At 41.2% G+C, this 118,908-nt stretch overlaps 2 protein-coding genes across 5 annotated transcripts; one reads left to right on the top strand and one right to left on the bottom strand.

The window, feature by feature from the left end:
- Positions 1 to 17,916: 17,916 nt before the first annotated feature.
- On the bottom strand, positions 17,917 to 20,655 carry sowahd (sosondowah ankyrin repeat domain family d). The gene has a single exon (XM_043705081.2). It carries the CDS (start codon positions 20,354 to 20,356, stop codon positions 19,319 to 19,321), a length of 1,038 nt encoding a protein of 345 aa, XP_043561016.2. The 5' UTR covers positions 20,357 to 20,655; the 3' UTR covers positions 17,917 to 19,318.
- An 8,164-nt stretch (positions 20,656 to 28,819) lies between these two features.
- Positions 28,820 to 111,346, top strand: septin6 (septin 6). 4 transcript variants are annotated; one of them, XM_043705087.2, is made up of 11 exons: positions 28,820 to 28,968; positions 43,175 to 43,289; positions 75,377 to 75,572; positions 80,230 to 80,416; positions 85,716 to 85,877; positions 95,903 to 95,999; positions 98,748 to 98,916; positions 99,828 to 99,960; positions 100,233 to 100,423; positions 103,704 to 103,745; positions 107,010 to 108,796. In XM_043705087.2, the coding sequence occupies exons 1-10, from the start codon at positions 28,882 to 28,884 to the stop codon at positions 103,705 to 103,707; spliced, it is 1,341 nt and encodes a 446-aa protein (XP_043561022.1). In that variant the 5' UTR covers positions 28,820 to 28,881; the 3' UTR covers positions 103,708 to 103,745; positions 107,010 to 108,796. The 4 variants fall into 4 exon arrangements, with proteins under 4 accessions (XP_043561022.1, XP_043561021.1, XP_043561019.1 ...); XM_043705086.2 differs by lacking the exons at positions 103,704 to 103,745; positions 107,010 to 108,796 and adding an exon at positions 109,060 to 111,346; XM_043705084.2 differs by lacking the exon at positions 103,704 to 103,745 and having other exon boundaries at positions 108,103 to 108,796.
- Positions 111,347 to 118,908: the final 7,562 nt, after the last annotated feature.

Here is a 118,908-nt window from a genome sequence, read left to right as displayed (position 1 = left end):
TTATGTAGAAATCCTGTTCTCGTATTATTTCATTCTTTACTTTGTTGAACATCAAACAATCACACAAAGAAATTGAGGGTTTGGTTAAGAAAAAGGAAGTATATGTAAGGTATAGACAGGATAGATCGAGTGAATCCTAAGAAGAGTATAAAGGTAGGAGGAGTATACTGAAGAGGGAAATCAGGGAGGCAGAAAAGGGACATGAGAGAGTTTTGGCAAATAGAATTAAGGAGAATCCAAAGGGTTTTTACAAACCCATTAAGGACAAAAGGGTAACTAGGGAGAGAATAGGGCCCCTCAAAGATCAGCAAGGCGGCCTTTGTATGTAGCTGCAGAAAATGGGGGAGATACTAAATGAATATTTTGCATCAGTATTCGCTGTGGAAAAGGATATGGAAGATATCTGTAGGGAAATAGATGGTGACATCTTGCAAAATGTCCATATTAAAGAGGAGGAAGTGCTGGATGTCTTGAAATGCATAAAGGTGGATAAATCCCCATGACCTGATCAGGTGTATCCTAGAACTCTATGGGAAGCTAGAGAAATGATTGCTGGGCCTCTTGCTGAGATATTTGTATCATCGATAGTCACAGGTGAGGTGCCGGAAGACTGGAGGTTGGCAAACGTGGTGCCACTGTTTAAGAAAGGTGGTAAAGACAAGCCAGGGAACTATTGACCAGTGAGCCTGATGTTGGTGGTGGGCAAATTGTTGGAGGGAATCCTGAAGGACAGGATGTACATGTATTTGGAAAGGCAAGGACTGATTAGGGATAGTCAACATGGCCTTATGCGTGGGAAATCATGTCTCACAAACTTGATTGAGTTTTTTGAAGAAGTAACAAAGAGGATCGATGATGGCAGAGCGGTAGATGTGATCTATATGGACTTCAGTAAGGCTTTCAACAAGGTTCCCCATGGGAGACTGGTTAGCAAGGTTAGATCTCAAGGAATACAGAGAGAACTCGCCATTCGGATACAGAACTAGCTCAAAGATAGAAGTCAGAGGGTGGTGGTGGAGGGTTAATTTGCAGACTGGAGGCCTGTGACCAGTGGAGTGCCACAAGGATCGGTGCTGGGTCCTCTACATTTGTCATTAAAATAATGATTTGGATGCAAGTACAGTTAGTAAGTTTGCAGATGACACCAAAATTGGAGATGTAATGGACAGCGAAGAAGGTTACCTCAGATTACAATAGGATCTTGATCAGATGGGCCAATGGGCTGAGAAGTGGCAGATGCAGTTTAATTCAGATAAATGCGAGCTGCTGCATTTTGGGAAAGCAAATCTTAGCAGGACTTATACACCTTAATGGTAAGGTCCGAGGGAGTGTTGCTGAACAAAGAGACCTTGGAGTGCAGGTTCATAGCTCCTTGAAAGTGGAGTCGCAGGTCGATAGGATAGTGAAGAAGGTGTTTGGTATGCTTTCCTTTATTGATCAGAGTATTGAGTACAGGAGTTGGGAGGTCATGTTGTGGCTATATAGGATATTGGTTAGGCCACTGTTGGAATATTGTGTGAAATTCTGGTCTCCTTCCAATCGGAAAGATGTTGTGAAACTTGTAATTCTTTTCTGAAACCCTTTCAAGGATGTTGCCAGGGTTGGAGGATTTGAGCTATCGGGAGAGGCTGAACAGGTTGAGGCTGTTTTCCCTGGAGCGTCGGAGGTTGAGGGATGACCATATAAAGGTTTACAAAATCATGAAGGGCATGGATAGGACAAACAGAGAAAGTCTTTTCCCTGGGGTGGGGGAGTCCAGAACTAGACGGCATAGGTTTAGGGTGAGAGTGGAAAGATATAAAAGAGATCTAAGGGGCAATTTTTTCACGCAGAGGGTGGTACATGTATGGAATGAGCTGCCAGAGGATGTGGTGGAGGCTGGTACAATTGCAACATTTAAGAGGCTTTTGGATGGGTATACGAATAGGAAGGGTTTGGAGGGATATGGGCCGGGTGCTGGCAGGTGGGACGAGATTGGGTTGGGATAGCTGATCGCCATGGATGGGTTGGACTGAAGGGTCTGTTTCCATGCTTTACATCTCTGACTCTATGGCCAGGTTATGGTCCAATAGGTTTATTTGGAAGCATTAGCTTTCGAAGCACTGCTCTTTCATCAGGTGGTTGTGGAGTATAAGATCATGAGACATAGAATTTATTGCAAAGGTTTGCAGTGTGATGCAACTGAAATATATTGAAAAAGACCTGGATTATTTGTTCAGTCTCTCATTTTTTTAGAATGATAATGTTGGTTTCATTCTTTCATATGTAAATCCCAGAACTATTTTTAAAGTTACATTCTGGAGAACTTTATCTGAGATGACATGGCACCTATTGTTAATGTATTGAAGGTGTGAGATTAAAGTCTGTCTGTCTGTGCCCCAGTGTTCAGACTGATTCTATTTCTAATAAAGGGATTTACAGAATCTTACTTGGATTCATGCACCTTTTGAGCAAAATAAAATGTAATTCTGCAAGTACAAAGTTACTGCACAAATTTGTATCTGTGTGCGTGTGTATGTGTGTGAGTGTAAAGGGTTATAAGTCTGTGATAGGGAGTGTGTATATGTAAGCGTATGCGAGAGAGCTTGTGTATGAGAGTTCTGTGTGAGTGTATTGGTCTGTAGGAGTGTGTGTGTGTGTGTGAGAGAGAGAGAGAGAGAGAGAGTGTGTAATGCAGTGGGGTCACCTCTAGTGTGACATGAACCCAAGGTCTCAGATGAACGGGATACAATGCTCAACTTATCGACTGCTAGTTCCGATGTGCCACCGCTAGAAACTGTAATGAGCTGCAAACAACAGGTATCCTTCGTTGTCCAGTACTTCCCAGGAGCCAAAAAACTACGTCATGTTCTTTGCAACCTGCAACACATTATCAGTGAGGATGAGTACCTAACTAAGACCTTCCCACATCTCCACTTCTCACCTTTTAAACAGCCATCAAACCTCATATGATCATTGTCTGCAGCAAACTGCCTGGCTTTCCGGACACCATACAACCCTGTCACAGCAGCCACTGCAAAGCGTGTCACTGTTGACACGGATACCACCATTACATGTGGAAACACCACCCACCATATACGTGGCAGGTAATCATGTGACACGGCCAACATTGTCTATCTCTTGCATTGCAGGCAAGGATGCCCTGAGGCATGATACATTGGTGAAGCCGAGCAGAGGCTACACCAACAGATAAGTTGACACTGCGCAACAATCACCAGCCAGGAGTGTTCCCTCCCAGTCAGGGAACACTTCAGCAGTCTGGGACATTCAGCCTCGGATCTTCGGGTGACCATCCTCCAAGGTGAACTTCAGGACAAGCAACACCACAGAATGGCCGAGTAGAGGCTGATAGCTAACTTTGGTATCCATGAGGATGGCCTCAACTGGGACCTGAGGTTCATGTCACACTACAAGTGACCCACTGCACTATATACAGACAGACAGACAGACAGACATAGATGCACAGAAACCCACACAAACAAACACACATGCATATATATTCTCTTTCTCATATGCTGACACTACACCCCTCCACACACAAACGTACCCTCTAATAGACTTTTATTCCTTTACACTTTCACACATATACATGTACACACACACACACCCACCCCGTGCACACACATAGGTTTGCAGGGTGCATTTGTACTTGCAGAATTATGTTATATTTTGCTCAAAAACTGCATGAGTCCATGTAAGATTCTGTAAATCCATTTTTTAGAAATCCGTCTGAACGTTGGGGCACAGACAGAATTTAACCTCACACCTTCAATGCATTATCTGAGGCGACGTGGGACTTATTGTTAAAGTTCACTTGAGAATGTAACTTTAAAAAATTAGTTCTGGGATTTACATACGGAAGAACTGAAACACACATGGTCATTCTAAAAGATAACAGACTTAACAAACAATCAGGTATTTTTCAATATATCATTTCAGTTGCATCACACTGTAAACTTTTGCTATGAATTCTATGTCTTACGATCTTATACTGCACAACCACCTGATGAAGGAGCAGTGCTCCGAAAGGTAGTAGTTCCACCGGCACCTCTGAGTCATTCTTCTCTTTGGCTTTTCATTTAGATAGCGAGCCCACATTTCCTCTGGTGGAGAGCAGTTGATCTTTGGGCTTCCTGAGTCTTTTGTTTAAATATGTCCAAAAACTTGCTGATTTTTCTTTTCTACGTGTGGCTGTTCTTGCATTGTGTTTTCCACTTTAAATGCCACTGGCTTTTTAAAAGTTTAATTTGTTTGCAATTTCTCCTTCAATGTAACCATTCCAGGCTTGTATGTGTGTGAATACTTATTCAAAAAAGCTTAGACAAATACTTAAATCAGTATTTCCACAAAACTTATCTGGTCAAAGTTGCTCTAATTCTTAAGCCATTTAGAAGTGACAGACTTAAAGATGAAGACATGTCCCATTGTTAATACTGTTTCACTTTGCCAATCTATTTGCTTTGCAAGTCTGCCTTTGATATACCCCCAACAGTTATCTCACTTCAGCTGCATTCTTTAGGACTAATTCAATGATACAGTGCGTGCTGGAAGCTCACTCTCATTGTTCAAAGTTAAAAATCACACAACACCAGGTTATAGTCCAATAGGTTTAATTGGAAGCACTAGCTTTCGGAGCGCCACTCCTTCATCAGGTGGTTTTTCATCAGATCATTGTTCAGTTGGCCTGAGTGCAGGGATTGCAAGATTCCAAGATCAGTAAAAGGGGAAAGGTTTTTAAGTTTTTTGGAAGCCTCACAAAAAAATGAGTTCTAATGTTATACAATCTGGTGCAAATTGATCCTCTACCAAATTCTACAATCTGTTCCACCTGCCTATTCCTTCAGTACTACTTGCCAATGAAAACCAGGTGCTCTCCCCTAGGTCCATGTTTCACATTCCACATGCGTACTGGTTGCACGAGGTTACACTTTTTTTTAAGGTACTTTTCTGGTTGCAATTCAGCCCCATGCTCCAAATCTTTGGCCACTCAGTGTTAGTGGGGGGAAAAGGGGTGGTAGGAGCATAACCCTGTAGTCATTAACAGGTTAAGGGAGTGGGCCATGGCAGGGATTATTAGACTAACTGTCTGCCTCTCCCCCATGGTCAGGTTCATAATGAATGACCTGGAGAGGGAGCACATGGTGTCCACTGTATACTTGGGACCCTCTGTGTCTGATGGGCTGAGGAGTGCACCATCATCAACTGAAATAATATTTTGATTTAAATTTGTTTCCTCAGGAATTCAGTTTTTATTACAATGCCTTGTTAAGGACTAGTTTAAGTTAATTAGTTATTTAGTTATTCAATCACAAGTATGAACAAGTCACGACTGGGATTTTCTGTTTTAGCCTTTTGGAATTTTAGGTTTGAAGCATGTATTTGAGTTTTTACCTAGTTTTTAATGGTTGATTTATTCAGCATTTTTGGATAGTTGGTTCCTGTATTAGTTACTGCTGTTGGACACCTGTTTTATTGCATGACTAGAATGTTGTTGCATAATCCTCTCGATCTACGCAGCTGGGATTTCAGTATAGCAAGCTAATTTTCAGCATTGTGATTGCTTCTGACATTGTGGTGGGAATTCTAGACGTGAGAGGTTTTTTAAAAAAAAAAGGAAGCAAGAAAGCCAGCTGTGGTTGAGACGAATCTCAAATAGTAATTCTTTTCGTCAAAACTAGGAAAACGTTACACCGCAGAAAGAGGCTATTCAGCCCTTTGTGTCTACACTATTATTCACTCTTGATAGAGATGAGCTAGGATTTGTAGCTCGGGTACCGGTTGTTGTAGTTGTAAGTATGTTCGCAGAGCTGGGAAGTTAATCTGCAGAATGGTGAATGTACCACAAAAGTGTACAGGAAAGCCACACACACCGACCAGGTCCTGAACTACAACAGCAACTCCGCCACCCAAACACACACCAGAGAAGCTGCATTAGGACCCTGTTCAAAAGAGCTACAACACACTGCAGCACTCCAGACCTACGAAGGGAAGAAAAAGAACACCCCTATAGAATATTTGCCTGCAACTTCATCTGCAGATGCCTAATAGACAAACAACGCAATGAGGGCATGCCATAACCTAACTCACGATCCACGCTACCTTACATAAAAATGTCCCTGAACTGACAGGCAGACTTCTCCGACCACTGGGATTCATGACAGCCCATAAACCGACAGCCACGCTCAGACAACAACTCACCAAAGCAAAAGACCCTATACCAATCATCTGCAAGGCAAACCTAATTTATAGGATTCCTAGCAAAGATTGCAGCAAACACTATATAGGGGAAACAGGCAGACAACTAGCAATCCGCATCCACTAACACCAACTGGCCACTAAACGCCACAAGCAGCTGTCCCTCGTAGCCACACACACACATGACAAGGACCACAAATTCGACTGGGACAACACAATGATCATTGGACTCACCAAACAGAGGACAGCCAGAGAATTTCTAGAAGCATAGCATTCATCCATGGACTCCATCAACAAACACATAGACCTAAACCCAATATACCCGCCACTACAATGAACGAGTGGAAGCAGCAAAAACAGAACTAAATAAATTCCAGAAGACACAGTACAGCAATGCTTCACAAGAGGCTCCAAAGCACTGAAGATGTTACCCAGACAGGGGAGGAAACGTCTGCAAATCAAATTCCCAGCTCGACAAACATACCCACAAGCACAATAGATGACCTTCCAAAACAAGGTAATTTCTTATTTCTAGTTCGCTTTAAAGAGATGTTGGTGGACCTCTCAGTTTGACTGCTACAGTTGATGTGGTGAAGGTATTCCCACAGTTGTGTTGGTAAGTATGTGCTTCTAATTTTGACCCAGCAATAATGATGGAACAATGCTGTCAATCCAAATGAGATGGTCAGTATGGCATGGCATACACTCCTGCCCTCTTCATTGATTCCCCTGGCTTGATGTCAATGGCAGAGTGGGAGATATGCAGGGTCATTGCTACTAATGGCCCACCAATCCTCATGGATGCCAGTTTTGAGTTGCTAGAACTGTTTGAAGTCTATCCCATTTAGCATAGTGATAATGTCACACAATGTAATGGAGGATTTTAGCAATATGAAAACTGACTTTGTCTGCACAAGGACTGTGGGGTGGCCACTCTTAATGATACTGTCATAGATAGATGCAAGTGCAAGCTTGGTGATGATGAGGTCAAGTATGTTTTTTCCTCCTTGGTTTGCTCACTACCTGCCTCAGACCGGGTCTAGCAACAAAGGCCTTTAGAACTCAACCAGTGTTCTGCACCCTTGCTACCCTCCGTGCTTCCTCCAACTGTTGTTCAAAAAGGAGGTACATCGGTTCATTAGCTGAGGGAAGATGGAACATGGTATTCAGCCTATGGTTTCTTTGCCATTGAGAGGGAATGTCATTGCGACACACATACCAGAGTGATAGGAGCCAAATTCCATTTTTAAAAAGGTTGTGATTGATACCACTGATGCAAGTAGATGGGCATCCAATAACAAACCCTAATTCAGAGCGGTTCTTCGTTAGCATCAAGCTGATATTACAGCTGCACTGTAAACAAGTTATTGAAAACTCTGTTTAGATTTACTGCTTTTCTTTTACAACAACTATAAATTTGTGAACAATTTTGTACTTAATAGTGACCAGCAGCAACATATATTGTGCAGAATGGCTGAATATTAATTTAGTAATGGTCAGTGTTATCTATCTTTTCATATTACAATTTTCTCCCTTGCTATCCTAAAGCTCTGAATTCTTGTGGTTCCAATTTTCATTATGTTTTTACTCTTCTTTTGAACACTCATCCCAAAAGAGCAGGTGGAAGTAGAGTTCATTGAATTTGTCATTGTGGGGAGGGAGAGTAACCACTATTGCATCACTTCGAGATCAAGGAGGTCATCTTTGTGTTGAACCCCAGGAGATGGGAGAGATGCTACATGAATATTTTGTGTTAGTTTTTACTGTTGTCACGAAGCTAGTTCCTTTTTTTTCTAAAAGTTGTTCCTTAGCTCAAGGAGACTCTGTCCTTGATTTCTTTCAGTGCGATAATAAACCATGCTGGGCTCCGATCAGACTGGTTTGGAACAGAGATGAAAAGGATTTTGAGAGGCCTTTTGTTTATATATAAACAGATGAGACTTCAGGCCAAAGTGGTCATGTTTTAGAAGTGACCTGTATAATGAAAGGGGAGTGGTCAGCTCTCTAGCTGAGCTGGGCAGTTTAGTTCAGTCTTGAACTGGTGAGGAGTTCAACAGGAAGCTGTGTGGAAATTCTCTGTCTCTCTTTCTGTGTTCCATTTATACTGTTTTTTTTAAAGGGAGTTTGCTTACTGGGACTGTTGTGTATATTCAGAACAGCATAATTAAGTCTAGTTTGGATAGACTGAGCTCTGTAGGGGCTCTTTATTCTGTTCATTGTGTTTCGTTGTGTAATTTTGTGAATAAATTTTTTTCTGTTTTAAAATCTAGTAGTCAACCTAGCTAACTTAATCCAGGTATGATTTGGAGATGCCGGTGTTGGACTGGGGTGTACAAAGTTAAAAACCACACAACACCAGGTTATAGTCCAACAGGTTTAATTGGAAGCACACTCCAATTAAACCTGTTGGACTATAACCTGGTGTTGTGTGATTTTTAACTTAATCCAGGTAATTTTGAATCTACACTTACCTAAACAAATTGCAAAGTTACGGTCTGGGTTGCTTGCTTAAGAATGTTTTGAGTGGTTTGGCCTAGTCACTGTGGAGAAAGAAATGGAGTCCAGAGAATACAGAGGAATGAATTTTGATGTTTCAAAAACAGTTCACATTACTGAAATGGAAGTTCTGGAGGTCTTAGAATATAAAGACGGATAAGTCTCCGGGACCTGATCTAATGTATCAGACAATGTTTTGGGAAGTAAGGGTGGAAATTGTGAGACTCCTTGCAGAAATGTTTGCATCATCTATAACTATGGGTGAGGTGCCTGACATAATAATTTGGATGAAAATATAGAAGGTATGGTTAGTAAGTTTGCAGACAACACCAAAATTGATGGCACAGTAAATGGTAAAAAAAAGTTTTCTCAGATTTCAAAGGGACCTTGATCAAATTGGTCAATGGGCTGAAAAATGGCAGATGGAGTTCAACCTGGATAAATGTGAGGTATTGCATTTTTGTAAAACAAATGAGGGTAGAACTTGTATAATTAACGGTAGGGCCTTGGGTAGTGTTATGGAACAAGAAACATTGAGGTTTAGGTCCATTTTATGTGACACAAACTTCAACAGGTTGATTAATAAGGCGTTTAGCATGTTTGCTTTCATTGCTCAGTCCTTTGAGTAAAGGAGTTAGGAAGTCATTTTGAAATCGTACAGGACATTGAGGCCTTTTCTGGAATATAGTGTCCAGTTCTGGTCATCCAGTCATAGGAAGGATATTATTTAAACTGGAGAGAGTTCAGAAGAGATTTACCAGGATGTTGCTGCATATGGAAGCTAGAATTATAAAGAAAGGCTGAATGGGCAGGGACTGGAGCGTAGGAGGTTGACAGGTGACCTCATAGAAGTTTATAAAATAATGAGAGGGATAGAGTTGATAGTCATTGTCTTTTGCCCAAGATGGGATGTTTCAAGACTAAGGGGTACATTTTACGGTAAGATTTTAAAAAAAGACAAGAGTTACACAGAAGGTGGATCATGTGTGGAATGAACTACCTGAGGAAGTGGTGGATGTGGGTACAATTACAGCGTTTAAAATATATTTGGTTAAATATTTGCATATGTAAGGTTTGGAGGGATAGGCCAGTGGGCTAGTTTAGTTTTGGATTAAGTTTGGCATGGATTGGTTGAACTGAAGGGTCTATTTGCATGACTCTATGATCTTATTGAATGAAATCAAGCTAATGGCCTAATACTACTCCTAACTTGTATATGTTCTGAGGAAGGATCATTCAACCTGAAACGTTAACTCTGATTTCTCTCCAGAGATGCTTCCAGAGATTTCTGTTTATGCTGCTGTTGATGGTAGCTGTGTTGTACATGTTAATGTTCTGTACTGGCATTAGGATTTTCCACTCTTGGGTTATTTACAGGTAATTCAAAGCTTCCTGGATTGAACCTGCAGAAAAAGTCTTCCAACACAATTGCTGAAGAGTAAGAATCCTGACTGATTTTCCCCTATTACTACCTTGGCTGAGATCTTCTAACTCAGCTACAGACTGGAGTTGAGTCTGCTGTGTTCAAATCTGCTGAATAAATTGACTCGAATAGTCATGATAAGCTAAATTATTTTCTTATCGTCCTATTAGTTCATTTCTAAAGGCATTTTTACATTACAAAAGGAGAGAGTAAGTTGACTTGGAGTACCCAATCTTTCATTTGATATGGAATAAATGTAAGTGATGTTAAAGTCTGCAAGACTGTACATCAGTGAGGTGTAATGAACCAGTAGTAGCACCAGAACAGTACTTTCGTACAGTCCGCAATGTCATAGTTCAGCATAATCCCGACTCTATCATTACCACCAAACAAGAGTTCAACCCTGGTTGAATGGAAAGTGCAGGAGGGAATGCCAGGAGCAGCACAAGGCACCTCTTAAAGTAAGGTGTCAACCTGGTGAAGCTACAAAATATGACTTTTTGCATGTGAGACAGTGGAAGCAGCAAGTGTGAGAGCTAAGTGATCCCACAACCAATGGATCAGATCTTAGCTCTGCAACTCTGCTAAATTTAACTGTGAATGGTAGTGGAGAAGTAAACAATTCACTGCAGGAGGAGTCTTCACAAATATATCCATCCTCAATGAAGGACAAGTCCAGCTCATCCGTACAAAGAGGACACTGAAGCATTCTCAACAATCTTCAACGAGAACTGTCAAATGAATAATCTATTTCAACCTCCAGGGGTCCCCAGCATCACAGATGCCAGTTTCCATAAGACCGTAAGATATAGGAGCAGAAATTAGGCCATTCAACCCATTAATTCTGCTCTGCCATTCAATCATGGCTGATGAGTTTCTCGACCCTATTATCCTGCTTTCTGCCCATTACCCTTGATACTCAAGAACCTATCTATCTTTATCTTAAATATAGTCAAAGACCTGGCCTCCACAGCCTTCAGTGGCGATGAATTCCGTAGATTCATCACACTCTGGCTGAAGAAATTTCTTTGTCTTTGTTCCAAAAGGTCTTCCCTTTACTCTAAGGCTGTGCCCTTGGGTCCTCATCTCTCCTACCAATGGAAACATCTTCCCAACATGAACTCCATCCAGGCCATTCAGTATTCTGTATGTTTCAATTAGATCCCCCCCCCATCCTTCTAAACTTCATTGAATATCGACCCGGAATCCTCAAATGTACCTTATACGTTAAGTTGTTCATTCCTGAGACCATTCTTATGACCCTCCTCTGAACATGCTCCAGGGCCAGTACATCCTTCCTGAAACATGCGACCCAAAACGATGCATAATACTCCAAATGTGGCCTGACTAGAGCCTAATGGAGACTCAGAAGTGCATCCCTGCCTTTTATATTCATGTCCTCTTGAAATAAATGCCATAATTGAATTTGCCTTCCTAACTACTGACTCAACCTGCAAGTTTACCTTGAGAGAATCCTGGACTAGAACTCCAAATTCTCTTTGCAATTCAGACTTTGCACTTGTGAGCCAATTTAATTCACTCTAGGTGATATCAAGAAATGATTGGAGACACTGGACACTGTAAAGGGTATGAGCCCTGACAGCATTCTGGAAATAACACTGAAGAATTCTTCTCCAGAAATTGCCACACTGCTAGCCAAACTGTTCCAGTACCACTACAATATTGGCATCTACTCGACAAAATGGGAAACTGCCTAGGTATATCCTGTACACAAAAAGAAGTTTGTTCTGATGCCACAATATTTAATGCATTTTCCTCAATTACTGTCACTGCAGATTTTATTAGCCTAAACATTCCATTGTCATTTGATCTACAGATTTGTCTTGCTGACATTGAGGTTGGAATATATTTAGGTCTGAGCTGTTTAAAATTAAGGATGACTAAATCTGGGGAGTTCCAAAATTACAAACAGTGTACAGAAAAATTACTTAATTGGCTGTACATGTTCTTTTGGTGCCATGTCAATGCAGTATTTCCCCCCAGAGAAATGATATTCAAGGCTCACGTAAAGATTTGTAGCTCAAGTATCATAGTTGTAGGTATGTACGTTGATTTTTCAGACATTTTGTCCCCTGTCTAGGTGACATATTGAGTGTTTTGGAGCCTTCTGTGAAGCACTGCTGTACTGTGCCTTCTAGAATTTATTTGGTTCTGTTCCTGCTGCTTCCACTTGCTCTTTCCAGCTGTTCATTGTCGTGGCTGGTATATTTGGTCTGGGTTTATGTGTTTGTCAATGGAGTCTGTGGATGAGTGCTATGCTTTGAGGAATTCTCTGGCCTCTGCTGGTTTGTCCTGTAATCATTGTATTGTTCCAGTTGTACTTGTGTGTGTGTGTGTGTGTGTGTTGTAGGAGGGACAGGTGGTCGTGGCATTTAGTGGTGAGTTGGTGTTCACGGATGTGGATTTCTAGTTGTCTACCTGGTTGCCCTATACTGTATAGTGTTTCTTGCAGTCTTTGTGTGGAATCCTGTAAATTGTGTTCACCTTGCACATGATGGGTGTAGGGATCTTTTGTCCTGGTGAGTTGTTGCCTAAGAGTGGCTGTTGGTTTATGGGGTGTCATGAATCCCAGTGGTTGGAGAAGTCTTGCTGTCAGTTCCGTTACACTGTTTTATGTAAGGTAGCGTGACTAGAGAGTTAGGTCGTGGCATGAGCTTGTTTGTCTGTGAGACATCTATAGGTGAAGTTGCAGGGATATCTGTTCTTGGCGAATAGTCTGTAGAGGTGTTCTTCTTCCCTTCTTAGGTCAGGAGTGCTGCAGTGTGTTGTAGCCCTTTTGAACAGAGTCCTAATGCAGCTTCTCTTGTGTGTATTTGGGTGGTTGCTGTTGTAGTTCAGTCCTGTTTGATGTTTGGAAGGAAGTGGAAGTGAATTATGTGGGGTTGGGGAACCCTGAACTTCCAGTTGCCTGCCACTTTAACACACCACTGTGCTCCCTGGCTAACATCGCTGTCTCAGGCTTTCTGTAATGCTCCAGTGAAGCTCAGTGCAAGCTGGAAGAACAACACTTCATTTACTGCTTGGGAACCCAGACTCAATATAGAGTTCAATAATTTTAGGGTATGAACTCTCCCGAGTCCTAGCCCCCAACCCCACACTCCAGGCCTTATTATCACATCATCTATCATTACGCACTACCAGTCACCACTAACAGTTAGCCACTAACAGTCTCCATTAACAGCTATTCACCATTCTAGCCAGATTGTTATCGACCCCTTTGTCTGTCCAACTGTTCTTTTCTCTTTGGGCTCTATCTCCACCTATCATTTACTTCCTACCCCTTCCCCTCACCCGATCTTCTGCAAAAGAATTGACATTTTCCTAGCTAGCATCGGTTCTGAGGAAGGGTCACTAGACCCGAAACATTAACTCTGATGCTGCCAGACCTGCTGAGCTTTTCCAGTAATTTGTTATTGTTTCTGATTTACAGCATCTGCAGTACTTTTGGTTCCTCCAATTCTGGCCTATTAGGTCGCCTTAATTTTAATCACTATGTCATTAATAACTGTTCCTTCGGTTGCTTTAGCCCCAAAGCCTTAGAATTATTTCCCTAACTCTCTCTATTACTTATCTCCATCGTAACTCTTTACAACGCTCCTTAAAAACCCCTCTCTCTTTAAGCAAGTTTTAGACACTTGCCATAAGATCACCTTCCATAGCACTGTGCCTGTCTTGCAATGCTCATGTGAAGTACTGAGAGAATCGCTTTTATTACAGTCATGACAATATACAAATATAATGTTATTTTTCTGGTCTCCAGTGTAATATTATAAGTAACAGTTCTCAGTTCATACTAACATTCTTGCTATAGCAGAATCTAATCTAATTAACACTACACATAATATATATTCATAAGTAGTGCTCTAGTTTCACCTCAACAATTTCTAATACATAGAAAGTTTTAATATTCTGTTAATAGAAGAACTTCCAACAAAATGTTCTATTACAGAATTTTATCTTTAAAATGTTTAAGATTGTTACCATAGCAATGCAAGAGAGTGGAAGCTATAGCATCATGGTATCAATGGTCTTCCCACTGTGATTCTTAAACCAAATTCAGATTTTCCTTAAAAAAACACATTGATTAATTCCCTATTCCTCAAAAAGACTAGGCGGTATTTTTTGAAGTGAAAGCATGAATATCAGTTACTTATAGGATATGTAGGCAAGTGGGACTAGTTTAGCTTGGGAAACATGGTCGGCCTGGACAAGTTGAACCGAAGGGTCTGTTTCCGTGCTCTATGACTCAGTTTTGAATGCTTAAGCTGAAATACTTAACAATCTGGTTAGAGAAGGAGAAGTAACCCTTACAATTGTTATTTCATATGTGGCTAATTTCTTATTTAGGGATATAATGCAATTAATAATATTGTCAAGTTGTAACTAATAACTGGTGATCTGGAAAATGTATTTCCCTCTGCAATTGAATGTTACTGTATGTCCTTAATCACTTTGCTGGTGATCATGTATCCCATTCTCCATACAGATATTTCTTTCTTCCCCACCAACCTCTGTCACCCTCTTTCCATTCCCTTCTCGAACCATCCCTCTCATTTTTTTCCCCTCTCAAATTTTCCAGTTCTGATTGCCCAGTTATAGGCACAATATTATTAACCTGGAGAGGGTTCAGAAAAATTTTAACCAGGATGTTGCTGGATATGGAAGGTTTGACTTATAAAGAGAAAGGTTGGATAGGCTGGGACTTTTTTCACTGGAGGGTAGGAAGTTGAGAGGCAATCTCATAGATGCTTATAAAATAATGAGGGGTATAGATAGAGTTAAATGATAGTTGTCTTTTCCCTAGGATTTCAAGTTGAGGGGGTACCTTTTTAAAGTGGGATGAGAAACATTTTTTAAAAAGACATGGGGGCAATTTATTTCTTTTTTTACAGAGGGTGGTTTGCATGTGGAATGAACTTCCTGGGGAAGTGGTGGATGTGGGTACAATTACAACATTTCAAAGGCATTTGGATATGTACATGAATAGGAAAGGTTTGGAGGGATATTGGCCAGGATCAAGGCAGGTGGGACTATTTTAGTTTGGGATTAGGTGGTTTGGCAGGGACCAGTTGGGCCAAAGGGTCTATCTCCATGCTAATGACTCTATGACTATGCATGGTAGATATATTCCCAGACTGAAAAAAGAACACTGCATATATTAGTTATCTACACAGAAATCAATAAATTACATATTGATGCCTTGACAGTTTTTCTTGTAATGAATAAAACCAGCAATCAAAACACTCATCCAGAACAATTGTGAAAACTAAAGACTGTTACAATGAGAGGTGTCATTCTAGCTTATTTATTTAGAAATAAATCCATCAAACTCCATATTCTCAATTTATTTTACCCCTTTAAATATTTTAAAGCAAAAACTACTTATAATCTAAAATAGAATTAAGTATTTCTTCAGTTATAATGCATGTGTAATTGAAGCTATTTTACTTGGGCAATGTATTTAATTGTGTTGTAGTCAAATTGGTAATTGAATTTAGGTCAGATCAGTTTAACAAGATATTACTTCAGTGCCAAGTTGAAAAGGCTTCTCGTCCTTCCCAAATATTGTGAAACCATGAGGAAGTTAAGTTGCCCAAATTGAAGTTTAGATGAACATAAGTGTTAAATGTTAGCAAAGAATCAATCAGCAGTACGGTTAGTTCCAACCTATAAACGTTTTGCTTATATTTGCCTTAGAGGAATGAAAAGGACCTGCATTCACAAGCGCAAATCCAGCAACCCAATTATCACGGCCAGTGATTCAAAATCAATAGCATAACACGGGTGGAAATTTTTAAATTACAGACTGGGACAGTAACCCCGTGAAGCAGTGACACCCCTAGCATGTACTATCAACACAGATTTGACGTTAGTTAAGTAATTTCCCGTTGCACTGTCACTAAAATTTGCAGTGTACATTTAAAGTCAGCGTGCAATTGCAAATTGGATTTGGATTGTGTAAATTTCATAGCAATTTGTGGTTGCAACCACCAAATAAAAATCTAGTTCACTCTCTAACCTGGTTTACAAAATTCCCTGCTGGCCTAAAACCGCTTAACCACTCAAATCTTCAGAAAGCTGATCCCTTTCCCCACCTAACCGCCCCCCGCTCCCAACTGATTTAACAGATGAACAGCAGTTCCACTACTTGAGAGAGTTACGTATTGACCTGCAAACACCCGAGAACAATTAGCAAAGCTATACAACATTACTGTATTTCTGGAACTTGAAATACAACTAACAGTTCACATCAGTTGCTATAATGTAAATTTGTTACTCTAACTATTGAAATAATTACTCCGTTAGATCACTATGAATGCTAACAGTGGTAAATCCACTACTTAAGGAAATCTGGATTTCTTCACAGCAACAACGTACCCAATAAAAAAGACCTGGAATACACTGTATAAATTGCCCAATTAGAGTGAGAAATGCTGGACAATTCATTCCTGATGAAAGGCTTTTGCCCGAAATGTCGATTTTCCTGCTCCTGGGATGCTGCCTGACCTGCTGTGTTTTTCCAGCACCACTCTAATCTAGACTCTGATTTCCAGCGTCTGCTGTCCTCACTTTTGCCTACTATGCTTCTGATGTCTGGTTAAATTTTCAGGCACAGGATCATAGAATCCCTACAGTGCGGTGAGGCCATTCAGCCCATCGAGCCTGCACCGATCCTTCGAAGTGCATTCCCACCCGCCCCCACCTCCACCCCCGTAACCCCTCATTTCCCAGAGCTAATCCATCCAGTCTGCCCACCATGGGCAATTTAGCACGGCCAATCCACCCAACCTGTACATCTTTGGACTGGAGGAGGAAACCGGCGCAGGCACGGGGAGAATGTGCAAACTCCACAGAGTGAGCCCATGGCTGGAATCGATTGTGGGTCCCTGGCGCTATGAAGGCAGTGTTAACCACTGAGCCACAGTACAGCCCCTGACTAATCACATTTTTTTCCCTGACTAAAACTACTTGTGACAAACACATCAATGAGCCAGTCTATAGATAGAAAAATATAGATACTGTGAATGTACAAGTTTTAAAAAATTCTAGAAGTACACAGCAGGTCCTTCAGTGGCTGAAACGAGCAAATTAACTTTCCAGGTGTTCACCACATCAGGACTAAAATAGGGTTAAACAGTAGGACAAGTACTACAGAGTTGTTAATCAGTTGGAGAAAAAAAAAGCCGATATTTGCTCAATCGAGAATACAGTCAAGAGATGTACAGCTCGGAAACAGATCTTTCGGTCCAACTCGTCCATACCGACCGGTTCCATTTGCCAGCACCTGGCCCATTATCCATCTAGCCCCTTCCTATCCAAAATGATATTACAGTAATTTAGGGAAAAGGCTCAAAACAGCCTGTAGCCAGCCAATGGGGTGAAAGCACAGGAAAGATGCACCCAAAGGAGTGGGAAAGAGGATGGAAATTGAAAATGCAGGAAATGCATATGGAAATAAGAGATTTGGAATTGGAAACATGCCGTCATGCATCAGTCACATGAAGAGCACTCATGCACAGCCCTTTTACTGAATTCTGTTGTTTTTAAGGAAGAGACTACAACTAACAGGCGAAACTATGTTCCCTCCTCCTCAGTCACTGGAATATATAACTTGTAAGGAAAATAGAGGGGATGTTTATGATCTGAATTGTATGAAGTCAAAATTCACAGCAAAAAGCTGTTGGATATGCAGAGGAGAATATGTTCACGGACATTTAAATATAGTTCACATTTAATTTGCATCCAGACACCACAGTTTTCTCAGATGTTGAAAACAAGTAACAACCTGCACTGAAAAGTTAATTTTAAAGCATTTATTGAAGTACAGTCAAATTTTATTCTCGAAAAAAAAATCACAATGTCTTATATTCGTGTTTTCAGTACCTGGCAACTTTTATTGCCTATTATTAATGCTGATTTTCATACCAAACGTTAATTCACAGAAGCAACAAAAATGACTCAAAACAGTATTTCCACAGTAATACCACAGCTCGACAAAGCTTTGACAAAGGGTCAGTTAGACGCGAAACGTCAGCTCTTTTCTCTCCTTAACAGATGCTGCCAGACCTGCTGGGATTTTCCAGCATTTTCTCTTTCGGTTTCACATTCCAGCATCCGCAGTAATTTGCTTTTTTCCACAGTAATAACCGGTCTCAAGGTTAAAACTATAATCTAAATCTTCACATCACCTGAGCGTTAAACAAATCATGTTCTGACAATTGTACTGACAATGCACGTTTATGGTACACTGGTTAAGGCAGGATCATCTTACAATCTGATCCATCAACTCTGTTTCTGATGACAACATACCGACCAAAATACAAACAGTATCACAGTTCGATCTCATGATTTCCTTTAAAACTACATCAAAAATCAGTATCAGAAATATGAAGTGTTACTTAAATTACAGTTACATTTCGGCAGGATGAGGGAGAGTTTGAAATGAACACTTTGCCCAAGTTCACCCGCATTTGTCAAAACACGTTCGGGCATTCTCTCCTCAATACACTCACTCAAGTAAAAAAAAAAATTCCCACAAAGGAACTCGATTACAATTATAAAATGAAAACGTACCGAATATTAGGAGGTCATGTTATGAAATTGTCTTCGAGTTTAAGAACAAAGTACTTTTAAAAAAATAAAATAAAAAGTGCTGAAAAGCTTAACAGGTCGGGTAGCAACGGCGTGGAAAGTTCTATATGGCTTTAAGGAATTGGTATTAGTCATGTTGATTCTGTGACAGCAGTTCCTTAGCGTTAACTTCTTCTCCCCGCCTGACCCGCTGAATTTCTCCAGCATTTTTTAAACTCAGATTTCCAGCATCCGCAATGTTTCGTCTTTACTTTTGGAAAACCGTACGCAGGCGACCAAGGCCAGTTGATCACACAGCGAAAAAAAAAAACAGAAATTGTTGGACAAACTCAGCAGATCTGGCAGCATCTGCGAGAGAGAAACAAAAACAATTCAGGTTTTCAGTCCGGTGACCCTTCTTCAGAACTGAAAGATACTGCCTGCAGCTCTATGTAGTATTGATCGGAGGGAGGGGGGAGGAATCTGGTGATGAGATCTAAGTTCGAGTCCCCCTGACTCTACCTGACGAATTGCTGATGAAGGGCTCCTGCTCCTCGGATGCTGCCTGACCTGCTGCGCTTTTCCAGCACCACTCTAACCTAGACTCTGATTCTACCTGGAGTCAGCCTTTTCTGGTTTCTCTCGCTGCCACGAAGATAGTTTCAGGAGTCGGTGCACTGAGGGAATCAGGGAGAATTCGCGATTCTTGGTCGGACTGTCGTGTTGTCTGTGCGGGGCCGGGGCCGGGGCTTGCTGGGGAGGTTGCGGCTCCTCCTGCTCCTGAGCGCCGGCCAGCTGCCGGAGTTGCGCGGGGGTCTCGCCGGCCAGGTACTGCCAGGCTTTGCGGCCGCGGTAGTCTCGGACGTCGACGTCCGCGTCGTAGGCGCCCACCAGCAGCTTGATGACCATGGGGTGGCCCTGCATCGCGGCGAGGTGCAGGGCGGTGTAGCCTCCGCCCGCCGCCCGGGCGTTCAGGTCCAGGCTCCAGCCGCGGCTCTGCGCCAGGCGCGCCAGCTTCATCAAGCCGTGGTGGTCGCCCCGCTTGGCCAGCCAGTGGGCGGCGGTCAGGCCGCTCACAAACTCCCTGCGGTTCAGCAAGGCGGGCTCCTGCAGCAGCAGCGCCTCCATCACCTCCCAGTCCCCGGCCGCCAGCGCCAGCGCCCACTCATGTTCCCGGGACTCCAGCGCCTCTCCTGGGGAGCCCGAGGAGGATAGGGACGCCCCCTCCTCCTGCTCGCTCCTCCCGCCGCTGTGGGCGCTCCACATGCCGCCGAAGCCGTCCCAGCCATTGCGGAGCATCAGTTCCCTCAGGCCCTTCCTCCTGGCTCCCGCTTCCGACCCGGTTGCGCCGCCCTTGCGCCCGAAGCTCTCCCGTTTCCTGAGCGAGCCCCGGCCGCCCGCCGCCTCCGCTCGCCTCCTGAGCGGGAAGGTCTCCGCCGGTTTTACGCCGGCCGAGCCCCCGGCACTTTCCGCCGTCTTCAAGAAGCGGCCCAGCAGGCGGGACAGGCGGTTCACATCCTCCAGGACCACGCTGTAGCTCAGCCCCTCGCGGCTCCCGCTGCAAGCCGAGGTGGGGCTCGGCTTATCCTGTGCCGGGCTGGCCTCCCCCAGGAACCGGCTCTGGCTCAACTCGCCGAGCTTCTCAAACATGCCGAGCTGCTCTCTCACTGCCCGCACTGGTCCAAAGCTCACACTCTGAGATGAAGTAATATAGAAAGCTGCTGTCCTCAGTGCCCTATACGTACTCCACGCCCCCGTGGAACTTCCTTGGAGGCATACATAAAATGTATACAACCAATAGGGCACCAAATCGTCCGATGCTCCGAATGTCTCCAAGCCAACCTGACAACACCTACCTCTCTTTAACTCAGGGAATTTTTCTCCTATCTACACACCACCTGCTGCTGACTGGACTTCCGATCTTTCCCGATTCCCAATAAGTAACGTTAAAGTCATCTGCTGCGTCGACTCTTAAAGTGAAACTCAGTCACGAGTTTAAAAAAAAAATCTGCCTAAAACAGAATTGAAATTTCACATTTTAAAAATAAACACACGTGCAGTCCTCATAACGGGAAGTAACTTCGAAATAAAACTTCACTGCACCAAATAGAAGTACGGTCAGACTTTTGAAACAGATTTGAATTATAATTTTAATATAAATATGTTTAGAAGGTTCGCTAAGAGATATGGAACAAATAAAGGTCTGATTACACTATTTATTAATCGAACAGGGAGAAGAATCCGGTTTGAAATTAAGTAATTATAGAATCAAACGTACCTCTTCAGATACGCACATCCGTTGTTCTACAGACTTGCTGCAAGTTTATTTGTTATTGATCATATGCAGATGTTCAGACTTCACAAGATAGAAAGAACGTTGCAACGAGTAAGGCAGAGAATTAAAAAGGAAATAAAACGAACGAGTCATAGAGCGTGGGAAACGGACACCAGCCCAATTCGTCCATGCCGACCAGCAATCCTAAATTGATCTTGTCCCAATTGCCAGCATTTGGCCCATATCCCTCTCATCTCCTCCTATTCATGTACCCATCCAGGTGCCTTTCATGTGTTATTATTGCACCAGCCTCCACCAATTCCTCTGGCAGCTCATTCCATACACTCACCATCCTCTGAGTGAAAATGTTGCCTCTTAGGTCCTTTTTCAATTTTTCCAGTCTCACCTTAAACCTATACAGTCTAGTTTTGGAGTCCCCCACCCTGGAAAAAAAAACCTTGGCTTCACCCTATCCATGCTCTTTTTATAACTCTCTACAAATTCACCCCTCAACCAGGGAAAATAGTCCTAATCTATTCAACCTTTCCCCATTGTTCAAACCCTCCAATCTCAGCAACATTCTTGAAAATCTTTTCTGCACCCTTTCAAGTTTAACAACACATTTGCCACAGCAGGGAGACCAGAATTGAATGCAGTATTCCAAAAGTGGCCTCATCAATGTCCTGTACAGCTGCAATATGACCTCCCAACTCCTATACTCCATGAACTGACCAAGAAAGCAAGCATAGTAAACATCTTCTTCACTATCCTGTCTACCTGCAACTCCACCTTCAAGGAACTATGAACCTGCACCTTAAGATTTGTTTGCTCAGCAACATTCCCCAGGACTCTTCCGGTAAATGTATAAATTCCACCCTGATTAACCTTACCAAAATACAACATCTCACACTTACTTAAATTCAACCCAATCTGATCAAGGTCCCATTGTACTCTGAGACAGCCATCTTCATCGATCACTAGACCACCAATTTTGGTGTCACTCATTGAGTCATAGAGTCAAAGATGTACAGCATGGAAACAGACCCTTTGTCCATGCAGATCAGATATCCTTAAATAATCTAGCTAGTCCTATTTGCCAGTATTTGGCCCATATCCTCTAGGTCGAGAGTGTAGTGCTGGAAAAGCACAGCAGTTCAGGCAGCATCTGAGGAGCAGGAGAATCGAAATTTCGGCATAAGCCCTTTGTCAGGAATGAGCTCATTCCTGATGAAGGGCTTTTGCCCAAAACATCAATTCTCCTGCTCCTCGGATGCTGCCTGACCTGCTGTGCTTTTCCAGCACTATACTCTCGTCTCTGATCTCCAGAATCTGTAGTCCTCACTTTCTACCCATATCCCTCTAAACCTTTCCTATTCATCTACCCATTCAGATGCTTTTCAACTGTTATTATAGTACCAGTCTCCACCACTCCCTCTGGCAGTTAATTCCATATACACACCATCTTCTGCATGAAAAAGTTGCCCCTTATGTCCCTTTTAAATCTTTCCCCTCTCACCTTAAATCTATGCCTTCTAATTTTGGACTCCCCTTCTCTGGGGAAAAGACCTATTCACCCTATCCATGCCCCTCATTATTTTATAGTTCTCCTTGTATTCCATGAGATCCAACCATGCCAACTAGTCTACCATGAGGAACCTTGTCAAACACCTTAGTGAAGTCCATATAGATCACGTCTACCACTCAGCCCTCTGCATACATGTATTGGTCTTACTCTGATTTGCCTTACCAAAATGTAGCACCTCACATTCATCTAGATTAAACTCCATCTGCCACTCCTCAGCCCATCAGCCCATCTGATCGAGGTCCCATTATACTTTGAGATAACCTTCTTTGCTGTCCAGTACACCACCAATTTTTGTGTCATTTGCAAATTTACAAACCATACCTCCTACATTCATATCCAAATCATTTATATAAATGACAAAAGGCAGTGTACCCAGCACTGATCCTTGCAGTGCACCGTTGGTCACAAGCGTCCAGTCCCAAAAACAACCATGCACCACCACCCTCTGTCATCTACCTTCAAGCCAATTTTGTTTCCAAATGGCTAGCTCTCCCTGGATCCTATGTGATCTGATCTTGTTAATCAGTCTACCTCACAGAGCCTTGATGTCCATATCAACAATGTCCACTGCTATGCTTACATCAATCTTCTTTGCGAGCTGTTGCATTTTGCTAAGGCAAATCAAGGTAGGACTTATACACTTAATGATAAGTTCTGGCTGATGTGGCAGAGCAAAGAGACCTTGTGGTGCAGGTTCATAGATTTTCCTGCAGATGCTGGAAACCAGTTTAGATCAGAGTGGTGCTGGAAAAGCACAGCAGGTCAGGCAGCATCCGAGGAGCAGGAAAATCGACGTTTCGGGTAAAAGCCCTTCACAATTCCATACAAGGGGTCTAGTGCTTAAAAATGGGATGAGAGTAGAATGGTTGTTTGATGATCAGCACAGACATGATGGGTTGAAAATCTTCCTTCCATGCTGTAAATTTGGGAAAGCAAATCTTATCAGGACTTATACACTTAATGGTAAAGTCCTAAGGAGTGCTGCTGAACAAAGAGATCTTGGAGTGCAGGTTCATAACTCCTTGAAAGTAGAGTCACAGGTAGATAGGATAGTGAAGAAGACATTTGGTATGCTTTCCATTATTGGTCAGAGTATTGAGTACAGGAGTTGGGAGGTCATGTTGTGGCTGTACAGGACATTGGTTAGGCCACTGTTGGAATATTGCATGCAATTCTTGTCTCCTTCCTATCGGAAAGATGTTGTGAAACTTAAAAGGGTTCTGAAAGTATTTGCAAGGATGTTGCCAGGGTTGAAGGATTTGAGCTATAGGGAGAGGTTGAACAGGCTAGGGCTGTTTTCCTGGGACGATTGGAGGCTGAGGGGTGACCTTATAAAGGTTTATAAAATCATGAGGGGCATGATAGGGTAAATAGACAAAGTCTTTTCCCTGGGGTGGGGGAGCCCAGAACTAGAAGGCATAGGTTTAGGTGAGAGGGGAAAAATACAAAAGAGACCTATGGGGCAATCTTTTTCAGGCAGAGGATGGTGCATGTATGGAATGGGCTACCAGAGGAAGTGGTGGAGGATTGTACAATTGCAACATTTAAAATGCATCTGGATGAGTATATGAACAGGAAGGGTTTGGAGGGAAATGGGCTGGGTGCTGGCAGGTGGGATTAGATTGGGTTGGGATATCTGGTCGGCATGGATGAGTTGGACTGAATGGTCTGTTTCCCTGCTGTACATTTCTATGACCCTATGACCCTATGACTCTTTTAATTGAAATCAATGCCATAACTTAAAAGCTTTTAACATTTATTTTCTCTCTGCTAACCTTCTCCTTGTGTTCTGAAAGGATTTTTTTCATCTGCTACCATACAAGTGCCAGTCTTGGATTTCATCAGGGTATTTGACAATGGAAGGCAGCATAATTATTACTGCCTCACACAATATTTGTTGACATTTTACAGCAGAGGCTATGTTATGAAATTATCTAAAATACTCAAAGAGCAAATAAATGACTGCATCTCCATGCATTTGGAATAGCCGAGAACAATGGATGGGGCAAACATTGGCGATGTTAGAACCTAAACGTAAATTGAACAGTAAATTGATGTAGGTCAGTACCAGTTCTGGGTATTGGTGTATATAAAGCAAATTGTACTGAGTGGGAGCACTGAAACTAATGAGAAATTAGGCAACGGTTATATTGAAACTACCTTTCCCACACTCACTCTTAAGCCTGGCACACAGTCTAATAAGGAGAAAGTGAGGACTGCAGATGCTAGAGATCAGAGCTTAAAAATGTGTTGCTGGAAAAGCACAGCAGGTCAGGCAGCATCAAAGGAACAGGAGAATCGACGTTTCGGGCATAAGCTCTTATTCAGGATTCCTGAAGAAGGGCTTATGCCCGAAACGTCGTTTCTCCTGTTCCTTTGACTAATAACTTAAGTTATATTGTCCAGACAGTTTGCTGTGAGTTCAGACATGAATTGGTTGCCTTCATTTGGTCTCCAATATCTTAATGCCACTTTTACAATGATCCAATCTTGAAACTACTGTACCCAATAGAATGGTAACAATGTGGCTGAACTGTTACATCTCCCAACATCTGCATTTTCTCATCTTTTCTGAAGGTGCTGACTTAGAGTAGAATAGAATTGCCTTTATTGTCAACATGCACTCAGTGATAAGTTTGTAATGTCACCGCTTTGGCATCATATTAGGTACAGGATACCTAGGTACAGATACTTTAGTGTTAGTTACAGAAGTAAAAGAGTGAAAGAAAAGGTCTAGCATAAGAATACAAAGTTTTAAAAAGTACTTGAATTACTCAAAGTCCAGAATAAGAACTAAAGTATCTTTAAAAAGTACTCAAATTACAGTCCTTTTCACTGAATCAGAGTCTGCTGGGCTTCAGAACTCGAGGTCTTGCTGCCTTCTTGTGCTGGCTTCTGGCCTCGGACCTGCCATCAAGACTTATACTGATTTATGGCTGTGGTAGTGTTAGTTGGTAGCACTCTCACTGAAAGTCTCTAGGTTCAAATCCCACTCCCAGATTGGAGCTTAAACATCAAGGCTCCAAAGGAGTACTACATCACTGGAGGTGCCATTATTCAGATCAGATGTTTAACCTATCCGTTCTATCAGCTAGATGTAAAATATCAAATTGCAATATTTGAAGAAGTGCCAGTGGAGTTATCCCTTGTGCCAATATTTATCCCTTGATCAATATCACAATTGCTGTTTATGGGAGCTTTTTGTGTGCACATTAGCTGCTATCTTTCCTACAATACAATGATGACATCACAACATACTTCATTGGTCAAATGCTTTGAGGTATGCAATGGCTGTGACAAAACCTATATAAGATTCTCTATGTAAAGGTGCTATATAATTGTCTAGTTCCTGGCCCTCCCATTCACTACAATATCTATGCAGTCACCTGGCGAGCTAAACTACACCCTCACGTCCATTTTTGATGCCCAGTAAAACCAGTGCTCTCTCTTGCACCAGCAATTCCGTGTTTTGTATTGCCCTCCTCTCCACTACTCAAGCACATGGGGCACAGCATATAAAGATATAGTGGACAATTTATTTTGCTACCCACTGCCAGATTTGCTGGATCACAGAAAGCAGTATCAGATACTGTTCTCATCTGCTAACTCTGCTCATTTCCAGGATAATCCTAAAATACAGGATACACTCCTAAGAACAGGACCATCTTATAACCTGTTTCTGCTATATCAATGCTTTCCATAAGCACACCTCATAGATTCATAGAGTTATACAGCATGGAAACACACCCTTCGATCCAATTAGTCCATGCTGACCAGATATCCTAATATGATCTAGTCCCACTTGCCAGAATTTATCTGGCCCAACTTTCTTTAATGCTTTTCACTGTTTGAGTCCAGAACTCACATCCTCTTGAGTTTTTCTTCAAGCCCTCTGTGAGCTCATCTTTTTCACAATGAGTTCCTTCAACGTCATTCTTATCAAACTGGGAATCACCAACTTCTCCTGGTGGCCATGTCAAATAATATTGTGAGTGTGTTTCTCTCTTTATTGTCCCTCTCAAATTCTGCCATTTCAAAAGGTATAACCCTTTTATCCCACCAACCTTGCAAGCTGTTATTCCATCTTCAATGACCCTTTCTTCTCTAAATTCCTTGAAAATGTTGTTGCCTATAAAATCCATGTCATCTTTTTGAGAACTTCATACCTGAACACCTCTAATACTGAATCAATGGTTACCAAAGTGACAAATGGTATCTGTGTAACTGTGATAAAAGTAAACTTTACCTCCTCTTCCTTCTTGGGCTATTTGCATCTATTAACATGGTTGACCACACCATCTTCCTCCAACACTTCACCATTGTCAATCAGTTGGGTGGAACTGCTTTCACCTAGACCCCTTCTTATCTATCCAATCATAGCCGATTATAGTGACTTATTTTCCTCTGGGATACTATTACAAAAAGATAGCAGATGGCTTTAGTAATAAGCTAAAAGACATCACACGATCATCCAAGGAGCCATCTTTGATCCTCTGCTATCTCTCATCTAGATGTTGCATCTTGACATTTTCAGAGGCTCAATGGTGAGCACTTCTACCTCACAGTGCCAAAGACCTGGGTTCAATTCCAGATTTGTAATTCTACCTGTGTGGAGTTTGCACACACTCTCCTAATGTCTGAGTGCTCCAGTTTTCTCCTGCAGTCCAAAGATGTGCAGGCTTGGTGGATTAGCCATGAGAAATGTGGAGTTATGGGGTGGATCTGAGTGGGATGCTCTTCGGAGGGTTGGTATGGGCTGAATGGCCTGCTTCCACACTGTAGGGATTCTATGATTGTTCAGAAGCGCAGTTAGTTTTTGAATACATGTTGACGTCTTACCAGTCAACTTCACCGTGACCACACTCTGTTGCTAAATTATCTGACTACTTATTTGGCTGATCATTTCCCTGATGGATCGGAAGGTTGAGTGGAGGTCTGGTAGAGGTTTTCAAAATCTTGAGGGGTGTACATAGAAAAATACTTCTCTTCGAAAGAAAGAGGAGAAATCGAGGTCACCTATTAAAGATGAATGGCAACAGAACCAATGGTGACAGGATGAAAATCATTTTTTATGCATCGTGTGGTTAGGATGTGGAATGCATAACCTGAAGGCGTGCAGGAGGCAGATTCAATTTCGGACTTGACAAGAAAAAAATGACAGGAAACGGAACAAAACTAAAAACAAACCAGAAATTGTTCTGTTAGTTCTTATATCTGAAGGGTCACTGGACCTGAAACATTAACTCTGTTTTCTCTGCACAGATGCTGCCAGACCTGCTGAGTTCTCCCAGCAATTTTTGTATTTGTTTCGGATTCCAGCGCTTGCAGATTTTCTATGATTCTGTGCTGTAGGTTGGACTGGCAGAGCGGGGTTTGGTCGAAAGTGATTTTGATCGGTCTCCAGAGGAAATTAAGATCGTTCACAGACTGAGACGTATTTAAATTTTAAGAAGAAATTAAATACATGCTTTATTGTGTCCAGTGGAAGGGTGAATCATCCTATGACATATTGGATTAGTCATTGTTTACTATAGGAGGTAAATCAAGTCGATCTAATTCTTTACAGTTTGCGTCAATCCACTGAGACACCAAAGGTTTAGGTATCTTTGAAATTAAACGTGGGTGCTAGTTGCTCTATTGCCGTCTGGCGACATCACCCACTGAGTTTAGTGGGAGGGGAAAAGACACTGAAAAAAACTTGCAGTACACGGAGGTAACAATGACGCCGCCTATGTGACAACAAAATTACTGACATTTCCGCACCTGCTCCACAACAACCACATCATTTGCACAGCAATTTAAAAAAAAACGCATTGTTAAGAAACATGCATCAAACGAATCGCTTCTTTGCAAATGTTTTTTGATTTGAAATTTGCGACCTATATAGTATAAGTAATGCAGTCTTCGGAAGTTTAAAGCGTCGAGAAATGACCATTTTATGGCAATTAAATTAGTGTTCAAATAAAACTGCAAATGTGTTGCTCATGTAGGAACTCCACTAAATTTCTTGAAGCTGGGAAAATAACATTTCGTCAAATCCGAGCAGAAAAAAGATACTTCACGCTTCCGCTATTCTTGCAACAATGTGTCTAACGGGGGATGCTATCATTCTGGAAAGAGGGGATACTATCGACACGCTGATAAAATTTTGATATGGGGGAACGCAGCCGATGGCTGAAAACAGGAATCGAGATTTTAAGGCTTTTTGCATGACACTAGTGAGTGATCAAGCAAAGAAACCATGTGTGAGGTGGAGAGAGACGGAATGTAGCTGTCCTTATCCCCCCCCCTTTGAGCGCAGTGGTAGAGGCCAACATGTATCCAGTGCCTGTGGCTGGGGTCCGCGAGCTTCTTGTCACCAGCGGATCGACAATGGCGGCGGCTGAAGTAGCCCGGCAGATGGTGAGTGAATAGCCTCGCACCCTTCACCTTAAATCTCATTCACACATTTTTATTGCTAAAAGCATTAGCTGTTTTTCTAGTCCGTTTGCACAGCGAGGTTGCATTCTGTATCTTCATTTCGCCCCCAGGCTGCTGGTCAGCTATTGTTCACTGAGGAAAGTGGGGGTGGGTGGGTGGATGGATAGATAGAAAGGGGAAAATAAGTTGGGCGTTGGCTTCATGATCTTAAAATAAAATTGCATCTCACTTAATAGTTCTAAAATCTGAGAAGGCGATGAGGGGGAAGACAGACAGGATTTCCTCGTTGCCTCCCTCCCGCCATTTTCAGCACAGGTAGCTTAGACCCGTTGTAGGAGGAGGGAAACCTTTCCCACTGGCTGCTTTTTAAATGTGCCACCTGCACTTTCTACTTCAGCTTTGTATTTTGTAAAAAAATATTACGGCTTTCAAATGGTGAAATAACAACCCGTTTGTGAACAGTTGAGGGTAACCATTACACGCCTGAAGCCAGAATGGGACAGCATGCAGTTCACGTAACCTAACGGTTCCGATAGTTGATATATTTTACCCAAACATTAAAGGGACGCAATCGGAGCCCTATATTGTATCACTTCACAACCAGGCTTAATACATTATTTGTTAATTAAAATACAGTTTTGCACACTGCGCATGCATAATACTAATTAAATGAGATATAACAAGACAGTTAAGAATGCGTTATAGATTAGATAAAATGCGTGCTTCAAGAGGAAAAGGATGACCTTATAGAGGTTTATAAAACCATGAGGGACATGGATACGGTGAATAGCCAATGTGTTTCCCCGAGGTGGTGGGGGAGGGGGGAGACCAGAGCTGGAGGGCATAGGTGTAAGGTGAGAGGAGAAAGACTTAAAACGACCTGAGCGGTAACTTTTTCACGCAGAGGGTGGTGAGTGAATGGAATGAGCTGCCAGAGGAAGTGGTGGAGGCGGGTACAATTACAGCATTTAAAAGGCATCTGGATGGGTATGTGAATAGGAAGGGTTTAGAGGATATGGGCCAAATGCTGGCAAGTGTGACTAGGTCAGATTGGGATGTCTGTTGGCGTGGACGAGTTGAAGTCAAGGGTCTATTTCCGTGCTGTATGACTCTGACTAAGAAATAATGTGTACAAAGATGTTGAGGCATTGCATTTGTAGTTTAAAGCATGTTCTGTTCTGAATTGTTAGCTCAGAAGGCTAACTATAATATTAAAATCGTTTTTTTGTTTTCAATTAAATAGCCAACAATGTTGTCAAAATATGATGTAACAGAGTCATGCAAATTGAACTGGAGTGACTTATGCTGTTACTCCACAGCATGTTCTGGTAGAATGATTTAGCCTCCCAATAGGAGTTGTAACATGTTATTCACTCTTGGCCTGCCATCCACATTCTACTTTTGAGGAAGGGTCACTCCACTCAAAATGTTAACTCTGATTTCCCTCCACAGGTGCTCCCAGACCTGCTCAGCTTTTCCAACAATATCTATTTTTGTCTCTGATTTACAGCATCTGCAGTTCTTTTAATTTTTATCCCAGTTTTAATTACTCCAGTCTTGGTAACCATGTCCTTTGTTACATGGATCACATGCTCTGGAATTTCCTCCTAGTGTGTCTGTTTCCAAACTTGAACTATTACTTAAAATGTACCATTTTAATCAAGCTTTTGGTTATATTCATTAATACCTCTTTATGTCGTGTAGATTTTGTTCCTGTGAAGCACCTTGGGGCATTTTATTCTGTTACAGACAATACAAATCCCAAGTCATGTGCTTAAAAAGTCCCGATGGCCTTAAAATTAGCTGTGAATCACATAATAGCAGCAAATGTATTTATTAATGTTTGTGCATTGCTCTGCTTTCTAATTCAGTCATTCTGTAATGGATTTCAGTCACGAACCTCTTGTGCCACCAACTTTTCTGCTTGTGGATAACTGAAAGTTTAAGCCAGTGTTTTTTATTTAATGCACGTTTGGCATATTATATGGTTGGGTTATGGTAAAAGATCCCCAGGGCTAGTAGACAGCTGGCCCATTGAACTCTTTATATGTAACGTCTTTTAGCATATTACTAAAGCCATCTGCTATTTTTTTTGTAACATGTTGGGGGAGGGGGTGTCGGGGCTGAGTAAATGGTGGTGGGGGATGAGGGGGAGTGTTATGCAATAAACCTAAACATTTCACTAAAATTTTAAAGGTTGAGGATCATTTTAGAGTTTATCGAGGTGAAAGATGTTAATGTTGAAAATTTAATTCATTACGTATATTTGTTTTTAAGTTTGTTACTCAGATGTGATGTTTGTAAAAGTTGCACTTATAAGCCCACAGATGTTGGTGGTGGGTCTTCCCTTTTACTAGAATGGCACTCTCATGATGATGTCAGATAGCAAGTTTCAGGATATCATTCCAGCTATAGTTAGGAGCACATGTTACATTCCCAAGTCATATTGTGTGAATTGGAGATGAGTGCTTCCAAAGTGTTGTTTTACTGCCCTTTGGAGATTTGGGGAATGAGGTGCTGGTGCATTGGGGAATTGCTGTAAATTGCTCTTGTAGATGATGCATCAGTAACGGGGGGGGGGGGAAATGATATTGAGCCCAGGGGCATTCATGAAGCGAACTACTGTCCTGAATGGGTGTTGAACACTGTTGTGGCTGCAGACATCCAGCCAGTGATGTGTAGTCTAACATTTCTGACTTGACAGGCACCAGCATCAAGTTAAGGCAGAAGTAACACAGCCTAACAATGCAAAAATAAGCTTTCATTGTCCTGTCTTGCTTCAGTCAGAATTCCAGAAGAGCATGGTTAGCACTGTCGCCTCACTGGGTTCAATTCCACCTTTCAGGTGACTGTGCAAACCCACACAGGTGTTCTCCTGTGTCTGCGTGGGTTTCCTCTGGATGCTCTGCTTTCCTCCCACAGTCCAAATATGTGCACATTAGGTGGATTGGTCATGCTAAATGTCCCACAGTGTCCATGGATATACAGGCTGGGAGGGTTATCTATGGGAAATACAGGGTTACAGGAATTAGGGTAAGGGGTGAATCAGGGTGGGATGCTCTTCGGAGGGTTGGTGTGGACTCAATGGGCCAAATGGCCTGCTTCCACACTGGAGGGAGTCTATGATTCAATGAAGAGCACCTCTCGCTACTGAAGGCGTCAATTCCACTAGCATTGCTTCATTCTCTGTGGTCATTCTGAGTAGGGCATCAAAATGCTATGCTGGTACAGGTCGTATTGTAGTGTTATTCCAACCAGATAGTGTTGAGATTGACAAGCTCGTTTTACTCGGTGGCAGCAGAAAATGTAGACAAATGTCAAAACCTACTGTTCCAGCCAGTTCCCCAACTTCAGTTACTGAATTTCATCTGATGTCCCTAGGATGTGTTGCAGCCTTGCAACAGATACCTGGCTATTTTGTTTTTAACTATTAGCTTGTAAGCATTACTTTAATTTTATCCTTGGTGTTTATCCTTTCCATTTGGTGCTGCCAGGTTTTCCATTATAGCCACTAACACCTTTCCTTTAAAGTTTTGCTGTGACCTGGCATTCTATGACAGGAAGTGCAGGGTTGTAATGGCACCAGTTGGCAGAGAAAGTACATTTGGAAACTAATTATTTTAATATTATGCATGCAAATAATCAGCACCCCTAACTTATTTTAATATTTCACAATACTGAGGACATATGATTTCTGTGGGTTTCCAGTGTGACATAATTAAATTATTAATGCCCTTGAATTTGCTTTTCAAGTGGATGCCTTTCCTAATGCCGATGTTGCATTGTTGACTTTGGAAGGATAAAGGTAACGTTGGAAATGCTGACGTTGCTGAGCCATACAAGAGACTTCAGAGTTTGGTTACCAGAGTCTGTTTTGTGTGGGGAAATTTGAACAGTGGTAACAATTTGGTCCCTTAGGTTATGGGATGAATATTCAATATCATTCCCAAATTGTGACTCCTGTTGGAAATATGTACCAGTGGATATTGCATTAGAGCAAGGTTAGATTTGGTTGTTATGTTCTAGGTATTTGAATACTGTGCTGACGCCCATTTTGTAAACATCTCCACTTGGTTGCCACTTAGCTAATGCACTAGAATTTGCTGTTATCACAGCTGATATCCCAGAAGGAATCAAAATCTTTCGGTGAGAGCAGGAAAATTACAAAGTACTTTTAGAGTAGACGAAAAATCAAAAGGTTGTGTTTGGAGATTTGATACCACAATCTTAACGAGTGCTGAGTGTGAATAAGTGGTTTCTTCCATCAAGGAGGAAAATGAAGTTGTCAGATTTTTGAAGTCAGGCTTATGACTTGCACTTAACATTAAATGAATAAACCCTTCATCATGTCGAAAATGAGAATTTAAAAACAGAAATATGTTTAAGAAATGTCATTTTGAAATCTGGTACTGTGTATTTTTCTGTTTTACCAGCAAGGATCTTGCAGAAGCTATTGTGTATTTTAACCCTATAGTATCACAGTAAACCTAAGTTCTATTCATTTACTGCCAAGTATCCTGTTTTCAGTTCCCTTCCTGCATTTAATTAACAATAATTGCTTGTGTGTATTGTTTCACTCAACAGTTTTGTTGTTTTTGCTGTGTGCAGTACTTATTACCATTTCTTTCCCTCGTGCAGTATCATTAGACAATCCCATTCCACTGCCTCTTGAAAATCTAGCACTTAGTCAATTCATTAGCCAAATGTATGGTGACAATGAACATATGTGTAATTTTTATGAAGATGCTTGGAGTTTTGTGATGGGGCTGAGTCTGTTGTTTTGCATTGACTACACTGAGTCTATATGCACATAACTTTTCATTGTATGCTACCTTATCCCAAGGTCTCAATACAGTTTTGTATACTAAGCCACCTTTTAAAGTTAATTTGAATTTGGCATTAGGAATGAGTCAGAGTGAGCTTCAATGGCTAGCTGATTTTGTTTCCACTTTAAAGAAGGTTTGGTCTACTGTATTTAATTATGCAGTACTAAATTATCCTTTATCTCTGATTTAAGACTCCTCCCTCCTCCCCCAACCCCCACCCCCACTCCCACTCCCTTTCAGAATAGGTGGAGTTATTCTGAACCCATTAATATCATCCTCTCCTTCCTACTTTGAATCCAAACCAACCATTTCAACTCTTTCTAGCCACCCTTTACACCCATTCTGCTCTCTCTATGATCTCTCCTTATACAATCAGGAGCCAAAGCAATGCACTTTAAAACCTACGATCATGATATAGCCAAGTATAAATTGCAGTTCTATGTATCGTAGAGAGTATGGTGCTGGATAAGCACAGCAGGTCACGCAGCATCCAAGGAACAGGAGAATTGACTTTTTGGGTGAGCCTGAAATGTTGATCCTCCTGCTCCTCGGATGCTGCCTGACCTGGTGTGCTTTTCCAGCACCACACTCATGACTCTGATCTCCAGCATCTGCAGTCCTCACTTTCTCCTACATGTATAGTAGTCATAGCTTGGCATGGTGTGCACTTTGAACCATTCCTATTCAAAGCTAATAATTCTCATTTGTGTTATCTCACTGGAAGTTGATTAAACCACACCCTTCTGACACAGACTGTTTTCTTGTGTAAAATTTACAACACAGATCATTGGGGCCCAACTTGTGTTCCTGAAGAGTCCCTCCCACTTTACAACTGCCATCCTGTTCATGTACTTACGCACAGAATAAGGGGGAAAAATGTCACCGTCAGATCGGCAAGCTGTGACTAATGGGGTACTGCAAGGATCTGTGCTTCAACCTCAGCTGTTTGCAGTTGATGTGGAGGTGGAGGCCTAATGTAATATTTCCAAGTTTGCTACTAATACAAAACTAAGTGAGATGTGAGTTATGAGGAGGGTGAAAAAAGGCATCAAGGGGATTTAAAGGGATAAGTGAGCAAGAATATAATATGGAAAAAAATGAGGTTATCCACTTTGGTAGGAAAAGCAAATTTAGAATATATATGTCCTGTTCATGAGCCATTGAACGTTAATGTATAGGTGCAGCAAGCAATTAGGGAGGCAAATCATATGTTGACTTTTATAGTGAGAGAATTTTAGTACAAAGGTAAGTGTGGCTTTCTAGACGTTTTACACTTGGTGAAGCCATGTTTGGAGTATTGTGTACAGTTTTGGTCTCCTTATCCAAGGAAAAAAAAGTACTTGCCGTAGAACAACTGCAAAGAACATTCACAAGACTGAATTGTGGAATGGTAGAGTTGTCCTATGATTAAAGATTGAGGAGACTGGGCCTGCATTCTCTGGAGTTTAGAAGAGTTTTCTGTGTAAAAAGCATACCTCTGTCATCTCCCCTAAACCTTCCTCCAGTTACCTTCAAGTTATATCCCCTTATGATAGACATTTCCACCATGGGATTAAGTCTCTGGCTATCCATTCTATCTATGCTTCTCAACATCTTGTACGCCTCTGTCAAGTCACCTCTCATCCTTCTCCGGTCCAATGAGAAAAGCCCTACCTCCCTCAATCTTTCTTCATAAGATATGCCCGCCAGAGCACCTGCAAAGAACATTCATCAGACCAAATTGTGGAATGGTAGGGTTGTCCTTTGATGAAAGATCGCAGAGACTGGGCCTGCATTCTCTGGAGCTTAGAGTGAAAAGTAACCTAATTGAATCTTACAAAATTCTTTAGAGTGCAACAGTGTAGATAAGGGAAGAATGTTTCCACTGGTTATGTGGAACATGGGCTACAAATAAAGTGTAGACCATTTAGGACTGAGATGAAGAATTTGTTCAATACAGAGATTAATAGATTAACATCTCAAATGATTGTGTATTTTAGCACAAATAGAGTTGTACAAACTTCTCTATTTCCTGTTGGCTTCTTAAGCACAAAGTACTTAAATACTTGGCTAAGAAATGCTATATTTAAAAAGAGCAGGCTGTGATACCTGGATTTTGCCAAATTCTTGAAAAATATGAATCAAGTTGTAAGTTTGCATTGACTAAAGGTTTAGTCTTATTTTATGATTTGAACAAACATTGCTCTGTAAAAGGTCTTAGCCTTGACAGTGCTCAGTTTCAACGCATGATTTCCAAAGCCCTGTTGAGAAACTAAATTGAGGCAGAATACAAAGTATGTTTTGTTAGTCATTGGAAAACCACATGCACGGTAGAAAACTGGATGAGTGCATTGGACACACTAGCCTTTCTAATCTGGAAGCCAGCTGTAAAAGTCCTTTCTATGAAATATGGTTGGACTGTCTTGATTTGCTATGCTTGACCTGGGATCACTTGCTGGCAACGTGAAACAGAATTGGGAGCTTCCCCTGTCTCAGCAAGCATTTAAATGAGAAAAAAGTGTAAAAATTAGCAGAATTTAGAGTGATGCCTTTATAAATCGAACAGAATGCTAACGTTTTGAGAGAATTCACACTTTAAACTGCCAAAGCAGAAATTTACAAACAATAGCAAAGTTCCTTCATCAAACTGCAGTTAAACGTGTTGATGGATTCTGTGGAGCAATTCCTGAGAGTATATTTGAGCAGTAGCCTTAAAGGGAAAGGCAATAATAGCAGCTAAACTCAGCCAATGAAAACCTTGTTCTCGTTTATTTTGAAAGTGCCATGCATGCAATGTATGTAATTTGTTCATATAATTGTTTTCAACATTAATAATGAAATGGCAATGTATCATAACTTAGCAAAGTCATTTTGAAAAGAAAGCCAAGTTGTTTCGTGTCTGTTTTGATAAGAGTTGAAAGGAGAGCTACATTTACAAACAGCTGCCAAATTAAAGAATGTCCTTGAGCTTCAAAGGGTATTCAAGAGCCGCCGCCTTCAGCAAACACCTGAGCAATGGTATCTGAATTAAATACTGTCCAATTTCAGCTACAATCTTTACTCCATATAAGCTGTTGCAGAGTCATGGAACAACCTGAGATGAAACCAAGCCCCCACTACTAGATTTTCAGTGCTATATAAATTCCCAAATCAGTTTAAGGGACTTTGTGTGGAAATTATTTTCTTTCTTTTTGAGTGTTTTTCAAATAATGAAGCAATCTATAATGACGAAAATTGTTTAAAACAGAAACTGAAGAGAGTGAAAAGAGGAAACAGGAAATCACTTGTAAACTGTCTTTCTGTCTAGCTTACTTCTCTTGCTCAATTCTGCTTTGAGACCACTTTGTTTAAAGTTTTGTTGTGCAGTATTTTAAAATTTCTCTTGTAGGTGAAACATTTGTGAAGTGAAATTCTTAGGTGCAATGGAATGTTCCATTCTAGTGCGAGCCTAACACCAAGACTAGTGAAAAGCTCTTGTGTAATCATTTTTTGTTTTTCAATGGTTGGATCCCAATTTTACTATGCAACACCTCCATCCTTTTTTAAAGTTGGAATGGACCATGAGGCTGTGTTCTGCAGTGGCTCAGAATGCAGATATACTTCCCACTATGGGATACTCTTCTGTCTGAGCCAGTAGTGAAGGTATCTGTTGTGCCAAATCACTTCATCTAGTGTAAATGCCAAACAGTTGCAAAATGTACCAACCTGTAACAAATAAAGTTAAATATTCTAAGTCATCACTTGAAGTTGAAAATTGTGGTTGAGTGCAACAACTTTAAGTGAATCATGGGTTCCCATAGAAATCATTGGTAAAGCTGGAGTTAGATACCTGTTGACACTTCTAGCCCATAGGACCGATGTGCAAATTGAAATATGTAGCACTATGCATTGCTAGCTGAAGTAACTTGCAAAATAAAACAAATCACCGGATATGACTAATTGCTATACAGTTGTAGGAATCTTCCTACTGAAGGCTGCCCCCTGGAATTTGCACCTAACTAAGCTCAGAGACCAGGAAAGGCAATTTTACTGTACCCATGTACAGCAGCAAACTCATAAGATCATAAAACAATAAGAAATAAGAAAAGGAGTGGGCTGTTTGGCTCCTCGAGCTTGCTCCACCATTCAGTAGGCGCATGTCTGATCCAACATTCCTCATGCAGAAAGTGAGGGCTGCAGATGCTGGAGATCAGAGCTGAAAAATGTGTTGCTGGAAAAGCGCAGCAGGTCAGGCAGCATCAAAGGAGCAGGAGAATCGACGTTTCGGGCATAAGCCCTTCTTCAGGCCCTTCTTCATTCTAAGACTGTGCTCTTTGATCTTAGACTCTCCCATGAGGGGAGACATCCTCTCAGCATTGACCCTGTCAAGTCCCTAAAGAATCCAATATAATTATTGAGATCACCTCTCATTCTTCTAAACTACAGTGAAGAGTACCCTTTGCTCAAAGCCAATTCCTTTGTTCCAGGGATCATCCAAGTGAATGTTTTCTGAATCTTTTCTTAAATAATGGGACAAAAACTATTCTCAGTACTCCAGATGCAGTTTCACCAGCACCTTGTACAGTTGCAGTAAGGCTTACCTACTCTTATACTCCAACTCCTTGAGATAAGGGTCAACATTCAATTAGCTTTCCTGATTATCTGTGTGCTAGCTTTCTGGGTTTCATGCAAAAGTACCTCCAAGTTCCTTTGTGATTGCAGCTTTCTGCAGTTGTTCTCAATTTAAATAATATTCATTTCTTTTATTCTGCTTCTATAATGAATAACTTTGCATTTTTCCACAATTTACTCCATTTGCCAATGTTTTGCTCACTTACCTAACCTACCAATATCTCTCTGTAAGTTGCTGTATTTCTGTCACCAAGCACCTTTGGCTACAGTTCATTCACTTCCTTTCTCCAAGTCATTAATATATATTGTAACCAATCGTAGTCCCAGCAGTGATCCCTGTCGAACCCCACTGGCTGCCAACCCGAAAAAGAACCCCTTATGCCCACTTGCTGTTTCCTGCCCATGAGCTAATTCTCTGACTGTGCCATAAACTTCATATACTTCAATTACTTTTGCCTCTAACCCAGGAAAGGAATACTTGACAAATTTGAAATCGATGTATTTTAAAAATGGGCCTTATGTACAACCCTGTTTTTTTCCTTGGGGTGTGGGGAGGGATGGATGGAGGGGGGGAAAAAAGCTGTTTTGGGCATTGTGCTCTCCTTAGAATGTTGACTCCAAGTTTTTTTTTAAAGCTCAAAACTGCACCCTAGATCTTGATTACATAATCTAGATTGACACTACTGAACATTTGTTATATTGACAGAAGCGCTAGCCTTCTGTTAACTTTATTTCACGGTTCAGTTGAATGTTAAAGGTCCTGTGGTAGCAATTGAAGAAGAACAAATTATCTGTCAGGTTTCCATTCCAATAGTTATTCCTCAACCAAGGCCATCAAAAACAGATTCACTGGTTGTTCATCTTAGTATTATTTGTGGAGGAACTAGGTTCTGGGTTAGAGTGGTGCTGGAAAAGCACAGCAGTTCAGGCAGCATCCGAGGAACAGGAAAATCGACGTTACGGGCAAAAGCCCTTCATCAGGAATAGAGGCAGAGTGCCTGCAGGGTGGAGAGATAAATGAGAGGAGGGTGGGGGTGGAGAGAAAGCATAGAGTACGATAGGTGAATGGGAGTGGGGATGGAGGTGATAGGTCAGAGAGGAGGGTGGGGGAGGGTAGCAAAGAGTACAATGGGTGAGGGGATAAAGGTGATAGGTCAGAGAGGAAGGTAGAGTGGATAGGTGGAAAGGAAGATAGGTAGGTAGGACAAGTCATGGGGACAATGCTGAGCTGGAAGTTTGGAACTGGGGTGAGGTGGGGAAAGGGAAAATGGGGAAACTAGTGAAGTCCACATTGATGCCCTGGGGTTGAAGTGTTTGTGGAGGAACTACTCCAGTGAAAGGTTTGTCACTTTGTTGTCAGTACACACTCAGAAGTTTGAGAGATGCCATTAGGTGTTAAGTAAATCCAATAATTTTTCTGTATAGGATTGATCTAGAGCCAGGTAATTGAGCTTGTCTTATCAAGTTCTAATAAAGAGGAAATAAGTAGCATTTCGTATTCATCCATTAATCTAATTTGAAACTGGGTTGTCTCCCCAACTGTATCAGATTATCACAAACGTTGGTAGCTATATGATTGTTTTCTGTCATTTCTCTACTGAATTTTCTTTCCATTGGTACCTTGTTCCAGTGTACTTAACTTAAATTAGTGCACTACATGCTGACATCAGGCTTCCATTCAATCAGCTCTCATTCAAAGCTGAACAACTTGGTCTCACTACATTTTCCTTAGTTTGGTGTCTTCCTTATTCCCATTGATTGGTCAATCAATCTAACTTCGTATTTTCTATTTGTTTTGTTTGTCGCTTTTCCACGGCGATTTGACGTTTGAATTGCCTGGGTCTAGACTAGAGTGGTGCTGGAAAAGCACAGCAGGTCAGGCAGCATTTGAGGAGCAGGAAAATCGATGTTTCGGGCAAAAGCCCTTCATCAGGTTTGAATTGCCTGATCTGTTGCCACCAAGATTCCTTTCCTTTCGTCTTCAATTATTTCTGTGCAATGTATATAATACTCATCCATCCCTACAATGTGTGCTACAATTACTTATGTTGAATTCCATTGCCATTAATTTATCTGCCTCCTGATTTTTTTAAAAGTCCGTTTTGTTGTAGCACTCTGGCTACCTCCTTGCACCTATTTGCAGATTTGACCACATTTTGGGATTCCGAATGAATTGTTCAGATGAGGAGCAACTTAAAAAAAAAGACCTAAAACTGAACAAAGTGCCACTCAGTATTTCTCTTTTCATTTGGGATTTTTTTCTCTCTAACAAACACTGCTTTCAGTTTTGTTGACATGCTGTGATGAAATTTTTTCAGGGTTTTTTTGGTCATCCCATGTTTTCACCATTCACCAATGTATTTCCTGAAAACAAAAGGTCCATGAATTTGATTAGGCAAGATGTCTCTTTTCCTCCAAAGCCATGCTGACTGTTAGTCATCAGATACATACCGACTGTTTGTATTGTAATGCATAATATACTCTTCCTCTTGGCCATTATTTTTATATGGGCAGCCTGATTATCAATTTCATAATTTTACCAATATAAGACTGATGGATCTCCAAGTTGATTTTGAGATTTGTTCCCTTTTTGTTGAATAAATTATATTCATTATAGCATGATATTAAACCATAGTCATTGCTCTTACTACTTTGCCAGTAGCCCCAGTCGGGCTTATGCCCGAAACGTCGATTCTCCTGTTCCTTGGATGCTGCCTGACCTGCTGCGCTTTTCCAGCAACACATTTTCAGCCCCAGTAACTAGGCTAGAGACAGAAACATCATTGATCTGCGGTGTACAAAACTGATTAATTTGGCAGGTTCTTCAAACATCCATTGAAAAGTTTTGAATTCAATGAAATATGTTGGTTTTCGTTTCCTTGTCAATGCATGTGATTCGGCAGTTTCTTTGCAGGGGGTAAAGTGTTGAATAAATGTTAAATCACTGTTTGGACATGTTATGATACCTTTGGGGCAGGTGTGCTTGAACCTGGACCTTCTGGATCAGACCTAGGGACACTGTCAAGGTGCCATAAGAGCTCTACTTTCCTCCTAATTGGAGGCTTAAGTAGTGGATTTAATTGCAGTGGATTGCAAGGTAATACAGCTGGTCAGCTAATTAATTACTAGTTTGGCATGATTTGATGTTAAGTCATCTTCAACCAATGGTCACAGTACAGTTTAATAAGAGAATATAAAGCACTGATGTGGCATTTCATGCCAGGTGCCACTAACAATGAATATGTAGTGGATCTGATGGTTTCAAATGAAAAAGTAGATTAAATTTTCTTTGCAAGTAGTTAAAAGTTTAGGAGTATGGTGACTGGAATTGGACAGATACGCAGTAATAATGTTGGTCTATATTGGATATTCCTGCATTACGATTGCTGGTTAGCGGAATGATTTCATATTCTCATGCACTTGCAAAAGGAAGTATTTAAGTTTTTTATGGATGGATTGAAAACTGAACTTGATATCTTGCATGTACTGCTGTGGATGTCTGAGGAAGATGCTTTCTCACGGGGAGGAGGGGTTGTTGGGAGAGCAATCTTGCACAGGATACATTTTTGATTAAGCTTAACTTTGGTTTTGATTTTGGCTGCCTTTCTTTGCTTTTATTTTCAGTAAGGAGTGGCTTCCAGTCATAATCGATACCTGATCAAGCAAGAATACATATCTTACATGTATGACTGGAAGGGAGAGGGAAAAGGAGGCAGACAATGTATACTGAAGAATGGAAATTTAACTGTCTGACAAAATGATCCACAAAGTTTTATTGCATCTGGGCAATGGTTCAAGTATTTAATCAGTTGGTGAATACTGATATATGTCTAGATGCCTGTGGGCGACAGCAAATGTTGATTGATATTCAATCAACTTTTCTCTCTGTATGAATTGTGATTAGAATGTAGTTGGCACATATCAATATTAATCTGAGAAGCTAGCACATCAGTTTCATTCTTGAAGCCTATTCTAACTTCCTGTTGTGATGTAACAAATTATGATTCTAACTGTGTGATGCTACAGCAGATAGGTTCCTACCTGAGCTGCTAGCTGAGTAACCATAACAACAGAATTTGCTGGATTTAAATCATCGTATCTTTAAACCGTAGTCATTCATTTTTTTTCTTCACTGTGCCCTGAAGGGACCTGGTCAGCAGGCTGTGAAAGCAACTGATTTTCAGTTAGACTTGCCCATTTGTTAAAGGTATCCTGTTATTAGGTGGTGCAGATATTTGTCACATTTTATGGTGAATTACAATGGGTGGGGGGAGCAGAGAGAAGAGTGGAATTGATCTTGCCTCAGAATGTGTTTGAAGATCTTGTTTTAAATGGAGTATCTCATTGAGTGGCTGCCGAGTGGTAGTTAAGTGGTCAAATATACAACACTATCTTTTACCGTAATTCTTGTTGCCACGTAGATTTTGAAAACAATTTCATTGCTGTCTGTCAATTGAGAAGATGTCTCAATATATTAATCACCTGCCCCAAAGTCTATGATGTTACATACCTTCAACATTCTGATTGGCTCGCTTGCAGATAAGCTGGCTTCAGGGGTCAAGTCACATATAGGTTCTGTCGAACTGTTGATTACACAATTAATAAACAAATGTCCCTATCCTTACCCTTGTGATAGTGTATCTTCGCTTTTGCTTTTTGAAGTACTATGTTGGTAAATAATTAATAATGAACCTCTAAATATAATGAGGACAGTTTTCAGGTTGGTCTGATTTCCCTGCACTCCTAATTTGTTTTCTTTTCCTGTTTTTCAGTCCGAAGGTGCCCGCAACCTTTCACTGTCTGGGCACGTTGGCTTTGACAGTATGCCAGACCAGTTAGTCAACAAGTCAGTGTGTCAAGGCTTCTGCTTCAACATTCTGTGTGTGGGTGAGTACTTAACTACTGGGGTTCCAACATGACATCTCCTAAAGGCTTGCTGCCTGACTCTTGACTCTATCTCAAATGAAATCTGCGCTCTTCGGGATGAAATAAGTTTTTAAATGGCAGTCATCGGCCTTTTCAATTTTGGACCAGTACTGAGCATTTTCCAGGGTGTATAGACCAAAAGATCAAATGTATTAAAGAGTACACTATTCATTGTCACAACTATAAACACTATGAAGTAATTCCTTATCCCTACAAAGGTCAGCTTGACTCTTAATTGATTGGTGGAACACTGAAGAGTCTGAATATTCCTGTTCCCAACCAATGGTATTGTATATTTGCAATGTTCTTGCCTTTATTATTAATCTTGATAATGACTATAGTAAGAATAGAAATGTTAACAATTGTGTCCTGGAACAGTATCTCGAGCAAGATTAAATTCTGCTTGCCTCTCAGGCCCTGGTGAGGGGAATCCCTATCTAATTGATTGAAACACAGGCCCTCGTAGCAATAAATCTCTGTTTTATATTTCACAACCACCTTTAATTAAGCCCTTGCCCTGTAGGGAGTTTAAATTGCAATACATTTTTTTCCCCTTTGGTATGTTATAAGTCTTTATAATTCCAATCATTCTGAAAATAATTAAACTGGTGAGTTTCGGTAATTGTTCTGTTAGGCAATTCCAATGTTGGTTAAATCTAATTACTGCTTGCTGTTTTCTTTCTATGTTGGATTAGTACATGTAGTGGATAACTCACATCATGATTTTTTTAAGTTGGAATTTTATGTTTTTTGTTATTTTTAGATTGAAAAAATATTGTGTTGAGAAGAGACCATAATTACTTTTTAGGAAGCAGCTTTCCTGTGAATAGCTTCTCTGTTTACATAACTTGCTGAAATAGACGTAACACTTGATCTAATTTGTCAGATGCATTTAAACGCGGACATAATTACTACATGGACTGACTGAATTACTGGGTAGCATTCTTGCATGTGATCTGGCAGGTTGAGAGATCAGACTCTCATACAAGATTTCAGCATGTGATTTTCGGCTGACTCTTGTGGTGATCTTAGTGGTTATTAACTGAGTTGCTCCCTGCCTCCTCAGAGGATGCTCAGGCAGTGTTTGAAGAACAGGATTTATCTGTCCCTCAGTATCATCCATAAATTGCCATCATTGGAAACATGCTGTTGCTTATTTCTTTGCTGATTGTGGGACCTTGTGTTTAGGTTGGCTGCTCCAGTCCACTCATTACAATAGGGATTACCTTTCAGAAGGAATCGTAAATCATAGGATCCCTACAGCGTGGAAGCAGGCCGTTCAGCCTATCGAGTTAAACAGATGGCCCACTGACCATCCGAACAGCATCCCATCCAGACCCATCACTAACTGAAACCTGTAACCCTGCATTTCCCATTAGCCTGTGCATCCCTAGATACTGTGGGCAATTTGCTATGGCCAAGCCACCTAACCTGGACAACTTTGGATTGTGGGAGGAAACTGGAGCACTGGAGGAAATGCATGCAGACACAGGGAGAATGTTCAAACTCCATACACTGTCATCTGAGGCTAGAATTGAACCCAGGTTCCTAGTGCTGTGAGACAGCAGTGCCTGCCACGGTGCTGCCCTTTCTTAGGAATTATACCAATGTATTTAAGGTGCTATACAAATGCAAGTTCTTTCTTTGCTAAAGGATTGAGTAATATAGCACTGATGATGCCTCCCTTGACTGAGAAGTTTTCATGTATTACTTGTTGCCTGTGACATTACTGAATCTGTACCTTTTGCTAAGAGTGAAATTAAATGGTTATATGAACTGCCACTGTATGATTACCTCACTGTCAACTTTGGGAATAATCTTTGAGGATGTTTTATCGGAGTGAAACATAATATTCTTTAGTGCTGATTGATGTTACAGTTAATGGCTTGATGCGTTAGCACTGTGGATAGGTGCCAATTAAACATTTTCAAATCCATTAAAACTGATGCTGCAAAATAATATTTGCAACATAATTTTGCTTCTGCCAATTCACTTATTAACAACTTGGAAGGAGTAGAAAGTCACATAACCAAAGTTGCTGATGGCACAGGCTTTAATGCATGTTGATGGAAGCGTAAAAGTGCAATTAAGTATTGATAAATTAAGTGATTGGGTGAAACTGTGATAGTTTGATTTCAGCATACATGATGCCAGGTAATTTCTTGATGTGTTTTGCTTGTTCAATCTTGCAAACGCCAGCAGATTATTTGATTTTTGTCTCACAATAGAAACAGTGAAGGGATTTGGTGTCCAGGTATGTAGATCATTAAAATGTCAACAGTAGATGCAGGAAATAATCAGAAAATGGTAACAGAATTGAGAAGAATTGAATAGATAGTTTCTGTTAATCAAAAGTAGCCAGCTTAGATCACACTTGGAGCACTGTGAGCAGTTTTGGTCTCTGAGCCTGAGGAAGGATGGATTAATATTGGCGAGTGTACATCATAATTTTACTAGAATGATACCTGACTCTAATGGTTCAGTTACATGGAAAGACTAAACAAATATTTTTATATTTCCTGGAGTTTAGATGGTTAAGGGGTGATTGGAACACTCAAACATAAAAGTTAAGAGGATCAGGTAGGCCATTTTGGCCCTTCAAGCCTACTCCACCCCATTCAATAAGATCGTGGCCAACCTGTTTATGTTCCAAGCTCCGCATTTCCAAATTCTTGTTAAGTGAGAGAATCAATAAACTGCTGCCTTAAAAACATTTGATAACCTCATCTCCACTGCTGTCTGAGAGACAGAGCTCCAAATTAGTATAAACCTCTGAAAGAAAGAAAAAACTACCTTCATCTGTGCCCTAAAATGGCAATCCCCAAATTTTAAAACAGTCTCACACTTCTCCTGGTTCTGGACTCTTCCACAACAGGAAACCATCCTTTTCAGTCCACCTTGTCTGAATCATTTAGGATCGTATAAATTCTAATCGCATCACCCTTGGTCTTCTGAGCTCTAGTGAAAACATGCCCTGTCCAATGTTTCCTCTTAAGACAACTCATTTATTTCAGGTGTCTCTGAACCACCTCCAATATATTTACATCCTTAAGGAGATGAAAACAGTATTTGAGTTGTGGTCTTTCTAATGCCCTGTATAACTGAAACATAACCTCTCCTTTATGTTCAGTTCCTCTCATAATAAAAGGTAGCAAAACCAGCCTCTTAATCACTTGCTGTACCTGCATGATACTCTTTTGTAATTCATAGACTAGAACACCTGGATCTGTCTGTATTTGGAGTTCTCCATTCAAGGAATGCTCCTTTATTCTTCTTGTCCTGGCCAAAGGGAACAACTTTGCATTTTTCCACAACCTATTCCATTTGCCAATTTTGTTTTTCCCACTCAACTAAACGATCTACATCAGTCAGCATCCTTGTTATTTTCTCTTCAAAATATGCTTTGTGATCTGTGTCTGTGTTGTCTGCAAATCTAGCTACTATGCTTTTGATTCTCAGTAATTGATTATAATTGTAAAAAAAATTGAGGGCTCAGACCAGACCCCACTTGTCGCATCCTGTCAATCTGTAAAAGACACATTTATGCATCCTCTCAGTTTTGTCAGTCAGTCCACCTTCCATCCATGGTAGTATCCTCCTAAACCACAAGATCCTATGTTGTGCAAAACCTTTTCTGTACACCTTTATCCACAGTGCATGTTACTGCTTCAAAGAATTCCAGTTGAATTGCTTAAATAAGATTTCTCTTCCTCATAATCATGCTGCCACTTCTCAGCGAATGAGTTTTCCAAGTATCTAGTTACAACCACCTCTCCTTCGACAGATGTAAAGCTAATTGGCCTATAGTTAAATGTTTTCTTTTCTCCTTTTCTTGAATGCGTGGATTATATTTGCTATTTTCCAATCTAATAAAACCTGTCCAGAATCTTAACATTTTAGAAAGTTAGCTCATTTATAGAGTCCTAGAGATGTACAGCATGGAAACAGACCCTTCAATCCAACCCTTCCATGCTGACCAGATATCCCAACCCAATCTAGTCCTACCTGCCAGCACCCGGCCCATATCCTTCCAAACCCTTCCTATTCATATGCACATCCAAATGCCTCTTAAATGTTGCAATTGTACCAGCCTTCACCACTTCCTCTGGCAAATCATTCCATGCACATACGACCTTCTGTGTGAAAATGTTGCCCCTTAGGTCTCTTTTATATCTTTCCCTTCTCATCCTAAACCTGTGCTGTCTAGTTCTCGACTCCCTCACCCCAGGGAAAATAATTTGTCTATTTATCCTGTTCCATGCCCCTGATAATTTTGTAAACCCTCAGCCACCGACGCTCCAGGGAAAACAGCCCCAGCCTGTTCAGCCTCTCCCTGTAGCTCAAATCCTCCAACCCTGGCAACATCCTTGTAAATCTTTTCTGAATCCTTTCAAGTTTCACAACTTCTTTCCGATAGGAAGGAGACCAGAATTGCACACAGTATTCCAACAGTGGCCTAACCAATGTCCTGTACAGCTGCAACATGACCTCCCAACTCCTGTACTCAATACTCTGACCAATAAAAGAAAGTATACCAAACGCTGCCTTCACTATCCTATCTACCTGCAACTCCACTTTCAAGGAACTATGAACCTGCACTCCAAGGTCTCTTTGTTCAGCAACACTCCCTACGACCTTACCATCAAGTGTATAAGTCCTGCTAAGATTTGCTTTCCCAAAATGCAGCACTTCTAATTTATCTGAATTAAATTCCATCTGCCACTTCTCAGCCCATTGGCCCATCTGGTTCAGATCCTGTTGTAATCTGAGGTAACCTTCTTCACTGTCCACTACACCTCCAATTTTGGTATAATCTACAAATTTACTAACTGTACCTCTTATGCTCGCATCCAAATCATATAGCCATGTTTTTAGTTTGCTCAGTACTGCTTCCTGAGTGATAATTTCACTCGGTGCCTCTTGTCCTTCAACCTCCTGATTTTCATGTATTACTGTTTTTTGTTTTGTACCCTCTAAGTGCTTCATGTTTTAAAGATATATTCCAGGAGATATTAGGATTACTTGGGAAGAACTATTTCTGCAAGATGAGAAGTCTAGGACAAAGGGGCAAACTCTAAAACTTAGATCCAGAACTGTCAACTCTGAACATGTTAGATATTAGAAGTTTGGAACAGTCTTCTGGAACTAGTTGATACTGGATCTGTTGTTAATTTATCTGAGGTTTATATCAATTTTTCTTAATTAAGGAATATGCGGCAATAGCAGCCATATGGCCTAAGATTGCAGATGAGCTGTGATCTCACTGAGTAGTGGAGCAGACTCTCTGACTAAATGACCAACTTCTATCCCCATGTTACCTATGTTCCTAATGTAATCCAGGAATAGCTTGAACGCCACATCGAAGCCACTAACACTGCTTAGTGTCTGTTATGTTGAATTGCACATTTTAATTTAAATTAGTGCTGTAATTCAACAAAAAAGATCTTTAACATTTCAAAATTAGGGTTTGCGAAGAGAGATTCTCTGCAATGAGCACAGCCTGCTATGGGATAAAATAGCAATTGTTGTGGTAGTTTGGCCTTGCAAATAACATGCAAGTGAACACTATTTGTAGTGACTGTAAGATGTAGGAACCACAGAAGGCCATTCTGCCTGTCAAGTCCATTTTACCATTCAATGTTTGATCTGATAATCCTCAGCTCTGCTTTCCTGCCTTATCTGCATAACCTTTAATGATTTGAAATCTGTCTGTCTCAGTCATTAATATACTTAAGGACCCAGTCTTGGCTGCCCTCTGTGGTAAAGAATTCCAAAGATTTACCACCCTCTGAAAGAAAATATCCATATCTCTGTCTTAAATGGGCAACAAGGTGATAAAGGGAGGAAAAGTGAGGGTTACATTTGCATGAATCCACTCTGTAGCTTTTTGAGATGACATACTGGCTAGAAGTCCAATCGTACTCCAGTGATCCTGCAAAGACAAATGTAATTACTTGGATTCTATTTGCATTCATTTGCACCCTCATAACAAGCTGCTGCCTATATTTGAGTTGGCCAGCTTGACATTGTAACTTCAAAAGTTTGAGATTGCAAAATTCCTTGTTCCAGTGCAGTAGAGCGATGTGACCATGAAGCTCACTTTACCTGATTTATTGATGATTTTTTAAAGCTATAAGCATTCGTCAACGTTTCTTAACTTAGCTTGGTGAGTAGAGGGCACAAGGCCACTGAACTGGCAATCTAAGCCACTGTCTACATATGTCTGCCAATGTATACAAGGCTGTGGGCTAAGTGCTGGAAAATGGGATTATGGATTAGATTAGAATAGTTGGGTTGTTTTTGACTAGTTGTAGACTTGTTGGTTTGATGGGCCTTTTTCTGTGCTGTAGACCTGTACATGAGAACAGGAGTAGGCCATTCAGTCCCTCGAGCCTGTTCCACCATTCAATGAGATTGTGGCTAATCTGTGGCCTAACTCCATTCACTTGCCTTTGGCCTATATCATAAATCATAGAGGTATACAGCGTGGAAACAGGCCCTTCAACCCAACTTGTCCATGTCAACCAGGTTTCCCAAACTGAACGAGTCTCACTTGTTTGCATTTGGCCCATATCCCTCAAACCATTGCCTATCCATTTACCTGTCCAAATAACTTTTAAATGTTGTAATTGTACCAGTCTCTACCACTTCCTCTGGCAGTTTGTTCCATACACACATCACCCTCTGCAAGAAAAAGGGACCCTTCAGGTCCCTTTTAAATCTACCACCACCCCCTTCCTCCCTGCCCCCCCCCCCCCCCACCCATCACCTTTAAAGCTATGCCCTCTGGGGGAAAAGAACTTGGCTATTCACCTTATCTATGCCCCTCATGATTTTATAAATCCCTGTAATGTCATCCCTCAGCCTTGTATACTCCAGGGGAAAAATATCCAGCTCTCTTTATAACTCAAATCTTTCCCTCTCTGCAACATCCTCGTAAATGTCTTCTGCACCCTCTCCAATTTATTAATATCCTTCCTATATCAGCGTGACCAGAACTGTATGCAGTATTCCAAAAGTGGCCTTACCAATGTCTTGTATAGTCTCAATGTGACATCTCAACTCCTGTACTTTGATCAATAAAGACAAGTATGACAAACATCACCCTGTCTAGCTGTGATGCCATTTTCAAGGAACTTTAACTTATCCGTAAATATCTTAGCTTAACAAAAAATGATCTATCTCAGATTTAAAATCAACTGATCTAGCATTAACTGCTATTTCTGGAAGAAAGTTCCAAACCCTTTTCATCAATTATGTGCAGAAGTGCTTCCTAGTATCTGTCCTGAATGGGCTGGCCCTAATGTTTAAATTGAGCTCATTGTTCTAGAATCTCCAACCAATGGAAATTGTATGACTCTATATGCCTTTGATTGATTTGTCTCTGACAGTATTCTGAGCTGCTTCACCCTAATATTGCATGCTGCTTTAAAATCCCAGATCAAATAGGGTAGCTCAACCTGAAAGTTAGCATTTCATAATTAATGAATCTGAAGGGTTAAATAATGGTCATTGGGATCCAATTTGAGGATTATCTGTGTAAAGATAATCTGGGAAATAGTGGTTATTCTACCTTTTAAAAAGGTCAAGGAAGATTCCCCCACCTCCTACAATTACTTTAAGCAAATAATATCCCATGTGTATGTCAGAAGCCCTATGATGTAGATTAGATTACTTAGTGTGGAAACGGGCCCTTCGGCCCAACAAGTCCGCACCGACCCTCCGAAGAGCAACCCACCCAGGCCCATTCCCCTACATTTACTCCTTCACCTAACACTAGGGGCAATTTAGCATGGCCAATTCACCTAACCTGCACATTTTTGGACTGTGGGAGGAAACCGGAGCACCCGGAGGAAACCCATGCAGACACTGGGAGAATGTGCAAATGTGAATTGAACCTGGGTCTCTGGCGCTGTGAGGCAGCAGTGCTAACCACTGTGCCACCGTGCCGCCTACTATTCAAACATCTTACATCTTTTCATGAAGGATTTATTTATCATAGTTTAGAAGTTAGACATGGGCAAATAGTTAACAGACAGAGTAATCCTCTGTTAAATTGTGGGCAACAGCAGGCGGAAAAGTGACTGGGCGATTTGTGTCTTATCTGTGTATGCACGTCTGCCAGGGCAGAAGAAATGTGACTTGTGGTAAAGGTCAACATTTCATTAGCCTTTTATGAAATTGTGCACAGTCTTTTTGAGATTTATGTACTAGGGCACTCACATCCTTTCATTTCCCCATGGCTTCCAATCTTTCTTCATTTCAAACAATCGGAATAGTTCACTTTGGATTCAAAGTGGATGACCTTGCACATCCCACCATCAAACTCCATTGACTCAAAGGTATTCTGCAAAAAGTCAACATACATCAACAAAGCAACTTGAAGGCGAAACCTGTGCAGTCAAAAATGTTATAAATCTGAGGTTGCTCTTGCTGAAGTTATGTTGCACTTTTCTCAATTTTTGCAATCAAAGTGGAAAATAAAATTTAGAACATGGTGTTTCTTAAAACAACTGATTCTCCTCTGAGGATAGAAAGCGTGCTTCATAGTTTGGGGAAAATGGAAGGGGAACTCAGTAACTGCAACAGAAGTCAAATAATTGGGAGCGAGCGACCATAAAGACAAAAGCAAAAAAGAGGAGAAGCTGAATGTGAAAACTTTCTGAGCAAAGGAGGCATTTGCCCAAAATTGACTGAACAAAAATTATCACGGTAGATCTGAATCATTCCCACAAATTAAAATGGGTTCAATCAATTAAGCATTTTGATGCTAAATAGAGCAACTTAAACTAAAACAAAACAGAAATCTTTTTTTTGGAAATTAATATAGAAAGTGCAGAGTAAGTGGTAGAAAGAGATCAAAGGAAATATTTTATTTTTTAAAAAAAAGCATAATTGAAGTGATTTAGAATGAGGGCCAGGTGGAGCTTATTGAGTATGAGTTCCCTGATTGGCCCAGCTTAACACCCCCAGTCAAGAGCCCTGTCTGACAGAAATAAACAGGAGTCTGAGAATCTCCTCACTCTCTCGAGACTGGCTTTGAGCTAGCTGGTCAGATTCCATATACTGTGCATGTGTAAATAAAGGGTGACTCTGCGTTGGGATACCAACCTCTGCGGTTATTTCATTAATGCAAAGGTGTAATGACTTTATTGCTTTGTGGCTGGTGGGACATGTAGGGCCATTTAAGGGTGAAGAGATGCTGGGAAATGATGTCATATTTTTCTCTGTGATTCTGAATGACAGCAGAAATGAAAATGAAGCTACACCAGAGGAGGATGTGAAACGAACAGAGATATCTATAGAAAAGAGGAACTTTAAGCTGGATAAGTCACTCAACAGTGATGGTGTCCACTTCACGCTGATGAAGTTAAAATGCTAACCCCACATAGGGCAAACTGTGTTGACCTGAAAAATACTGTAGTTAATCTAACACAATTTCTAGAATTCATATTTTGAGATGTGAAGATAATTAAGCATACTCTGTGCATTTTTATACAAGTCATTCTGCTATAACGTGTTTCATTAACGTGAATTTGCTATATCGTGATTGACGAACTGGGAACACTTTTGAAACGTGTGTTGGCTGTAACATAATTACATCACCAACACTTTAGGCACTGTTTCTAAAGCATGACTTTACTATAACACGGGTTGCACCAGAATGCAACCATCGAGTTATAGAAGAACTACCTGTGTTTGTCAATTTACGTGGGTTAGTGACCGATCATATAAGGAAACGAAACGGAAACGGAGGGAAGTATAGTGTGTATGGCCAAGATTTTCCATTTTGCGGCCTAATTGAGAAGGTTGCATATTCAGAAGCAACTGAGGAAGTTTGTTGAATTGAGCTCCAATCAGCATGCTACATGCTGACCAGCAAGCTTCCCTTGAAACTCTGTCTTGCCAGAGATTGGCTGCCATGTTCTGGATCTTGGACCTTCGCTGGAGCTTAGTCCTCTGGCGATCCAACAGTAGCAAGCTAATTCTTTTTCTTTTGGGGTCTTGGGGAATGGAGTCACGTAAGAGTGGGGTCAGGATTTGGCGGATAGGACAAGATTGTGGCTTTGAGCAGCCATTCACATTTCCCTTATCATTGTGTCGAGAGTGGGGCAAGTGAAGGTTCTGCTCCTTTCCCACAAAATCCATCCGGAAAATCGTCCAGGTTTCTCATTGGGAAGGTTTTGGTAAGTTGAGGCCTTTAAGTGCCAGTTAATTGACCAGTTCATGTCATTAATTTTTGGCTTGTCAAGAGAATTCCCCAATCTATTTTCCTTCCCAACTTCCCAACTCCAAGGCCAATGTACTCAGTTATTTGCCCTTGTCTCACCTTTTCTTGCAATTTCCAGATAGATTGCAATTTTACTCTATGTCTCAGCTGCTTAGTTATCAAGTTCAGATGGTGCAAGATGAATTGCAGCCTTGAAAGTTGATTGCGGGACAAGTAACAGAGCGTAAATCCATTTGCAAATTGATTGATTTGATGAAGAGTAACGAGTGATTGATGTGTCCTTGGATGTTTTCAGCCTAATATTGAAATTTACTGGCATCAAAGTGGAGGGCTTTGATAAGCAGAAGATGTATTATAAAGAAAAACTTTAGGTGTCATTGAGCGTAGGAATGCGGAATGGGCATATAGGTGACTGGCGCAGTTTAATGCGGTGTTTTTGAAACGTTAACAACATAGAAATGTGGGCTTAATGAAAAATGCAGGAAGATGTAGACAAAAGTGCAGCCAAAGATGTAAGTACACAATTGACTTGATTGCACGTGGGAGTCCTTTTAATAAATAAAAAGCTGCTAGTGTTTTGGATTTATAAATAGAAGTCCAGAATTCAAGACCAAAGAAATTTAATGACTTTCTGAAAGGCGATGAATGTACAGTCCAGAAGAAGCTAAAACTGTTAGGAGCTTGAAATAGGCTCACCAGAATGATGCCAGAGTTGAGAAGCTGAGCATTATGAGGCACCCTTTGATATTTAAGGGCTATTTCCACTAAAACATCAAAGGCCAAGAGAAGATTTTATAATCATTTAAGGAGATTAAGCATTTTGCTGTGGTAAATAGGGCGAGACTGTTTCCTTTGATTTGTCACTAATTACTGATGACCTAATTTAGAATTGTCACCAGAGAATGAAGATTGCTTAGGATAAATCTATTTCCTCATTTTTTTCAGCATATGTAATGATTTGACATAGAATGCATGAAGCAGAGACTGCTGACATCATTCTGATGAATCGTAATTCTAAGTTCTGATTAGTTTTTTTATGGACCACATTTGTTGTCTTTCACAAATTTTCAGACATTTTAGTTCTTGAATTTTGTCCTACAATTTATAAATTCAAAAGTACTATCGGCATTTTAAAAAACACATTGAAATGGATTTTCAGGGGAGTGGGGAAACATTTAAACAAAAAGCAATGGGAGAGAGCAGGACAGTAAGATTAATAAAGATGAATCAGTTCAGCATGGAAGGAACAGAGACTCGTGGGAGTAAATGACTTTAAGGTCTATGATCAAATGGACGCTTGGACTGTTCAACTCTATGACAGAAAGCTGCTCGGGAACGTATTGGAGGAATGTACAAAACTGAGCAGAGGAAGAAATTTGTTTGGTACTCTTGTTTCAGACTAACCAACATTGAAGATCAGGGAAATATAGGTTCACACTGGGGATAGCTAAATTTTGTGAATTGATGTGCATTGTACAGAATGATATACTGTGTGAAATGGCTCTTTTGAGTAGAATAATGGCAACTAAAGCATTATTAGATGCAGTTGCTGGGTTAAGGATTCTCAGCATTACAGCGTATTTGGGTGTATGGGTTAACTGGGTTCTCTCATCAGTACTTCAGGAGAAAATGAGGTGGTTCTCTCCTTTATGAGAACTCTTTAAATAACTTCAATGAAGCCAATGAATAGATTTGGGCACACAGCTCATTGCAGGGCCCTTGCTCTGTGTAGTGGCTAGTTTTCTACATTGCAATGATAACTATGCCTGAAAAGAACACCATTGGCTACAAAATGCTTTGGGATTCTCTAAGGTGGAAAAAGGGCTGATAGGAATGGAACTTTGTACTTGAAGTGGAAAATACTGTCCTCATTCAGTTCAAATTGGAATTTCAGATTCTATAGCTGTGTTTATCTTATTAAAAATAAGTTTGTCTCCTTTGCTTACATCATTACACGGAACTGAAGTTCTAATTAAAGATCTATAAAAGGTAAACATGGATGTAACATTTGAAATTTTGTAGGCCGATTGTATGGCAGTGACCTTCGCAGTAATTGCTGTGGAACTGAAGTGTTCCAAGCCAGTGTCAGTCTCACTCGTGTGTCTGGTTGTGCAAGTCCATTGTGTGTTATTTTTAAAAATAGGGAAAGGACTGTGTGTGAGAGAAAGCAGAAAATAGAATGTTTTTTAAATCTGGGGACTTCCAAGAGCTGGCTGAATTTGAAGTCCAATGTCTGACGTAGCAGGCATATGTGTTACTCCATTTAGGGGAACCTTTTGAGAAGTTGAAACTTTATTTAACATTGCAATGTTGTGTAGATGATGCTGCTGGTAGCTGTTTACAAAATTAAACATGTAGGTAGGTCATTATCTTCTCATGAGCAGAAACTCCAACTGACCCATTCCTCATTGTTACTGACCTCTCTGCTAAGGTTGTCATTATTGGAGATTAACCAAGTCAACATCCTCTCCTTGATTATTGTCGAGCACGCACCACTGCACCCTTGCTGTCCTTTGATGCTTTTCCCTGCTTTCAATAATAAACATGCTGCTTGCCTTCCACACTTTAATTGTGGAATATTACAAATTACATTGTACTTTTGACTAAAACTTGTGCACACCTTGTCCTTTACTGAAGCCTCCCACCCTGACTCTTCTTTCCACCATCTGTCTCAGTCAAACACCTCTGGTGGTTGGTTGCCAATTAAACCTTCCATCTCTTTCTTAATTCCTCTCGTGCTTTCTTCTACTGTAACTTTTTTTTCATTTAACAGGATTGTGAAATGGTTTTTATGCAGAAGGGGATCGTTTGGCACTAGTTCCACTCCCTCACACTCTTTCCCTTTGCCCTGCAGTTTTCCCATCGGACCTTTATATAATTTTCTTTTGAAAGCCACGATTGAATATATCTCCTCCACCTTCTCCAGCAAGGCATTCCAGATCTTATCCACCACCTGTGTTATTTAAATAGTGGGATTTTCTTAATGTCATCTTTGGCTTTTCTGCCATTTGTTTTAAGCTGGTGCCCTCTGGGTTTTGATCCTTCTGATAATTAGAACGGTTTCTTCCCATTTGCTCTGTCCCGATCGCTGGTAATTTTGATTACTTCTGTCAAATCTCCTCTCAACCTTCCTTTCTTTCAGAAGATTGGACCCAGTTTCAGCAGTTTGCAGCTCCTGCTTCACGATTTGAAGTTTCTTATCCTTGGAACATTTTAAAAATCCTTTTTGCACCTTTCTAAATGACTTCAAATGTTTCCTAAAGTGTAGAGCACAGAGGCAGTATTTTATAAAGGTTCACCACACCTTGCACAATGCCCTTTAGTTATAAACGCACAGGGTATATACCTTTCTCCGAATTGAAAGTCACCAACCATTCAGCAACTCCTGCAGTGCAGAAAGAAAATAATCTGGAAGTCTGATTTAAAAACAAAAATAGCTGTTAATACTCAGCATGTCTGATACTTATTGTGGAGAGAGAAGTAGAGTTAAACCTTTCAGATCTGTGACCAATTCTTTTTCCTCTCTCCACTCTGAGATCTCTCGCTGCTGTAAATTCCCATCTTTTGTTTTCATCCTGAAATTGGGTCTAGAGAAGATATCTCATTACACCTGTAATCTCATTCATGCTCATACAGGCATTGGCACAGTTGATGGGCATCTCAGACTTGTGGGAAAGTAAACTATTTAGATTTTGCTTTTAGGTAATTCTGGATCTTCATAAAAGGTAATGAGGAAGTATCCTTCGTGCTGTAGCAAAAGCTGGTGTTTCATTCAGTGATCGACTGATACATCTAGTCCTCTGACAGGTTATCGATTAATGCCTGACCAGTGTCACAGATGGAGACAGACTGTGTTTTAGTTACTCAAACCAATATTGTAATAGCTCCCTTGTGCCTTATCTCCAACGGTTTTTTTATTACTGAAGCTTGCAATATGGTTGTAGTGTTGTTGGTTGCTTTAAAAACAAAAATAAGTAACCAGGAATTAAGTAATCTGATATCAAACCTCAACAGAGTCAGTGGTATTTAGGAATCATCATTAATTGAGTTGTCGTTTAATTTTACAATGGCTTTGAAATCCCTTGTTTTTTGTGTTTTCATGATGTTCAAGATGAAATCTGATTTCTTCCCACCTTGACCCCCCCAGTTCCCAGAATTTGCTGGAACCTTTTGAATCTGTGTTTTTCACACTGATGTTTCTTTCTTTTTTTCACAAGACAATCAAATCTGAAACTGAAAGATTTGTGTCCAAATGCACAGCCCACCTGGAATATTACTTTGTCATGCGGTGTCTAGGAAACAGTCATAATGGTGTGATCAAATGCCAAGTGCCTTTTTATAACAACAAATCTCATTAATATATCTTTCAAATTGGCAATTTAAATAAACTGAGCTTTACAAAACCTGCTGTCGCCACCTTTGTGTCTAAATCATTAGTCATTACAAAGACCAATTGAAATTTGAATGCATTGAACTTCATACATTAGATATTGAGGTTATGGAGCGGATTAGCTTTTCGTTTGTAATAAAATTCATTATCATAATTTTGAATGCAGTGAAAATAGAACAGCTTTGAAGCTGAGATTCCTGCATTACAGGTTCTTTACAACCAGTTGAGTATTGCTGTTACTTTTAGGTGTTGAGATTGGAAGATTGCTGCAATGTTGCTATGGCATGGAGAATGTAATTCACTTTGTTTCTATCTCAATCACCCAACTGTCTAGTGTGGTTTCCATATCATGATTCTTACAATTGCCAACTTATGTTCCATTGTTTGTTTATTTTTAGCTCGCCAAGATAATGTTTTGCAATTCGTAACTCCCATTCCAATTTCTGAATTTTGGCAATTGGTTTTCAGACTTAATGTTAGTCTAAATCATAACCATTACCTTTAGGGACAGATCAGTTTTAATGTGAGGCTGGTTATACACTTTCAGCGCAATTAGCACTGTACAGATAAAGATTCTTAACTCTGATAATCTTGCTGAATTACATTTGCAATGAAAAATGTGGTTCAGACATTGAAGCCAGTTATAGAATGAAGAACTTACTAATATGTTTTCATGACATAATCTAGGTTCTAATGTTCATCACATAGTGTGTCATTTCATTTGTTATGTGAGCAACAATTAGGTGGAAACTAAGGGCAAACTAGACCTGTGTTCATGCCTTTGAAGATCATGAGGTGGGAATGTACTTCTGTATAATGCTTGGAATCAGGCATGGGCATGGATGTGAATATGATTAAGTTGTGAAGAGATTGAATTCTTTGGGGAGGAGTTGGAGTTTTGTTAATGAATTCTAAATAACCCATTATATGTAAATATTTAAACATTTTACATATCCTGCATAAGATTTTATGATCCTGTATGAGAGCACTAAATTTTGGTTATGATCTGGTTAAGGACTAATAACTTTATTTGTTTATACTCTATAAAGTTCAAAGACCCAGGTAATTGCTAAGAATGAAGCTGCAAGATTCTGCAGTTTTGAACAGTCTTATCTTCACTATGCAAAATTAGAAAAGTGAAGCAATCTGTACGTACACGGTTCTTTGTAAAGCTCCGCACATCTGTATGATAGAAAGGCCTGCTGTGGGCTGTCCTGTATCTGATGCTTTTAAGCTCATTTAGCTCTGGGTCCCCCTGGACTGCCAATATTGCAAGCTTTGTGAGTATCATGTCATCAGTTAACCAGCTGCGAATATTGTTTTATAGCTCCATCTCTTCTATTGTGGTTTCATTTTACTTTCTCAACTGCCTGTTTTAGGTGTTTTGACACTCATTAAAGCAACATAACCCCAACCTTTTAATTGTAACAGGCATCAAGGTATTTCAGTTTCATTTATCCCATTTTATACTGCTAATTGTAAAATGATTGCTGGACCCCTTGCTGAGGTATTTGTATCGTCGACAGCTATGGGTATGGTGGCGGAAGACTGGTGGTTGGCAAACATGGTGTCATTATATACAAAAGGTGGTCAGGAAAACTATAGACCGATGAGCCTTACATCAGTGATGGACAGGTTGTCGGAGGGGATGTGTACAGTCAGGATTTACATGTATTTGGAAAGGCAAGGACTGATTAAGGATAGTCAGTGTATTTGTGCACAGGAAATCATGAGCCTGATTGAGTTTTTTGAAGATGTGGCTAAGAGCATTGATGAAGACAGACCAGTGGAAGTTGTCTACATGAACTTTGTGGTGTGGAGGAGCTGGTGTTGGACTAGGGTGGACAAAGTTAAAAACCACAACAGCAGATTATAGTCCAACAGGTTTATTCGGAAGCATTAGCTTTCAGAGTGCTGCTCCTTCATCAGACACCTTGCAGCTCAGTGAGCAACTATGTTTTCAGACGTTTTGTCACCATACTAGATAACATCATCAGTGAGCCTCTGCTGCAGCACTGGTGTTCTGCCCGCTTTCTCTTTGTGTGTCTTGGTCTGTTAAGGTGGGTAATATCATTTCCGGTTCTCTTTCTCAGAGGTTAGGAAATGGGGTCCGTCTACCTGATGACAGAGCAGCACTCTGAAAGCTAGTGCTTCCAAATAAACCTGTTGGACCATAACCTGGTGTTGTGATTTTTAAAGGTTCCACATCGGAGATTGGTTAACAAAGTTAGATCACCCAGGATACAGGGAGAGCTAGACATTAGGATACAAAATTGACTTGAAGGTATGAGACAGAGGATGTGGTGGAAGGTTGCTTTTCGGACTCCAGGCTTGTGACTAGCTGTGTGCCACAAGGATCAATGCTACATCCACTGGTTTTTGTCATTTATGTAAATGATTTGAATGTGAATGTACAATTAATAAGTTTGCAGATGACACCAAAATTGGAGGTAAAGGTTACCTCCGTACAATGAGACCTTGATCAAATGAGCCAATGAGGCCAAAGAGTGGCAAATGGAGTTTAATGAACATGGAGTCACAGACAGGGTAATGAAGAAGGTGTTTGGTACACTTGCCTTTATTGGTCAGTGCATTGAGTAAAGGAGTTGAAAGGTCATGTTGTGGCTATGCAAGATATTGGTTAGGCCACTTTTGAAATGCTTCAGTTCTGATCTCCATGTTTGTTGGAAAAATATTGTGTATTGTGAAATGTGAAAGGATTTAGAAAAGATTTACAAGAATGTTGCTGAGGTTGGAGGGCTTGAGCTATAGGGAGAGGCTGAATAGGCTGGGGCTATTTTCCCTGGAGCATCGGTGACTGAGGAGTGACCTTATAGGAATTTATAAGATCGTGAGGGGCATGAATAGGGTGAATAGTCAAGACCTTTCCACCAGGGTAGGGGATTCCATACTGGAGGGTTATGCTTAGGGTGAGAGGGGAAAAGTTTAAAAGGGACCCAAGGGAAAATGTTTTCATGCAGAGGGTGGTGCGTGTATGGAATGAGTTGCCAGAGGAAGTGATGGAGACTAGTACAATTGCAATGTAAAGGCATTGAATGGGTGTATGAATAGGAAAGGTTTAGAGGGCAATGGGCCAAATGGAACTAGATTAATTTGGGATATCTGGGGTGTCAACGTGGACGATTTGGACCGAAGGATATGTTTCTGTGCTGGATATCTTTATGACTCTTATTTTTGATTTGGGGAATTAAGGGTTGTAAGTTTGCTCACTGAGCTGAAAGGTTTATTTTCAGACATTTTGTCACCATGCTAGGTAACATTATCAGTGAGCCTCCGGTGAAGCGCTGGTGTTCTGTCCCGCTTTCTCTTTGTGTGTCTTGGTCTGTTAAGGCGGGTGATATCGTTTTCAGTTTGTTTTCTCAGAGGTTAGTAAATGGGGTCCAAATCGATGTGTTTATTGATGGAATTCAGGTTTGAATGCCAGACCTCTAGAAATTCCCATGCGCATCTCTGTTTAGCCTGTCCCAGGATGGCTATGTTGTCCCAGTCGAAGTACTATGTCAGTATGTAAGGATACTAGTGATAGTGGGTCATGGCTTTTGGTGGCTACTTGGTGTTAGTGTATCCTGGTGGCTTGGTGTTATTAGACAGACAGGCAGAAAACTAGCCACCAAAAGACATGGCCCACTATCACTAGTATCCTTACATACTGACAAAGGAGGACACCTCTTCGACTGGGACAGGCTAAACAGAGACGCACATGGGAATTTCTAGAGATCTGGCATTCAAACCTGAACTTCATCAATAAGCACATTGATTTGCACCCCATTTACCAACCTCTGAGAAAAAGAACTGGAAATGATATCACCCGCCTTAACAGACCAAGACACACAAACTGAAAGAGGGACAGAACACCCAGAGCTTCAGCGGAGGCTCACTGATGTTACTGAGCAAGGTGACAAAACAGCTGAAAATAAAACTTTCAGCTCAGTGAGTAACCTGAGCTACAAATCTTCTCAAAAATTGAGGAATTGAAGTTTATATCCTGAGGTGTATGGACGACTGGGTATTCATGAAAAAGAATATACTATACTGTGCAAGCAGACAGGGCTGTGGAGGTTATTTTCGGAAGGCATTGATGACTTGCAAAACATTAGGCTACTTTAATAAGAAAGAGCCCACGGTGTTGAATAGACAATAGGTGCAGGAGTAGGCCATTCTGCTCTTCGAGCATGCACCACCATTCATTATGATCATGGCTGATCATCCTCAATCATATCCTGTTCCTGCCTTATTTCCATAACCCTTGATTCCACTATCCTTGAGAGCTCTATCCAACTCTTTCTTAAATGAATCCAGAGACTGGGCCTCCACTGCCCTCTGGGGCAGAGCATTCCACGCACCCACCACTCTCTGGGTGAAGACGTTTCTCCTCCTCTCTGTCCTAAATGGCCTACCCCTTATTTTTAAGATGTGTCCTCTGGTTCGGGACTCGCCCATCAGTGGAAACATGTTTCCTGCCTCCAGAGTGTCCAATCCTTTAATAATCTTATACGTCTCAATCAGATTGAAGGTAGTGTACTAGTATGAAGAGACAATTAACTAATAGTAATCAGAGTTGTGATAAGGGATGCATTTTCAGGATGGCAACCTCTAACTCTTGGTGTGCTTTAGGTATCAGTGCTAGGGTAACATCTCTTGACAATTAGTTACTTGGATGAGGAATGTGCTATTGCAACTTTATGGATGACGAAAATAGATAAAATCTGCAGACAGATATAGACAGATTCAGTGGGCAAATATTTGGCAGGTGGTAAAATATAATGTGGGTAAATGTAAGGTTATGCACTTTGGCAGAAGAATAGAGGAGCTGAATATTATTTAAATAGGGAAAAGTTACAGAAAGCTACAGAAAACTGGGTCTTAGGAGTCTTCAAAGACCCCTCCCCTTCCACTAATACCCCCTTTCAACCTCTCCCGTTAGGCAGAAGCTTGAACACACACCAACAGTTCAAGAGCAGCTTCTTCCCTGCTGTTATCAGACTGTGAATGAATCTCTCTATTTCAATCTAATATTGACCTTGTTTTTGGTCATCTCTTGTGCAGCTGTATTCTTGTATGCCTTGCTCTATCTAAACACCATATGATCTGTATGTCCTTGTTTAGTATAATCTGCCTTGCAAAACAGAAGTTTTCACTGTATTTAGGTACATGTGACAACAATAAATCAATCAAATAAGGAAACATAATTCCTGTAGTCATTGAAATACAAAAAAAAAAGAGCGTGGCTCAGTGAAAAGCACAAGCATCCTAGAGCACTTGGCAGGGTAGGTGCAGCAAGGTTGTTTCCCCCTTGTGGGAGTATCTGTAACCAGAGGGCATTATTTCAGAATGAAGAGAAAGCCATTTTAAGACAGACGTGGAGGAATTTCTTTAAGGCTGTGAATCTGTGTAATTCTTTACCACAGTGGTATAATGAGGCTGGGTCATTAAATATATTCAAGGCTAAAATAGATTTTTGATTACTAAGGGTTATTACTAAAGGTAGGAATGTGAGATTAGGATTATCAAATCAGCCATGAAATCTGTACTATTTGCAAAACAAAAGTTTCATTGTATTTAGGTACGTGTGACAACAATAAATCAAATCAAATGAGGAAACATAATTCCTGTAGTCATTGAAATACAAAAAAAAGCTTAAAAAAAAAGTACGTCCACATCCACGTAATCCTGGTTTCATGTTTGAGTTAATTGCCACCAATTCTAAGAAATTAGGAAAATATGTGCGTATTACATGCCTTGTGCTCAACTTCCTAGAAATTGTGAGGGATATTTATGAGAGGCAGAGTATTAGGGCTGAGAATTGATCTTCATTATTAAGAAATTAATGCAATTCAGTATTTGTAAATGTTCTTTTACCTTGACCTTCAAGTGAATCCTTGAGTTCACTTTCTCTCATCCCTCTTCTTAATGCATCCTGTGCTCAGAGCTTAGAGAGGCTGTTTTGGATTTTGTTGTGACAAATCAATTGTGGCCTGTGATTCACTGCCAGATCTAATAGATGTGTCTCCAACACAAATTTATGTATTATTTATATGTTGAGCGTGTGCTAATAACATTATGTTGTGACCACATTGTATGCATTATGTTTACCAATGCTGGAGCACCATTGGGATTGATAGAACGGTGTTTCAGATCTAAAACTAATAAGTTTTTTCACCAAATCTGACTTAGAGGATTTTTTTATTTTTGAAATGTACTTCATTTTGGCAGGTGTTCAAGTCCTATTTTCATCCACTTCTTCTCCAGTAAAATAAGGGTATACAAGCTGAAACATTATGATTTGAGAAATTTAAGATACACTGTATTTCTGTGTGTGTGCTGGCTAATTCCAAGCTAATTTTATCATAAACCCAATTTTCAGAAATTTGTCAGGTGACCAGCACCATTCTCTCTCCTGATTTGTAGGTGAGACTATGAAAAACTTAAGGCTTTTAAATAGCTCTGTACACTGCAGCAACTCTGTGGTGAATACATAATGTGTGTGCTTCTGTGAACAAAATCCTTGACAAAATACTCCTCCATCTCCATTCAGGTACCAAGTTATCTTCATCAGATGTCACTACTACTCAATCAGGCTCTCAAATGGTCTGCAATGAGGCATTGCTGGGTAACCCATTGAAAATCAGACACAGCTAATCTGTCCAGTAAGAACTCAATTTTGAGCCTTGGGTGAAAAATGAATTTTATTTTGTTTTGACATTATTTTTCACTTTTGTAAATGTTTGAGTTTTGGTCCAACACAGTTGGATAAAAGCTGCAGTGCTCTGTTGTGAATAGAGGTCTGGGAAATAAATGGAGGGCTCACTGATGACTAACCACAGGCTTTCATTCACTAAAGGATCCTAATACATGAACTCTTCCATACCAGCTAGCCAACTAATACCAGTTGAAAGCAAAGAACTGCCGATTCTGAAGGTATGAAGTAAAGAGAGTTCTGGGGAAACTCTGGTTTGTCAACATTTATGGAGAGAGAAAGAGTTAATGTTTCAAGTCCACTCTGACTGTCCTTCAGAGCTAGTGTAGAATGAGATGAATCTGGGACCAGGTCAGAGTTGAGAGGACATATGGCACTGAATGTGGATCTCCTGATACGCAATGAGTAGCTGTCTGAGGAGCATTATTTGGCTCAGGTACCTGCAATCCTGTGTTTATGTGAAACATGAAGGATGAAATTTCAGTTGGAATCTACACAGGGTAAGTCAGAGGAAGAAGATAGGACTGTGGAAGTGAGTTTTGGTAAACACTTCATCAAATGCTAGGAGGGGAATAGAAAGCAATGAACATGAACAAGCCTGAGGATTCAAACAACAGTCCCATCAGAAAAGCAGAACCTCTTCATGATGGGTGGGCATAGCTGGAAGAGAAGTGGCAGTGAATTAAACACTTCAATATAAGTGAAGTACTGTTGATGCTGGAGAACTGAATAGAAAAAAAGATAATACTGGAGAGATTTAGTAGGACAGGCAACCTCAGTCGAGAGGGAAAAAAAGAGTTAGTACTTCAAGTCAAATATGACTTGCTCAGAATTGAAGATCTGGAGTTTTGAAGATCCAGTAGATGGTACCAGATGATCTGAATTTCTCCACTTTTGGATTTTATGAAAGACCACCAGTGATGGCTTAAATGATTACAGAAATTTCTGAAAAATACAGCAGCTGCTTTTTTTAAAAGAAAAGATTAATTTTTGGGGACTTTATAATTGTGGGTTGGTGTATGTCACCAATTTGAAGGATACCTAAAGCTCTAACCTGCCTTTCTATTTTAAGTGCTGACTTTGTATTTCCAGCACTTTTAAAAATTTTCCTGCTTTTTATCTCAGACTTTTTAAGTATTTGCAGATATCTTTTCCTCTTCTCAGTAGTAGCCTTTTCCCTAGAGATTTTGTCAAATTTGTTTTAATCCATTTTCTATTTAATTTGTCAGATGCTCAGGTATTTTAGTGAACATTTTATTATGAGATTCCATGTGCACTGTATGAAGGGGTGCGGAAACCCAGTTTGTAACATAATTAAAGATTGCACTGCTCTTCCCACAGTGGTTTATTCTGTTCAGAGTTGTCTAAAGATCACCTAATTTTAGCTTGCTTGTGATCTGTAGCTCCATTATAAACTTTCCACAGAACTTTGGCTCGCAAACAAAAACCATTCAGTCTTGTTTTTGTGAGCAACTAATTTCTGTGGAAAGATTTCCACCATATGTTTCACTGAGGAGAAATCCCTCCAGATATACTTGGTATGTCACGCAGCCACAAAAGAAAAAAGATTCATTAAAAGGAAGTTGCTATTTTGATCCAAATATCAACAGTGAATTTTGGCCAAAAGACACTTATCTGTGTCTAGCACTTGTCTTTGCTGCCTTTTGCAAGTCAAATCACAGAAAGCAAAAGTAATAGCTTTCCTTTCTCCATTCCCAGGTTTCCTGATGTCTTGTTGGGGTCGTGGGGCCAGGAAAGACATGGTCAGTGGGAGAAGTTAATGTTGAGTTGATAGATGGTGGCAATGTAGCCTGGTATTGGACTCAGCCATGCAGATTAATTTGTCCTGGCTTTTGTCCAGTTACCTTGTGAGCTACAGTATTTAAATTGGAGTCAGTTCCCAGCAAGAGTCGTGGCTCTGGGGAAGACGGAGAGAGCGTGCAGGTAAAGAAAGAAATGTACCACCCAGAGACCAGGTAAAATTGCCTCCGATCTCCCCGTATCCTTTCTCGACCCTCTGTCATACGTCAGCACATTCCATACTGTCACGTAAAACAGCTGGTGTTTAAGAGGACAGGTGGAAGTTTGGCCTTTGTTGCAAAAGGGTGGGGGGGTTATTTTATTACTCCACAAAAGTAGGGAATCTTGCTACAACTTTTTGTTTATGGTCATACATGCGATTTGAGTGTTGCTGGCTAGTCCAGCATTTATTGCCTTGCCTTAATTGCTCTAACTTCATTTTCAAGGGCCATTAAAATTCAGCCATGTTGTAGTTGAGGGACATTGCTGAGGATGTGCTTGGTGCACTGTGTACTGTTTCAGTCTCCTTACTTAAAGAAGATATACTTGCATTGGAAGTAATTCAAGCAAGTTCATTCCTCAGTTGAAAGGTTTGCCTTATAAGGTGAAGTTGAAAAGTTTTGCCCTTGTCTCATGGGAGTTTAGGGGAACAATGATGTTGTTGAAGTGCACCCCCCTCTGAGAGGGCATGACAAGATTGATGTTGAGAAAATTATTCCACTTCAAAGGAATCTAGAGTTGGGAGGCACAGTTTAAAAGTAAAGGTTCTCCCAATAAAAATGGAGGTGATGAAGAATTTCTCCTCTCAGGTCATTAACTATTGGAATTCTCTTCTACAGAGAGCAGTGTAGGCTGGATCATTGAATATGAGTTGGGTTTTTGATGTACAAGGGAATCCTGGTTCTGAAAACAAACCGGAAAGCTAAGTTAATGCCGCAGTCAGATCAGTCAAGATCTCAGTTTGGTAGGGGTTCAGGTCCGATGGGTTGAATGGCCTACACCTGCCGTGAGAGAGAGAGAGAGAGAGAGACGGACGGACAAAAAGGAATTAACTTGCTGAAATTATCTTTCTTTCCCTGTTGCTTTTTAAATTGTGTTCTTGATATCAACATGGCACTTGTATTATACTGTGGTTGTGAACTACACCCTGGGGTGCATTTACTTAATGAGTTCCTGTTATAGAAACAATTCCTATTGGTCCCAAGCTTTATTCACTCATGGGAAGTGAGCGTCACTGGTTGGCCAGTAATTTGTTTTCTCTCTCCACTCTGGAGGCTTCCTGCCTCTATTCCTGATGAAGGGCTTTTGCCTGAAATGTTGATTTTCCTGCTCCTCGGATGCTGCCTGACCTGCTGTGCTTTTCCAGCACCCCTCTAGCCTAAACTCTGGTTTCCAGCATCTGCAGTCCTTACTTTTGCCTAGTATTTATTGCCCATTCCTAGTTGCCCTTGAGAAGGTGGTAGTAAGCTGCCTTCTTGAATCATTGCAGTCCATGCCTTTGTAAGCTGCCATTAGGGAGGGATTTTGACCCGGCAACAGTGAAGGAATGGTGAGTGTTTGGAAGGGAACTTGCAGGTGGTGGTGTTCACATGTATCTGCTGCCCTTGTCCTTCTAGATGGCAGTGACTATTCTGTGTTTGTTGGGGGTGCATGTTATTGCAGCCTTTATTAAAGTTAAGGGCAATTAGTAACTACTGACACTGGCAGTCACATTTCTTTGTCACTTGTTGCAATTCCCAAGTTGTCAGGTATGGATATAAGTAAGATACAAAAAGATTTAATAGTGTGGGCACATGCCAAACATATGCTTGGGATTCCAAAATGAATAAAATTGTAGAGAGATTTAGTTCATGTTTTCTGTTTGGATGCTGCTTTTACATTGCATGCAATTTAAAATTGAGTGGTTCTGGCAAGAGTCGATATAGGAAAAAACATGTTCTGACTGGAGGAAGGATCGAGAATAAGAGTACACTTTTAAAATAGTTGGCAAAAGAAGGGATGGTGGTTTTGCACTGTCTGAGAGTCTGACTAGATTAGATTACTTAGTGTGGAAACAGACTCTTCGACCCAACAAGTCCACACCAATCCTCCGAAGAGCAACCCACCCAAACCCATTCCCCTACACCTAACACTAGGGGCAATTTAACATGCCAATTCACCTAACCTGCACACTTTTGTGGGAGGAAACCCACGCGCACACGGGGAGAATGTGCAAACTCCACACCAGTTGCCTGAGGCGGGAATTGAACCCGGGTCTCTGGCGCGGTGCTAACCACTGTGCCACCATACCATCTGGTGGAGACAGCTTCAAATAAAGCTTTCAGGAAGGAATTGGAATGTTGTCTGTAAAGCAAGAGTGTGCAGGGCTCGAATAGGAGGCCAAAAGTGACACTAGACAACTGGTCCTTCAGAGTGCCAGCGCATTTGTAATTGGCTGAAAGGTCATTCCCCTTGTGACTAGCTCCTCCTAAAAGAGAGCCCAAACACAAGAGACACCTCTGGTTTGGGCAAGGGTTTTCTGGTACATTTTGACTTTAGCCCTCCCTGTAGTTTAAATTCTCCTGCTGTTCTATTAGTCATAATGAGATTTGCTGAAAGAGATATTCTTAATGTACTGGCTTTTTAAATGCTGGGTACATCTGAACGGTTACTGCCACTGCAATTTGTACTTGCACATCCTCCTTAACCTGATCACTAGCAAAGCTTCAGAACATCAGTTGGATTATTTTTGCATATAGAGTCGTAGAGATGTACAGCATGTAACAGACCCTTCGGTCCAACCCGTCCATGCCAACCAGATGTCCCAACCCAATCTAGTCCCACCTGCCAGCACCCGGCCTATATCCCTCCAAACCCTTCCTATTCATATACCCATCCAAATGCCTTTTAAATGTTGCAATTGTACCAGCCTCCACCACATCCTCTGGCAGCTCATTCCATACATGTACCACCCTCTGCGTGAAAAAGTTGCCCCGTCGGTCTCTTTTATATCTTTCCCCTCTCTCTCTAAACCTATGCCCTCTAGTTGTGGACTCCCCGATCCCAGGGAAAAGACTTTGCCTATTTATCCTATCCATGCCCCTCATAATTTTGTAAACCTCTATAAGGTCACCCCTCAGCCTCCAACGCTCCAGGGAAAACAGGCCCAGCCTGTTCAGCCTCTCCCAATAGCTCAAATCCTCCAACCCTGGCAACATCCTTGTAAATCTTTTCTGAACCCTTTCAAGTTTCACAACATCTTTCCGATAGGAAGGAGACCAGAATTGCAAGCAATATTCCAACAGTGGCCTAACCAATGTCCTGTACAGCCACAACATGACCTCCCAACTCCTGTACTCAATACTCTGACCAATAAAGGAAAGCATACCAAACGCCACCTTCACTATCCTATCTACCTGCGACTCCACTTTCAAGGAGCTATGAACCTGCACTCCAAGGTCTCTTTGCTCAGCAACACTCCCTAGGAACTTACCATTAAGTGTATAAGTCCTGCTAAGATTTGCTTTCCCAAAATGCAGCACCTCGCATTTATCTGAATTAAACTCCATCTGCCACTTCTCAGCCCATTGGCCCATCTGGTCCAGATCCTATTGTAATCTGAGATAGCCCTCTTTGCTGTCCACTACACCTCCAATTTTGGTGTCATCTGCAAACTTACCAACTGTACCTCTTATGCTTGCATCCAAATCATTTATGTCAATGACAAAAAGTAGTAGACCCAGCACCGATTCTTGTGGCACTCCACTGGTCACAGGCCTCCAGTCTGAAAAATAACCGTCCACCACCACCCTCTGTCTTCTACCTTTGAGCCAGTTCTGTATCCAAATGGCTAGTTCTCCCTTTCTTCCATGAGATCTAACCTTGCTAATCAGTCTCCCATGGGGGACCTTGTCGAATGCCTAACTGAAGTCCATATAGATCACATCCACTGCTCTGCCCTCATCAATCCTCTTTGTTACTTCTTCAAAAAACTCAATCAAATTTGTGAGACATGATTTCCCACGCACAAAGCCATGTTGACTATCCCTAATCATTCCTTGCCTTTCCAAATACATGTACATCCTGTCCCTCAGGATTCCCTCCAACAACTTGCTCACCACTGAGGTCAGGCTTACTGGTCTAAAGTTCCCTGGCTTGTCCTTACCACCCTTCTTCAACAGTGGCACCACGTTTGCTAACCTCCAGTCTTCCAGCACCTCACCTATAACTATCGATGATACAAATATCTCAACAAGAAGCCCAGCAGTCACTTCTCTAGCTTCCCACAGAGTTCTCGGGCACACCTGATCAGGTCCTGGGGATTTATCCACCTTTAACCATTTCAAGACATCCAGCACTTCCTCCTCTGTAATCTGGACATTTTGCAACATGTCACCATCTGTTTCCCTACAGTCTATATCTTCCATATCCTTTTCCACAGTAAATACTGATGCAAAATATTCATTTAGTATCTTCCCCCATTTTCTGTGGCTCCACAGAAAGGCTGCCTTGCTGATGTTTGAGGGGCCCTATTCTCTCCTTAGTTACCCTTTTGTCCTTAATATATTTGTGAAAACCCTTTGGATTCTCCTTAATTGTATTTGCCAAAGCTATCTCATGTCCCCTTTTTGCCCTCCTGATTTCCCTCTTAAGTATACTTCTACTGCCATTTATACTCTTTTCTAAGGATTCACTTGATCTATCCTGTCTATACCTTACATATGCTTCCTTTTTCTTAACCAAACCCTCAATTTCTTCCATCCAGCATTCCCTGTACCTACCAGCCTTTCCTTTCATCCTAACAGGAATGTACTTTCTCTGGACTCTCATTATCTCATTTCTGAAGGCTTCCCATTTTCCAGCTGTCCCTTTACCTGCGAACATCTGCCTCCAATCAGCTTTTGAAAGTTCTTGCCTAATACCGTCAAAATTGGCCTTTCTCCAATTTAGAACTTCAACTTTTAGATTTTGTCTATCCTTTTCCATCACGATTTTAAAACGAAAAGAATTATGGTCGCTGGCCCCAAAGTGCTCCCCCACTGACACCTCAGTCACCTGCCCTGCCTTATTTCCCAAGAGTAGGTCTAGTTTTGCACCTTCTCTAGTAGGTACATCCACATACTGAATCAGAAAATTATCTTGTACGCACTTAAGAAATTCCTCTCCATCTAAACCTTTAACACTATGGCAGTCCCAGACGATGTTTGGAAAGTTAAAATCCCCTACCAGAGCTACCCAATATTCTTGCAGATAGCTGAGATCTCCTTACAAGTTTTTTTCTCAAATTTCCCTCTGACTATTAGGGGGGGGGTCTATAATACAATCCCAATTAGGTGATCATCCCTTTCTTATTTTCAGTTCCATCCAAATAACTTCCCTGGATGTATTTCCAAGAATGTCCTCCCTCAGCACAGCTGTACTGCTATCCCTTATCAAAAATGCCACTCCCCCTCCACTCTTGCCTCCCTTTCTATCCTTCCTGTAGCATTTGTATCCTGGAGCATTAAGCTGCCAGTCCTGCCCATCCCTGAGCCATGTTTATGTAATTGCTATGATATCCCAGTTCCATGTTCCTAACCAAGCCCTGAGTTGATCTGCCTTCCCTGTTAGGCCCCTTGCTTTGAAATAAATGCCGTTTAATTTATTCATCCAACCTTGTCCATGCCTGCCCTGACTGTTTGGCTCGCTTCTGTTCTCAACTGTACCAGTCTCAGATTGATCTCTTTCCTCATTATCTCTCTGGGTCCCCCCCCCCCCCCCCCCCCCCCCCCCCCCCCCCACCCCCTTACTAGTTTAAATCCTCCCAAGCAGTTCTAGCAAATTTCCCTGCCAGTATATTAGTCTCCTTCCAATTTAGGTGCAATCCGTCATTCTTGTACAGGTCACTTCTACCCCAAAAGAGATTCCAATGATCCAAAAATGTGAATTCTTTTCCCATACACCAGCTCCTCAGCCATGCATTCATCTGCTCTATCCACCTATTCCTGCCCTCACTAGCTCGTAGCACTAGGTGTAATCCAGATATTACTACCCTTGAGGACCTCCTTTTTAAATTTCTGCCTAACTCTCTGTAATCTCCCTTCAGAGTCTCAACCTTTTCCCTTCCTATATCGTTGGTTCCAATGTGGACAATGACCTCTTGCTGGCCCCTCTCCCCCGTGAGAACATTCTGCACCCTCTCTGAGACGACCTTGATCCTGGTACCAGGGAAACAACACACCATTCTGCTTTTTCTCTGCTGGCCACAAAAACGTCTGTCTGTACCTCTGACTGCAGAATCCCCTAACACAGTTGATCTCTTGGAAGCCGATGTACCCATTGTTGCATTAGAGCCAGTCTCCATACCAGAAACTTGGCTGTTTGTGCTATGTTCCCCTGAGAATCCATCACCCCCTACATTTTCCAAAACAGCATACCTGTTTGAAATGGGTATAGCTTAAAACTGTGTTGCTGGAAAAGCGCAGCAGGTCAGGCAGCATCAAAGGAGCAGGAGAATCGACGTTTCGGGCATAAGCCCTCCTTCAGGAATGAAATGGGTATATCCACAAAAGACTCCTGCCCTAGGTGCCGACCTCTCTTACCCTTCCTGAAGTTAACCCATCTGTGTGACTGTATCTGAGACTTTCCTCCCTTCCTATAACTGCCATCCATCACATGCTGTTGTAAATTCCTCATCGCTTGTATCTATCTCTCCAACCGATCCACTCGATCTGAAAAGATTCGCATCCAACAGCATTTGTGGCAGATATAATCCGCAGTAACCCTTAAACTCTCTTTAAATTCCCATATGTGACAAGAAGTACATATCACTGCAAAGGCCATTTTTGCTCCTTCACAATCTACAGACCCAGAAAATAACACCGTCTTATTCCTCTACAAAACACTGCACCAGGTTAAATTAAGCGCTATGGCTTATATTTTAAGTTTAATCAAGAGATTTGTCTCCAAAAACATATAATCCAGAAAGAACCCATTGTACTCACTAATACAGCCTTTGTCTTGGACAGACTTAAAACAACAATTAACTGATCTGATTCTGTGCTGTGAACTTCGCCTAAACCGGTTCCTCCAAGATTAGTTGTGAAATTCACTGTTTGTTAATCTTGGCAGTTTGTCACTGATTTGGCTTTTGTTAAGTACTATTGAATTGCATCCATTTCACTCTCAACGCTGTACGTTGAGAACCTTTACCCTTCAGTAAATGCTGAGAAAAGGGAATAATGGAGGGGATTTTCCACAAAGTTCTTTGTCAGAATAAGGGCACAGTACATGGTAAATAGTACTTCCTTTAATTATTACTACTTTTAATTTTCATGGTAGCAAGTTTTAATGGAGATATAAGAGGAATTCTCCCTTTTCTTAGTGTTTCCATCTCACCTGGTGTTCCAAATCCTTTTGACTCAAATCCAGAACATTTTGTTTCCATTTACATACATTTGACCTGTATATTTATAGGCATCTCTTGCGGAACTGCATGTGGGTCAGTTTTGAATCTCTCAAACAAAAACCCACACTAGGGTTATAATCTGGAAACCCATGGTGTTAGGAGGAACATAATGACATTGATATGAAATAGTCTCAGTGACAGAAGGTGGAAGATGGACGCTGCTTTAGATTGGGAAGTAGTTTATAACATCGTACACTGGGTTAATTTAAATTCATTTCTCTTTTTATGAACGATCCAGACTCTGGTAGATGGTGTAAAACTTAGCAAAGCAGTACTGTAAGTAGTGACAAGAATAATTCTAGTGTTCAGGATGTTGAAATTGGCAGAAACATGGGTGATGGTGTTTACAGTTGAGAATTTTGAAATGGTGCTATCTTTGTTCAGCATGCAGGACATCTCTGACTACCTGACTAATTGTCTTTGTGATGTTGAAATTTTCGTCAATGTTCTTTCCATAACTGAATTGGCAGTGCAGAATTTTTAAGTACTGTGTTCCGTTTCCCCAGTCTGTTCTGAATATTTGTGACTCCGAGTTAAATGTAATTTTGATGCACAAAATTGCTGTGGTAAGCTCAACTGTGATCCCTTCTGTCTCTCCCTATTTCTTCCTCTTGCTTCCCCTTTCCTCCATTTCCCCTGGACCCCCTCAAAAAAAAGTGGTAAACCTGCCGAGGAAGGATACCAGAGAGTTACCTACTTTAGTACTCATCCCAGCAAAAATTAGCAGGTGGGAGAGGACAGGGGTCTTTAAATTGTGCCCATGTGCTTCTTGGCACACTCTGCCCCACCTCATGTGCACAAAATCTATTCTAATAATGAACTTGTTTGGTATCTTCAGTCAGTTTTGTTTGTGTATTAAAACGTGGCAGTGGATTTACAAATAGGTGTGTCTGCATTTCCAGTTATTTCCAATTTTAGTTGTGACTAAAACTGTCTGTGTTGAAGATTAGATTAGATAAGTGTATTAAAGGAATTGTTTTACAGGGTATGTGAATGATTAGAATTATTTGCTTGCATTGACAATTGGCACCAGCATGCCTTGGTGCAGCCACTTGCTTTGTTTCTGTGTTCTATGTTCTGCATATTTCTAGTCTCTTCAAGTACAAAGTGACAAATGGGTCATTCCACCAGCACCTTTCTCTTTGATTTATATTGCCAAATAAATGGCATTTTGCCTGCAGCTGTATGCATGCTGCTTACATCTTCTCTGTTCTTAGCAGCTGTGGCAACTTTTGTTCCTGGGTCACATCCTACTTAGCTTTAGTGGACGTACTGTTCTCTCTTTTCTGATTATTGTTGGTAATCAGTTACTTACCCAAGAAAAACAGACAAATTGTACCTCAGTTCAGCATACACCACAATTTGAATGTCATTAAGAAGTAATCTGGATCACTAGCATCTAAGGATTCGTAGTGGTTATTGACAGTATCTTGTAGTGGGCTGATTTTGCTTCTTTCACACTTTGAATGTGCCTTGATTTCAGGTGAAACTGGTCTTGGAAAGTCCACCTTAATGGACACCCTGTTCAACACCAGGTTCGAAGGTGACCCAGCAGTTCACAATCAGCCAGGAGTTCACATAAAGTCCAACAACTATGAACTACAAGAAAGTAATGTTCGCCTGAAGCTGTCCATCGTAAACAGCGTGGGATTTGGAGACCAGATTAACAAGGAAGAAAGGTCAGAGACAACTTTCACACACACTATTGTAATTTCTGTACCTTGATCTCTGCGCTGAAATGCAAGTCCCACTTTAGGACCACAATACTTAAGCTGACAGCAAGTGTAGCACAGTAGAACTGCTGAATTGACAGAAATGTGCTGCTTTTTGAATGCGAATTTAAGTGAGCACCTGTTCTGGTAGACTTAAAAAAATCAAAGGTGGTTTACATAGGACTGGTGGGAATGGCCTTGGAATGTATATTTCCCTCCCCACCCCTCTCCGCCTTCCGCAAAGACCGTTCCCTCCGTGACTACCTGGTCAGGTCCACGCCCCCCTACGACCCACCCTCCCATCCTGGCACTTTCCCCTGCCACCGCAGGAACTGTAAAACCTGTGCCCACACCTCCTCCCTCACCTCCATCCAAGGCCCTAAAGGAGCCTTCCACATCCATCAAAGTTTTACCTGCAAATCCACTAATATCATTTATTGTATCTGTTGCTCCCGATGCGGTCTCCTCTACATTGGGGAGACTGGGCGCCGCCTAGCAGAGCGCTTTAGGGAACATCTCCGAGACACTTGCACCAGATAATACAACTAGTTATGGTCAATAATTCAAAGAACTGAATGTTGATAAAATATTGAAATGGGCAAGAAAATTGTTAGCTTAAATTCCATGTCAATAAATGAGAAAGGTCATATTTTCAAAAATAGAAAAGCAATAATGATTGTTTTGGGGGGGGTGTTGAGTTCATATCCCTCCAAACCCTTCCTATTCATATACTCATCCAGATGCCTTTTAAATGCTATAATTGTACCAGCCTCCACCACTTCCTCTGGCAGCTCATTTCATACACGTACCACACTCTGCGTGAAAAAGTTGCTCCTTAGGTCTCTCTTATATCTTTCCCCTTTCACCCTAAACCTATGCCCTCTAGTTTTGGACACTCCCACACCGGGGAAAAGACCTTGACCTTATCCACGCCCCTCATGACTTTATAAACCTCTACAAGGTCACCCCTCAGCCACCAATGCTCTTTGGAAAATAGCCCCAGCTTATTCAGCCTCTTCAGATAGTTCAAACCCTCTAACCCTGGCAACATTAGTGAATATTTTCTCAGTCAGTTTGTAAATTAAAACTGCGTCATCCGATTCCACCACAACTTAATATTTTGATCCGTAAGCGAATGTGACCAGTTTTACAAATTGGCTTTGTGGTCGGCAAACAGTCGCAAAGATCAGTAATCTGCCCTACTCACACTATTCTCACTGTTGCCTTGATTAGGCAAGCTAACTAAGCATTGACTGACTGGGGTCAGTAAAGCGATTGATGTCAGGATCTCTCTCGTCTGCACATTTTGTTTTAACTTATTCAATGGAAGTGGGTATCACTGCCTGGGCCACCATTTGTTACTCGCCCCTAGTAGCCCTTGAGGAGTGGGGTAGGGGGTGAACTGATTTCTTGAACTGCTGCAGTCCATTTGCTGTAGGTAGACCCACAATGCCATTACAAAGTTCTAGGATTTTAAATCAGTAACACTGAAGGGTCAGCAATATAATTCAAAGAACTTGTTTTCATTTGTCACCTTGCATCTCTTTCAACATCTTAAAAGATTTTACAGCTCTTCAGTTGCCTTGTGGTATCATTGCTAGACGATTTATCCAGACCTGGAATCAAATCCCACTTGGCAGAACATTGAATTTGAATTCAATAAAAAAAATTGAAATGAAGAGTCCAATGACCACTACAAAACTGCTGTTCTTTACCTGAAAAACCTATTTTGGTTGACTAATATTCTTTAGGGAAAGAAACTGCCATCCTTACCTGGTATGGCCTACATGTGATTCCTGACCCACAGCAGCATGGTTGTCTCTTAACTGCCTTCTGCGCAATTAGGGATTGCCAGTAAATGCTGGCCCAGCTAACTATACCAACCTCCCTGGAGTAAATTTTTCAAAATTTTAAGTCTTCCATTTTGCATCTCAAATGTGTATCAAACCACCTCCTCATTTTCCTCAGTTCTAATGAAAACAATTTCTTTTGGGGAAAAAAAAAGTATTTCCACATGGTTGTGCTGTTCCTCCTAGGCAGTATCACAGAGAATCTGCTCTGGACTCTTTCAACTCGTCCCATAATACAAACCCAAAATCGCACAATTCAGTAATAATGGTCTTGGTGAGGTTTCACATAGGATTGCCGTTTGTAGGTTCACAGTTCCTTGAAAGTAGAGTCACAGGTGGACAGATAGAGAAAGTAGTATTCTTTACACCTTTATTGGGCAGAGTATTGAGTAGATAAGTCGGGAGGTCATGTTGGAGCTGTACATGACATTGGTAAGGCCAATTTTGGAATATTGCGTGCAATTCTGGTCTTCCTATCAGAAGGATGTTGTGAAACCTGAAAAGGGTTCAAAAAAGATTTACAAGGATGTTGCCAGGGTTGGAGGATTTGAGCTAAAGGGAGAGGCTGGGGCTGTTTTCCCTGGAGCTTCGGAGGCTATGGGGTGACCTTTATAGAGGTTTATAAAATTATAAGGGGCATGGATAGGACAATAGACAAGGTCCAGCATTTAAAAGTCATCTGGATGGGTATATAAATAGGAAGAGTTTAGAGAGATATGCTGGAAAAGTGCAGCAGGTCAGGCAGCATCCAAGGAGCAGGAGAATCGACATTTTGGGCATGAGCCCTTCTTCAGGAATCTATTCTCACCTGAAGAAGCCCTCCTGAAGAAGGGCTCATGCCCGAAACATCGATTCTCCTGCTCCTTGGATGCTGCCTGACTTGCGCTTTTCCAGCAACACATTTTCAGCTCTGATCTCCAGCATCTGCAGTCCTCACTTTTTCCTTAGAGAGATATGTGCCAAATGCTGGCAAATGGGACTAGATTTATTGAGGAAATATGGTCAGCATTGGGCACAGTCACCCTGTACTTTGCTCAAAAACTGCATGAATCCATGTAAGATTCAGTTAATTCATTTTTTTAGATTAGCACCAGTCTAAACATCATGGCACAGACAGCATGCTAATACCCAATACATTATCAGGCCTGACACCAATTGTTAAAGTTCACCTGAGAATGTAACATTTAAAAAAGGTTTTGTGATTTACATATGAAAGAAGTAAAACTATCATGGTCATTCTAACAGATGAGAGACTTAACAAACAATCAAGGTATTTTTCAATGTATAATTTCAGTTACATCACACTGTAAACTTTTGCTATAAATTCAGTGTCTTACAATCTTATACCCCACAACTACTGATGAAGGAGCAGCATTCTGAAAGCTAGTGCTTCCAATTAAACCTATTGGACCATAACCTGGTGTTGTGTGGTTTTTAACTTTGTACACCCCAGTCCAACACTGGCATTTCCAAATCATATAAATATTGACTGTGGATTACACAGACTTGTCTGGATTTGGAAGCTTCACCTTCTCAATGTCAATAGGGATGGGGCAGTAAGAGCGAGTTGAGCTAGTGATGGCCGTATCTACCCCTTTTCCAAAAGAAAAGTTCTGAAGTTCAGTGAAGTATTTAAAATATGAAGTAACACAGGAAGAATGCACCAGATTATTGCTGCAGAATTCCCAGCGAATAAAAACAATAAATACTAAATTTAGAACATCCTATAGGCTTATAGGTTTACTCAGTGTGTTAAATGTTTAAAATAATTTACCAGGTAAATACCCAAAGGAAGGTGACAATGTTAGAGCAGTTTCCAATACAATGGGGTATTATGAGAGTTGTAGAATTATACAGTACAATAGAGGCCCTTCAGCTGATTGAGTCTGTACCACACTAAATCCAAAATAGTGATACTTCCCAGCACTTGGTCCCATAACTTTGAACGTTGTGATGTTTTGAGTGCTGGAGAAGTGATCATCATTACGTCCAATGGCCTCTTCCAATCATAAGCACAGGGGCTCAGTGATTAGCGCTGCAGCCTCACAGCGCCAGGGACCTGGGTATGTGTGGAGTTTGCATATTCTCCCCCTGTTCGCACAAATTTCCTCTGGGTGCTCTGGTTTCCTCCCACAGTCCAAAGGTGTGCAGATTAGGTAACTTGGCCATGCTAAATTGCCCATAGAGTTCAGGGATGTATAGGTTAGGTGCATTAGTAGGGGGAATGTAGAATAATAGGGTCGGGGAATCGATCTGGATGGGATGATCTTCAGAGGGTCATGTGGATTTGTTAGTCCAAATGACCTTTTTCCACACTGTAGGGATTCAATGATAAGTTCCCTTGTCTTATCACCTAACATTTTGTTCAGAGTATGACAACATCCAGAGCAATCATGTGTTCCTTGCTCCAGGAAAGCAAGCCCAATTCCTCACCGGTAATTGAACTTCAATTGGCAGCCTGGAGCATGGACCATTTGGGAGTACCCAAGTTAAATTGTGCTCACCTCTGTCTCTGTCATGTGGGAGCCTGGAATGGAAACGGAATGCTGGATGTATGTTGCTGGCTTGTGCCAGTCCAACACTCTCTTGTTGACTGAGACATGACAGTGAGAGGAGCCAGCCCTGATGTAGCCTCCACTCTTCCTGGTACACCACTGTTTGTTGTCTTCCCATTTGGTCTTCCTTGTAAGTCAGCAGGAAATGTAATCGTTCCCTTTTTTGTGCTCTATCCAACTGAAAGATCAAATTAAAAGTTGTGACCTCTCATTCTGCAGCTACAAGTCTATCGTAGAGTTTATCGATGCTCAGTTTGAAGCCTACCTGCAGGAAGAGCTGAAGATCAAACGAACGCTGCACAACTACCACGACAGTCGGATCCATGTCTGCCTGTACTTCATCGCTCCCACTGGCCATTCTTTAAAGTCGCTCGATTTGGTGACCATGAAAAAATTGGACAGCAAGGTGAGGGGGAGCATCCTCATCACATTTGCAGATTAACATACCACAAACCTGTAATGACATAACCCCAGAATGTTTGCAGCTGTCGTGTCTGGACAGACCTTGTTTTTTGTTTTGAACAAAAGCATATCAATTCTCCATCCCTCTGGCACTAGCCCTGAGTCTAAGGAGGATTGTAAAACCCAAAGCCAGCAATTCCCACAATTACCACGTTTCCTCCCTTGTCAATCATTCTCATGATCAGAAACTAATAGTGCGATGGTATTTCCAATTCTTCGTATACCCTATGATCTTTTCAAACATCTCACTCTGCAAATATATTACTTGTCAGATATGAATAAAAATTCTGTCTGACTCTCTTGCCCCGATGCCTGGGTTTAACTCCTGTTCCCTTTGAATATTTTCCTTAGTAATAAACTGCCTGTCTTTCTCAAAGAGAACGAACAGCCCTCTCTCCTTAAGAACATCTCATAATTGTAACTTTCTGATGCTGTTGTTGCCATGCACAATCTTTCAGACCATGAGATTCCATGCAAATAGCAGGCTATAATTAGTGATGTTGGATCCAATGCACTTTACCAGAATGCCTGAGTCCTTAGCAAGTTAAACTCAGACTTGACTTTGCACTCTACACCACTCATCTCTCTTTCAGGGAGGCGGCGATAAAGAGGTAATGTCACTGGGCTATTAATGAGAATGCCAGGCGCATGTTCTGGGGTTATGGGTTCAAATTCCAACCACTTTAGATTGTGAAATTTGCATTTCATCATAGAATTCCTACAGTGCGGAAGCAGGCCATTCGGCCCATTTGAGTCCACACTGACCCTCCAAAGAACATCCCACCCAGATCCACCCCATTATCCTATCCCTGTAACCCAGCATTTCCTAAGGCTAATCTTAGCCTGCGCACCCCTGGACACTGTGGGCAATTTAGCATGGGCAATCAACCTAACCTGCTCCACTTTGGACTGTGGGAGGAAACTGAGGCACCCGGAGGAAACCCATGCAGACACTGGGAGAATGTGTGCAAATTGCATACAGACAGTTGCCCTCTGGTGGAATTGAACTCTAGTTCCTGGTGCTGTAAGGCAGCAGTTCTAATCACTGAGTCACTGTGTTGCACTTTTGATTTAAACATTTGACTTTGTTTAAAAAAGCTAATTTAAGAGCATATCTAGTGGTGATCATGTAAAAATCCATCTGGTTCACTAATGTTCTTTAGGGAAGGATATCTGACATCCTGGTCTGGCCAATGTGAAACTTCAGATCCACAGCAACATGGGTGACTTTTCACTGCCTTCTGAAATGAAGTTAAGCAATTAGGGGAAGGCAATAAATGCTGGCTTAGCCAGTGATGCTCAAATCCCATGAACCATTTTTTTTTAAACAAAAAAGCAACTTATACATTCGATCACTATACCTGAACTGACTCAAGGATATAATCATGACTGTTGCACCGGGGTATAACCCTGCTTAAGTGACACGAAGGTAACAATTCTAACAAAGGCATTGACTACTGTTCAAACTGAGCAACTGGGACACTGGAGGTGCTGTATTCCCTTTCCTGTGCCATATCCAAAAAGATCAGTTGACTGACTTGCTCCTGTTCATTTGGGGAGTGGTAGTTATTAAGTAATGATGGCAGAGATCTTGGGAGAACTTTATTTGGGGTCTGTTGCCTATCGTGAAATCGGCTCCAAGGCGAGAATAAATAAGTAATGAAAAATTTGCAGAGATGATTCCAGTGCCTCGTGGTTGATCAGTCATGTTATTTAGAAAATGTTTGAAGTCCTACTTGTGCTTCCTGTTTGCTGCACTTTGTTCGTTGAGCTGATAGTCCATAATCTACATTCCAGATGGACATGAAAACAATAACAATTTGATTGATATCCTAATTTCTCTCTCCTTCACTCTTGAGGTTATTTTGCCTTTCCAAAGAATGTGAGTGGCCGTTATGTGAAAGATCGCAAGCTGATTAACCAGAATGTTTGTTTGGAATGTGGGAATGAAAGCCAATTAAAGCTGGCATGTACTGTCAACTTTAAACTCTTAACCTCATTATTTTGCATTGAATCTGCTGTTCTGAATCCCACTTTGTTTTTTTTGCCAAAGTTAAATGTTTGTGTTTTTGAGATGAAGGAAAGGGAATAGAATACTTTGGGTAACTCTAAGTCATAGTCACACAGGGAATGCAGGTTAGACCACTTAGGGCTATGGGTCTGGTGTCCCACCTGATGAAGGGCTTTTGCCTGAAATGTCGATTTTCCTGCTCCTCAGATGCTGCCTGACCTGCTGTGCTTTTCCAGCATCACTCTAATCTAGACTCTGGTTTCCAGCATCTGCAGTCCTTGTTTTTACCTGTCCCATCTCTTTGACCAGTATCTCCTGTAAGTGTAGGATTGCAGGATCATTCCAACAGTTCCAATTTTTCCTTTACACTCACTGTCAGCACTAAGCATGTCCTCCAATACATAGGATTGTATCTACCTCCTATTTTAAGATGTGTTCGACATTGCTTCCAATATTAGCTCGCTTTTTCTGGTTCCTTGGAATGAAATTGTTATCTGGTTTGTGCGGGGTTGTAGGCTTTGAGCCCAACAAGATGGGTTTGACTGTATGTGAAACAGTTTCTCTCACTGTTGTAGGAGACAATTCTACCTAAAGAACTAAAACTGGAAGTTTTTTGCAAATCACTTTATCTAAATGACATCATGCTGTATCTTAATGACTGGGCTGTCAAAAAATTGGCAAAGGAGAGGGCAAATGTTGGGTACCATATTGGACTCTCTGCCTGCTACTGGGATTACCATTTCCCATTGGCATTGAAGCAAGAGCAGGCTGCCCACCTCTTTTACCAACCACCTAGACCTGGGGGCTTACCTTGAAGGGGATGCAGCAGAGACCGCATGTCTAATTCATTCGGAGCTGAAAATGTGTTGCTGGAAAAGCGCAGCAGGTCAGGCAGCATCCAGGGAACAGGAGAATCGACGTTTCGGGCATCCTGTTCCCTGGATGCTGCCTGACCTGCGCTTTTCCAGCAACACATTTTCAGCTCTGATCTCCAGCATCTGCAGACCTCACTTTCTCCTCAAATAATTCATTCAGCGGTCAATACTATCTCAGACATGAACAATTTCACTTTGGAGCATCATAAATGTCACTCTAGTGACCTGGTTGTTTTTACCTTCTGCTGAGATAACAGAAGAGAGAGTTTGACCTGTTTGAGGAATGCAAGCCTCTATCAAACATTTAATACCTTCTCTCAGAACATTTTTTTTTTTTTTGCTAATTTTATTTAATCTGCCCACTGTAATCATTAACTGATAAGTTATCAATGGAGCTCCAGGGTAACTCTACAGCATCATTCATAGGTGGACAGGGCATGTGTGAAATGTATGACGCACAAACTGGCTATTTGACTCGACTCAAGTAAAAAAGGAACAGCACTCTGAAAACTTGTGATTTCAAATAAACCCGTTGGACTATAATCTGGTGTCATGTGACTTCTCAGCTTGTCAACCCCATTCCAACACCAGCACTTCCACATCACAACTGATCTATGCCAGTGTTTGTGCTCTGTATGGTCCTCCAGCTCCTCACTCTCATCAGCATATCATAATATTCTTAACCCCTTGGCTAACGTCCCCTTAAATGCACCTTAATTTTCTAAATTCCTCTTAAATATTTTTTAGGGTCGTGAGTCGCATATTCTCAGCACTCTTTAGTCCAGAGGTTTCTCTTTATATTCTGCATTTATGAGTGAATTCTTATAACCCATTGTTTTGGATTGTCTGACGAGTGAAGACATCTGTCCTGCCAGACTGTTCATTCTTGTAGAGACCTTTTAGATTGATGTCACTTCTCAGCCGTGTTTTTCTGAAGCCCTTGTCTGTTCACATTTTGCAATGCTTGTATCCTCAGTCCTCCCAACATTAGACTCTGTCTGCAGACAATTACATTCCTATTCTCCCGTTCTGCCTCATCCAGAACTAAGTCTTAAGATGCTTCTTTATTGCGTTAGGAATAAAGAAGCATTCAACTATTCCCACACTTAATTTGAGGTGGAAAGACCAGAATAATGCAGAATTCCCTCTTCTCTTTTTTCTACTGCCCGGCCTAAAATGTAACTTAAGAGTTCTATCATTAAGTGACCTACCAACGCTTGCCCTCATTGCTCAGTCCTTTGAGTACAATATAGGAGTTGGGAGATCATGTTGAGGTTGTATCAGATATTGATGTTCTGGAGTACAGTGTTCAGTTCTGGTTACCCTGTTAGAGGAAGGATAGTATTAAGCTGGAGTGGGTTCAGAAGAGATTTACCAAGATGTTGCCGGTTAAGGAAGGTTTGGGTTATAAAGAAAGGCTGGGATTTCTTTCACTGTAGCGAAGGATGTTGAGAGACTACCTTTATTGGAGTTTATGAAATAATGAGAGGTATTGATAAAGTTAATGATAGTCTTGAAATCCCCCGTCCTAGGGAAGTGGTGACTAAGGGACACATTTTTAAGGTTAGAGGAGAGAGATTTTTTTTTAAAAAAAAGACAGGAGGGGGAAATTTGTTTACACGGGTAGTTTGCTTGTGGAATGAACTTCCTGAGAAAGTGGTGGATGTGGGTTCAGTTACAACATCTAAAAGCTATTTGGATAAGGACATGAATAGGAAATGTTTGAAGGGATATGGGCCAGGAGCAGGCAGGTGAGACTAGTTTAGTTTGGGATTATGATCAGCATGGACTGGTTGGACCGAAGCATCTGTTTCCATGATGTATGACTCTTAGGACTCTATTTCCATAGATTCTGGATTAGAACAGGATGATCCTTAATGGAAAGCAAAATGCAAGGGTTACTGGAAATCTGCAATAAAACAAAGTGCTGAAAAATATTCAGTGGCTCTGACAGCATCTGTGGAGAGGGGAGCAGAGTTTTAAATCCAGTGACTCTTCGAAACCAAAGACGAATCATACTGGACTCGAAACATTACCTTTGTTTCTGTCTCCACAATGCCTGCTGAGTTTCTCCAGCACTTTGTTTTTTTTTAACTCCAGGTGACCCTGGTATTTCATTGTGGTGATAGATTCTTTTCTGACTGCTGACCTCACGCTCCTTCTTTCTCTCATCTCCTGACAAATTGTAACTGGGGAGGTTCAGCTCCCTGTCTGTAACAAACTGCCATGGAAACATATACCTCTAACTCCTCTTTTCATTTGCAGTACTTTTTACTTTGTGTATATATGACCTGAAAGGGTTGCATCGTGTAAACCTGTAAACTGTGTAAACCCATCCTTTCCACTGTGTTCTTCAGGTCAATATCATCCCAATCATTGCTAAAGCCGATTCCATCTCCAAGAATGAACTCCAGAAATTCAAGATCAAGATAATGAGTGAGTTGGTGAGCAATGGAGTGCAGATTTACCAGTTCCCAACAGATGATGAGACAGTAGCAGAGATCAACGGAACAATGAATGTGAGTTTTCTGGAGTTTTATTTTAATTTCAGACAGAACCAGAAATTGTCATCTGCCAAATTAATGCATCGTGATCTGTCTATAAGTGAACATAAGTGAACATAGCACATATTCTGGCTCATAGGAAGAGGGTGGCAGAATAGAAGTTGCCATTGAAGTGAAAATTTGGCAAGGGGCATATAAACTGGCATGTACCCAATCTAGTGCACTGTACATCATTTGACAAATTGGTAAAATGTTAGCATGCTAACTGCGTGAAGAAGTGATTTTGCTGCCAATATCTTGTGGAAGAGTTGTTTAAGACCGAAACTGGGCAGAATTCCGAACATGTATCATAAACGCTGTGAACTGTTGATTGTTACGCTGCAGGCTTTCAATTTGTTTTAACTTGGGGTGTCAGAAATCATGACGAAGTTGAACAGAGTGCAGATTTAGTGATATGAAATTTCAGTTAGGTTTTTAGCATGGGGCACATTCCCTGTCCTGGTAGACATGGAGCCATGCAGATTTTCAAGACCCAAAAGCAAATGCTGCAGATACTGGAAAAGTGAAATTCAGTGAAACATGGGAAATCTGCTAATACTCAGCAAACCAGGCAGCATCTGTGGAGGAAGAAACAGAAATTAATTTTTCAGTCTGATGAATTTTAATCAAGAACCACTATCCACAAATGCTACCATGAATTGCTGAGCATTTTTGGCATATTCTAAATTTGCAGCACAATTGATGCCACTTTTCGAAATATCATATTTACCAACTTTATTGATTTGAAAGTCGCACCTTGCTACTCTGGGAGTTGAACTCTCAACCTCTGGGTTTCTTGTTTAAGCTTACAATACCACCCATTAAATTACTTGTGCCATTCAGTTATTCATTTATTCACTGCTCATTATTTTTGAGTCTATACAATCTGTCAGTTGTTTTACAATTTTGCAATATGGTAGTCATAAGTTGCACACATTGTGTATTAACAGCTTCCCCTCATGTTTACTATTGTTTTGAGTTGCTGGGCATTCTAATTTAGCTGTGGCCATCAACAGCAGCAGAATTGTACCCCAGCGCAATCTGCAACCTCATGGCCTGGCATATCCCCCACTCAACTATTAACGTCAAGCCAGGGGATCAACCCTGGTTCAATGGAGAGGATGTCAGGAGCGGCACCAGTCATACTTACAAATAGGTGTCAACCTGGTGAAGCTAGACAAACAAGACTACATCCTTGCCAAATAGCAAGTGATAGACAGAGCTAAGCAGTCCCACAGTTGGAGGATCGGATCTAAGCTCTGAAGTCCTGCCACATCCAGTCGTGAATAATGGTGGACAGTTAGATAACTCACTGGAACAGGAGGCTCCACAAATATCCTCCTCCTTAGTGGTGAAAAAGCCCAGCCATCAGTGCAGAGGACAAAGCTGAAGCATTTGCACAATCTTCAGCTGGAAGTGCCGAGTGGATGATATATCTCTGTCTCCAGTGGTCCTCAGAATCGTAGATACCAGTCTTCAACCAATTCAGTTTACTCCGCATGATATCAACTGTTGGATGCACTGGATGCTACAAAGGCTATGAGCCCTGGCAACATCCTGGCAATAGTACTGAAGACTTGTGCTCAAGAACTTGCCACTCACCTACCAAGCTCTTCCAGTACAGTTACAACGTGGGCAATTTTCCATATTGTCAGATGAATGCCAAAGTATGTCCTATATATAAAAAAGCAGGACAAATCAAACCTGGCCAATTATCCCCATATCGGTCTTCTACCGTAAAGTGATGGAAGGTGTCATCAGCAGTGCTATCAAACACCACCTGCTGAGTGACACCCAGCTTGAGTTCCACTAGAGCCACTCGGCTCCTGACCTCCTAATAGCTTTGGTTCAAGCATGGACAAAACGGCTGAATTCCACAGGTGAGGTGAGAGTGACAGCCCTTGACATCAAGGCTGCGTTTGACTGAGGGTGGTATCAAGGAACCCTGGTAAAACTAGATTCAGTGGATATCAGGGAGCAAACATGTGCTAGCTGGAATCATACCTGGCACATAGGAAGATGTTAGTTTTTGGAGATCAGTCATTCAAATCCAGGACATTTCTGCAGGAGTTCCTCATTGCAATATCCTGTGCTGTCTTCAGCTGCTTCATCAATGACCTCTGTTCATCATAAGATCAGAAATGGAGATGTTCATGGATGATTATGCAATACTGTTCACAACTCTTCAGACAATGAAGCAGTCCATGATCAAATGCAACAAGATCTGGACAATATCTAGGCTTGTATTGACCAGTGACAAGTAAGATTTGCATTGCACAATTGCCCGGCAATGACCATCTCTAATAATAAACCACCACCCCTTGATATTCAGTGGTGTTAGCATCACTGAGTTCCCCATTCGCAACATCCTGGGGGCTGCCGTTGACCAGAAAATCAATTAGACTTTCAACATAAATACAGTGGCTAAAAGAGCAGGTCAAAGGCTAGGAATACTGTGGTGAGTAACTCCCCATCTGCCTCCCTAAAGCCCGTCCATCATCTACAAGGCATAGGTCAGGGGTGTCCACTTGCCTGGGTGAATGCAGCTCCAACAACGCTCAAGAAGCTTGACACCATCCAGGACAAAGTAGCCCATTTGATTTACGGCACAACCGCTCCCTGTACCACTGAAGCTCCGTACCGGCAGTGTGTACTAACAAAATTCACCAAAGATCAAAGTTTGGGAGAAGATTTGTAGCTCGGGTGCTCGTTGTTGCGGTTCTGTTCGCCGAGCTGGAAATTTTTGTTGCAAACGTTTCGTCCCCTGTCTAGGTGACATCCTCAGTGCTTGGGAGCCTCCTGTGAAGCGCTTCTGTGGTGTTTCCTCCGGCATTTATAGTGGCTTGTCCCTGCCGCTTCCGGTTGTCAGTTTCAGCTGTCCGCTGTAGTGGTTGGTATATTGGGTCCAGGTCGATGTATTTGTTGATGGAGTTTGTGGATGAGTGCCATGCTTCTAGGAATTCCCTGGCTCTGTTTGGCATGCCCTACAATGGTAGTGTTGTCCCAGTCGAATTCATGTTGCTTGTCGTCTGCGTGTGTGGCTACTAAGGATAGCTGATCGTGTCGTTTCGTGGCTAGTTGATGTTCATGGATGCGGATCGTTAGCTGGCTTCCTGTTTGTCCTGTATAGTGTTTTGTGCAGTCCTTGCATGGGATTTTGTACACTACATTAGTTTTGCTCATGCTGGGTATCAGGTCCTTCGTTCTGGTGAGTTGTTGTCTAAGGGTGGCTGTTGGTTTGTGTGCTGTTATAAGTCCTAGTGGTCGCAGTAGTCTGGCTGTCAGTTCTGAAATGCTCCTGATGTATGGTAGTGTGGCTAGTCCTTTGGGTTGCGGCATGTCCTCGTTCCGTTGTCTTTCTCTTAGGCATCTGTTGATGAAATTGCGCGGGTATCCGTTTTTGGCGAATACCTTGTACAGGTGTTCCTCTTCCTCTTTTTGCAGTTCTGGTGTGCTGCAGTGTGTTGTGGCCCTTTTGAATAGTGTCTTGATGCAACTTCGTTTGTGTGTGTTGGGGTGGTTGCTTTCATAGTTCAGGACTTGGTCTGTGTGTGTGGCTTTCCTGTATACCTTTGTGGTGAATTCTCCGTTCGGTGTTCTCTGTACCATCACATCTAGGAATGGGAGTTGGTTATCCTTTTCTTCTTCTTCTCTCGTGAATCGGATTCCTGTGAGTGTGGCGTTGATGATCCGATGTGTTTTCTCTATTTCTGTGTTTTTAATGATTACAAAGGTGTCATCAACATATCTGACCGAGTTTGTGGTAAGACTGTTTGTTCGAACCTTTGCATTACTGCTTCTGCTATGAGTCCAGAGATCAGTGAGCCCATGGGTGTTCCATTATAGGGCAAGCCAAACAAAGAACGCCAGGGAATTCCTAGAAGCATGGCACTCATCCACAAACTCCATCAACAAACACATTGACCTGGACCCAATATACCGGCCACTACAGCAGACAGCTGAAACTGACAACCGGAAGCGGCAGGGACAGGCCACTATAAATGCCAGAGGAAACACCACAGAAGCGCTTCACAGGAGGCTCCCAAGCACTGAGGATGTCACCTAGACAGGGGACGAAACGTTTGCAACAAAAATTTCCAGCTCAGCGAACAGAACCACAACATTCACCAAAGATCTTTAGACAGTGCCTTCCAAACCCACTTCCAAATGGACAGACAACAGCAGCATATACATGACTGTGCCAGGACCTGCAAATTCCTCTCCAAGCCACTCTGCATCCTCACTGAGAAATATTGATGCCCATTCATTGTCACTAGGTCAAAATCCTAGAATTCTCTTCCTAAGGCCATTATGGGTCAACCTACTTGGACTGCAGGGGTTCAAGAAGGCAGCTAACCACCATCACCTCAAGGGCAACAAGGGACATGCTATAAATTCTGGTTCAGACAGTGACACTCACATCCCGTGGATAAATAAAACAAAATTACACTGAGGTCTATACTTCAGGTTACATTTAAAAACACAGACTAAGACCAGGGGTTGGGCAAGTAACTTGTTCTACTGCCAAATTATTGCTCTGACATTTTTTTCTTGCAAGCCATTATTGCTGTTGTCTTTTTAATCTCTGACTTTTCTTCATCACTGTCCTTTATTCCACACAGTGGACTGTATCTGTGACCTTTTGGGGCTGCATGACCAGATTCTTGACAGTGTGAATATTTTTTCTCCCTGGAGCTTTGTCCTTTCACCTACAGTTTAATTATTCACGTACCTTGTGCAAAAGCTAAAGTCCAGCAACTTGTGACTCCCCCAACATTATGAAACTTACACAGTTGGCAGATTTCTGATTTGTTTCATAAACACTTTGTAGTTTGTTTGTGTTTGCAAAGTTCACTCTTAATTAATAACTAAAAATGTTGATAGAAACATAGGAGAAACCTCGCAGGTCTGGCAAAACTTCTGAAGAAGAATCCTATCAGACTCAAAACTGTAACTCTGTTTCTGTCTCCACTGCTGCCAGACTACTGCGTTTCTCTTGCATTTTCTGTGTTTCAGATTTTTAGCATCGCAATATCCTGCTTTTATTTTGAGGAGAAAATGCAGATTTTGTTGGCTAGTTTTGAACAGGAAGTTACTGCTAAAATGATATTCTACAGTAAACTCTCCCCTTTGGAATAGATTAGATTACGTACAGTGTGGAAACAGGCTCTTCGGCCCAACAAGTCCACACCGACCCTCTGAAGAGCAACCCACCCAGACCCATTCCTCTATACATAACACTACAGGCAATTTAGCACGGCCAATTCACCTGACCTGCACATTTTTGGACTGTGGGAGGAAACCGGAGGAAACCCACGCAGACACTGGAAAACATGCAAACTCCACACTGACAGTTGCCTGAGGCAGGAATTGAACCCGGGTCTCTGGCGCTGTGAGGCAGCAGTGCTAGCTACCGTGCCGCTCAATGTAAATAAGTGTGAAGTCATCCATTTTGATTGGGGTAACAGTAAAAATAATTATTACTTGAATGGTTAAAAAGTTGCAGCATGCTGCTGTGCAGAGGGATCTGGGTATCCTTGAGCATGAATCACAGAAGGTTGATCTGTAGATACAACAAGTAATTAAGGTGGCAAATGGAATTTTGTCCTTCATTGCTAAAGGGATTGCATTTAAAAGCAGAGAGGTTATGTTGTAGCTGGACAAGGTGCTGGTGAGGCCACACCTGGAGTACTGTGTGTAGTTTTGGTCTCCTTTTCTTGAAAAAGAATGTACTGGCACTAAAGGGGGCGCAGAGGACGTTCATTAGGTTGATTCTGGAGTCGACGGGGTTGGTTTATGAGGAGAGACTGAGTACATTGGGATTATATTCATTGGAAGTCAGAAGAATTAGGGGGTATCTTATAGAAACATCTCAAATTATGAAGGGAATAGATAAGGTAGAAGTAGAGAGGATGTTTCCACTGGTAGGTGAAGCTAGGACAAGAGGGCATAGCCTCAAGATTAAAGGGAGCAGATTTAGGGCTGAATTGAGAAGCAACTTCTTCACCCAGCGGGCTGTGAATCTATGGAATTCCTTGCCCAGTGAAATAGTTGACGCTACTTCAGTAAATGTCTTTAAGGGAGATTTTTTTTAACAACAAACGAATTAAGGATCCAGTGAGAGGGTGGGTAAGTGGATCTAAGTCCACGCAAAGATCAGCCATGATCTAATTGAATGGCGGAGCTTGAAGGGCCGAATGGCCTACTCCTGCTCCTAGTTCCTATGTTCTTAAACCATTGGGCTTTCTGGGTCCAGTTCTTCTGTGAGTTAACTTCCTGAACAGAACTTAATAGCTAATAGCATTTAGCCTGCCAAGGCTGTTAGTGAACATAGTGGTATATAGTAACATTGAAAGAAGTTGCTAACTGGCAAAGGGTAAGGTGGCCATAATCCTACCAGATCACATAGCTGCATTCTCCTTAGAGAGAGAGACCACTGGTAGTGGTTTAACCGAAGGGTCACCCTGCCTCAAGTGAGGGGAGAGGTTGAGAAAGTTATCCTTGGTAACTTCAGCTGCTGTGGGAATTGAACCCGTGCTGTTGGCATCACTCTGCATCACAAACTAACCATCAAGCCAACTGAGCTAACCGACTCCCTGTTTTGGCACAAAGGAGTGGAAATCACTCTTGTCAACAATTGGATGAATGCTTATTATTAGGTACCACTGCCTGCTATTTGTATAACCTGCTATCCAAAAGGAATACTCAGTTGTTAATTGAACCAGGCTGGCTGAGATGCCAGCCTGCAGTCATCTCATCCAGTTCAGGGGCTTGTACATTGGGCATGGTGATGGATAAAAGTAAATATGAGGTCATTGTAAAAACCTCAGGGGAGTGAGCCATGAAGCAATAATAACCCTGGCACTAAGAACAGGGAGAACCATAAATCAATAGCTCAGCGATTTTCTGGATGCCTCAATTCTGTGTATTTCAGGGACCTTCTGCCTGAGGTAAATCTGCTGGTTGCACCTCATTGTTAACACATTGGTGGTTGTGCACCTGCTCGAGTTATGCAGTATGCCGATTGTGTGTTTTGCTCTAGGCCTTTGCAGTTTGAACTGCAATATTAATTTGCCTGCTTTGCATTTCTCCAGCCCACCCTCCCCAGGCAATGTGTGTCTGTTAACCTTCCAATCTGATATTAGGAGAATGTAATAGTTGCAACTTATAACAGACTCCAATTGTTGTACATGATGTTTTTTTTTTGTTTCTCTTTCCTGCTTTTTCTGTCTCTTTCCTCTCTTCCCCTTCAACTCACCTGTTTCTCCCTCTTCATCTCAGGATCTGTCTGGAATTTTGCCACCATAGACTTTTTATATTCTGTTTGACATCTCCCATCTTCATTGATGGTAAAGCCTTCTTGATGCACGTTATGATTATTGGGAGAGGAAATTCTTGAATGGTAAAGATGTAATAAGGAAGTCCAAATCTGCTGCCATTTTAATTCCGTGCTTGTGCCTGCTGTGTTTACTTTATGTTTATGAGCACTGACATTTCATTGGAGCATGAAGGAACACAGCTGTTCCTCGTCTCAAAGCGCAATGCAACGCTGTGGTCCCTACCGTGCCTGCAAAATCAGTCAAATGTGCCCTCGAGTGACAAAATTGATGTGTGTCTGATGTTTGAGCTGGGCTCTAACCTCACAAATAGGGTGAATGTGTTCACTATGATACCACATTAGCAATGTAAAAATAACACGCTGTACAAACTAGGTGCCACTGCTATTGTTTAATTTCAAATTGTGTATAATTTAGCTGCATGCTGCAATTGCAAGGAGTTTGTGCTTTGAAGCCCTTAACATTGCAAAACGTTTAATGCATCTAAGATGTAACAACTGAAAATTGCTACTTTGTGATTATCCCACTCTGATAATTCCTTCATGCTTAGTAACCATAAACCTTTAAAACTGGCTGAGCAAGTTGTGAAAGCTGTTTGTTCTTTTAATTCTTTCATGGGGTGCGGGCATTGTTGGCAGAACCTGCATTTGTTGCCCATCCCCTATTTGTCCTTGAGTATGTGGTGAGCTGCATAGGATCATTCATTTTAGAAGCAGAAGTAAACAGTACAAATACAAGAAAGTTATTATTTTTCTTTATAAATAGTTGATATGGCCTCTGTTGAAATATTGTCAATTTCTGGGCAACACAAAATTGGGAAAATACCGTAGGAGTCTTTACCAAAATCAGACAAGCAATGAGGAACATCAGTTATATGGAGCGATTACACATTTGGAATTGCTGTCTTTTAAGGGCAAAAGGTCATTGTGAACATATCCATTAAATCTCCCAGTGATGAGTGATTTCAGTGGAGTAGGAGAGAAGAAGCTTGCATTGGCAGGTGAGTCAGTAACCATGGTGAGATGAGAATTCTTTAATTCTGCAGCGTATGATCTGGAAGGCACTGTCTGAAAGTGAGGGTGAAACAGATTCAGAAATAACTTTTAAAAGGAACTGGTTGCATACTAAAAGGTGAAAAATTGCAGGACTTTGAGGAAAGAATGGGGCAGTGGAACTAATTGGATAACTCTCCTTTCGGCTTATATTATTTAATATCAAGGCCTATATGCTACGATTGAGATGGGAGGAGCACACAGTTTTTCTCTAGCCCCCCTGCTCCACAGGTCACAATGTCAATTCAGTTGTTTTACTCAGTCCTGATATAATCAGTCACATCTACTCTCTTCATTAGACATAGAATATTCAGATCCTTTTGACCAGGCTTCTTTGATTAAACACACTTTTGTTTTATTATAAAACAAAACTTATTCCACAAAGAAAAAGATTGCATTTTCATGTGAAAATACAGTATACGCACCTCATAATTGGGTGAATGTGTTCCTTACAATATCACATCAGCAATGTAAAAATAATACTGTACAAACTGGGTGCTGTGACTACAGCATAAGGCCTCTGTTATTGTTTAATTTCAGATTGTATAATTTAGCTGTATACTGCAATCGCATGTTAAAGGGGAAAATTAATTTATCTCTGCAGAGATTTACTTTGGGGACAAAACACTTTTGGCCATTAATGATTAATTCTTGAAGGAAACCAAAAAGACATTATGTTGAATGTTCCAATAGCCATCAGTCTGGTGCTCTGCCATATGTGGGCACGACACTAGACATGTAGTTATCTCTAGGTGAACGTCCCCAAAACAATATAAAGAAATCCTCCAGGCACTCTTCGACAGGACAGTCAGGTTTCACAATAAGGCTGCATCAGGAAGGTAGAGTTGAGCTGAGCAATCTGTTGTTCAGACCTTTTTTTAAAAACAAGTACACTTGTGGGGCGTGGACATCACTGGCTGAGCCATCATTTATTGCATGTACTTGGTCACCCTGGGGAAGGTGGTGTTGAGCTGTCTTTTTGAACCACTCCAGTCCATCTACTGTGGATAGATTCACAATGCTGTAAGGGAGGGAATTACTAGATGTTGACCCAATGACACTGGAAAAAAAAAGCTGTGTATTACTAAGTCTCTATGGTGAGTGGCTTGGAGAGGAACTTGCAGGTGGTCATATTCCATGTATTTCTTGCCCATGTCCTTTTAGATGGAAGTGGCCCTCGATAGGAAGGTTCTGCCTGAGGGTCTCTGATGAATTTCTGTCTGTATCATGTAGATAGTACACACTGCTTGCTGCTGCTACGCATTAATGGTGGAAAGAATGCACGTTCCCCGAACTGAAAATGTCCACTCTCCGAAAAACACCAGAGTAGCCATTAAAACCCAGTGAGGTGACCTCCAGCATTTAGCTGGAGCCATGTGATTTCCTGGAACTGCCCTTTTAAATAGTGTCCCAATGTGTCCTTTCATTGATCTTTTCAAAATGAAACTGGGGTATCTTCACCCAATTTGAAATGAATCAACTTTTCTCTGCAATCTTTCAAAACTTAAGTCTTCAAAAATATTAACTATGAAGCCTTTATAGAATAATGTACAACACAGATTCTATTGTTACCAGTACAGTTAACATACTGTTATTAAATTGTATATTTCAGGCACACTTGCCATTTGCTGTAGTTGGAAGCACAGAGGAAATAAAGATTGGGAACAAGATGATGAAGGCGCGCCAGTACCCATGGGGCACTGTGCAGGGTAAGCTGGTTTTATGGCATGCGGCCGGATTATGGCCAGCATTTAACACGTCTCTACAATGTTGCTCAAGTTTGATCAATTGCTTTAGTCTTTTTGCTATTAGCCTGTAATAAATATTGTTAGTTTTCCTAAAATGTCCAGCACAATACAGTGCAATCAAAATCCCCATTCAAAACCAAGAACCACGTGAGCCCTCCTTCCCATTCTATTTATTGTCTTCCCTATCTCTGATAAAAGGAGAGCATTTTCTGATTTCTGGCTCTAAAACTACTGTTTTTATAACAGATACTGGGAAGTTATTACACAAGATCCTGCCATATGCAGAACTTTTACTTTCAGATCCACCCACATCATCTTTGTTAATGTTATGAAAGTTATTTTACTGGTTATTTCTCCAGCTGCACTAAGATTCATGTAGTGCCTCTGAGTGTTGTTTGTATTCTGAATGTGAGATTAAAAGATTTTGGTGGTGTTCTCTCATGAGTGCCCCAAATGGATCACAGAGGATTCCAACCCCTCCGCAATGCTTGGCATGCTGTCCTGGCAAACTCTTTAGTTGTTCACTAATCAGTGTAAGTAAGTGCTGAGTAAGCTGACCTCAATCTGGCTGTAAAAGTACAGCAATTGTTCTCTTGTGTTCAGGCTAATTGTCCAGCATTTCTGCTCCAGATGGTTATCTGCAGCTCTTGTTGAAAGCACCGTCGTGAGAATATTGAATAAGTGCACGGCCAGGCTGTACTCCGACTTCCCACTCACTCTGTAGGCTTGCTCGTGAAAAGTGAAGGCTTGGTTTAGATTCTGCAAAGGCACCCACTGTCCAAATCTTGTCAAAGAGGCTGGAACTTTTTTTTTTTTGAAAAAAGGGGGAGACTTTGAGGGAGAATGGATGGACATGTGGGCAGCACGGTGGCACAGTGGTTAGTACTGCTGCCTCACAGTGCCAGAGACCCGGGTTCAATTCCCGCCTCAGGCAACTGACTGTGTGGAGTTTGCACGTTCTCCCCGTTTCTGCGTGGGTTTCCTCCGGGTGCTTCGGTTTCCTCCCACAGTCCAAAGATGTGCAGGTCAGGTGAATTGGCCATGCTAAATTGCCCGTAGTGTTAGGTAAGGGGTAAATGTAGGGGTATGGGTGGGTTACGCTTCAGCGGGTCGGTGTGAACTTGTTGGGCCAAAGGGCCTGTTTCCACACTGTAATGTAATCTAATCTAATCTAGTTTTTCAGTGTGTTTGATAGTGGCCTGTTCTCATTGGGTTGCAGACTGGTTTCCGAAAGAAATCAGAACACCCCATAAGAACTAGGAGCAGGAGGAGGCAATTCAGTCCTTTGAGTCTGCTTTTTTTTGATACAATGATACAAGGCTCAACTCCACTTTCTTGCCCATTCTCCATAATCCTTCAACCAATTACTCATCAAAAATCTCTCCACTTCCTCAAATTTACTCAACATTCCAGCTGACACCATACACTGGGGTATTGAATTCCACAACTCTTTCAAAACTCTTTTGAGAGAAGTAATTTCTTTACATATATTTTAAATCTGTCTGCCTCATCCTAAATCTGTGTACTCTCATTCTACGTTGACACACAAGAGAAAACATCATTTCTGCGTCTGCTTTGTCACTCCTCTTTTAGCATCTTATGTACCTCAATTAGATCTCATCTCATTCACCTAAACTGCTCAACCTCTCTTCACAAAACAGGCCTCCTCTGAACTGCCTGCAGTGCATTTACATCCCTCCCTTAGTGGTTGTAATGGCCTAATGGTAATATCGCTAGACTGTTAATCCAGAGATCCAGGTAGTGTTCTGTGGACCTGGGTTTGAATCCCACAATGGCAGATGATGGATTTTGAATTCAATAAAAATATGGAATTAAGAGTTTAATGGTGAGTGTGAAACCATTGCTGATTGTCAGGAAAAACCCATCTGGTTAACTGGTGTCCTTTGAGGGAAGGAAAGTACCATCCTTAACTGGTCTGGTCTACGTGTGACTCCAGATCCACTGCAATGTGCCCTTTGGGCAATGATGGATGGGCAGTAAATGCTAGCCTGTCCAACATTGCCCTCACCCTGTGAATGTATAAACAAAAAATAAAGGGATCAAAATTGTAGGCAGTACCTCTGGTGTGGTCTCTCTAATGCCTTGTACAGTTGCAGCAATATGTCCCTACTTTTATATTCTCTTTCTTTAGCAATAAATGCCAGAATTCCATTTGTCTTCCTTCTTTGCCTGCTGTACCTGTTTTAGTTTCCTGATGGGGAGAGCATATGAAAGTGAAGCAAGAACCTCTTTTAAAAATCGCCATTGGCGTGAGCTGAGATATGCCACCCATTAGTAAGTGTCATCTGAGCAGGGTTTCAAGCCTGCTTTTCCAGTAAAAGTCAGTCAGTTGTTCTGCTTCTGGTGGTTTTGCTTTGATTTTAGTTCCCCTTTTTCTTTGTTCGCCCTACATATGACTTCAACGAGAAGTACAGGCCTGAGGGTGTGGTTATGGTTGAGTGACATTGCAAAGGTACCATCTGAGGCACACCCCACTTCAGCCCAGTTGCAGTCCACGCTGTCCAGTGAACATGAGGCACTACAGTAATGCAGTTACCTGAATTAATCGGCATGTGACACTACTTGGTTGCTGTTTTGGGATCGCTCCATGGGAAATTGTATCTAATGTTTGTTTCTTTTAAACAATTTAATGTGTTCTGTCTTGGTTTTGTTTTCTGTGAAATTCTGAAACCCTAAATCACATTGCAGTGGAAAATGAAAACCATTGCGACTTTGTAAAACTACGAGAGATGCTAATCCGAGTCAATATGGAAGATCTTCGAGAACAGACGCATACTCGTCACTATGAGCTGTACCGGCGCTGCAAGCTGGAGGAGATGGGATTCAAGGACACGGATCCTGATAATAAACCCTTCAGGTAGAGTACACAGCCATGAATCATAGAATCCTGACTGTGCGGAAGCAGACCATTCAACCCATTGAGTTCACACCAACCCTCCAAAAAGAATCCCACCCAGACCCACACGCCCATTCCCAGAACCCTGTATTTCACATGATTAATCCACCTAGCCTGCACATCCCTCGACACAGTGGGAACATTAGTGTGGCCAATCCACCTAACCTGCACATCTTTGGACTGTGAAAGGAAACCAGAGTATCTGGAGAAAACTCTCTCAGACATGGGAAGAAAGGCAAGTGTTTGTGTGCAGTTTGCACAGACGGTGAAATCGAGCCTGGGTCCCTGGCACTGTGAGGCAGCATTGCTAACCACTGAATGACTGTGCTACCTTTCATAGAATCCCTGCAGTGTGGAAGCAGGCCATTTGGCTCAAAGGGTCCAGACCAACCCTCCAAAGAGCCACCTCCTTAACCTATCCCTGTCACCCTGCATTTAATTGGGGTATTTGTAATATCACCCACATCAATGAGACTACATGCAGTCTCCCATGTACTACTTCAGTGAAAGTAATTGATTTGATTGCTAGAAATTGAAATAGTTTTCAAGAATTTTGTTTACTGGCTGCGGATATCCCTGGTGAGGCCAGCACCTGATGCCATTATTGTTTGTCCTGGTGAAGGTGGTGATGAGTTACCACTTGAATCACTGCAGTCTTTGGGTTGTTGGACACTTGATGCTGTTAGGAAGGAAGTTCCAGTGTTTTCTTCTCATGGCAATGAAAACGTGTAGTTCAGTCAGGATGTTGTGTGGCTTCCAAGGGAACTTGTTCTTCTCCCCATCCATGTGCAGGGGTAAAGCTGGCATTTCAACAGCATTAGTTGAGCACTGCAAACTGTTAGTGTCTGTTAAGTCATAATCTCCCTTTGCAGCTTGCAGGAAACATATGAGGCAAAGAGAAATGAGTTTCTCGGGGAGCTGCAGAAGAAAGAAGAAGAGATGAGACAGATGTTTGTCATGAGAGTGAAGGAGAAGGAGTCAGAACTGAAAGAAGCGGAGAAAGAGGTAAAGTTCCTTAGTCCTCTAAGAGCCCCCCCCCCCCCCCCCCCCCCCCCCCCCCCCCCGAAGCAAGCAGCAATATCATCATCGTGGGAACACATTAGAGGAATCCGTGTTTCAATTCACTTGTTGCTATGTAAAGTATTTTGCACCATCCATGTTCTCAGGGCGCCCCCACGTGCTTAAAGCCAGTTAATTACTTTTGAGATGGAGCCACTTCTGATGATGTTTCATCCTTTTCTATCTGTGTGTGTCTCTTTTCCCCAACCCCACTTCAGCTGCATGATAAATTTGATCGTTTAAAGAAACTTCATCAGGATGAAAAGAAGAAGCTAGAAGACAAGAAAAAGAGCCTGGATGATGAAATTAATGCCTTTAAACAGAGAAAGACTGCAGCTGAATTGCTTCAGTCACAGGCCCAGCAGTCAGGGAGCCAGCAGACACTGAAACGAGAGAAGGAGCGGAAAAAGTAAGCATACTCTATTTGTTTTATTTTTCCTTAAAATTTCATTTTCTACATTTTATCCCTCACCAGTTTTAATGACCAGAATACAGTCACCACAACTCCTTTTATTTTCAACATCTTCAGTAGGTAGCCAAACATTGTGAATCGATTCTTGTGTCTCAACTTGAAATGTAGTGTCAAATTGTGTGGTACTGACGTGTACCATTATCCATAAAAGACCTTTACCTTTGGTGGATGAAATTGTCCCTATCCCTTATGCATATAAAATTCGCAGCTCAACATCTATTCACGTGCACAGCAAGACCAACCAGTTGCATGACATTGCTATTACGCACGAATAGGAACACTGTTTGCACAATTATCTTGTTCTAAACATTTTTGCATAGTTTTAATCCAGATAGCATACTTTTAGAGCCCAAAGTGGAACCCTGATAATTATTAGGTAAGTTTTTTGTTTTCTCAGCTGTTAGCTAGTGGAGCTAGTTCACCACCTGGTCAGCACAGTTTATGGGATGGGTGGGGAAAGCTGGGGCTGGGGTGATGCGACATGGCATGTACTATACTTATACATTTTACTCGTTTTAAAGTTCAACCCTTTTAAAGCAAAGCCAATTTCACAAGAGGTGCTAGATGTTTGGGAATGTCCTATCTGGATGCTGGTCACTGTATTCTCCTGAACCCTCCTCCTTATTTTTAGACTGTGTCATCAAGCTCTCTTTCACCTTGCTGAGAGACAGTAGATCCTCCCACATCTACCCTGTCAGCACCCTGTCTCGCAAATCTTGCATGTTTCAATAAGCTCACCTCTCATTCTTCTGAATTCCAATTAGTTCAGGCCCTCTTAGTCCAATCATTCCACTAAGATGATCCCTTCATCCAAGGAATCATCCAACTGAACCTTCCAATGTCAGTGCTGTATAACCCTCAATGAGTCATAGACCAAGACAAAAATGCACCTTGTGATCCTTTTTTAGTTCACCTGTATTCTCCCTCTGAAACATCATTTATTTAGTCCCTATGCTTTTTGACACACTATTCAATTCATTCCTACCTATTAGTTTCTCTCTTCCCATTCCCTCACTGCTTTCATCATACTTTCCCGGTCCTCTCCTGGCCCTCCATTTGTAGTGCTCAGCACACACTGAACTTGTCCCAGTTGCTTTCCTGCACTTGGGTACTTCATGACTTAATGGTGTCAGCAGGCCCTCCTAACACCGCTGCTGGTAAGAGTCAGGTAGCTGGTTTAGACAGGCACAACTTAAATGTATATGTTCACAGAATCATATGATAGTACAACAGAGAAGGAGCCAACTCTTTTGAAGTGTGACTGGCCTAGTTAGCTGTGCTTTCATACTGTTTCCCCACATCCTTGCAATTTATCGCAATCCCCTTTGAAACCTATCATTGAATCTGTATCCACTGCCATATTAGGCAGTGCAATCCAAATCCTAATTGCTCATTCCATAAGAAAAGGATTTTTTTTTCTCATGCCACTTGAGATTTTGTCGATCTGTTCTCTGGTTATCCACTCCTCAGTTTATGGAGCATCTCTTTTCCTTATGTACTGTATCTAAATCCTTCATAATTTTAAACATCTGTCAAATCCACTGTTGGCTTTCTCTGGGCCAAGGAGAGCAGCAGAAGCTGCTCCAGGCTAACCATGCAACTGTAATTCCTCATTACCGGAATTACTCTGGTACTTCTGTTCTGCATTGTCTCCAAAGGCTTCACATCCTTCCGGCATTGGACACAACGTTCCGGCTGTGTCTCAACTAGTGTTTCATAAATGTTTCTCATCGCTTCCTCCCATATATTTTATTAATTACATTGTTAACCTGCCTCCTTCAAAGATTTGTGCACAGGTACCTTTGGGGCCTTCTCTTGCACTCTTTTAAAGTTCTCCCATTTTTACAGTGAATGCAGAAAATGCAATAATTTGAAATTGGTCACAAAATGCTTTGCCATGTAATTTTTCTATTCCCTTAAGCAAAATAGTCCCTTTGGGGATTGTGAAAATCTGAGTTGTATTTGTGGAATTAATTGCAAGTTTCATTGAAGACAGTACAACCTGTTGTTCAGGACACATACCATCCCACACCCCACCAAAAAAAAGGGCTATTCCGTATGAACGAAGTTTTAAATGAGCTATTTTAGGAGGATATGTTTTGAAATCTTTGAAAGCAACTCATGCTTTCCCTGTGCCTGAACTCCATTAATTGCTGACCAAGCAGATGTACCAATAGTTGTAGTACCAGACCCCCCAACTGATACCTGACCTGTGCAGTGTAGAGGTATAGAATGGTAAATTCACTGAGAAAAATCAATTTCTTAGCTTTCACGCAAGGCTACTGAGTACAATTGCAGCAAAACATCATTTTATGATCTGTAGGAATAGTATTTTTGTGAAGCACAACATTTGGATAGTAAACTGTCCAGTGTCTGCACAGCTAAATTAGTCATTTCATTGGGGTGCAGTTTTTTATCACTATGTACAGTGCATTGTTTGACTGCTAATTTTCTGAAAAGGTTGCCATGTGATTGTGTCCTTTGATTTGTCGGCTGGCTTTAATTTGGTCGAGCTTTGCTTTGGTGCAGCTTGTTTTGCTTTGGGCAAGAAGGAATGCAGACACAAACTCTCCTTCAGCCATTTAATTTGAGGAGGAGAGCTGCTTGGTTAGAATACTAATGGAATCCCATCTGTTTAATTGTGGGGGGAAAAAAGACCTGGTGTTCAGCATGTCTGTTATTCCTGGTTTCCCATGTGTTTTGTTTCTCAGCTACCATTCAGATGTGGGTCAAGGAACAAAGTGGCATTGTAGAATTATTCTTGATGTATTAAATGGAAATGTTCGGAAAATCTCTTGATCAGTTATTCTGGGTAAAATCTGTGCATAAATGTTTGCTGCAATCTATATCTAAGCAACAGCTTTAACGAACAAAGAAAGAAGTGAGACATCATTTCAGTTCTGATTTTGATTCGGGTACAAAGAGTTCCTTTATAAGAACCTGTAGCAAAAGTGTATACACTTTTAGAAAATTACGAAGAATGCTTCATATAATAATTATGCTAGACTAGTGTTAGTGAACCAAGTTGAAGCTTCTGTGCTTCCACTAAGTGTTACCCTATTAAACACACCCTGCGGTTGGTAGGTATGATGATGAGGTATTTTAGGATCACTGGGTTATGGTCACTTTTTTTTTGAGCAGGGCAAGTGTTGTGTATACACTTTTATCATTGTATCTGTTCATCCACATTAGCTTTTGCATGTGTACTGTTTTACAGTTAACGTGTTCACTGCATGCTGCATGAGACTCTGGTTGTCTGGTAAGCTTGATTGGTTACTAACCTCCACCACAGCAGTGGAATCAGTTATCACACACTGTTTACTGTGCATTTCGTTGTAGTTATTTGGTGATAATTTGGGTACATTGGTAACAGATATAACACCAATAACTACTTATAGATGATTCTGACTTTAATGAGGATGACTGATTTCAGACACCTCACTGTGTATCCTAGCCTTTTGGCATTGTTCTGGTATAGTTTTTAAACAAAGATATTATACTGAGAGATCAGTTTAGGAAGTGATACAAACCCTGTTGATTAATATTGCAGCCAAGGAGGTTGGTATTGGATATGGTGGTAATTAATTTCTCCATGTTTTCTGCATATATTGCAATCAAAAGTATTGCATGCAACTTTGAAAAAAGAAATTGCTCTGATGTAGCACTAACATGTGAGCTTAACAGCCAGTGAAATAGTTGAAATGTGATCATTGCTTGCTACACTTCTGAACATTACAGCAATGTTTGCATAGTAAGTCTCCACAGATGACAGTCATAGATAATTTGACTAAAAAATCTGTTTTCATTGCTGTTTGTTGGAGCGATAAATAATTGCCAGGATGCTGGGAGGAACTCACTCCCTCTTCTTTACTTAGTATCTTTTAAGGGTCCTCCTATTTGATATCTTGTCTAAAGGATATACTCCTTCGGTGCTGCTATCCAGGAATCAGACTCAAAACTTGATGATCTGATTTTTTTTTTAAGGAGTGAACTACCAACTTTGTCAAGGCTGACACTAGTGGTTAATTGGGAGCAGAACAACAAGTCTGCATTCAAACTCATTTCTGTGGCAGCATTTGATTCATAATTAAGCGTTAATACTTTAGAGTTTTCGACTGTTTTGTGAAACCTGGGCAGCGTGGTGGCTCAGTAGCTAGCAATGCCGTTTCTCAGCACCAGAGACCTGGGTACGATTCTGGCCTTGGGCAACTGTCTGTGTGGAGTTTGCACGTTCTCCCCATGTCTGCATGGGTTTCCTCCCACAGTCCAAAGATATGCAGATTAGGTGGATTGGCCATGGGAAATTGTCCATAGTGTCCAGGGATGTATTGGTTAGGTGGATTAGCCATGGGAAATGCAGGGTTAATGGGATAAAGTAGGGGTCTGGGTCTGGGCGGGTTGTTCCTCAAAGGGTTGGTGTGGACTCGAGCTGAATGTCCTCCTTTCATACGGTAGTGATTCTATAATGTAAGGAGGTGCTCCACTGCTCTATTTCTGAGTTAAAATAACCAACATCTTTCAGTGTGGGAGTTAGTTATATTCCTCATGCTGACTTTTTGCATTGGTATGATGTTTCTTGTGGTTAGGCTTTGGCTTGGTCTTGCTGTTGCTGTTACTGTTATAAAGTCTCCGTTTAACAAGTCAACAGTTTTCTCTTTCACCAAGAAACTAATGGTTTGGTGGTTAGCATTAGAACAAGAATCAAAATGCCACCAGTTTGAACATCTCTCTTCAGATTTCTAATTTTTTTTCAAACACCCTACCCATTATAAAATTGCAACACTTGTTTGGCTTCAGAGTAACATTTGTGCCAGACAAGTGTCAGCCAACAGCCATCTCTCCTTGATCGACAATGCCATTACCATTGCTGTATTTCCCCCACTGTCAATATCCTGGGGGTTATCATTGATCAGAAATTGAACTGGTTTAACCATATAAATACTCTGGTTGAAAGAGCAGGTCAGAGTCGAGGAACTCATGTTCTGTCTGTCCAATGCCTGTCTGCAAGTCAGAAGTGTGGTTGAATCCTCTTAATTTGCATGGATAAGGACAACCCAACAACACTGAAGTTCAACACTGTCCATGACATAGCAGCCCTCTTGATTGACACTCCAATCTGTCACCTCCAAAGTTCGCTTTTGCCACCAGTGGTGCACAGTAGCAGTAGTGTATGCCTATGCCATCCTCTAGATTCACTGCAGCAACTCACCGCAGTTCCTTAGACATCACCTTCTAAACCTATGACCTCTACCGCCCTGAAGGGTAAGATCAATAGGTACGTAGGAACACCACTGGCTGCAAGTTTTCATCCAAGCCCCATACCATCCTGATTTGTGACTGTATCACTGTTCCTTCACTGTCACTGGTTAATATTGTGGAATTCACTTCCTTACAGTACTCTGGGTGTACCTACACTGCATGGGCTGCAACAATTCAAGAAGGCATCTTCTTGGGCAAACTAGCCAGTGATGTCCACATCATGTGATCAAATAAAGAAAGAATACCTTTTTACACGACTACTGTTGAATAGATTTTCATTCTTCAGGTAGTAGTTATTTTAAAAGTGGTTAGGCGTCAGGGTAGATTGTCCCTACCCATCTGGCCCATTCCAATATTCAATTGGCCATGCAATTCCATTTTCCTGACCTTGCTCATATCCCTGATACTCTTGTGTAATAAGGAATCACTAGCAGACTTTCCTAGTTAGGGTGAAGAGAGTGGGGAAATGTTCTTTTTTCTAGTACTCCCAAATGGAAAGCACATCATTATTTACTCCTGAATAACTTCATTCAAATTTTAAGATTGTGTCTCCTTGTTATTGACTTCTTCCATCAGTAAAGTGGTTTCCATGTATTTACTCTGCCAGCGCTGATCCAGTCGCATTTCAATTGCCTGTTCTTGTAGGAGAAAACAGATCTTTTACAGCCAGTCTGCACAATGTAGCCCATCAAAGTCCTGGTAATGTTCGGGTGAATTGTGCCTCTGTCAAAGATATAATACCTTTCCTGAGGTGCGATTCCCAAAATTGAACCTGGACCTCCACTTGGAGCCTGACCAAGACCTTCTACAGATGAAGCATATATCACAAAGACTGACCCACCCAGTGCAACACCACCAAGGTTGTGTATCCTGGTCACTCAAATTGTTTGACTCTCCAATCTTCTAACTCTGGTGAGGTGAAGTTCCCTTTTAACCAGAATTAAAAATGGGGCAAGTTACAAAAATCAGTCAGACTTTATTTTTCTCCCAAATTGATTTTGTTGCTTGAGCTGGGACAGCTGAAAAGATGATGTAGAAGTGCAAATAACCAAAAATCTTTCTTAGTTCATCATTTTGTGAGCTCAGTTCCACTGCTGTGTGTATTTGAATGTTTGCTTTTTTTTTTGTTTAAATACTCATTTTCATATTTAACATGTTCAACTGTACTCATTCATTATTTACTGTTAAAATCGTACTTGGCTGAACATTCATCTAGTTTAAAGTAACTCATGAAAAATTAATCCTACTTTTCTTTCATTTTCAGTTCAGGCTTCCTGTAGAATCCTTCCCTCCGCAAGTCGGGAATGAACTCCCTTTTGCTCCCAGTTGCATTCCACCGCTTAATCCCTTTCCTTTCCCGTCTTCTCCCCCTCTCCTCCCCTTTCCTGATTACCCATTTTCACCCCCACCCTTCCCTTCCCTCTCCATGTAAACACGTGTACAAACCTGATGCTGTGGCTGTGCTGAATGAAGGAATCCAGCAATAAATAGTATGGAACTGACAAAAGGACTCCCAATTTACCACTTCAGTACTTGCATGGTACCACATGAGATGCTATATGAGCATCAGAGACTGTTTACATCTCAGTAATCACAACATTAGACCACATGGTTTTTCAGGTGTATTAGAGTACTCAGGAAGTCATTTGCATGAAGTTGTCACCATTTATGTCTCATCACCTTTACGCTGCTTGTGTTTGCTGCTCCTGTTTTAGGCTACTGAACCCTATCGAACAAGTTTTTAAAAACGTGACATTGTAGGACTTGAGTTTCATTTCAGACATGTTACAAAATGCATGTTAACCTAAGGAGGAAAATAATACCATACAGAGCAAAATAAAGGATTAGCATTTATTTTAAAAATCCCAGAAGGAGAATCTGGAAGTTACGAGTTTGTAGGTCAAACATAAAGTGCAATAAATGGAAGTTTTGAGGGTATATCAGTTACTATTAATGGCAACAGCAAAGATTTTTGTTAATTTTTTTCTCCAATTTTATAAAACCAGGTTTTTGTTAACTCTTATTTTGATACTTGTTTCAGTTATATAATATGAAGTTTATGACTGTGCGTGAGCAGTATATGGCACTGATGTGGAGTATTTTTGTCCAATTCTACTTGATCTTTTAAGATCAAAACGTTTAGATGTTGGAGGACTTTGTGTGTGTGTGTGTGTGTGTGTTTATTTTTAAAATTCCATTTTTATTGCACTTCTGTTATGAAGGGATTACTGATGTTGTGCAAGCTAATAGTTTGAGCTGACGTAGATTTTATTGACAAATAAATGTGAATTGAATCGTTTGGGTTTCGCAGGTTTGCCATTGATTTTTGTCTATATTTGTGCACTCTTTCTTTACAGTAACCCTTGGCTCTGCACAGAATGATTAGAGACCCTCAGTCATTATGGAACATGTTTTTCTTTGTTTTTCCCTCTTGTAAGCAGTGGCCAATATTATATGGGGGCAGCTTCTGATACAGCTCACCGGCTGTGGCCTGTGCATTTTAAATACGAAGCCAGATTTGTGCTCTGCCTTTTGTGATCAACAAAAGCTTGTTTTGTATATTGTATTGCTCAAAATAAGATCTTTCTTTTAATAGAATTTAAATGATTAACATTGTACACCAAAAAAATGCATGTGCTTTTTTTTTGCCCATGTGACAGCCATTAAGTGCATTGCTTTTGGGTATTGTGTTTTTAAAACTAAATTGCACAATATTTATTTTGTAAATGTGGCGATGTTGAATACTTTGAGCATTGCTTTCAAACCTTGCTAAGGTGTTTTAATAGCGAGACATTGTATTTCCTCAGGTCAGCCATTCCAGTCTCATGGAATCTGTGATGGTTCTATATTGTTTCAAGACTCCATGAAAGAATGCCATGTACAAAATTTTATACATTCTATTCTTAGTCGATTTGTGCAGGTCATGCACTTGATTACTTTTTTTTGTAACCGTTACTGAGATAGGGTTTTTTTGCTACTTTTTTCTTGCTCCACAGATTAATTCTGGATGTTTTACAATATCTTTAAGCTATTAAAAGCTGTTGCAACTCAGTCCTATGGTGTCTTTATTTATTTGAAAATGTGATCCTCATAAGATGATTCCTCACTTTAAAAAGACCCTTTTCATGGCAATCGGAGAATCTGAGTTTTCATCTTTTTAAGTTTGTCACCTGTTTCCTCCCCCCACCCCACCCAATCTGCATATCCATTAATTTATTTTCCTGTTGGGATTTCTGTACTGTATCCTATCCTCTGCACGTGTCTGAAATATCTTCCAGTGTTGATGATCTATCTCATTGTGTTTTTCTCTCTAGCTTCTTTTAATGTGTCTTCACGGGCTGCTCTCTGGAGGAGGAGACTGCGACTTGTAGAAGAGTTAGGGACTCTTGTGCTGTGGCCGAGATCTGTTCTTTAACTGTGAAAACTAACACTGTACTCTTAAAAGGGCAATGTTCAGCTTGTGTGGGATTTTTTTAAACCCTTCACAGCCCCATTTTGTGTTTGCAAGTTATCTTATAAGTAGGACTAAAGGTTGTAAGAAGTTCTGTTTTTGAATTTTGCTTGTTTACGGATAAAGACTGCAATTTTTCCCTCCTGATTTAAATATTTTAAAGCTTCTATTTTTAAGTGTTCTCCATTCTCAGTTCAGCAAACATGTACTATGCACCACTTGAGTATAGCTGTTTAGATTAATTTGACATTTTTATTGTCTAGCTGAATCTTTGTTGTAAATTGATGCTGATGGGGGAGTGTTTTATTGGGCTGTTTTAATTTAGCAGTCCAGTTCTAGTTTTTGAAAATACTTTCCCAGGCATCTTACTTTCGCTCATTGAAGGAGAAAGTAGGAATCTAAGTTCAGCTAATTGGACTTGTCAAAAGCATCTTTGCTGCTATCTTGTGCATGGACCAGAATGGTTAGGAAAGCGTAATGGGCACATTCTGAAATTTTGTATTGAAACAAATGTTTAAAAAAAGGGCTGGGCTAAAGCCTCTGTAAATAGCTGTACCATGTGGTGTGATCCTGAGCCGTACAGTGCCAAAAGGTTTTGTGTCCAATCCCTGGTCTATGGTGAGTTGGTTGAAATATTGGTGGGGCATTGTGAATAGACGCTGAAGCTTCAGCTTCGAAGGATAGACCATGACATTCAGTTCAGCGTCTTTTAATGGAGGGCTTTTGAGAATGCATGTGCGGATAGCTCTGGGTCTTATCTGCTTTGCTGAGAACTGGGCCAGCCCCAGCTTCCTGGGTGGAGTGGCTGATGGAGTTTGGCAGCTTGAGTATGTATGTATGTATGTGAGTATGATGTGCTGGAAGTGAATCCAGCCACAAGTTATCTCCTTAAGAAGTAAGTACTGGTGAGAAACAAGCGAGGTTTATCGGGTAGAATATCTTCAGTGTAGCTACACTGCGGCCCTGTCCAGAATTCTGAAGGTCAAGTACATGCACGCAAGAGAGTGCATTGTTCTTATTTCAGTAAAAGGTTGTACATCTTGTTCTATACCATTCTCTAATTAATTTTATTACTGATCAAAAGTTACGGTAATTTTTTTTCTATTATTCTGTGGACACCATCCGCATGCAATATGGAGTTGGACAGATCCTTGGGAAAGTTTGTAGGGCTGGAGGGCAAAAACAAGGAAGTGGCATTAATTGGATAGCACTGGCAAAGGGCTGAACAGCCTGTCCTGCACTGTATCCAATGCAGGACTGAATGCTGATAGAGAAGTCAGTACAAATCAAAATCTAGTTTGATTTGTGAATACTTGGTAGCATAATATCTTTATTTTTGCCATGAATGGTTGGTTGACCAATGCCCAGCCGTGCTGTTTTACTGCTTAATTTTCATGGCAGTGAATCTCCTTAAGATGAGCATGACGCAAACTAATTTGCCAAGGGGTGGGGGATATAGAAATAAAAGAGTGCATTGGAGGGCTGAGATTGAGGATATTTTCCTCTTGAAGTTCTGTGTTTACATTATCTATGTACATTGTTCTGTGCACACCCGTGTGTATGCATCTATATTAGGTCCACCCCCAGTAACCACCGAGTAGATTATGAACGTTGGGATGTTTTTCTACATGTACTATATTTTATCTGAATTTCCCAAAAGGTAACTGTTTAAAAATGAAGCAAGGAATAAAGTATGTTTAGTATATAGTGGCATTTTTCCATAAACTTGCTACAGATTGTTGCTGTTATTGGTGTTTGTGACTTTACTGTGATTAAAGTTAGTGGCTGAAGGTCGAAATGCTGCAGAAGTTGGACTTTGCCTTGTTAACATTTCATATATTGCTGTCTTTAAAAATAACCCTTTGTCTTTCTTGCTGCCCTCTGTGTAAATATTGCACTTGTCTGAATTCCATTTGCTTTGAGCTGCTATTACCTATTTATTTATTTCTCTGCTTCTTGCCCTCACTTTAGTGAGGAGCTGCCTGGGAAATGTATACCTCATGGCAAGATTTTATTTATAGGTCTTTCCTCGTTGACCCATTATACAATGTTTTTTTTAACTTTGCTACCATTGCTGTAAATTTTCAATAAAAGATTGGGGAGAAAATATATTTCTTCTTTTATTTTACGCTTGAATTTCCGACTTCAGAGTTTCTGGTCATGGATTTCTCGATGCAAATAAATATTCTTGAAATAAGCACAAGTGCAAAAATTTGACTCGCATTGTATACTGGCCATCTTCGTTCGTCAAATCATGAAGCTTGGACTAACTACATGACATAAACACAATTACTGTTAGTAAGGTTTTGTTTAAATGTTCCCTCAAATTTTATTAGCAATTTCAGACGAGCAACAAAGTGAGGAAATATTTACTTTTGTTTCGTGGTTAACTAACAAAGGGTGTCACATTTCCTGGAGCACATTGCTGCTGCTCTTAAAGGGGAAGATATTCATTTATATTGCACCTTTTATGACCTTAGACCAACCCAAAGCACTTATCAGTCAAGGAGGCTGTTGTAAGGTAGGTAATTAAGTGTCTGAGCATTGGCAAGATCAGTTCGAAATTTTAACAGCTCCCAAAATATCAAATCAAACCTTAATCCGAACTCCAGAATAATCACCTTATTTTATTCTCATATGTTGTACCAAACCTTTGAAAACTGGACCACCTGATGTCGAAGGCAGAAACTGCTATTACAAGGTGACCTTTTGCGAGAGGTCTTGGATTCTGTGTATGTTATAGAATCATCGAGCCAGAAAGCATGGAAACAAACCCTTCCGTCCAACGAGTCATGCCAACCGTAATCCCAAACTAAAATAGATCCACCTGCCTGCACTTGGCCTATACCCTTCCAAACATTTCTTATTCACGTACATATCCAAATATCTTTTAAACATTGTAACAGTATGTGCATCCACCACATCCTCTGGAACTACTTTGTTTTAAAAAACACAAAAAAATTGCCCCTCTTGCCTTTCAAATCTTTTTCCTCTCATCTTAAAAATATGCCGCTTGTTTTAGATTAGATTTCATACAGTGCGGAAACCGGCCCTTTGGCCCAACCAGTCCACACCGACCCTCCAAAGAGTAACCCACCCCGACCCATTTCCCTCTGACGAATGCACCATGGACAATATAGCATGGCCAATTCACCTAACCTGCATATCTTTGAACTGTTGGAGGAAACCGGAGCACCTGGAGGAAACCTACTCAGACACTGGGAGAATGTGCAGAAATTCCCCACCCTAAGGAAAAGTCACCTGCCATTCATCTTATCTATACCCCTCATGATTTTATAAACCTCTATAAGGTCACCTTCAATCTCTTATGTTCCAGTGAAAAAAATCCCTGCCTATACAGGGTCTCCTCATAACTCAAGCCCTTCATTCCTGGTAACATCCTGGTAAATCTCTTCTGAACTCTCTAGCTTAATAATATCCTTTCAATAACAGTGACCACAAGTGGACACACTACTCCATAAGAGGCCTCACCAATGTCCTGTACAACGTCCACATAACATCCCAACTCCTATACTCAGTTTTGATCAATGAAGGTAAGTGCCTTAACCACCCTGTCCAACTCCGAAACTTCAAAGAATTATGTACCTGAATCGCAAGGTCTCTGTTCTACAATGGTAGCCAAGGACCTACTTTTAATTGTGTAAGTCCTGTCCTTGTTTGTTTTTACTAAAATGCGAAACCTTGCATTTTTCTAAATTAAATTCCATCCGGCACTCTTCAGTCCATTGACCCAAATGTTGAGATAGAGTTGCATGGTTAATAGATAGACTTGAAAGCAAAAGAATAACTGTAGGTCTAAAGATGAGGAAGAAATTTGTGGCAATACTGTCAGCAATGCCTGCAAGCAACACCTCCCTCATCCCTGCAACAACTCCTAATCCTGAGAGTGGCCCTGTCCTTGATCGAGGCTGGTGACCTATCTTGTACCTGATCTCCAACCCAGGAACATACAGTCAGTAAAAGTCCCAGTACTGATGTCTTTTTACAACTGTCTTAACCCACACACTACTTCACCCCCCCCCCCCCGCCCACAAAAGTTCCAAATGTAACTAATTGCCAGGTCTGAGCTTTACACCAACAAAATGATACCGATTTACATTTAATGAATTGTCTGTTTATTTGTTTGCAGCAGCTTGTTGGAAATTGTGCTTGCAACAGGTTGCAGCATCACTGGTGATATGAGTAACCTGTTTATCATGTTATAAGGAAACTGTGTCCAAACGATTTGTGTACATTGTTAGGTGACATTTTTCTCAAAGGTGTAATTTCAGAATTTCTTGCAGGTAAAACATAAACCTTTCTCTCCCACCAATGAGAGAGAGGTGTTTGTATACTACAAATTAAACAGATTAGACAAGCTTCTATATTTATCTATCAGACTACTGATGTAGCCAGTTGAATATTCACACCAAATTACTAGCTTGACCAGATGATTCCACTAGCACAACTATCAGCACGAATAAAAATTATTGGTAACTAGTGCCTAAACCTTCTGATACAAGGACACAACTTCATTGCTTATAAACCGAGAAACAAAGTGCATGCTATTTTTTTGGTTAATTTTGTTGCGTGGGATAAGAATCAGTTCAAATTTTTCAACCATTTGGGTAATCTTTGAAGTGGAAGTTCGTGACAACTGTCAGACTTCAAGACCAACCAATGTAAACAAGTCATTGGAACTTTACAGAGAAAGCGTTTGGTTTTATCAACCAGTTATCTGGCACTGCAGCAAACCATTGCAGTGCTTGAGTTCCCAAGTGAAGATACTGAGAAATCAGCACCTCGCTACAGGGGATCAAAGCAGAACCAAAAAAGCTTAACAGCTCTGCCTGCATCAGTGGAGACTGAGTTAATGTTTCAAGCCAAAATTACTCTTCCTCACAACATTTCACCTTTTAGTTCTGAAGAAGTCGTATCTGACTCCAAACATTAACAATCTTTCCCTCTTCATACATACTGCCTAACCTGAAGAGTGTTGCCAGAATTTTTTAATATCAGATCTGCAGCAGCTGTAGTATTTTGCTTTATTCATAACAGATGGGGATTTTATTCAAACTAAAAAAAAATCACCTTCCTCTACATATACTTAAGAGGGAAATCAGGAGGGCAAAACGGGGGCATGAGATAGTGTTGGCAAATACAATTAAGGAGAATCCAAAGGGTTTTTACAAATATATTAAGGACAAAAGGGTAACTAGGGAGAGAATAGGGCCCCTCAAACATCAGCAAGGCGGCCTTTGTGTGGAGCCACAGAAAATGGGGGCGATACTAAATGAATATTTTGCATCAGTATTTACTGTGGAAAAGGGTATGGAAGATATAGACTGTAGGGAAATAGATGGTGACATCTTGCAAAATGTCCAGATTACAGAGGAGGAAATGCTGGATGCCTTGAAATGGTTAAAGGTGGATAAATCCCCAGGACCTGATCAGGTGTACCCGAGAACTCTGTGGGAAGCTAGAGAAGTGATTGCTGGGCCTCTTGCTGAGATATTTGTATCATCGATAGTTACAGCTGAGGTGCCGGAAGACTGGAGGTTGGCTAACGTGGTGCCACTGTTTAAGAAGGGTGGTAAGGACAAGCCAGGGAACTACAGACCGGTAAGCCTGACCTTGGTGGTGGGCAAGTTGTTGGAGGGAATCCTGAGGGACAGGATGTACTTGGAAAGGCAAGAACTGATCAGGGATAGTCAACATGGTTTTGTGCATAGGAAATCATGTCTCACAAACTTGATTGAGTTTTTTGAAGAAGTAACAAAGAAGATTGATGAGGGCAGAGCAGTAGATGTGACCTATATGGACTTCAGTAAGGCGTTCAACAAGGTTCCCCATGGGAGACTGATTAGCAAGGTTAGATCTCATAGAATACAGGGAGAACTAGCCATTTGGATACAGAACTGGCTCAAAGGTAGAAGACAGGGTGGTGGAGGGTTGTTTTTCAGACTGGAGGCCTGTGACCAGTGGAGTGCCACAAGGATCGGTGCTGGGCTCTCTACTTTTTGTCATTTACTTAAATGATTTGGATGCGAGTATAAGAGGTACAGTTAGTAAGTTTGCAGATGACACCAAAATTGGAGGTGGAGTGGACAGCAAAGAGGGTTACCTCAGATTACAACAGGATCTGGACCAGATGGGCCAATGGGCTGAGACTTGGCAGATGGAGTTTAATTCAGATAAATGTGAGGTGCTGCATTTTGGGAAAGCAAATCTTAGCAGGACTTATACACTGAATGGTAAGGTCTTTGGGAGTGTTGCTGAGCAAAGAGACCTTGGAGTGCAGGTTCATAGCTCCTTGAAAGTGGAGTCACAGGTAGATAGGATAGTGAAGAAGGCATTTGGTATGCTTTCCTTTATTGGTCAGAGTATTGAGTACAGGAGTTGGGAGGTCATGTTGCGGCTGTACAGGACATTGGTTAGGCCACTGAAGAGTTGAGTAACTCACTCTAAACCTGTAGAGGTAACCCCATCATTAGGCACTTTATTAGACTTGGCACCAGGAAATCCTGTTACTGACTGATCAAACAGCACTAGGTTTACTGGTTATCATCCTTGGGAAGTTGCATATTTTGAACTAATTGAACACCCACACCATTCTTCCACACAATCGGAGATAACCAAATTACAGCCTTACAAACCTGCACCTCATGGTTCTGGCAGATAGAGTCATAGAGATGTACAGCATGGAAACAGACCCTTCAGTCCAACCCGTCCATGACGACCAGATATCCCAACCCAACCTAGTCCCACCTGCCAGCACCCAGCCCATATCCCTTCAAACCCTTCCTATTCATATACCCATCCAAATGCCTCTTAAATGTTGCAATTGTACCAGCCTCCACCACATCCTCTGGCAGGTCATTCCATACACTTACCACCCTTGCGTGAAAAGGTTGTCCCTTAGGTCTCTTTTATATCCTTTCCCTCTCACCCTAAACCTATGCCCTCTAGTTGTGGACTCCCTGACCCCAGGGAAAAGACTTTGCCTATTTACCTTATCCATGCCCCTCATAATTTTGTAAACCTCTATAAGGTCACCCCTCAGCCTCCAATGCTCCAGGGAAAACAGCCCCAGTCTGTTCAGCTTCTCCCTGTAGCTCAGATCCTCCAACCCTGGCAACATCCTTGTAAGATTTGCTTTTCTGAACCCTTTCAAGTTTCACAACATCTTTCCGATAGGAAGGAGACTAGAATTGCACACAATATTCCAACAGTGGCCTAACCAATATCCTGTACAGTCGCAACATGACCTCCCAACTCCGGTACTCAATACTCTGACCAATAAAGGAAAGCATACCAAATGTCACCTTCACTATCCTATCTACCTGCGACTCAATTTTCAAGGAGCTATGAACCTGCATTCCAAGGTCTCTTTGTTCAGCAACACTCCCGAAGACCTTACCATTAAGTGTATAAGTCCTGCTATGATTTGCTTTCCCAAAATGCAGCACCTCGCATTTATCTGAACTAAACTCCATCTGCCACTTCTCAGCCCATTGGCCCATCTGATCATGATCCTGTTGTAATCTGAGGTAACCGTCTTCGCTTTCCACTACACCTCCAATTTTGGTGGCATCTGCAAACTTACTAACTGTACCTCTTATGCTTGCATCCCAATCATTTATGTAAATGACAAAAAGTAGAGAGCCCAGCACCGATCCTTGTGGCACTCCACTGGTCACAGGCCTCCAGCATGAAAAACAACCCTCCACCACCACCCTCTATCTTCTACCTTTGTGCCAGTTCTGTATCCCAATGGCTAGTTCTCCCTGTATTCCATGAGATCTAATCTTGCTAAGCAGTGTCCCATGGGGAGCCTTGTCGAACGCCTTACTGAAGTGGCTGAGGGGTGACCTTATGGAGGTAAATAAAATCATGAGGGGCGTGGATAGGGTGAATAGTCAAGGTCTTTTCCCCAAGGTAGGAGAATCCAAAACAAGAGGGGATAGGTTTAAGGTGAGAGGGCACAGGTTTAAGGTGAGAGGGGATAGGTTTAAGAGACCTAAGAGGCAACTTTTTCATGCAGAGGGTGGTGCATTAATGGAACAAACTGCTAGAGTAAGTGGTGAAGACTGGTACAGTTATAACATTTAAATGGCATCTGGATGGGTATATGAATAGGAAGGGTTTAGAGGGATATGGGCCAAATACATGCAAATGGTACTCGATCAGTTTAGGATATCTGATTGTTGCCGATGTTTTGGACTGAAGGCTCTGTTTCTGTGCTGTTCAACTCTATGACTCTATTAGTTATGCATGAGACAGTGTTAAAAAGAACAGCTACTTCCATGCTTTCCAAAGAGCTTGACACCATCTCAGACAAAGCAGCCCGCTTGAATGTCACAGGGTACACAAATATCCACTCCCTCCACCACCGACACTCAGCAGCAGCAGCAGTGTGGACTACTTACAAGATACACTTCAGAAATTCATTAAAGTTCCTTAGATAGCATCTTTCAGATCCATAACCACTTCCATCAAGTAGGTCATGGGTAACAGATACATAGGAATACCACCACTTGCAAGTTCCCCTCCAAGCCACTCACCATCCTGACTTGGAAATATGTCACCATTCCTTCACTGTTGCTGGGTCAAACTCCCAGAACTCATTCCTTGAGGGCATTGAGGTTCTACCTACAGAACATAGACTGCAGCTGTTCAAGAAGGTAGCTCATCATCATCTTCTCAAGGGCAACTGGGCACAGGTAATAAATACTTTTCAAGCCAGAGATTCCCACCACAAGTGAATTAAAAAAAAAGATTTAACTTGGCTGGGTGATCGCCATTGTTCACAAAGTCATGATAACTAAGAGTCAGTATAGATCAGAGATCATGGGTAATAGGGAGCCTATATCAGTCACAGTTCCACACTCAGCCTTTGAAACGGGTCAGAATTAAGGTGGTTTAATCTATAGTCATCGCCTGTTCAAAGAGCATAAATTCAAAATGGTGGCCTCATGCATGACTTTAATTTTCACTCCTATTCTCAGTTATTAATTTTTATACTTTCTACAGCAAATGTCTTCATGTTTCAGTGCTAACTGGAAGCCTTAGCCACTCCTAGGCCATATCATTTTAACTGATGGAAACTGTAGGGGAAATCTTATGATATTCCACATTGGCAGTCTTGGACCTGCACTGGAAGTTGAACCTTACAAAATAAACTCCATTAATATTTTTATTGAGCATCAATGATGTGGAAAATATTTGGTTTGTGTTTTGTGGACAAATGGATAAAGATTGAGGAATTATTAAGGAACAGTGCAGAGTCTATACCAGGAAATGTTTAATTCCAATCTAAGAAAGCAAAGTAGAGAGGGAAAAAATACTATTGCATAAAGAGAGAGATAAAAGAGAAGAAACTGTTTAAGAATTATTTCTTAAAATTGAACGTACTGCCAAAAATTAATATCTGTTGTAATGAGACAATGTTTGTTGAAAATATTCATTAACAGTGGCAGACAGGTTGTTTGGTAGATGTTATCATAAAAAGAAAACAATGAATGTAAGATGCCAGAAAGTCAAGGTCTGGCAGCATCTGTGAAAAGAGAGCTCAAAGTTAGCATTTCAAGTCCAGTGACCCTTCTTCAGAACAGACCCTCCTTTAGTACGGTACTTAACATGCTGCTAAAAATTCACTTACATTGGAAACACGTAGCAGGTCTCTCAATGAGATATTGCAATATTGCAACTT

Source organism: Chiloscyllium plagiosum, unplaced genomic scaffold, assembly GCF_037043375.1.
Source record: "Chiloscyllium plagiosum isolate Xiang-an unplaced genomic scaffold, Cpla_swu_hap1 HiC_scaffold_11, whole genome shotgun sequence".
Lineage (NCBI taxonomy): Eukaryota > Metazoa > Chordata > Chondrichthyes > Orectolobiformes > Hemiscylliidae > Chiloscyllium > Chiloscyllium plagiosum.
The sequence above is the reverse complement of the archived record's forward strand: the minus strand, read 5'-3'. Positions and strand labels throughout refer to the sequence as shown.

What these genes read in the sequence shown, in the direction of transcription:
- septin6 (XM_043705084.2), top strand. Translation starts at nt 28,882, where the DNA reads ATGTATCCAGTGCCTGTGGCTGGGGTCCGCGAGCTTCTTGTCACCAGC. An exon ending in CTGAAGTAGCCCGGCAGATG is followed by an intron (nt 28,969 to 43,174) that starts GTGAGTGAATAG and finishes CCTGTTTTTCAG; the next exon opens with TCCGAAGGTGCCCGCAACCT. An exon ending in CTTCAACATTCTGTGTGTGG is followed by an intron (nt 43,290 to 75,376) that starts GTGAGTACTTAA and finishes CCTTGATTTCAG; the next exon opens with GTGAAACTGGTCTTGGAAAG.
- sowahd (XM_043705081.2), bottom strand. Translation starts at nt 20,356, where the DNA reads ATGTTTGAGAAGCTCGGCGAGTTGAGCCAGAGCCGGTTCCTGGGGGAG.